Below are 133084 nucleotides of genomic sequence, written 5' to 3'. Positions count from 1 at the left end.
AGAATTTATAACATGAACCCTAATTCCATGTTGTAGAAAATTTATTCAGTTTGAGTGTTTACATAACTCTAGTTGTTCCAAGACCTAGATTTTTCCAATTATCACCGTTCCTCTTCTCATGAATGAACCGAACAACATTAAAATCGCCCCCCACACACCACAGAATATTCCACTTCGAGGCGACCGAGTATAGCTCTTCCCAAAAACCCTGTTTAAGTTCCTTCCTGCAAGGGCCATAAAGTCCAGAAAATAACCAGATAAATCCATCCTTAGCATTTTTAAGCACCAAATTAACAGAAAACATACCAATATACTGATCTACAAGGATAATTTCATCGGAATTCCAAATACAGACAATACCCCCAGACGCTTCATTAGAGGGTAAAGCAACCCAACTATGGTTTCCTCTCCTCCACAAAGATGTAATCAAAAAGGAATTCATACAAGAGGTTTTGGTTTCTTGAAGACAAACAAAATAAGCAAAAGACTCTTTGACAATTTTGCGAACTGCTAGATGTTTCGCTGGGTTACCAAGCCCCCTGATGTTCCAGCTAATGAGGTTTAGTGCATGAGAAACTCTCATTCCCATTCTTCTTGCTCAATCTGGACACCCTTCTTCTTTTTCATCAGAACTGCCAAACTCCATTCCAAGTACTTCAACTCTCTGTAAAACCCACAGGCTCTCTTCTTCTTACCCCTGACGAACCAAATTTATGTACTTTTCCTTCTTCTATGGTCTTAACTGTAATCTTGGCTTCGTCTCCTTCATACAACATAACACTACCATCCTTCTCCTGCTGCTCCAACGGATTGATCATGGCTAACGGTTGAATCTGTAGAGGTTCCTCCTCCTCTACACCCTCACTCTGAACTTGTTTGAGAGGTATGTTCTCCTCGTGAATTAGGGCAAGAACCCGATCTTTGTTATTAAAGCCAGAAAACCCTAACTCAACACTTATTCCATAATGCTCTTCAATCTCTCCTCCTCCTCCTCTGGGCTTTGCCTTATTTCTTTTTCAACTTGCGTGTTTGTCTTTAGAACTGGGTCCACACCCACTGGGTTGATATTATCTGCTTTCAATGGGCCTCCAGCTATTGCTACCACCAACTTAGAAACATCCCCTAGGCCGTCTTAGACTGGGCCTGTCCTGCCTACAACATCTCCATCCTCGGGCTGAGACTGAATCCCTTGACCTCCTTCTACTAGGCATATCTTCCCCTCCAAGCTTGCTGCCCGCGCCCCCTCTCTTAGGAACATACACCTTCTTGACCACACGCTTCTTCCTAAAGAAAACTTTCTTAGATCTACTCCATTTGTCATCTTTCTCCATCACTTCCTTGACAGCTGTTAATGATTCATTAATGATCGCCATCTGTCCCTCCATCATCTCCCCAGTTAGTGTATTCTTTCCTGAATTACCAACTGTATCTTCTCCTTACCCTTGTCTGATAAAGCTGAGGTAACTTCCTTCATCACTGCTATCAAGTTGTTTATGCCTCTATTTTCCTTCTCAGATGGTTCCTGAATCCTAACCCCCCTTGTAGCAGGTTTGACTTTCCTCATTCTCTCATAATCCTTTTCTGCATCTCTGGAAAGACAATCTGCCTCCTTCCTATTAGGGTTATCTGAACTTGTATCTTTGACCAAGGAATCAGAGATTTTTCGTAGAGGGGGGCAACAATCAGAAGAAAGCTGGACTCCAACTTTATTCGGAGGATGTATAGTTTGCCAACTATGGTGTTTCTTATCGAAAATTACCTCTGTTTCCGAAAAGATGTGAAAAGTCTCCCCTCCGACTACTAGAACTTACTTTTCCGGCATGCATCCATTTGGTTTGCACTTAACTACCACCTTCGCGGACTAGAGATTGTTCAAGTTACGAGTATCCTCATAAATCTCTACCATTTCTCCTGCTTCTTCTACCAGGGTAGACAAGATCTTCTCATTCCATAAATGAAATGGGATACCGAATAACTTCACTGAGAGCATATTGGGTTCCTTCGATATGGCATTGCATGTCGCAGACCATTATCTAAAGAACAAGGTCACCTCATAGTCGTTTAACTCTATCGACTGAATGTCCCAAATTGGATCCACACATACCTTGGTACAAGTAACAGCATTTCCCTGACGAAAAGGAAGGATATTGAACTCAGTAGTTTCCAGAATGCTTTGAACCACTCGACCGGCACCAGACCAGTCTCTATGGGTGGGAGCATCTCCATAATCATTGTTTTGTTCAAGTTAATTTCACCATGAGTTGAGACCGCCATTGGGGAACTAGAAGGTTTCAAGAGTAAAGAAGAAGGGAGATGTGTGTTGATGCTAGAGGGTGTTTAAATAGATTTATAGAATGAGTAAATCCAAATTTCTTAGGCCTTATCCTTGGGTTGAGAGTGAACCCAGCGTCTATTCACCTGGCTTTGATGGTCTCAAGTAAGAATCATTACTATTTCTGGCCTTGCATTGGGTGTGTCCTTGGATGAAGGCATGATCTTAGGGAAAGATTTTGGGCCTGAGGATAAGAATCTATTTTCAACTTTTGAACATTTAATGGGGTGGCTCAGAAAGTTGATGATCACTTCCCAACCACTAAATCCTTTGCCTTCAGAATGCAAATAGACTTACTACTATTTTCTCCATCTCCAACCCTAGACATACTCCCCTCTCCCATTCTCAACACTTTCCCATAACCACAAAGAATTTCCATCTCGAAATTACTACTTCTATTAGCTTTCGAGCCACCGTCAAATAATACCAAACAGTAACTTCCAGTGCATCATAATCTAAGATATCATTTGGAACAACATTTAGAAGAAATAACTAAATAAATAAAATCAAACACTCGGGAATTTTAACAAACACTTCAAGAGCACCATAGGCATTTACTATCCAGATGCTAGTTAGACTTTTTCTAACAAGATTCTCATTAGCAACTTATTTTTCTATACTCATCTAACTCAAATTGAAAAACAATTTCGTCAAATCAAGCCTAACAATTTTCTGAAATCAAACAAAATAATTTGCATCTTACTGAAATTAAAGCTCCAGATATAATCTCCTCCGTTTACCATCCAACACTATACATGGACCTGTAATTCGCATTTGCGAATCACAGGTCTCTATCTAATCCCAGATGGTCTAGAAATGAATTTCTCGACGTATAAATGTCTGGGTATACACACAATCCCTATGTACAAACACTAATGAGACGCAGTTGATCATGAGGTACGTTCTCATGCCTTATATTCTAGACACGACGGCGTTAGCCAAAAGGGATCTACCGCGTCCTACGGACGCGGTGGACACTTAGTTTGGCAATAATTTTGTTACAGAAAAATTATATAAAAAAAAAATAGACTCAACTATATGAAAGAGAAAGAGTCACCCGTAATACTTCACAAAATAAGAGTAATATTTACACATTTACATTTAAGAGAGGGAAGAAAACAACACAAAGAAATAAGATAATCTTGTCTTGATGTTTACTCTCTCAAACCCCTTAAAATAATTTGTTTTTTTATTCAATGAACATACAATAAGATAAAATAAAAATGTATGAAATTACAAAAGAAAATAATTCTTATAAAATTTATATAATCACTTAAATTATCAAATAGAAAATAAAAGAAAATCCTCATTTCCTAATGAACATTAATGCAAAAGAATCTAGCAAAAATTTGCATAATCAATTCAATTTTCTCTTCAATTCAAATGCTAAGTAAAGTTTATGTACACCCCAACATACATTCTTATGAAATTTACACAGATATAGATGAAATGAAAACGTATGAAATTACAAAAGAAAAAAAGTAGTTCTTATAAAATTTACATAATCGATTAAATTACCAAATAGAAAAGAATAACAAATTCTCATTTGAAATCTAAAATAAATTCCAAATAATTCATAATCACTAAACTAAACATACACTTCTTTATTTCCAATTTTCTCTTCAAGTAACATCTACAGTTGGAAAATCCATCTTCTTTGAATTCCTGGAAAATCCACACTCTGTGTCGCACTTGACATATAAAGTTTTAATTCCTGGAAAATCATTAAACAACCGAAAAAATAATGGACAATGGTCAGACCCGTCTTATAATTTGGTTTATCTGATGCACTGAAAAAAATTGAAATCCGGAAATATAAACTAAAATCATTTCTCTTCAATTAACATCTACGGTTGGATTTTAAAAATTAATCCATATTCTTTGCATTCCCGGAAAATCCACATTCTTTGTGGCACTTGACAACACCCCAACTTTTCTCCCACGTTTTGAAAATGAATTTTCAATAATCACAGATGGGTTTCTCCATCTCTAATACAATAATCTCAAGAGTCATAGCAACATCCATATTTATTTGAATGCTTAAAACAAGAGTTGCAATACAAATTAAGGATGGCAGTAGTTTATTGAAAATGCACATTCTCTGTTTCAAGCCTTTACTGAATGAATATATATATAATCCGTCTTCATCGGTAGTTTATTGATCTAATGGCTAAAAAATTGAATTTGAAATCCACTAAATCCTAACTTTTCTCCCACGTTTTCATTCAAAGTGAAACATACAGTTATTTCATAACTTCCTTAGATATTTCTTGATTTTCTTCCATTATGCTTTCATGTACGGTTATAATTTTGTGATTTTCAAATTTCGTGAGAGATATTAGGCCATGTTTGGCGCGCGGGAATGGAATGTGATTCCCGGGAATACCGTTCCCGTAATGAGATTCCTAGGAATCAGATTACTTAGTTTAATGTTGTGTTCGACCAAGAATAGGAATTTCATTCCTCATGGAATCCTAACTTGGTGTTTGGTTTGTATAGGAATGGGAATGTAAACTTTTGTAAAAGTTCACTTTTACCCTTACTTAAACTACATAAAATACACATTAACTTTGTTATATATTAAAATCAGTATTATTTATTCAAATTTGTAGATATGAAATAATAACAAGATACACCAAAGGGTTAGAATTTCAAGATAATAAATAAAAGTCTTAATAATATTTTATCTGAAACAAAATTATGCTCATAAACCTAAATAAAAAAATTTGTTCATAAACCTAAATAGTACATATTAATACCAAACCCCACAAAAAAATTATACTGAATAATTTTTTATATCTAGGGCCTATTTTTTCCAAGTAGCCTAAGAACCCAATATAGACGACATTCTGGTGGCAGTGCAAAGAAAAGAGCTGCTTTCGAAGAGTCGCTATTAAAGATATCTGCTGCTTCTAGCATTTGATCGTACTCCAATCCTTCGTGTAACTTGGATAACTCGGCTACCACTTTGGTTGCAGTTTCATTTTCTTGGTTATGAGTAAGAGCTACAACCATCTTATCCATATATTCCTTCGTTCCTTCAGCAATTTCTTCAATCAAACTAGCAATGTTTCCCAAACTCGTACCTATTCATTTGATTTTCGGAAACGTTTCCTCTTATTAGAGTTTAGGGTTTTGGTTGTTAGAGCTGGACTAGGGTTAGGGCTTTCTTCCTCGTTAGCAGATGATGCTTCAGAATCACATTCCCTATTGATTTCACCATCAAACCCATCAACACCATCAACGAAGGAATCATTTGCATCAATTTGTTCCTCCTCGTCAGTTGGTGCTCCCGCATACTTTCCGTTTGCCCTCTCTTTCAAAAATATATCTTACAAAGCATCATAATGTGGGAATGGCTTATTTCTAAGCCCTTTGGCCGATGGATAAGTCTGAAAAAATAAATATTTAAGTGATAAATAAAGAACTCAACATACACAATAAATTCAATTAGAATATTAATAAATGATAATAAATGGACTTACCTTAACCAATTCGTCAAAAATGCTCTTTTCACATATAACTAACAAATGCAGGGAAAAACCACAGCAACAACAATGGAGACCTCCATCGACACCATATCTTAAAATCAATGTAGATGCTTCCTTACGCAGCTCACAGAACCGGCAGGAATAGGATGTATCATACATGATGAAGAAGCAAATTTTATCATAGCGGCAGCAGACACAGTCCGGGGATTGAATGCAGAAGAATGTGAAAATCTGGCGATTCACTCTAACATATTATGGGCCATTCAACTACGAACACAACATGTCCACATCGAGAGCGACAATCTAAACATAATCCAGTACATTAATGGCCAAAGTAATGGCTTACACTGGCAGTCCAGACAAGTCATCTCACAATCTCTTGAGCTTCACAGACATTATATTCTCTTATGCTCCTGGGGAATGCAACGCCAAAGTAGACGCTCTAGCTAAATGAGGTAGAATTAATACTCATAGAAGAATTTGGAATGTTGCACTTTCTTTTGTTTCTGCTTTAAATTGGGCTCTTTTGTAAGAATAGTTTGTTGTTAATGCTAGTATATTTCATAAAAAAAACATATAATCATTTTTTCTTCATCACTCCATGTAAATCCGTTTGCGTTTGAAATAATATCTGAGGTAGCTGTTGTCTGTTATTTTTTTATATTTTCATTCGTGATTCAATGTGAGGCACCCCTTTAATATTTCATCCAGCTGGTAACTTTTCTTCCATCAACTTTTCTAGATGAGAAAGATATCCTGATCGGAAACCATTTTCCGCCTTCCAATGTCCACCAATAACAATTTCTATCAAACACTCGGCCAGTTTGTCATCTTCTTTAGGTAGCCATAAATGTTTTGTTGGTCTGGAGCGAGATTGTAGATCAATAGAGGTGTCATCTGGATATATAAGAAACAAGTATATCACATATAATTAAATAAATAACCAACATCGATGAACAAATTTGCAATAAAAATAAGATTATTATAACTATATATTAATATTCGATGTAAATCGGAAAAGAAATAAACCAGTTTTTTTTATCTAATATTAAAATTAAGCATTTCTAGATGTTTGCCACTCATTGAACATTTTAGATGCTAATCTGTCCCTCCATGTAGACCACTGTCCTGAAAAATCGATATACGATATTAGATCACCATGTGGTTGTGTATAATTTAACATATGTCGAATGAATGCTTCTTCTAATGGATCTACTGACATTTCTTGACGAATGAGATTGTGCGAGAGACAACAAGCCATTATTGTCCGATTATGCGTCTTAACGGGATAAAATGAAGCACTTCTCAAGATAGCCCATCTAAGCTTTAGTAACCCAAAACATCTTTCTATCACATTCCGAGCACTTGAATGTTTCATGTTAAAAAACTCTGCAGTAGTGGTAGGTGTGTGTCCTTCTCGCCAATCATTTAGATGATGACGTTGACCTCTATATGGGGCAAGAAATCCTTCACTATTTGGATATCCAGCATCAACGAGATAGTAACAACCTAATAAAAGAAACTAGAAGTTATAATTTTTATTTAAGGCGAGACAAAATACACAAGAAAATAATCACTGAAATCATATGTTTATACTATGGGGAACTTTCAATCCGTTTCTCCTAAGTAAGGCGTCCTTTAGAACTCGGGAATCCGCTGCCGATCCCTCCCAACCAGCCAAAATGTAAATGAATTGCATATCTTGAGAACATACTCCTAATACATTAGTAGCAATATCACTCTTTCTTGTCCGATATCGAGGTTTGTCATTTTCTGGCACATGAATTCTTATGTATGTTCCGTCTAGAGCTCCCAAACAATTCTACATCAAAATTAATTTCTTATTCAATTAAGATGTATTTCTTACTTAATCTGACCTAAAAACCTTATTACTCAAAACACAGATAAGATGTATACCTCGAACCATTTCCATTTTGAATCAGTTGAATTCTCAGAGACAACTTGCGGTTTTTTCAACAAAACTGATTGCAAACGAATTACTCCATTTAACACGTTATTGAAACATGTACTAATTGTTTCTCCTGAACGAAAAACCTTATTTTTATAGTTCTATTCTTCACATGGTGGGCAAGTATATGCAAAAATATCGCGACCATCTCCTCCACTGAAACCTCATTTGTGTCATTCACTTTACAAATAGTGCGCAACATTTTACACAAAATGGTAAAAGTTTTCCTATCCATCCGAAATTATTTTCTGCATACTAAATCACTATCCCAAACCATTCTCTGCATATTCTCTCTACGTAATTTATTCGTAAAAGTCAATGATGACTTTAGTATGTAAGACCTATAATAGTGTTCGACTTGTGTGACGACCATTACTGACAATAACGTCAACATATTTAGTAATAACCTCAAATTATCTAAAATAATCAAGATTTTTCGTTTTCTCGAGGTGGTTAGACGAGTCATAATTGCATATGAGACATCTTCTATTCGTAAGAACTAGATCACTGACAATTTATTTTGTTGCATCTAATTTAATTACATGCACCAATAATTACAAAAAATAACTACAAGCTAGAAAAGGAAGAATGCTATATAGATTTAACTAAATACCAAAAGTAACAATCGTCATATGCATGCTTGTTATGAATAAGATTAGTGATGGGCCTAGAAAGTTTCCTAAATAGGTCACCACCCGCAAGTATACGGGTGTCAAGTAGTAAACCCGGTAAGACCAGAGTCGATCCGCGGAGACCAAGTCAAACTCAACCTTAAACCTAAAACTAACTTGGATTTTTGAATTCGATTTTGATTTTTTTTTTACGATTAAATAGTAAAGTATTAAAATAACGTAAATAAGTAATAACGGCTAACGGATGAATGGAGGACAAGTCTAGGGTTTTGAATCTATTTTAATCATGCATAAACATCGATTTAAATCTATTACCTTTTGGTGACTAAACTAATAATCAATTCTTAAGGATTCTATCTATTATTTATCAACTATCAAGTATCCAATATTAAAGAACCTAATCTAAATATAATGGATCAAGACTAACGAAGTATAAATAATGAAAGACTTAAAAAGAAATTGAAATATGTCTAAGCACCTAAGTTATCGAAATAATCATCTAATAATCATGCATAACACAAAAAATGTCATCAAAACCCTAAACTAGGTGTTTAGCTACTCATCATAATCATGGTGGAAGAGATAAAAATTAATAAAATAAGAGAGGGATAAAGAATCGGCAAAGAAACAACCTTTTTTCTCGCAATTTTCCCTCTGCGCAGCCAAACAGACCCTTAGGGAAGGGTATTTTCCTCCTGGTTTTGCTGAATTCTGCCAAACAGACCCTTAGGAAAAATAATTTTCTCGTCTTCCCGGAAACGATTTCCTGGTGAGAAAATTATTTTCATCACCTGGTTTTTCTCTCTCTCTACTGTTTTCTCCTTCTTTCTTCCTCTAGACTTTCTCTTTCTCTTTCTATAACAATAAGAAACTCTCTCTTTCTCTCTATAACCGAACCAGTAAAGGGAGAAGAAGATAAAGAGATGTAAAAATTGATTTTATTAATAAGAAATCTCTCTCTCTCTCTCTTTACAGTATCTCTCCTAACTCTTTCTTTCTAATCTTCTCTCTCTCACAAAGAGAATAATCAGAAGAAGAAGAGGAAAAAGAAACAAAACTTTAAACTCCCAAAAACTCTCTTTCTCTCTCTAGCTCGGTTTTTGGTCTTTAATGGCCGAGTTCCTCTTCTCCCTCTCTCTAACTCTTTTCTTTTCTTCTTTAGCCGTGAGGAGATCCCTTAATGGTGGTCCGTCTCCCTCTTTTAATTCCCAGCCGAAACAACTTTCTCTCCCTAAACTTTCTAAAAATTTCGAGCTCCTTCCATCTCTGTGTTTCGGTTTTAGAATTTGTTTCCATCTCCTCTGATTCTTTCCTTCTCTAGCGAATGTAACCACTTCTGATTTTTTCCTTCTCTAGAAATATATTATCATCACTCCTCTTATCTTTCCTTCTCTCGGTTTTCTTTATATTAATAGAGATGAGAGATAGAGGGATAGGGACTAGAGAGGATATTTGATTTGCTTGCTGTCATTGGGGCGATTCAGTGTATCTCGTAGTAGCTAGAGATCGTACGGCGCAACCCAAGATTCAGCCACGTGTTGCTGAAGGCGAATCAGCCGCTGGATCATGCGGTCTCTTGCATTAGTTGTAATGACCCATGAACTCCCGGCGTACCACCCTGTGTGACCGAAGAAAACCCGAAACCAATCCAAGCCGTCGGGTTCATCCATCTTGCTCGCCACGTGTTGCTGAAGGGATATATGCTCACTTTAGTCTACTTGCTTTGACCCCAACTTTGACCTGCTCCTAATTTCGCATTCGGACTCCGATTCCACTTCCGCTTTCGCCGATGGATTCGTATTGGACTCTACTTTCACATGAGCACTAATATTGACCAGAATACCCTTGTCATTAAAATGACCAAAATGCCCCTCAAGTATGTCTTTATCACGATGTTTTCGCATCGCACTCCGTAAATGAGACCTGAGAAAGAAAATCAAACAAATTATCAGAGTAACCGCTCGAACTGGACTAACTAACCCGAGTTAAGAGATTCAGATGGGACATTTTCACGTCTCATCAATTAGAAAATAAAAAAAGGTAAAATTTATGACACCATCCTATTTTTTTTTGTTAAAACAATGACACCATCCCTTTCCAACAAAAAAGAAAAAAAAAACTATCACCTACTCAAATGAAGGTATGTTTATGTCGTATGAAGGTATTCTTTTTTGTTAAATGGAGGTTACATTGTTATAAAATTAATGATTATGATACCTAGGTCAAAGCTAGGTGCCTACCTTTCAACAAAAAAAAAAACCTAGATGCCTACTTCATGTATATTGATTATTATACAGTAAATATTAAGCTAGGTGCCTACCTTTTCAACAAAAACAAACCTAGGTGCTACCATTCAACAGAAACTAATGATTATAATGCTTTGGGTTTGGCGCTATTTGAACAATTTCAAATAGTATCCTACAGCAATAAAGTGAAAGTGATTCCTGACATGATAAATTTCAACATGACTAAAAACAAAAAGCACGAAATACCTGTGAACAATGGGGTTCTTTTGCTATGACGAAAAAGTTTGAGAGAAAGAGAGGGACTTCGTGTGATGCAACTAAAAAACCCTAGTTTACTAAATTATATGACATCTAATTTTAGGATAGGTAATTTTAATATTTTCTTTAAAGATATATTTGTCCACAAATATTAGTATATGTGATTCTGGAGGAATAAGAATCACAAATACACCTCCCCCCTAGGTTTGATATTACTCCTTTTTGTGGTAATCACATTCCCGGGCCCACACCATTCCCGCGAGGCAAACAATGATCTGGAATGTGATTCCCGGAAATCACATTCCATTCCCACGCCATTCCCGCGCGCCAAACATGGCCTCAGAGAAAATCAATTTCATGGTTTTCAAATGACCGTGAGAGAGATTAGAGAAAATCAAGGGAGATTGAAAGTTAAAAAGTAGTGGAATTTAATTTAGAAATAAAATAACCGTGAGAGAGTAAAAAAAGTAACCGAGAGAAAATAAAGGAAGTAGTTATACTCAAATTTATTTATTTATTGACACTAACGCCCTTTTGTTTTGATATAAATTACAGAGAAAGGATTTGATATCAGTCGTCGGATGTGAACGGCCAACAACAATGGAGGATCAAACTTATCCCCCGGGTAACCGACTGAGCTGTTTTAATATAATAGATATTCTCTCATGTAAGGTTATAATTTTGTGGTTTTCAAATTTCGTGAAAGATATTAGAGAAAATCAATTTCGTGGTTTTCAAATATCCGTGAGAGGGATTAGAGAAAATCAAGGGAGATTTAAAATTAAAAAGTAGTGGAATTTAATTTAGAAATAAAATAACCGTGAGAGAATAAAAAAAATAACCGAGAGAAAATAAAGGAAGTAGTTATACTAAAATTTATTTATTTATTGACACCAACGCCCTTTTGTTTTGATTTAAATTACAGAAAAAGGATTTGATTCGTCGAATGTGAACAACCAACAAAAATGAAGGGTTGTATGGGTTGGGTTTTGTTTGTTGGCTGTTTTGGCTGACTTCCCTTTCTTGTTAAGGTTCTGGATCCCTTAAAATCCTGCTGATTAATACAAAAAAAAAAACAAAAATGAAGGGTCAGACTTATCCCCCGAATAACTGCCTGAGTTATTTTAATATAATAGATTTTTAATGATGTATTCTTTTTTATATATATTATTTTTTATTGAAAAAATATGATATTTTGTTGAAGAAACCCGAAACCCAATCCGCCCGAGCCCGTTAGAGTCGGATCGTGCTCTTGGGCATAATCGGGTCGTGGGCTCGAAGAGACTCATATTTACCCGGCCCGAAAGTGCTCGCTGTCCCGATCGTATAGCTTACTCTTGAACCCGAACAAACCCGAGCCCGAAAATCAAGCCCCCGACCCACCCGAACCCGCCCGATTCCCACCACTACCCGATACGTAAGAAGGGTATTATATTAATACTAAAACCCAGGTCCAGGACTTCCTAAGCAATAAGGGTCTAAATAACTTTTTTTTTTTTTGTTGAAGGAGGGTCTAAATAACTTGCACAGGAAAAAATTCAGTTCTCATCATTACTAAAGTGTACAATCGGGTTCTATCTTAATGTTGTGTTTACAAAAATAAAAATGGTGTATATAAAACACAAATTAGTCATCATGCTACAAATAGGTGGAAAAGGAAAATCTTAAAAAAGGAAAGAACACTTAAAAGGCTTCCTCCCAACAGACATACTCTCTGAACATAAGCCCTCTTCCTAGGGCTTAGTATAGTGATGTAGCCAAGTATCTCCTCCAAAATTGACTCCCCGTCTAAAAAGTACACCTGAAACAATTGGAACAATGAAGGATCAGTCTACTCATTAGAACACGAGATTCAAGTCATAGACGATATCAACAAAAACATTAAGCTAACACTAACATTCCAGCCTAGCAGGATTGAACAGACCCCCATAACCAAATAGACAAAGGTCACAAGCATTAGTCTAAGGTGGTAATTCTTTTCATTGTTTGATTCGTACTTGTCAAAGTCTGACTCGTCTGAATCTAAGTCATCAGAGTTTGACTTTTTTGTGTCACAACTCTGAAGCGCAATGTCATTTAGGATTATTTTAGACAATGCACTCTTAATTCAGAATTTCGGACTTATTTGATAACATCCCAAGTGTTCAAGCATATATGATTAGAAGAGTTGCTGAATAAGAGGATAAGATGCAAGAATTATTAGCCTATCAACTAAAAAGAGTAACAAAATTGTCTACCACCTCTTCCTTTAGTGGTTTCGCACCCACTCCGCAACCCAGAGGTCCAGGATTCAATTTTCAGTGGAAGTAGAAATCCGTGATTTATTAAACTTGGGTTATTAAGGAAGTAATAAAGGTAGGAATAAATGGGCTTTAGACCCCATAGGATGCCCTCAAGGGTTTTAACATGGCCTTTTGAGGCCTAACAAGTTTTTGACGATGGCACTTACAGGACTTGTTCAATACATGATGTATCTACGTATTATATATTTATGATGTATCCATGCCATGCAATGAATGTAATGACTCTTGTAGTCCATGTCAAAAGAAAAAGTAACAAAATTCATACATTAAACTCTCCTTCCTACCATTGGCTAATATTGTTTAGGTGCATCATTTGTGTTCGGTTTTTTTTTGTCATTTTGGAATATAATTTTGCCTCATCTGGGTCCAAATCCTGGATCTAACAGAGCCTAGTAGTAAACAAAGAAACGGAAAGGAAAGCAAGAAAAAGGCTAAAACTGCCAAAACCTCACAATATTTTCTTTTGAAACTTATATGAATATATATAACAGCACCAGCTTTAGGTGTCAAATGGTGAGCAGAAAAAAGCCAGTACGAGAGTATGGCCGTTCACAATATTTTCTTTTGAAACTTATATGAATATATATAACAGCACCAGCTTTAGGTGTCAAATGGTGAGCAGAAAAAAGCCAGTACGAGAGTATGGCCGTTCACAATATTTTCTTTTGAAACTTATATGAATATATATAACAGCACCAGCTTTAGGTGTCAAATGGTGAGCAGAAAAAAGCCAGTACGAGAGTATGGCCGTTCACAATCTTTTCTTTTCCTAGTCATTGGTATGTCATTTCACTTATGATTCTTTATCTTTTGATACCCATTTACAAACGATATCTGGGAGACTAGAGTGGTATTTTATGGTCATAAAACAATGGTGCATACAAAATCCCTAAAGTGACTGGAATATCTGACAACACTATCCAAGTGATCTACGAGATGAGAGTATCTGGGTACGAGGGTATCCAATATACGGCATGACAAAAGACACAAACAAGAAGTATCCATGTTGCAAGAAATAATTAATAGTAAAGGAGCAGAGTTTTGAGAATGGAAACAAATGTCTAATGGCATCAAGAAAGAACATACCGGCAGGCTGTTGAGAAGAGCTAGTGTTAAAGATACGTGGAATGTGCATGCCAATATCTTCTCCAGCTTATTTGGAAGAGACAGACCTAAACTGAACATTGAATGGGGCTGATATGCAGTTAATTCAATCGAGTTTGCCATAGGAAGTGCATCCCCAATGAAAACGAAGGTTGCCCCACATTTTGTACCTCCAAAATGAGGACTCATCAAATTTTCGGATGAATTTCTTAAACTCCTTAAGCATTTATTAGAATAAGGACGTATGTAAGCAACTTCAACCCAGATAAGACCTGGTAACAAGGCAGGCTCCATGCAGGTCTCATCCTGAAGAATACACGCAAATAATAGTTCTTTAGGTGCAGTGAAGTAAGAATCATTCGGCTCGGACAGCTTTAAGAGAATATTTGCTACATCTACACGTATAGCTATTAGCAGAAAGAAAAATAGTATATAGTTAAATGCTTTGAAGTGTTATAAGCTTTACCATTGAACATTCACAGCTGCTTCTGTTAGTTGAATTCGTCAACCATCCACTTCCACACTTTTGAAGTTGAACAACATCCCTCGCACTCAAACAATGCCTCTTCTCTTTTCTGGTATCACCACTCAAATTAGAGCAAGGAACAGTTGAGAATGCAGTGAGTTCATCAGGACACACGGACTGATCATCCACCAGTTCAGCATTCTTCTTATTTTGTAGAAAAGAGCTAGAGATACAATAACCTTTTCCATTGGTAACTTCCTGAGAAACTGTAGAATCTTTGGAGTGATCTGAGGTTTGAAGTGCCAGATCATTCATCAATACCATCAGGTTCGTCCACTCTTTTGGATTGTGGACTTGTACCCCATCAACTGATACAATAACATCCCCAGGAGTTAAATAACCAAATAAAGGTGATGTGGGTTTTACGTCCAAAACCTGATCCAGATAGAAAAGTTTGAATGAAATATGAGTGTCAATTATGTTGTCAAGTAATAAAGAGAAAAAAAAATGTTATGCGGATAAGACGAACACTACCATTGGGTTCGCTCCATGGATATAGAAAGGGGATAAGACTGAAGGCAAAATGAGCAATGCCAGAGCACAAACTAAGCAACACTGAAGCAAAATTAGTAACTGGTTAGATTGCACAAATAATATTGCACATGAAAACTATACTGTCTCTTCTTTTCTCCTCATTTATACAGTACTTGGACAGCCACTTACAGAACTGTTCTTCTTTCTTTCATTTTTTTTCATCTTCGAATAGCTCCCACCATGGGCACTATTTTGTTCCTTCTCTGTTTAAAGTTTCTCTTTGCTTATATAAGATGATTATACATGTGACCACTTGTGTTAATAACCATATATGGATCTGTTTTAATGTGTTTCTTTATTAAATGTTCTTAGATTTATTCATATACTTCCGCGGTTCCGCCTATTATTATGGACATTACTATGTGGTTAAAACTTTTGATGTGATTAGGACATGTGCACATGTATATAATATTGTAATGTGTTTTTCTTCTTAACATTTTAGACTTTAAAATGGCGTTTAGAGCTTCAAACAGAACTAATGTTTTATGTCATGAAAAATCGGGGAGCCTCGGTATTTTAAAGATCATATAAATATCGAAGGGTGCTGTAAATTGTATACATGATGTCAAGAGAGAAAATCAGTAAAAGGGTGGCTCCAGCACTATAGAAATAAGTATACTACATATTCGTCAATATAGAATATAGACGTATAGCTATTCTTTTAATATACATTACTAGGTAGTCAGGCTGGGGTACTCTGGCCAAGTTGATTATGGCCAGAGACTTAAGCTAACCAAAAGCCAATATAATCTCACGGAGTCACAAATGAGCCAACCGAATCCTGACTCATTGTATAGGTGACTTACTCGTTGGTTTTAAATTTTAACAAAAAGAAGTTGAGTTCTTTATTTACAGGGAGATAAAGAAGAAAGAAACAAAAAGAAGAGAAACAGTGGCAACTTTCTAATTTAAGAAAGAGAAAGAAAAGGAGAAATTGGAAAAGGAAAGAGAGAAACAAGAGTAACCCATTGACGTTAAATGCTAATATTTGTTCAAATACTTCAAAATGACATCTAACTTGGATTATATGTAATATGTATAAATAATGAGGCTTTCGGGACTGACACAAGTCCTTACTCTCGAGCCGAACTACTTAGATACGTCATACAACATAACTTAGTCAATTAAATAACAAATGAACAGCATAGTTTATTTGTAATATTTGTAAAGCATGGTAGAAGCACTAAAGCACATCCATTTCATATGATCTCATACTAACAAGTAAGGGTACACTCACCACTGCATTATGCCAAATCCCAGCGCAGTAGATACGAAGAATCGTAGATTTAGGTAAGCTTTGTAGCGTATCATAGTTAAAAGCGACCAGAGCACCAGGAAACAAGACAGCAAGAAATATGGCAATGTATTCGATCTGAACACCCTCGCTGTTGTCGAATCAATCAGACCTAGAAACCAAACATGAGAAACTAACTTTCTAGATGCAAGTTGAAACTAGAAGTACACGACCAACACTAATTAGATGAGCTAACAAGGTTGATACATAGAGGAAATCTAAAGGACAGCATAGATTACTTTATAATGAGCAATGTGAACATCTCAGAAGATCTACAAAGAGGGACGAGTTATGTTACTTCAAGTACATTGGAAGATTCCTAGCTCAAGTTGTGCTTTTCGTCATTCCTACGCACAAGTATAGGAGGAATACCTTTCAAGGAAAAAGTAACAAACCTTCGGAAGCAAGACCCCAGACAAGTCCTTTCTCCGGATAAGCTGAGGTTGATGCAAAAGCATCATTCAAACCAACGAAGGGCAGCTTAGGAGGCCAAATGGACAACAGCCCAGCCATGTATAGCCTTAGATTTATTTGCATTATAAGCCTTCATTAAATTACAATTTGGACTCTTATGACTTATCCAAGTATTCAACATATGTAATCAAGGTTTATTCAGGGTTTAGAATACTTCAGTCCAAGTTTTCTATTCATGTGTTTCAATAATGTTATGATGAACACGAAATCACATTGCTAAAAATAGAGTACTATTTATTGTTTTGATCCCTTGTTCGTGCTTTCTAATGGTGACACGTAGCTCCACTTTAGTACAACCTTAATCCTTCGCAGAAACAAATAACCATCAAGTATTCTCTATGTTATATCAGGCCTATGGGAAAGGCAAGGTGTCGCGAGTCACCTGATCATTGATTAAGCATCTTACTCGAACATGTGATCCCAAAAAAAATCAATGTCCACCACTTTTATAATTGCGCCTATGTTCAAAATTGTGATATATATGATATGAATGATATTTACTTTTTCAATGTCTCTGTGATAACTCCAGTCAACTAACTAAAGTAAACAATAAACACTCAAAAAACATTCATGTGTTGTATGTTTCAGATGAACTCCTTGTAAGAATGTTAACTCAGACTACACAAATAAGTACTTTGTTTAAGTTTATTCAAGAAAAACAATCATGTGTTGTGTTCGATCTCTACTTTAAACAAATCCTAAACCTTTTTCAAAGGCTCATCCAACAACTTTACATCAAGTCATGACTCATGAAGCCTTCACATTAACTGGTATTTATGTTTCTCATTCACATTATACTAAGTACGCCTACATTTATCATGCAATTGATATCTGTCGAGCAACCGTGACTAGAAAACGCACCTTGCAGCAGAAATAGCATGTCCAAGTTCATGAACGGCAACAGATATCAACGTAGAAAAGATGATGTTTCCTCCATCGAAAAGTGACATGCCAAGACGAGGAACTTTAAGCACCTATTAGGCAGACAAATTACAACCCAATGTCAATCATAATAACCAGGTGCAACCCTATTCACACTTCGCAATTCAAGGATTAGTAGCAGGGTAGAAACATACAGAAGGTGAAGAAAGGTAACCAAATAATATGCCATCGGAAAACCCAACATTCCCATTGTATAGATATAGTAAAGTAGAGACTGAATTCCAAAGCAAAATCTGTAACCCAAAAAGAATCAAGAGTTACAAGCTTGATGAAGTGGGAATTAGGTTTGATGATATGAAGTTTATCAAGTGATAATTGAAAGTTTTAATTATATTAGTTTAACTAACCAGGGTAACCCCAAATAATGCAGCAAAGCTAAAACCAATCCCAATAGAAAACCAAAATCTTAAGAACCTGCAAAAACAAAAACAAATTAGAAGGGTTTTCCCTAAGTTTTGTTTACAGTAAAAGGAAAGAAGTAATAGTTGTAGCAAAACCTTGAATGCTTATGACCGAAAGAAAAGAGAAGGTCGTTGAAGATGGAGATTTTGTAATCGCAATACCTGTTAAAACATAATATCACATAGAACCCAAAGAAATAAGAAATCTTTCTTCTTCAAAATTATAAAAGACAGAGGGAAGGAGAGAGAAATTACCAACAAGAAAGGGTGTGGGTTAGGTTGGAATGTTGTGATGTGCGGAGTGGTAGAAGGATATGAGGCCTCCCACCGTACCTCCTCACTCGCCGGCCACCCAGCGCCATCAGGCCGGTGGAGTGTGGACCTTCCTTATAACTTGTTTACCGCAGGAATAGGATTCAGAGAGAGAAAGAGGAGAGAGAGACCAATCAGTAGGGTATAAAAGGACTGGCGTCTAGATGTAACCTTGGAACATACGAGCCAACTTCATCTGTTTTTTTATAATCTTTGCAATAATACCATTAGTTAAATATCTCATTAAGGGTTTGAAAACCAAAAGGGTGCTTCTAAAGGCACCAGACCAAAAGGTTGTTAGCATCCATCTCTATTAGCACCAGGTCCAACTACTCGTTTCTCTGTTAGCACCGTCCAACTATGTAGGCACCGGTCAAGGTAGAGTTAACACTAACCCCACCGTCTTCAACTTCTTAGTCTTCTCTTGATCAGTAGTTGTAACCAGCTGCCGTGACTGATCTGAGGATGAGAAATCCATCTTTCTTTTGTTTCTGTATATTCAGTAGAAAGAATAAATGAAGTATGATGATGAGTTGAAGAGTTGAACAACAATAACAAATTCTTAGTAGAAATTCTTTTGTCTGAATTGTAATACGAATGGGGATTGAAAAGAGTTGAGCAATTCTTAAGGCAATAGAAGAAAGAAGATGAAACTAGGTTTTTAGTCCATAAAAAAACAAAGTTACGAGAGAGGGTAGTTTGGTTAATGTATGAAGCAACAAACGAGAGGGTAATCCCAACACAAACAAGAATGGTTGAATCATGAAAAACGAACATAAATAGAGGAAAATAGTATATAAGAAAGTCAATTAAAGAAGAAAACAAAAAGATCAAGAGAGAGAGATGGGAATACCTGATGATGGGTGATGTTGATGGGTGAGTAAACAAAGTTCCTTTGAGCTGCTTACAAAACCCTAACCCTATTGAGCAATTAATAATACTTTTTTCTATTCATATATTTTGATGATTGTATGTTCTAAATTAACTATTTGTACGTAATATTATGTAGGTTGGAGTTTCATGGAGAAGAAGTGTAATGTTACCCATCTCTCTCTTGTTTTTGGAAGAAGAAGATGGAAGAAGCATTAGAAGGTGAACGTCACCCACATTAAAACCGGTGCTTATAGAGAACCCGGGTCAATGGTCATTGATCCGTGTCAATAAAATTTCTGGATGCTAACAGCTTTTTGGCCTGGTGCCTTTAGAAGCACCCAAACCAAAATAATATTATAACTGATTTATAATACCTAATCCCATTAAGGGTTTGAAAAAAAAAATCCCTAGAATATATATTAATTCATAATACCTAATATGACCTTCTTCATATATTTATAACTGATTTACCAACAAATCCTTGAATATCTTTTTCCATTTTTATCTCCCACATTCTCTCTCCAATCACGTTTCTATTCAAAGTAACTTCTATCTTCATTATCTTCAATAACCGAAACAATTTATTTTCTCTCTCTCTCTAAATCCGAATCATCTGATAATCCTCAATTAATATCAGAAATCTTGTTTCATAGCAGTTGTAAACACCTTCATCGTTCATCAGGATAAACTGCATTTTCAGAAGTCTTTCTTCGTACCATTAATAAGATTTAATATTGCTTTTCAGGTATTCAAACAGATTCTCTCTCTCTAAAGTTAAACATATATGATTTTGATTTTGATCTCAAAGATTTGATTACTATTTTATTAACATATTCGATTTGCTATTTATTTTCTCTCTCTAAGATATTTGATGGACCTAGAAAGTTTCCTAAATAGGTCTACACCCGCAAGTGCACGGGTGTCAAGTTGTAAAATTCCGGTAAGACCGGTTCGTTCCTCAGAGACTAAGTCAAATTTCAATTCTAATCTTAAAACTATAATGTCTTCAAAATAGTGGTTTGATTGGTAATATTTTTTTTCAAATAATAAAAAGATAAATAGCAATTAAAAATTAAATAATACTAAAGTTGATATTCAGATAAAGGGAACCTATGAGAAGGGAGAATCTAGGGTTTCAGGATCCACTTTAGCAAATATGACATCTGACTTATGCAATTTAGATCTTCTTCTTTTATAACTCAAGGAAGAATAACCAACCTCGGATGATCTTTACTTTTCAGGACACTTACTTTAAAACTTTCAATTTCGGTACATAAAATCACTGGTACTCTAACTATTAGATATCAAACGTAAGCATGATACATTAAAGACCTAAAGCCTAAATATGAACCATCAAACATAAGTATAACTAATGAAAGGGGTTATCGTAAAAGATACGCGAAGAAATCAAAGTATTTAAGTACTTAAAAGAGATTAAGTCAGAAAATCACATAAAACTAAAGCTTAACCTTAACCCTAGATCGGGAAAGTTAGTTACTCATGATGGATGAGAGCATAATAATGATTAAAAAGAAGGAAAAGAATAACATAAAAAGAAAGGAAAAAATTTGGAGAAGAAAACACCTTTTTTTTGCCTTTTTTTTCTTTCTGCGCAGCCAAACAGAACCTTAGGGAAAATTATTTTCTCGTCTTCCCAGAAACGATTTTCAGGTGAGAAAATAATTTTCCTTCCCTGGACGAGAGAGAGAAATAGAGAAAGAATTCTCCATAATCTGGGCGCTTGGGCTGTTAAAGGAGCGGCTCAGGTGCATTGCGGAGCATCGAAGAAAAGATACAACGGGCATAACTCATGACCACGTGTGTGCGGAAACAAGTCAGCCGCTAGATCTAAAGGGAGCGTCGATTTATCTTGCGCCGCAGCATAGTGGATCAGAGCCAGAAGAGGATCCCGAATCTTGTCCCTATTCGGCCTAACATTGTACCGAAAACTTAGAATTAACGTGTGGATTTCTGCCACATGTCCCTGGACGTCTTGGTTAATTGCTTTGCATTTGACCCGTTCTATTTTTCTCGTGCGGACTCCGATTTGAAATCCGTTTTCGCCGATAGATTCGTATTGGATTCTACTTTCACATGAGCACTAATATTGACCAGAATACCCTTGTCCTTAAAATGACCAAAATGCCCCTTAAGTATGTCTTTATCACGATGTTTTCGCATCGAACTCCGTAAATGAGACCTGAGAAAGAAAATCAAACAAATCATCAGAGTAACCGCTCGAACTAGACTAACTAACCCGAGTTAAGAGATTCAGATGGGACATTTTCATGTCTCATCAATATTCATAACTGTTTATGATCGTGATGTTTAATCCTTCTTTACTGATTCCTTCAAACCGATTATGTTTTGTTTTCATCCGATTATTATATCATTTTTCATTAGATTTAGGTTTAAGCTTCTTAATTTTCTGATATTTCTTCACCTCAGATCTTTGGTTTCGTACAATTTTATGAACCAGGCGTTATTCTGTACGTTTATCATAACAGAATATACAATATAGGTAATTTACAGTAAATTTTCATACTTTCTAGTACATTATGCAAACATCTTCCGAACCATGTTTTTATAAGACTATGTAAAATACGCGTACTTTGTTATACATTATATATAATTTATAATAAATTCTAAAACATCGTATAAGTGCAGATAAATTATGTATTATTTATTTACCATTACGCGTACTTTTCACACAAAACAGCAGCCTGTTAAGCTTACCAAACTACTCAAAACCTTCAAATATTGTCAAAATTTGACAAACATTATATATAATTTACGGAACTATACATGTAGTTTATAATACAATATATGATTTTTTTTAATGTATGTGTATTTATGTGTGTAGATTTGATATAACAGATGGAATTTCAAACAGAATCATCAAATCAAAGTAAGTCAACGAAACTAAAACCTGATGGCTCGGATACAATATTTACTGACGTTAGTCAGTTGTTTCCTGGTGGTGCAAAAGCATTTGGATATGCTCTTCAACAATAGAGTGTAACTGTTGTTTGTCCTGCTCAAGACTACAAATGGAGAGTACACGGATGAGCACCATTTTGGATATTGAAAAGTATTAGGTTTGACCTGATGATGTCAGCGCTGCCCTAAATATTGATTTTGGGGCCAAAACGAACTGTCGGATACTTATTGGGGGTCAAAAAGGCGAGTTGGTCACAAATCGGGGGTCAAAACGGAATTAACCCTAGATTTTACAATAAAAAGACAAAAAGTTAAAGAAATCATAGCTTCATAATAAAGAGGTTTCCCGATCTAATAGAAGTTTATCTCAATTTAAAGTATAATAACTCAATATTGTAAACGTATATACTATGTGCTATCTGAAGCACTTGGAGAGGGGAGGCAACAAATGTTTCAACTTTCTAAGCATGCTTAAGCGGTTGCCTCGATCATGACCGCCCTCACAAATCGATCATAAACTCTTTAATCTTTAGTTGGATTGTATAAAGACAAAATTCTTCGTTTCTACTGTATTGTAAGTTGTAAAACAAGTAAGAATACACTCACTACTGCAATATTCCAAATTCTGATGCAGTAGATACGAAGGACCGTAAATTTAGGTAACCTTTGTAATATATTATAGTTATTTTAGGACTTTGCACAAGTAGGATTTTTATGTGGATCCAAAAGTCATTACATGACATGGATGTATCATGATGAATTGAATAATCATAATAACTACCGTGTCGAAGACATCTTGACCCATAAAAGTCATATGATGACTTTTAAGATCATCCTATAAGACATGAGAGTCCATTTATCCTCGCATCATCCTTATTTATAATCAAAATTCAATAAATCATAGATTTCCACTTTCATGAGAATCGAACTTGGGACCTACGGTATGAGGAGTAGGTGCCCAACCACAACCTTAAATGATGGTGAACCACAAGTACTTCATTCTTACAAGTAGACAAAACTAAATCTGATATAAAAAATATTTACCAGAGCCCATTTCAATGCAACAAGGCTACACACCCCCATCTTAACAAAAAAAAAGGCTACACACCCTGCCTCATGGGGCTCCCACTTGAGCCGCATGTGAAAAAAACTCTCGAGACTGAACATGTGAGAGGAGAGAGAAACTCTTATTTCTCTCACATGCAGTTCAAGTGGGAGTGTCTAGAAGCGGGTTGAGTATACTTTTTTGTTTCAATGACATAACTTTTTTGTTTTAATTATATAAAAGTTTAAATAATTAAAACTCATCTCCAGGGTCCGCTTATAGAATGAAACTTAAACAGCATTTCCCCTAGAGATGATTGTTCTCCCAAAATGCTTCACTATGTTGAAGTCAGGAGAGGGCGAGAGGCCATGGCAGCCTTGCCCACAACATAGATACGGACCTGACTTCATATGTGGGTAAACATTTGGTAGTCTAGTTGGCCGATAATGTTGACATAAACTTCAACACCCTAGATATCCCCGGTTCGATTTCCAGAGGAAGTGGATCACATATATAGTTATGTTTTAAGTCATAGTTTAATTAGATTATCGTAGATTATAGTCAATTTCCAAAAAAAAAAACTTCATATGTTAAGGATCCCGTTGCATGTAAAGGAGGTAATAGAAAAATAGGGTAGTTCATTTATAGATCCCCATAGCAATGTAAACACTAGCATGCATATGAAAAAGTATATCCAAAACTCCTCATCCAACACTAGATAATAAGAAAATTCAAATACAAATAACTTTAAGTACATAATTTTTCATTTTTCAAATCATCCACCCTACCTAATGCTTCAAATGCCAATTCCACTATGCCTCGAGGCTTCCTCACCTGTTTCTCCCAAGGAAAAATAACGAAAAACACACTGAAGGGGAGAGAGATAAAGAGAGATCGTTCCTTTTTCTAACTCTAATCCAGGCAAAAGACATCTGCTACGGCTGCTGCTGCTCCTGAATTTGATTGGCATCCGCTTTATTATCTTCCTTGCCTTCACCAGCAGCAGGGTTGACTCCTTGTACTTCAGTAGCCATAGCCACAGCCTCTCCTGGTGGTGGGTGATCAAACCTGCAATTAACACCATATTTGCATGTTCCCGTCTTCATGTAGAAAGGGCACACAATTGAACCCTATCAAAACAAAAAACAAATTCAACACAAATCAGTTACATGTTATCATTTCTAGATTTACTCGAATACGATTCAAATGAACAACACAATACATAACACGTGCAGTAGTCGCAGTAGCACCATGGAAACATATACAATACCTCTCTCCTCGGTAGGCCCGCAAGAGTGAGCTTTAAATTCTGTTGAAGGGCTTGCTTAGTCATGGTTGGAGTCGGAGCCGATCGATCAATCGGATGATGAAACCTGCATCTTTCACCAAACTTGCAGATACCCGTTTTCATGTAAAACTGCATAATTGAATTTCGAAGCCTTAGCGTGTGGCACATGCAGGAATCTCTAAATATCTAACATTACTATAATAGTGACTGCAATTATCATGTAATGTTCATAGATAAAGACATTCACAGACTTGAGCCAAACGTGGCTACCAAGTCTGCTTGTTCGTGTCAAATTAATTCATTTGTTTCAAATTAATAGTTTGATATGACAATTAGCTCCACAAAGCAGCTAACAAGTTGAGCCGAAGGCCTAAAACCCTCATCTCTCATCCACTGATCCAAATCATCAGAGTGGATTCCTTGTCATAAATCATGCAGCACCCTTAAGAGATTGTAGATTATTGGTTTACTGAGCTATTTGATGGTGAACAAGCAGGAGAGGATTCATTCACAAGTACAAGAAAAACAAAGGTAGTAGTGTAGTACGCATCACATGGCAATAACTACGAGTAGATAACTGTAGGAAGAAGAATCGAATACATACATCACATTCCATCTGTCCAGGACGTTGAGGGTAAATGCCTGAGCTTAACCCTAGCTGCAAAAGATATAAAATAGATGCAATAAGTGATTCAAGGACTACATTCTGGAAGCAACAAACAGCAGAAGTTTTGAGGAAAAAGAAAGCACAACAGTCCTAGGATATTATCTTCACTATTAAAGGGTTGCTTTTCCACAGAAGCAGAATTCAATCATGGGCAAAATTAAAACGTTCCAAGACTTCGTTTTTAATTGAGCGCTGACACGATGTTCAGAACCAGTGGCCTTAGGTTGCTGAGCAACAAATACCGAATTTATTTATGAAAAGTTTGTGCTATCTTTTATTACCATGCCTTTGTGTAGATACACAGAGAGATGCATCAATACTAGATGTAATATTAACTGTAAATCAAATGAGGATCCCCACTTATCCTTTTCTATGAGCCAAGACCGAATTGGATATTTTTTCGAAGTGTAGTACAAACCCTAACTTGGTATTATCAATCTTCTAGACTAACTAGTGACTCCAGAGCAACCTGACAAGACACTTATTTACATATATTAACAACTTAACATAAATATAATATTTCTTATACTTGCATGAAAAAGGATTTGGTATAGAAATGAAGAAAGAACCAACAAAACGATGTGGGAAAAGAATAAGCAGAAAAAAGCGAGGATTGACCTGAGAACTATATATACTCACTTACCTTCTATAGCTCTAGTACAGTGTAACTCACTCATCTACAACTAAATCAAAGACTCTACTTTTGTTTACAAGATCCCAAACCCAGATTATAATTTCCTACTTGGCCCAATACTAATTTGTAGAGCAAAGGGACTCCCGAAGGGCAACATGAGACCTAGAATATGCAAAACAACAAATTGCACAATTTATATCATTAGGTACTATGATTAGTTATAGAAAGAAAAACAGGAACTGAGGAGGCCTGCAAGTAGGGATGGTCAGCTCACCAAAACGCAACTATTAACGAAACCTTTAATTTCCTTGACCCCTTCATTACTTTTTTCTCCCTTCCCATGCCTCCAGTTATGGACACGTAGAAGAACAGCTGGTTGAGGTGCTAGGGGACACGATGTTCTGAGTGATATGATGGAGAAGGAGTGGAGCATAATTGGTTCCCTCGTTAGGTATGAATTACAATCTGGTTGATATTTTAATTTAGAAATTGACACTAATGATTTCAGATTAGTTGTTTCCTTTAATTAGAGATAGTACTTGGAGATTCTTAATGGGTACTTTTAAATGTAATAAACCAATGCTATGTATAATAGAGAAACTTGTTCTGTAAATTTGTAAGTATTACTATAATCGGGACATGTTTGGAACTTTAGAAGGTTGTGATTAACTGATTATTAAAATTGTCAATGCTCAACATAGATCATCAAAAGAATCAGACAACAAATAACAATACATACATCTCAACTGATCCATGTCCAAGCCAATAGAAAATATCATACATCTCTGGTCATTTTGAAGGATGTCCACGTAGTAGAGCAGATAATAGGAGGCAATAAAGAATCATCACTTACCGATGGTTGAGCCAGCCTTGGATCAATAGTTGGAAGCATAGAAGCAGCAGAATGAACCAGACCCATGTTCATATTAGCTGTTGGGGAGGCGATAACTGTGTGGCCTAGAGCAGCAACTGTAGGATTTATAGCTGCAAAATATAACCTCTTGATGAATGGCATTTCAAACAAAAAATTATATGAATGACTTCATTTAAAATCTTTAATCACTAACATAATTACTGGACAGAAAAGGAAGAATACCATATCTATCAGGATGGCTATAGCGGCAAGTGGAACCATACTTGCAGCTGGCAAACAAAAGATAATTACAATATGATCACTTTTGACATTTCAAGTTACTGCACCTTTACATGCATACAATAAAAATGAGTGAAAAATGAAAAACCGAAGATAATAACCGGACTGCATTCAATTCACCTGCCAGTCTTCAGATAGAAAGGACAATCCACTTCCCCCTGTCCGAATCATGAATCCAATGAAGCAGAAAATTATGAGAAATAAGAAAATCAATAGTTAAATAGTTGTTGTTAGATCATAAACAGTAGATTCTCAGTGAATAATATTTTCGACTAGTGCCCCCAGAGCTCATAAATATGAACAAAAAGATAAAATAAGATTTTTTGCAAGACAAGTACGATAACAAAGAAAAAAGGAGGAAAAAGATATGGAAGATGTAATTACCGGTCTTACTGGCAGTCCCTTGGAGTTATGCATCAATGCTGGGGTCAACGGAATATAAGGTTTCCCCGACATTGCATCAGCAATTGTTCCTCCATCAAGGGCAACAGAGTGGGTCTCTTCTAAGTTACCATTTTCTTGCCCAACTACTGGTATCTGGATATCTTTTGGGTGATGAAACTTGCAGCCTGCACCGAACTTACATTTTCCAGTCTTCATATAGAACTGTTTGATTATTCCAAGGATATATGAAGTTAATGCCTAAAAAAAATTAGCAGTAGTTGGCAATCTCTAGAGAAACAAAAAAGTATCGTACTGGACATGCTGGCTCTGATGGCCTCTCAGGTAATTCAACAGCCTCGAACCCATCCTGCAAAAGTAAAAGATACCAATATCTCATTACATATAACATATTTAAAATAAAAGTGTATATGAGAATCAGTAGAGTGGTAAAGTTGTAAGCGCTACTACTTATTGGCACGCCCTCACTTACCGTAGACACTATCTTATCTTTTGGATGGTTGAATCTGCATCTAAGACCGAACTTGCACTTTTGGGTCTTTAGAAAGTACTGAATCACAAAAAGATGAAACTTATGTAATACCCAAAAAAAAGTCAAGTGTTTAAGATGATATATATCAACGAGAATTTGAGGGAATAAGTAAAATCTAATTACTGGACAATCGGGTTCTCCTGGTCTCTCAGGAAGAGATTCACTTGTAGGAGCAAGTGGGACCTGCATAACCTATAAAAGAAAAAGTTCACGTTATTTTCTTTGAAGGCAATCACTCTGAAGAGATGAATATTAAGCAAACTGAAACTGAAAGGAGCTCAGGAAACTACTTTTTACTACTTGTAAGGAAACTGACTCTGCTAACACTACCAGTCTACTATAGCCATAAAAGGGAAAGCAGTATGCTTTCCACAAACACAGCATCAACAGTGAGGTCAGTTGCATACAGTGTACCTATTGAGAATGGTCCAAAGTTGACAACTAACAAACTGGACCAAAGTGGTAGCCTCCTTATGCTCATTCCAATTCTTTAAAGTGACTTCCTTAGTTCCTTTCACTCCTGTAGTGAAGAAATTAGGAATTTATAGACATCTCCAAGAGAATGGTGTATGATACACACCATGAATCTACAACTTGAAACCAACCTGATTGGTGACTTCACCCGCACATAAAACCATCCAGAAAAAAATGGTTTCATTTTCAAAGATCACAAATGTTTAAAAAAGTGTTTTTCCGCCTCAATGTGGTAACCTATGACAACGTGAGGTGGGGCCTTGACGAGTTGAAGAGGTGCACCTTCAATTTCATATAATTTAATGTAATATTCTACGAAACAATAGTTTTTATTCTGTTTTTGTTCTGTTAATCTTATATTATATTGCATTTGTTTGTAGTACTACAGTAGATTGGTTCTCTAGAGTAAAGTTGAAGGATATGAATGCTTCTTTTTGATTGGTCGCTTCTATCTTTTTTACTATCTCTACATGTTAAAGAAAAAGAGAGGAAACAACAGTGGAATCGTCACTTGTCACTTGAAGGACAACATAAGTAGTCACTTCTCTGATTTGTCATTGAAAAAGAAATTGACAGATGTTGATTCCTACGCCCCTCTACTCCTTAGAGAAGCGTAAGTTTTGATGCGGTACACCTATTCTTTGCTTCGAATTGTAAGCATTGTTGCGCATCTCATGCACCTTTTTAAACATTGATCACAATTTTATGAATGATGAAAAAAATAAGATGACTTAAATTACCCGAGCAAAAAATTGCTATAGAAGTTCCAAAAGTAAATGCTCTCTAGAAATCCCGAATCATGATCAAATTACAGGCCTGGTACTGAAAAAAATCGGATCAGCAGAGACTTCACCTCTGAAACCCGGACATTAAAGCACAGGATAGGTCCATTCTATTGCAACCTAGAGGCTTTAACGTATAAATTTCTATGAAATTAGGCATTACTTTAAAATCTTCATTATGACTGATATTATGCCCATCTCTTGGCGAAGAATTTGAGATAAACACCAGGGCCAGGATGGGCATATCATATATACATGGACACAAAAATACAAGTATCGATTGTAGGAAGTCCATACCTGTACACATACATCTATCTTGACTTAGTTCACTGTCAACTTCTACTTTTTAGAAGAATGGAATCGTCATACAAGACCATGAAAGTCGCGAGTGTCAACCAATTTATTTTATTGTTAAAGCAGAAGAATGATCAGGTTGACTCTGTTAATTTGGGGGAAAAGGTCCCAGCATCATTGCTTGATACTTTTTCCGGACTTTTCTGTAACTGCCTTTTTTTATACTAACATGAAGATATAGATGATTTTCATTTGTTTAAGCACAAGAATGATTCGATGGCTATATTATGGTACAGTTTACAAGTTCGATAAGTTCTTTCCTTCATTCCTTCTCCCACACTACAAAGATAATTGATTTGAATTTCTTCATTACATGATATACATATGTATATCTACGTTTGTCTAGTGAATTTACTACTGAAAAACAAAATATTAGCCTTAGTAATATAATACTATACCAACACTTCGAGTGTTTAAAAGTATACAGGGGAGAAGCCCAAAGCATATAGAATTCAACATACAACAAATAAAGTTAAAAACCAAACCATGAGTAGATTTTCATTCCCCATGCATACTATCTAGAAATATTCATGTAAGATATAGAAAATAACTGTCTACAAAGTATGCTATATATATAGTCTAACATGTTCTATATTCCTAAAGCATTACGAGTGATCACCTCTTTCCAATCTGGGAGTCCACCTTCAGGAACCCAAATAGGGTGGTCGAACTTGCAGGTGTCGCCATACTTACAGGTCCTTGTGAGCATATAGTGGGCGCAGTCCTTCTCTCCTGGTCTTTGGGGATAAATAGGCAGACTGCTTGCACTCTCGAACCTAGGGCGCTTGCCTAAAATGTTTGCAGAAAACAAAGCTTCACTTTGCCCAAAAGGGTAATTGGTTCCGAGATAATTCTGATGATAGAGAGCTAAATATAGATAATAAAAATAAATAAGAATAGCATCTTACGTGGATGACATTATGTAAGTACAACAATACAATAACTACATAGAATGCTTAGAGATCGGAATATACGAGATGTTAGGAATTTATCTAGCATATATGGAGGAATGAAGCTGAAAAGAAAAATTGTTGAAAAAACAAAGAAGTGGTATTTGGAATTACCGATCCAAGAAAATACAGTTGCTTAGGTGGGATTTGTGGCACCTTCGCTCTCTCTGCTAGGGGAGTCCTATTAGATTTAGCGTTCTTGATCATGTTTTCATGCCGTTTCAAAAAAATCCAAGAAAATATAAAATCTAGAATGCATGTGCAAATACTTATTTCAGAAAGAAGGCACATTTTTGTGATAGCAAAAAAATGCTTCTCTTTCAAAACATGAAGTAGGGCACGGGCTGTCCATAGAGCTCGCGCATACTAAGCAGTTGCTATTTGCAACACAAAGAGACAGATAAAACACATGAATACAACCCATGATAGACATCAAAAGTCATATCAGCACCACAACATCATATTAGCTATGGTATACTAAAAAGGAGATACCACATATTTTTCTAGTTTGTTTTACTATTCACTTTTCAGGGCTCAGACAACTTACATAGTTTATATAAATAGTAAAATACTGAAATGCATTACTTCAATACAAGCCAAGAACTTCTCAACATATAATTAGTTCTCTAAGGCTCTAACTATATAAAATACACAGTAAATAAGCTGTGCACATATATAAATTTTTGGGTTTTTCACTTAGCATACGATGCTGACAACTATGTTGTTTGAGTCGCAAGGCGAGGCGAGGCGATGAAGCTCTCGCCTGCGCCTTGGCGATCGCCTCATGGTTCTGAAAATGGGGATGAAGAGCAGTGTTGAAGAAGAAGAAGAAGAACAGAAAATAATGAAGAACAAGACGAAAGAAATTGCTAGATATCCTCTTGTTGTTGAAGAAGATGAAAGGATATGAAACCCTAAAAGGGTTTAAGTCGTGACCCTTGGATTAGATCATAAAGGGTTCAGATTTGGTCAAAAGTTTTCTATTTTTGGTCTTTAAAATGCTTTGACCAAAATCTGGACCAATATAATCTTTGACCACTAAATTTCTAATCTAATCCTGAACCTTAGATAAGAAATAAAACCTAAAATCCCTTCTTTTCTCTTTCACTCCTCTTTCCTCAACCTGAACTTCATCTTCTTCTCCTCCAAACCCTAAAACGAAGATCTGCCTCAATGTCGCCTCTTCTCGCCTCCCTATTTTCTCAGGCGAGGCGACCCTTCTTCCAACCTTGCGCCTTGGTCGACTAAGCTTCGCCAAGGCGCGCCTTTGACAACTTAGGCTGACTAGCACCCAAGGCAGTCATAATAAATGCTAGAGGGCCAAAAGAATAATCAAAATAGCCAATGGCATAGTATCGCCCCCTATTAAGTTGTGCACTTAGTCGGTCTAATTCCGGCTTGTAGTGATTTTAAATTTGGTAGACGGGTACACCTCGAGGCGCCTCGAAGCGCCTCAAGGCGAGAGACTGTTTCCGCCTCAAGGCGTACGCATCTACAAACTAGAAAAAAAATTCCCCACATAGTTTAAGTTTTTGCAACATAAGAAGTAACTACATTTAATTTCTTGTTTGTTAAAAAATGAAGTCTTTATATTATTGTAGCAAAAGTGAAAAAGACTACTTTTTTACATTGTACTTAAATATGGTATCATTTATTTTTCTACAAGAATTAGTATACCATACCGCTGTACGCCTTTTGCACATCGAGGCATGGGCCTCAAGGTGGTGCTTCGCTTTTCAGAGCAAACCGCCTTGAGGCAGGATAACATTTTTAAAAAACTCGATAATAGCAACAGATTTGCATTACCAAAGTCAGGGTGTTAAGCTACAAAAAGCAAACAACACCAGAACATTGGTATCCCCGGGAAACAGTGTTCATATGAATTGACATATGTTAATTTCGTCATCCAAGATGATCCCTAGTTTACATCCCAGGTTCCCAGGTGAAATGAATAAGGTAGTATTTGAGAAGAACAATTAAATGCACGTCGCGTTCCTATATGCTAATGTGGACGAAAACGAGAAATCTCATAATCTTTGAAAAAGCAAGCTGCTCTGCACTTACAGCTCGCACACTGGTCACTGAGCGGCCTTTAAGTTTAACAATGCAAGCATTTTTTTACAATAAGAAAGAATGAAGTCTTTCTCAAAGTCGGGGTTGAACAAATCAAATACTTATAAAACATGAAACTGTGATATCAAACGAAGAAAATACTTATAAACACGTTCTTGCTCAAATATATTTCAACGTCCAGCATATTTTTTTAGAACTCATATGAACAAAAACATTAGTTGTATAAAATTTAACTAGGATTCAGAACCGCAGATATGAATTTTTCTAACTATAATCCTTTTATTTTATTGGTAGGCCTGCCGAAACCTGGGTGAGTGTTAATATTGAAATCGTAATTCATTCTTTTTTCTTTTTGCAATGGTAAAATTTGAACCCTGGTCTCAAACAAAGTGAGACCCACATAAAAGTGGTTTCACAACTAAGTTGTTCTTCATCGTCTAAGAGCATTTCCAAAGCAAGACTGAAATTGAAAAACTCCAAGTGACACCTAGGATTTTTTGAGTTCTTCACAAAAACTCTCTCCAATGCAAAACTCAATTTGGGTCTTGAGATGATGCGGTAAGGCGATTAACTATTAAAATGCAAGCCCAGCTCATACGCAGAAAGAAATGTGATAGCATAAGTTTAACCTAAATGTTTATAGGAAAAAAGTAAACCCTAGGTATTGAAAAGCATCAGTAACTTAAAAACTAAGAGGGAAGAGGAAAGCCCTAACCTTCAGTTGGGCGCTTGACACCAGCGTAAAGAGGGTCATAACCAGAAGCAGCTCCAACGTCGAAACCACCAGGCCATGAAGACCAGGAAGGATTGTGAGAAAGAGGAGGAGTCATCGTTGCGGTAGTAGAAGTAGGAACACCAGGGGCAGAGAGTCTACCGGAAGAATAAGCACCGGTGATATCATTTGAGTACATATTAGGGTTCATATACATGGAAGAGTAATGTGAAGAAGAATGCGAATCAGGATGAATGGTTTGAGGATCAGAAGGAGTAGTGAAATATCTTGATGATGAAAATGAAGAAGAAGATGAGTCGGGGTAGTAGGGATCTGTAAGTGTTCTTGAAGCGTAAATGGCAGCAGCTCCTCCTACTCCTCCGTAGCTACTAGGGTTGTAGCCGTATGTCTGGTTGGACATGAATTCTACTTAGAAACCCTATTTCACAAGCTGGGGGGGTTTCAGGGAGACAGAGCTGGTTAGGCTAATATGGTGGATTTCTAGAGCGAGAGGGAGAGGTAGATATCTAGACTTCTATTCTTTTTCTATAATCATGGTGATCCTAAAACCCTAGGACCCACCTTTTTATTGTTTTTTTTTTTTTTTTTTTGAGAATTGGACAACTATCTTCGTTCGTCGTTACAAGGCAGTGATGCATCGTAGAGATGAAATAAGCACCCACCTTTTTATTGTTGTATACATGCACAAACCCATTTCTCACAACATCTCCCATACACCACTCAAACTCTAAAATTTACAGCAACTCCAACCCGGGACGGTTCCCGGCTCATAAAATCACTTTTTCATTCAAATTTAAGGGCATCAGCTCAGCCTCTGAAATTCAACTCCAACTACAGACTCTCTTAGGACCCTTAAATCTGAATTTGAATTTATCTCTTTTCTACCCTTCCAACCACCATATTAAATTCTTTATCAACTTTTTTTCTCTATAAATATAATTCTCTTTCTCTACAAACTCAAATCAATTTCATTTTCTTCTTTCTCTTCCTATACCCTCTATCATTTCTACAAGAATTTTTGGGTTTATAGCCCAAAAAACAGACCCTAATAAGACATTTAGTCCTCTCTAATCCTATAAAGGGTTTCAAAACCAAAAAAATAATATAAATGGATATCTAGTCCATTTGGTGTCATCTAGAGAGAAAACACAAATCCCTATAATACCAAATAAATCATAATTCCTAATCTAACCTTCCTCATATATTATAACTGATTTATCTTCAAAATCCATAAAGATCTTCTTCCATTTTTATCTCTTTCACATTCTCTCTCCAATCACGTTTTTAAACAAAGAAATATATATTATAACTGATTTATCTTCAAAATCCATAAAGATCTTCTTCCATTTTTATCTCCCACATTCCCTCTCCAATCACGTTTCTAAACAAAGAACGTGATTCATTATTTTCAGTAACCGAAATCTCTTTATTCTCTCTCTAAATCCGATTCACATAACAAAACCTCCATTAAACTCAGAAATCTTGTTTCACCTTCATTAGATTGTTTTTCAAACATTCGTCTTCTAATCCAATACACAAGCTCAGAACTCCATTTCCATTTATGTCTCTTCATATCAAGTTAATCAGGTAAAACATAAATCAATATAAGTTTTTGTGATTCTATTTCAGTTTATAGTAGTTGATTTTCTCTCTCTACATCTTAATCTACTGAAAATCTTCCATTAAAACAAAGAAATTGTTTCATATTCATTAGAGTTTTTCAAAATCAGTTTCTTAATTGTTAATCAGGTAAACAAAAATCTTCTTTAATGATTCTGTTTCAAATCGAGTATGTTATTATTGTATTACTCTCTCTAAAAGTTTCTTTAATGATTTCGATATTGATGAGATAATCCTTCATTACTAATTCCTAAAAATTGAGTATACTTATTGTTGCAATCAATCTTCATATCAGATATCTTTAGATATGTAGTTTAAACCTAATGATATTCGTATTTTTTCTTCAGATCTGGTTTTCAATCCGTACGGATTTATGAAACGTGGTTTTTTCGTACGGTTCCTCATAACAGAATTAACAGTACATGTACTTTATCATAAATTACCATAATTTATAGTAAATAATGCAAACATCTCCCGTACAATGTTTTTCAAAATGAGAACATGATATATGTATTTTCTGACAAATTATATATACTTTATCACGAATATCATGAATATTATATGGAACATTAATTATGCTTTATTCTCAAAAACAGTACTCGTTTCATTATTAGAACAACTTCGCTTATATATGTAAATCCCGTGTACTTTGAAATAAATTACATATAATTTACGTAAATGTTCATGTAATTTATTGTAAATAATATACTTTTTTATATAATTTATATGTATTAATCTCTCTCCATTTGTTATCACAGATGGAGTTCCAGGCAGAATCATCAAATCAAAATAAGCAAATCAAACTTGAAATACCCTTGTTCTTGTTACTTGACTTTTTGATTGGCTCCTCGAAATATTGCATAACAAATGCACACTTGAATGGATCTTGATCATGATTCCTTGGAAAAGCCTCATATTCGGCCCCCTCCATTAGCATTCCAAGCAATAGGGCAACATGGATGGGCACCATTATTGAACCAGAGAAGATTTTGTACGTTTTTTTTGTAACAGAATGTAGACGATGTGTTATGTAAAAGAAATTATGTGTAATGTAAAAGAAATTATGTGTAATTTACTGAACAAGACCCAAATACATTTGATAAATTACGTTGTATAGTTGACAAATGATGGTTTATTCGTCATAAATAATACATAATTTACGTATTTATTTCATAATTTGTATTCGATGAGTATTTATGTATGAGTAAAAACGAAAACAAATGCTGCTTTAATGTTCCCAAAAAAATATACTATTTCCAAAGCTAAAAGTTAAGTGAGAGAAAGTGACATATATGTTTTGTATATTAACCCCCAAATCACGCTAAATTGATCCTAGATTATATACTATTTCCAAATCTGAAAGTTAAGTGAGAGAAAATTGTTTTGAATCGAAAAAATTTTTACATAGTAAGATAGAGAAAATTGATTAGGTTTCCAAATCTGATAAGAAGATAGAGAAAATTGATTTGGAAATATCCGTGGTGATGACGTTTTGGTTTTGGTTAGGATTTTGGTTTCTGATTGATTCGGATAATAGGAAAGAGAAAATTTGATTTCTAAATCTGTTTAGAGGAGAGAGAAATTATGATTTGTTTCTATCCATTTGTTTCTAATAAATCTCCATATTTTTGGCTAATAAATCTCCATATTAAATCTGTAAAGAAGAGAGAGAAAATTGATTTGCAAAAGTTTGGATTTTGTTTCTAAACAGATTATAGAAGAGAGAGAAAATTTCGTGAGAATCTATCCGTTTTTTCCTAAATTTATCCTAAAATCAAGGTACATTAAACCATTTGAAATTTTTGTCCGGCCCCACATATTAAAATCTCGCGAAAAACGACTGGGACATGGAAGGAATTATGTAATATATATATTAAGGGTTTTTAGTCCCAAGAGCAAAAGGACTAAAAATCCATTTTTTGGGAAGATTGGACCCTAAATCCTTTTTGAACATTATTTTGGGCTAACTGATTTTTTTATTCAACATGATGGTTGAAAAAGATGCATGGACTGCAGAAAGAGATGATGATGATCTCTTAATGTTACAACAAATGAAGTAATGTGTTGGATTATCAATGTTAATGCATTTTAAGTTTTTAAATTAATGGGTTATTTTTATTTCTTTTTATTTGGGTTTTTTTAAAAAGAAAAAAAAGTAGTCGTTGGATCACATCCAACGGTGAGATGTGATCCCCCAACATGACCGTTGGGAGCTCCCCAACGGTCTGTTGGGGATGTTCAGCCTACCCTTAATAAGGGTTGGTTGTGGTTGGAGTTCCTCCAACCGGGGGGGAGGGGGCCCTTAATTCAAATTAAGGGCCTCAGTCCCCCTCCGGTTGGAGATGCTTTTAGAGTTCTACATAGGAATTTTTAGAGTTTTTCTTTAAAACTCATATCCAATAAAAAACTCAATATGAATCTCTAAAATGATGTGTCAAGATTTATAATAGAGATCCTTAAGACTTGAGTTTCTATAAGTATCACATAAACAAATCGATTAATTTTATAGTTAAAATATAAGCTTTAGACTTTCTCTTAAGTGTTGCACTGGAGAAAGTTTTCTAGTAGAGTATCTTTAAATGACCAAGTAGGAAAGAGATCATTTAGAGATCAATTTTTCACACTTGAGACCTAGGATTTTTATAGTTTTTGTGGAGTGTTGCATTGGAAATGCTCTTACCTAGAAGAAAAATATCAAACCAAACAAGTTAAACATGGTTGTCCAATTTGATCAGCCTTGTACCAAAAACTAACCTAAGGATTTCAATATTAGAATAAGAATAAATTTAAAGATCACGACTAAGGAATAAATGTGAATTTAGTCTCTGTATTTCAGCAAAGCAAATCATCATAAGAATAGTGGGCAAAATTACGACATGCCCCAGTAATTTTCTGGCATAGTTGTATACCATCCCGTGCGTGAAAGAATTCAGAATTTGATGAAATTGTCAAAATAATTTCACGGGTAAGAAAAATATGTGAAATGCCAATCTACCAAAATACTTTTGAGTGCTCATTAAAATTTGCAAATAATTAATTTTCATATCTAAATTAACTGGATCTTTGTCTGTTTACTTCTGATTTTGTAAGTCTTTTTTATCCAGATCAATACATTTTTTTATTTGTTGACGTTTAGATTATTTGATCTCCAATGTAAATTTTTAAAGTTCAGATTTTTTTTTTTGTTCTACCCTTTTATTTCATATGTTTTTGGCATACATAAATACTTACTTTGCAAACAATATTTTCTTCTTTAGATTCGAATAAATCATAAACTAAAACAACCTTTCTTCATTGGCTCCCCAAAGTATGTCCAGCTTCCTGTGTGGCCCCCTAAGTTAAGAAAAATACTGAGGTGACCATTTTTTCGTTTTCGACCAGTGAGAATTCTCACTTCAATTTATGTCAAAATTTCTTAGATCTTATTTATTAAAAGATGTTTCTTCCCATCGTACGCTCATTTTCTCTAGATCTATTTTCCTCTAGTTTTTCCTCATATTTTTATTTATTTTTATGATCTGTCAAATATGCGATGAAAAATCACATTCTGGGTTGGATTGTCTATGCATTTACACTGCCTGTAAAATGCAAAGATGTATATGCATTACATGTTTGTCTGCTAGGACGATGAAGGAGACTAAAATGCGGATATTTCTAGAGATGATGTATAAAAGTGGTTTTGAGGATATTATTCAAACTAGGGTATAGCCCGCGTCCTAAGGCATGGTCAGTTGTATCAATCAAATTTAACGAAATTATTGCTTGAAGTCAAGCAAATTGTCATAAACTTATCTTACCCAAAAATGTAATATTCGGTAAAAGTATTAATATCAAGATAAACCTACAATCTTGTGTTGGGTTTTGGTGTCACCTAGTGTTGTAAGCGAAATCTCAAACATCTAACATGTTTAACACTAGCTACTAGGATCACATGCATGAACTAAAAATGAACCAGAATGGAACAGTAGAGATACCTTAATCGCTTTTCTATCGAAGTAAATTCGATGCCTTTATCCTGAAGATGAGAGCTTCAATCGTGCTCCTCTACTTGAGACACCCGAGCAAGTTGAGTTGATCTCCCTTCTTTGATGTCAGCTAAGACCTCTTAGAAGGTTGAGAAGAAAAACTATTCTTCTTTTGACTCAATAGATAGGTTGGGAGTTTTTTTCTCTAAAATCCTTTTCTCCAACAGATGTTTGAGAGATTGATTTTCTTTAAAGAAAATTCCACACCTTTTCAACTTAGGATTCAGTATGGACCACAGAAAAAATAAATTAAGTCAAAAACCCTTTCTGACTGGGAGTCATAGATGGAAGAGATTTCCATCTAAGGTTTCCCACAACCCTGGTTGGCAAAATCAACCCTTTAGTGGGTTTGGCCTGGCCGCCCCATTAGCTTAGACGACCATCACATGGTCGACCCCTTTAGCCTTTTCCGGGGCTCCCTTTCGGGCCCGGTTCTTCCTATCTTTGTCCAAATCTCATCCGAACCTTTTGGGCTTGTTCAGTTGGATTTAATCCACCTATTTGCCAAGTTCCCACTAGTCAACTCTCTCCGCTCAAGTCACCACTCTTTGGTGTAATCCGTTGTAGGATCATGTCTATGTTAGTCACGAAACACCGAAGTGATCTGAAGATCGTATTTGGCTTCTAGCTAGGCATTACGACCCCTAATTCGACCGGACTAGATGATATTCCGGATAAGGTCATTGTTATCCTAACTAACAAATTAAGCGTATTGTACCTTGGTCCAAGGACACTCATTCAGAATGACATCTCCTTGAGACTGAAAGGATGTATCCTTCAGTCCCCCACTTTTCCTTAGAACAAGTGCAATGCTCGATTCCCATGTCACTTTGCATCTCATCTGATACGTCATATCTTTTCAGACTTTCTTGATCTAGAGAAAACTGTCAAAATATATGATTAACTATTAATCCGTTTGAGCGTGGCCACGCATTTTCAGTTGCTTTTCCTCAAGTGGCCCAAAGATATTATACATAGCTTAGTTAGGAGGACATAATCCAATCTTGTACTCCCACTCAGCTTCGTGTCTATCATGTCTCACCCAGTAACCGCTTTTATAACCTCCTTTTACGGCGTGGCATTTGGCGGTACCAAAGTTTGACATTCCTTGCATAAGATGAGTGGAGCACTCATGTTTAAAGGACTCTCTCAATTCTTGTCTATGAGAGTTCATGACATTTTTCATCACTTATAGAACTCTCATGTTTGGGTTATCTAGTTTACCATACACCCATGTAATTGACTTGAATACTCATATTCTTATAGCCCATGAAACAACGCTATGAGTCAATCTCACATGCTAGTCTTCTTAAGTCATTGTTGTCCATTCAATGATCTGGACTAAGGATAGAATAACGAAATAAATCCAAGTTCACTTAATAGGATGTCACTTATCAGATCACGTATCTGATAAACCTATTAGGAATATTTCATTATTTTAGACTGTCGTTTAATTACTAAACCGATTATAAATAACTAACATATTTCTGATAATAAGAGTTTGTAGTTTGAGCCTTCCCACTTAACTCCTTACACACTCAATTTACTAGTCTAAGCTTTCCTCAAAAAAGTTCAATGCTTGTGACCCTAGTATGACTTTTATACTCAGTCTAAGGTGACAATTTAGTTAATAGATCTAATCTATGTGAATTTCGCTGGTTATCATCCCGATTAAAAGATGATAATCTTTGGTATCTCAATACTAAATTAAGCCCTATCAAGCTTTAACCATTTTCTTTTATTTGCAAAGTTTGCAACAGTCTTTGCCTGAAACCTTTCCAACTTACTGTTCTTCAAAGTCAAGATCAAAATCTTAGTCTGGAAGTTTGCTACATATGACTTTTCAACCGTTTTAAGTTCTTTTCAAGTACGTTGGGATGTTGCTCGGTTGCGATCCAGATCAGCTTATCTGGTTTTGATTGGCAACGACCATAGATACTCTAAGTATTTTGAGACGTCGAGGAGAATGCTAATCATGTCCAACATGACCGATCTTATGTCCGAACAAAACTATCTTCCTCATGCGAGCTTGCTCATCAGAATCCTTCGGATGTTGAATCTTGCTAAGCTGTGTGCCATGAGTTTTAGGTAAAAATACTTTATTTGAGTCTTTCACATTAGACTTTTCAAGAACTTTTCTTGAACGAGTCTTATCACCTTCTCGATCTATCCTTGTAGATCTTTGATGCCCAAAAGCATTTTAACTTTGTGTGTGGTCATTTTTATTGAGTCAGTTCTAAACTGTTTTCAACATCAGAATGTTGTTCTCAATCTATAGTATGTTGTCCACATACCATACCAAGAAAACTGGGTCACTCCCACTAACCTTCTTGAACCTTTTGAAATTCAAGAATTCTCTTCATTCTCCAAGAAATCAACTTTTAAATACCTTGTTGAATCGAAGATTCCAACTCCTACTTGCCTGCTTCAATCCTAAGATGGATTTTCGAAGCTTGCATTTGTTACTAGCTTTGGAAGAGTTAGCTATCATCCGAACTGTGTCACATACACGTTCCATTTGCTAGTATTAGATCATTATGGTCTTAAGCATCAGCTCATGAGAGATATGGTCTTTTTCATGGTCTATACCCTGAACTTTTAACTTTGAAAAACCTATTAGTATTATACAAGAATTATTCCTTTAAGCAAATAGACCAAGTTCCAAACTTAATTTTAGACATAGATTCCATTTCTGATCTTATGGCTCCAAGCCATATTCCAGAGTCTGATTTCGTCATAGATTTTATGTAGGTAACTCATTTTCTTCTCCAGTAGAATTTTAGTCCTCTGAGACAGACCTATGAGCCTTCAAGGCCTAGGAGGGTTGTGAACAACTTTGAAGACATTTACGAATTCTTTCGAGAATTTTCTGGTGAGATACTCTTTAATTGCTAGAGAGTTTCTGTTGTTGCTGTATGGGCAAATATCCGCCCCACGAGGTGCCCGTAGAATTTAAGAACAACCGCTTTGTAAGGGTAAAACCCGCGAGGCTAAATAAGAAGGCCCGATACTGGCCCAAGTCGCTACTCCGGGTCACCGAATCCATACCCGCTTGACACTAAGCGTATCTGACACGTGTCACGCGATAACCACCCGCCGGTACTAGGCAATCTTACGGCCAGAGGATTATTGCGCAATCCATAACCGCACAAGTGGTAAGTATTCCGTATCTACCACTTAAAGACGGGCGTTACCGGCCAGTAGCTTACCGCACACGCGGTAACATCTTGGTCGTCCCTCGAGAAATTCGAATATCCATCTGATGGTCAGATCCTCTAGCCCTTAACGTATCTCTCAGGAGTAATGACATGGAATAAATATGTCGGTTACTAGCTGGTTGTCATCAAGGCAATCCCTCTCCACCACTATAAATACGAGAAGCAAAACTCAGACAAAGGCATCCAATATTCGACAACAGTACTCAGGTAGCCTAATCCATTCTCTCCACTCACTTGCTTTCTCATAAACATTTCAAAGATCTTCTGATCTTCTCAAAGTCTCTGACTCATCATCTTAGAAGTTGGAAGATAAGAGTCTGATAGTCACAAATCAAACGACAACTAGCTAACCGTATCAACACCATACGACCACCACCTTATTGCATAAGAGCTCTCTGGTCTGATATATCTCCCATCCAACGATAACGAGCTGACGGTAACACTATCTCGCAGTAACTAACTGGCCGTATCACCATCCTAATACGGCCACCTCCTTACCGCATCACTCACCTAGCGATAAGACGTTAGACGTATCGTCATCATCCATCCAACGATCCTCACCGTCCGATCCACTTACGACCAGCACCTTATTGCTGATCCCTTTACGACCAGCACCTTATCGCAAGTGTCCTTTACGACCAGCGAGTTAACAACAATACTTCATCACCATCACCCTCTTAATCACAGTAAGTATATCATTACCGTGGGGATCTGGTTCGACAACTCCACGAGCCGAGACATCTAAGCACTCCGACGACGGTTACCTCCCTATCGCCCACTTTCACTTTATTTATATTTGATCGAGTGTCTGACTTGACCGCCGGAGGCCCCTTAGGCCCGCACCATCCCGGTGTCCCTTAGGCTTCACGATCTCTTTTCTCTTTCTGTGTGCAGGTTATTTTCGACACGTAGCTGGTCCCCGAAGTATCCGACACGACCCGACAAGACTTTTGACCGACGACCCGTTGACTGTCAGACTTTCCGACCAGTAGACATTTTAGCGTCTACAATTTGGCGCTAGAAGGAGGGGGCCAGCCACTAACTACCGAAAAGACAAGCACCATGGAAGGAGACATGTCCAACGCTTCTGTGGATTTTTCATCACAACTTGCTGCACTCACTGCCCAGATGCAAGAAAACGCTGAAAGATTGAAAGCTTTGGAGGAGGAGAACACTACTGTCCGAGCCGAGAACATGTTACTGCAAGAAAGAATTACCGAGTTGGTGGTTCCACGAAGACAAAGTTTGGGGGACAATAGACCACCTCCCAGCAGTTCTGAAGTAGGAGGACCATCTAATCGCCCAACTGAAGGAGTTGAAGGAGATGTCCTTCGACCAAGGTGACAATGCGAATAATTTGTCGGATAGGATAATTGATGTGGAAGATCATCAAGTCCGATTGATTTAGGGATCGTAGAGTTGTAGCTAGAGACCAACTACGATCGTCGAATTACGAAGTAATTCGCGGCTAACTTCGATCGGATCCTACAACGGGTTACACATAAGAGTGACAAATTGATCTAGGATATGACTAGTGGGAGTGAGATATAATCATGGGAGTGTCCCATAAACATATCTCATAGGCCTAAAAAGGAATTAGGCAAAGATAGTACAAAAAGGCCAAAAACAGGGTTTTTGGGCCTAGACCGGTTCGGGTACTTCTAGGACTCGGATTGGGCTGAATTTTGGAGGGTTAGTTGCTGATATAATAAACATTATATCTGCCAATTTTCGTGGTGTTTGGACACCTCCTCCTTAGGGAATTGAGAAAATATCAATAGTTGCTATTTTCGACTATTTCCCTAAATCTTATTCTAAAGGGTGTTTTGGGAAACCTAAAAGGAGGTGGATTCTTATTAGGGTTCTATATAAACACTCTTAGGGCAGAGAATAAGGTGTGGATTTTCTCTCTAAGCTTTCTTACTCTACCACATCAAGTAGAGAGGAGAAAGTGAGCTAATTCCCATTAACTATCTATCTAGTCAAAGAAGAAGGTGTTCTTCTTTCCAACCACCATTGGTGTGCTAGCTATACAACAAGGTGGGAGATTAAATTGATTGCTCGTGTCCCAAGTAGAGGAGCTACACTTGAAGCTCTTGGTCTTCTTCAATCAATTCAACTAGTTCGAGGGAAAAGCGATTAAGGTAATCTACTATCTCCATTAGTTTAATTACTAGTTTTGCATGTGATCCTGGGGATACTAGTGTAGACATTAGATGTCTTATTTCCGCTATAAACACTAGTATAAGGGTTTAAATCCCTACACCAACACCCCCTCACAACACTACTGCAGGCTTCACCACCAGCCAAGTGGGGATAGGATCCGCAAGTGCGCCATTCATAGCTCCAACACAGACCTTTCAACCAGCTCTCACTCAACAGCAGACCATGGCTGCTCCTCTTTACTCATCTTCTACTATTGCTATGCCTACCATCTTCCCTATGCCTACTCAGCCCACCATGGCTTCTAATCCCTTATTGTTTTCACATACAGGTACCCCTTTAGAGCAAGATTTAGCAAAGAGGCTAGCTGAAATGGAGGCCCTGATCACTAGAACTCCAGGAGTCCCGACCCCCTTCAAGAAGAGTCTTCCTCAAAGTTATGCCGATTCTCCGTTCGTCGATGCAATTGCTCTAGTGGAGATGCCCAGAAAGTTCACTTTTCCCAACATGAAGATGTATGACGGCACCTCTGATCCGGACGATCACATAGCCTCTTACAAACAGAGGATGTTTACTGCTGCGATTTCAAGGGATTTGCGGGAAGCGTGTATGTGCAAGAGTTTTGGGTCTAGTCTGATTGGCCCAGCTCTGCAATGGTACACCAACCTCCCTCATAACTCAATTGCTTCATTTGCCCAGCTCATAGACACCTTGTCGAGCAATTTGCGAGCAGTAAGAAGATGGATAAACTCTCTGGTGACCTCTACCGAATCCAGCAACGAAGAGGTGAACCACTCAGAGAGTATGTGGGAAGATTTAATCGGGAGAAGGTGTCAATTCCTTACTACAACCAGGAGACAGCAGTTGATGCATTCAGGAAAGGTTTACTGCCAGATGGGGAGTTGTACAAAGAACTCACCAAGTTCAATTGCACAACAATGGAGGATGTTCTTTCCAGAGCCTGAGTTGAAATTAGGTGGGAAGAAGACGAAGCCCACAGGAACAGATACTACTCACAGGAAGATAGGTCAAGAGACCGTCACTCAAGAAGATACGAAAGACGGTCAGAAGCCAGGAGCAATGATCGTACCCAACCAGACGACCAATTCCAAGGGAGAACAAGAGGCCATTCAACCCTCCACCTAATCGTCAGAACGAGAAACCGCAAGGACCCATCCGTACCAAGATTCCAGAATACAACCTCAACATTGAACCAAGTGAGGTGATTGCAGTAATGAAGGGGATGCGTAACACGGTAAGGTGGCCATGGAAGACAAAGACGCCAAACGACAAGAGGGATACTAGCAAGTGGTGTGAATTCCACTCGGACCATGTGCACACTACTGCAGATTGCATTGCCCTCAAGCTTGAAGTTGCTGAGCTCCTAAAGAGGGGTCACCTCATCGACTTACTAACAGATAAAGGCAAGAAAACTATGTCCCAAGGAGACGCCCAACCCAAAGAGCCAGAGGAGCCGATCCCGACGTTGACTTGCAACATGATCACAGGTGGCTCGGAAGTGAGTAGAGTAAGCCACTCAGCAGCCAAAAGAAGTGCACGAATCGCAGCAAATCCAACTGCCCACTCGACAGAGGCGTCAACCCCAACTTTCACCAACCAAACCATCAGCTTCGTTGACAACGAAGTCTCAGGGCTCGTCAACCCTCATCATGACGCTCTTGTCCTCTCCCTCACTATTGCAAATGTGTTAGTTAAGCGCATACTCATTGATAATGGATCCTCCACTAATGTCTTGTTTCTTCATGCCTTGCTAGGAATGGGACTAGAAGAATCAAGCATCTGCCGACGTTCTACTGTCCTTATAGGATTTAGTGGAGAACAAAAGTATACCTTGGGAGAAATCGCGTTACCGGTATATGCAGGAGGAATCAACCTTAGCACCACCTTTGTGGTACTGGACTGCCCATCTACTTATAACATGATCCTTGGAAGACCTTGGATCCATGAGATGAGGGCAGTACCATCAACATACCACCAAGTACTTAGGTTCCCAACACCTTGGGGAGTACGGGAAATCAAAGGAGACCAAGGAGCCTCCAGGAACTGCTACAAGAACACGATGAAGGCTCCTAAGAAGCCCTTGTAGCAATTACAGAATAGAACGCCCCTTAATTCAAACCTCAACCAACCAAGCATGGAGGAGCTAGATGAAGTCCAAATTCACCCTGACATACCAGAGCACAAAGTCCAAATTGGAGCACAGCTAGCTCATACTCTTAGAGAAAAACTCATTGAATTCCTAACCGATAACTCTGATTGTTTTGCTTGGTCTCATGCAGATATGACAGGGATAGACCCCTCTATAATAGTTCATGAATTACAGGTAGACCCTTCCCATACCCCGGTCAGACAGAAAAGAAGGAAATTCGTACCAGAACGCAACAAGGTGATCAACGAGGAGATCCAGAAGCTACTTGACATCGGATCAGTAAGAGAAGTGCATTATCCAGATTGGCTCGCTAATATGGTGGTTGTAAAAAAAGAAGAACGGTAAGTGGCGGGTATGTATTGACTTTACAGACTTGAACAAAGCATGCCCGAAGGATTCCTTCCCACCACCTCACATTGACATGCTAGTAGACGCCACAGCCGGTCACGAACTCTTGAGCTTCATGGATGCATTCTCGGGCTACAATCAGATCCTTATGCATCCAAACGACCAAGAGAAAACCGCCTTCGTCACGGAAATAGGTATATTCTGTTACAAAGTCATGCCTTTTGGACTAAAAAATGCAGGTGCCACCTACCAGAGGCTGGTAAACAAAATGTTCGCCAACATGCTAGGCGACACTATGGAGGTCTACATCGATGATACGTTGGTCAAATCCTTAGTAGCAGAACAACATTTGGAACACCTCAAGCAAGCATTCGAGGTGCTCAGGAGGTATAATATGAAACTAAACCCTGCTAAATGCTCTTTTGGTGTGTCTTCTGGAAAAAATTTAGGTTATATGGTGACTCAAAGGGGGATCGAAGCTAACCCAGATTAGATCAATTCGGTGATGGGTATTCCTTCCCCGAAATGCATCAAGGACGTCCAGAAGCTTGCAGGGAGAGTAGCGACACTTAGCCGATTCATTTCTAAGTCTTTCGAGAGATGCTACCTGTTCTTCACCACTCTGTGAAAAGGGAAAAATTTCGAGTGGTCACCCGCATGTGAAGAAGCTCTACAACAGCTGAAGAGATACCTCACATCCCCACCACTGCTCTCCAAACCAAAAGACGAAGAAAAGTTGTTCATGTACCTTGCTGTTGCAGAGACAGCGGTAAGTGTAGTACTTGTTTGTGAAGAAGACAGTAAGCAGCTGCCTGTTTACTACACAAGCAAGTCATTGCTAGATGCTGAAACTCGATACAAACAGCTAGAAAAGCTTGCCCTTGCCCTTGTTACTGCAGCCAGGAAGCTAAGACCTTACTTTCAATGCCACCCAATTGTAGTGGTTACAACTTTCCCAATAAAGAATATTCTCCACAAACCAGAGCTGTCTAGGAGATTGACCAAATGGGCAGTGGAATTAAGCGAACATGACATCAGCTACCAGCCAAGGACAACGATCAAATCTCAGGTACTAGCTGATTTTATTGCTGACTTTACACCTAACACCTTAGTGCAGGCACAAGAAGAATTGCTCCATCTCCAGGAACATAGCCAACTCAAATGGACCTTATCAGCAGATGGTTCCAGCAACATGAACGGAGTCGGACTTGGCGTTGTTCTCACTTCCCCAGAAGGTGACCTAATCCAACAAGCAATAAGACGTGGGTTCAAAGCCACCAACAATGAAATAGAATACGAGGCCTTAATCGCAGGAATGAACCTGGCAAAGGAGATGGGAGTCTAGAAACTTGCAGTCAAATCAGACTCCCAACTCGTAGTTAACCAGCTACAAGGAACCTACCAGGCCAAAGACGTGAAGATGGCAGCCTATGTGTCGCATGTAAAAGAACTGAAGGGTCAGTTCACCGAGGTTAGTTTTGAACAGGTACCCAGGCTCGAGAATGGGCACGCTGATGCCTTGGCCAATTTAGGGTCATCAATTCCAACCAAGGATGCACAAACTATCCCCCTAACGCTACTTCAGTGGCCGGCAGTATGGAAAACAAAGCCTTCAGAGGTAGCGGTTACAGATGCAGAAGAGACCTGGATGACACCAATAATCAGGTACTTAACTAACGATGAGTTGTCACAGGATCGAAATGAAGCTAGAAGACTCAAAGTCAAAGCTGCAAGGTTTTGCATCATGTACGGCCAGCTCCTTAAGAGATCATACTCTGGGCCTTACTTGAAATGCATCACCCAAGAGGAATCCAAGTATGTCCTCAAGGAATTACACGAGGGGGAATGCGGTAACCACTGTGGCGGTTGCAGCTTGGCCAATAGAGCACTGACTGCAGGTTACTACTGGCCGACTATGAGAGTAGACTCTACTGACTATGCTAGACGTTGCGACATCTGCCAGAGGTTCGCCCAAACTTCCCACCTCCCTCCAGAGAAGCTAAGCTCAATCCTATCCCCATGGCCTTTCATGAAATGGGGGATGGATGTAGTAGGCAATCTACCAACGGCCCCAGGCCAGAGAGTCTACGTGCTTGCTGTCACAGACTACTTCACCAAGTGGGTGGAAGCCGAAGCCTACCACCAAATCAGAGACCGCGAGGTAAAAAGTTTTGTTTGGAAACATGTCATTTGAAGGTTTGGAGTTCCCAAGGATTGTCACAGACAACGCTTCACAGTTTATCAGCTTTGATTTCCAAGACTTCTGCAAGGAGTGGGGAATCAAACTAAGCTTTTCGACTCCTAGACACCCTCAATCCAATGGGTAAGCAGAATCGTCAAACAAAACGATAATGAACTCACTGAAAAAACGACTCAAGAAGGCTAAAGGCGCATGGGCAGATGAACTACCAGGAGTGTTGTGGTCGTACATAACCACTTCAAAAACCCCAACTGGGGAAACCCTATTTTCCCTTGCATACGGTTGTGAGGCGGTAATACCGGCTGAAACAGGAGTCCCCTCTGCCCGATACCAGTGGACCACAGAAGAGAGCAATTGGGAACTACTTAACCATAATCTGGATACAGTAGATGAGGTAAGGGACATAGCGGCAATCAGGAATGCCGCATACCAACAAAAAGCAGCCAAACATTACAACAAGAACGTCAGGGTTCGTGCATTCAAGGTTGGCGACTGGGTTCTGAGAAAAGTATTTCAAAATACTAAGGAAACAGGAGCTGGCAAATTAGCCCCTACTTGGGAAGGCCCATACCTCATTACCAAAGTAGTGGGACAAGGAGGTTACAAACTTCAATCAAAAGATGGCCTCAACATAGGCAATAGCTGGAATGCCATTCACTTACGAATGTACTACTTCTAACTTTGAAACTTCTCCTATTTTTCCTTTTTTTCCAAAAGATCACCTACTAACTTGGGCGTCGGAGGGTTGTTGGCTACGCCAAAAACCACCCCTCACTATCTACGTGTGATGACAGGAACTGTCTCCAGGACACAACAAAGTAGCAAAAACGATAAAAGGCTGGACGTCAGAGTCGAAGTCCAAACCACCAGAAGAGTTCCGCACTTCGACTGGGGGGGATGAGGGGATGAGGATACTATTAGAAGACTATGAAGAAACACAAGAACAATATCGATGTCATTTCACTACAAGGGCATCTAATTACCCATTCAAGTTGGGACAACAAGATGCTAGCCTCACCTGAACACAGTAAGGTGCTGGCCGTATCACTTGTATAAGTTTGGATTCGTAATCCATCCAAGTTGGGACAGTAAGTTGCTAGCCGACGCTTGAACACAGTAAGGTGCTGGCCGTATCCCTTATATAAGTTAGAATTTATAACCCATTCAAGTTGGGACGGTAAGTTGCTAGCCGACGCCTGAACACAGTAAGGTGCTGGCCGTATCATTTATGTGAGAAAGGATTGGTAATCCATCCAAGGTGGGACAACAAGCTGCTAGCCGTCGCCTGAACACAGTAAGGTGCTAGCCGTCTTCCCTTCATTAGACGATATCAAAACCACCCAACTAAAAATCATAGTACCATGTCTTTAAAAGAAAAATCACAATGAAATCCAGTGGGTTCACCTGAACCGTCAAAATACAAGAAGTCAACTCTACAAACAACATATATCCGACGCGTGTCATCCGAACAAAAGGGCTGAGTGCTAACGACACACGACGACGACTACATATAGTTCGTCATCAAGGAAAAGAAATCAACAACACACATAATATTCTAAACAAGTCAAGACAAAGGAAAGCACTAATGAGGCGAACCACCTCCAGTTGCATCATCGCCCCTCATCACCTCGTCCATATCTATCGTCATCTCTCCCGCCCGCCGTTCCGCCAAGAGCTCCTCGTGATGAACCCGCCAGGCCTCTATGTTATCATCCATATCCCATCCGTCGGGCCCATTCTCGCGGTACTCGACGAACAAGTCTGCACGGGTCCGTAACGGCGCGTCAGTCGCGATCTGATCCCTCTCACAGGGAAATTCATCAACTAGTTGTTGGTTGTACGCCGCTTCTCGCTCCAGCACAGTGTACCGCCCCCGAAGATCCTCCAGCTCTCTCTCTCAGGCACACATCTTGTCACCCTGCTCCTGAAAGGAAAACGCCTGGCTGTCGTAACGAGTCTGCAATTGGGAGAATGATCCTGTCAACTCCGCAACTCGGTCCACACTCTCGCTCAACTGACGGCGGGAGGAAATCGATGCCATGAGAGCCTACCAAGACCCAAAACGAAGATGAGCATGTAAATATAACAAGAAATAGCTGCAACTTGAGTAAGAGGCAAATACCTAGTATTGGTGCGAAACACCATAGTCCGCACCCCCGCAGGGACCGTAAGCAAGGAACTTTTGATGATCCTCAGAAGAGAGCAGCTGGTCCCCTCTAGTAGACAAAAAGTGGAACTATCAAAGGGAGAAGCAGAAGGATGATGCCTCCACATGGGAACCCCACCAGAAGACCCAGATAGGGGTATCGCCGAGTAAACCGGCTCCGAAGCTGGGGCCTCCTCGGTAATAGGAGCAGACGAAGAAGAATGCAGAAGAAAACTCGAACCGGTGCCTGCCTTGGACCTCTTCCTCTGGCCACCCTCCTCGCGTAAGCACCAAGGATGTAGCCGGAACCCACCAATTCTGACGACACAAAAGACTCTGTACTCGCTGCAGGAGGTGAGAATAAGATCGGCGCACCAAATACCTCTTGGTGATGATGAAGCGCACTCCGTATCTCGACAGCCGCAGCAGGAGGAGGAACTTGACTAATCAAAGTTCTACCAGGGATGAAATCCCACAGAGGAGTACTCGAAACAAGAGAATGAGACAGAAGGAAAGCGCTACTTCTCTCTGGGTCACGACTTTCGAGCAGCTGGGAAATCCTCTCTTTCCAGCCACGAAGCTTCGCAACGTTCTGATTGTTGAACGGTAACAACATATATGGCATACTCAAAATAAACGGTAACATACTTACGGGAGTCTTGCCAACGGGAAGGAATCTGACCTACCCCCCGGTCACCGAACACCAGGTCACCACGTGCAAGAAAATAATTGGTTTTCCACTTTCGGTCGGTATCCGGCAAACTAGTGATCAGAAGAACACCAGGTTTTCGCAGCTTGATGCCATACCGATCCTTGTCCCTAGAGTGACTCGCCAAGTGGTAGAAGCGGAGGACATCGCTCGTTGAGAGATCTACGCTTTGTAGGTAGGCCAACACTTCCAAACACAACAAAAGCCTCCACGCGCCAGGCATGAGCTGCGAAGGAGCTATTTAGTAATGATCTAAGACCCCGTGAACCAAGCAGGGGATGGGGAATCTAAACCCCATGGAGAAAGGAGTCGTGTACAGTGCGGTCCAGCCGCCATGATCTTCGTCAATTAGCTCGTTTGGTTGAGGAAGCCTGAGCTCTATAGTGTCGGGAATGTTATACATGAATCTTACATTCTGAAGTCCCTCCTCCGTAATAGTGGAGGTCGGGTTTTCAGATAAGCGCTTCAAGGATGCACGTTTTTGCGCCAACATCCGTCTAAATTTAGAAGGTTCTGGCGCATGAGTCGGACCAGAGGAACTACCATGCTGACGGTGACTCATCTCATAAGGCAAAGTCTGTATGGAAAATAGACAAGGTTTCAGACCCTACAAACGACTAAGTGAGGCTAAGGAAGTGAGCAATAGTTGGCTTGGTGTGCAATAGTTAGCTTGGTGTGTGCAGTCAGTTAATCAAGCTTAGTGATAGTTCAATCAAGGTATCAAACCTAGCAGTAACCCACTCAAGGTATCAAACCTAGCAGTAACTCACTCAAGGTATCAAGCCTAGCAGTAACTTACTCAAAGTATCGAGCATAGCAACAACTCGGTCAAGGTATCTAACCTAGCGATAACTAACTCAAGGTATGAATCTCAAAAACACATGCCAACAAATAAGGAAAGTAACTTAGAAGATCAAACGCTATAACATTCAAGAACGAATCAAGAACAATTTAAGAACACTAAATTTCAATCAAAGAACTCAACAAAATCAAGTAGGAAAGAGAAAAATACCTTATCAAGGTGAAGAATCCCCAGAATCTCTCTCCAAGCTCCAAATGGCAAGTGAAACAATGGGCTTTCACCTCTTTTTATAGGGTCCAACCCAAGGGGTACCCCCAACTCCTTCCCGCGAGGTAGTCTTTCGCGCAAGTATATTTGAACACTGATACGCGAAGAACATAGGCGTCCCAAGGACCCAAGACATATCTGAGGCATACGCGGGAACCGAGTGGGCGACACCCGGACAAAACGAAGCAGAGAGATCTGATCATCCAAACAAGGTGCAACAGGCCACTGACCGTCCAAACGACCCGCGCGCAAGAAAGAGTTGGTCGTCCGAACGGCAAACGCGCAAGAAAGAGCTGGCCGTCCGAACGCCCAGCGCGCAGGAAGGAGCTGGCCGTCCGGACGGCCAACGTGCAAGAAGGAGCTGGCCGTCCAGACGGCCAGCACGCGCCCACGTGGCGCACCCCTGGCCAAGCGCGCATGAGCGCGCTGGGCGTATCCCAAACGCCTAGCGCGCGCCACGTGGCGCGCTCCTATGCGCCTGTGCGCAGGAGCGCCCTGGGCGCGCTCCGGGCGCCCAGCGCACTCCCATGGAGCCTGGCGCCCAAAAACATACTACCGACGCCTGAAATGTCTGATTTTTTCACATGGCACCCCTCTTCGCAACCACTTTTCCATCCGGACGAATCCTCTCGCGATTCTGTCAGACCAAGTATCTGAAACTTATCGGAACCTCAATAATACGAGCACGACACTCAACCTCGAAACAGCCATCGGTACGATACAAAGTGGCACTCCCACTAGTAAAATATGATCGAGACGCGCACTCTTCCGCTGAAACGGTCATACCTCACTACTCTCTAACTCCGCATCCGAACTTAGAGAGTGGGGGGCAAATTATATGGGGAAATATCTGCCCCAGGAGGTGCCCGTAGAATTTAAGAAGAACCGCTTGGCAAGGGTAAAACCCGCGAGGCTAAATAAGAAGGCCCGATACTGGCCCAAGTCGCTACTTCGGTCACCGAATCCATACCCGCTTGACACTAAGCGTATCTGACACATGTCACGCGATAACCACCCGCCGGTACTAGGCAATCTTACGGCCAGAGGATTATTGCACAATCCATAACCGCACAAGTGGTAAGTATTCCGTGTCTGCCACTTAAAGACGGGCGTTACCGGCCAGTAGCTTACCGCACACGCGGTAACATCTTGGCCGTCCCTCGAGAAATTCGAATATCTATCTGATGGTCAGATCCTCTAGCCCTTAACGTATCTCTCAGGAGTAATGACACGGAATAAATACGTCGGTTACTAGCTGGTTGTCATCAAGGCAATCCCTCTCCACCACTATAAATACGAGAAGCAAAACTCAGACAAAGGCATCCAATATTCGACAACAGTACTCGAGTAGCCTAATCCATTCTCTCCACTCACTTGCTTTCTGATAAACATTTCAAAGATCTTCTGATCTTCTCAAAGTCTCCGACTCATCATCTTAGAAGTTGGAAGATAAGAGTCTGATAGTCACAAATCAAATGACAACTAGCTAACCGTATCAACACCATACGACCACCACCTTATTGCATAAGAGCTCTCTGGTCTGATATATCTCCTATCCAGCGATAACGAGCTGATGGTAACACTATCTCACAGTAACTAGCTGGCCGTATCACCATCCTAATACGGCCACCTCCTTACCGCATCACTCACCTAGCGATAAGACGTTAGACGTATCGTCATCATCCATCCAATGATCCTCACCGTCCGATCCACTTACGACCAGCACCTTATTGTTAATCCCTTTACGACCAGCACCTTATCGCAAGTCTCCTTTACGACCAGCGAGTTAACAACAATACTTCATCACCATCACCCTCTTAATCACAGTAAGTATATCATTACCGTGGGGATCTGTTCCGACAACTCCACGAGCCGAGACATCTAAGCACTCTGACGACGGTTACCTCCCTATCGCCCACTTTCACTTTATTTATATTTGATCGAGTGTCTGACTTGACCGTCGGAGCCCCCTTAGGCCGGCACCATCCCGGTGTCCGTTAGGCTTCACCATCTCTTCTCTCTTTCTGTGTGCAGGTTATTTCGACACGTAGCTGGTCCCCGAAGCATCCGACCCGACCTGACAAGACTTTTGACCATCGAGCCGTTGATTGTCAGACTTTCCGACCCGTAGACATTTTACCGTCTACAGTTGCTCATATCGAATCTTTTCGATATTTTATATTTCTCCCATTTGTCTTCTTCGAAATAACTCTTATTTCAAGGAAGACACCATCCTCGGACGATTTGCAAAGTGTATATAGAAAGTTGGTTTTGGCATGTTTTAGCCTCCAAGACACTTAGCTTCGTTCGGGCTTTATTTGAAGCTCGGCGAACCGTGTTTGTTTAGTTTATATCTCCACCCTAGACCTAAGTTCTGGTCAGGGCTTAGGTAGGGAAATCAAGGCGCGCTTCTGTATTCCAGGGTCGTTCGGCAAAATGAGATTTCAAGGAGTCGACCTGACATCCGCAGACCTCTCTTACTCTTCTAAGATCCAGAGTAAATATCTTACCAGGGATGACCTCGTTAGGTTTCGAGTCAATACAATGTTTAAGACGCCTAGGAGACTCATACCGACCTCCCAATTCTGGGTTTAGGTGGCAGTACTCTTTTGGATTCGTCTTCCTAATGACTTGAATTCGAGTAAGCCCATTTCTCTCTTGATCATTTTGTTGGCTTATTGACTTGGTCAAATTTGACCATTATTTGGATCAACATCTAGCATGTTGTTTGCTAATGCCATGGTGTCCAATGGCTTGACGACATAAAGGCTGAGGTCCGAATTAGATGTCGTTCCTCAAGTAATTCTAATCCGGTCGCGAAATCTTATGGTATTTTTGGTCATTAGGCTAAGGAATGCCCATGGTATGACACTCTCTATCCCGAAACACATTACACAGGTGATTTACACATCTCGGACAACTAAAAATTACCAAAGGAAGTTCTTTTTTGTCCTTATAGCAGTAAATTTGATTGGGCTTCTGAGTGGGTTAAGAAAGTTGAAGAATCAAGCAAAGCAAAATGGTGAAGTATCAAGCAAAGGAAAAAAAATGAGATGTTTTCAATCTGAATTCCCTATGATCCGTTTTGTCGTGAATTTATGAAAAAGATACAAAACGATCTATTAATGAAGCATATTTGATTTTCTGACTAGTTTATTTGTCCTAAAGTTTTTATATGTCGATTTTCTCAAATAAGACAAAATAACCTTGTTATTCAAGGAGGCTAGGTGTGACAATACCCAACTCAGACACAATAATCTTGTCATTCAATGGGGCCAAATGGGAAAACACCTAAATTTAAGGGTTATTTCCCAAATAGACCCTAACTTTGTGACCAGCTTCTTGCCTAGCCTCTAGCTTTATAAAAAATTCTCAGATGACCCCTTTTTTCAGTTACTGTTAGAACACCGTTAACGAGTCATCATTTTCTCTCCTACATCTCACCACCTCTCTCTGCCACCTCATCTTCTCGCCACCTCATCATCTTCTCGCCACCTCATCGTCTTCTCCGGCAAGGTTCGCCGACCGACCAATTTTTGACCGGCGACCTTCAAACATAAAAAAAAAAATTATTTGGCTCTCTCCTCTCTCTCTCTCTAAACACTCCGGCGAAGGGAAACCCTTCGCCGGAGTACGTCGTACTGACCTTGAACAGATCTGTTCAAGGTCTCGAAAATAGTTGTTTAAGGTCAGTTCGACCTACTCTGGCGAAGGCTTTCCCTTCGCCGGAGTATTTAGAGAGAAAGAGATAGGAGAGAGCCAAATAAAATAAAATAAAAATTAGAGAGAGAAGAGAGAAAAAAATTTTTGATGTTTGAAGGTCCTAATAAGGCCGGCCAGATCTGCCCAAAAGAGGCATGCATGGAGCGGCCACTTTTAGGGAAATAGAAACTAGTTTCTATTTTCAAGGGTTTCCTTAATCTTATTCAAAAGGACTTTATGGAAACTTGATAGGGTTTTATTCTAACCTAGACTTATATATAATGTCTCTCAGGACTTAAATAAGGTATGAAAAATTCTCAAGAAGCTTTCAACCTCTATAACATGAAGTAGATAAAGAAAGAGAGAAAATTCTCAACTATCTATCTAGTCAAAGAAGAAGGTGTTCTTCATCTAACCACCATTGGTGTTCTATCTAGCAACAAGGTGGGAGATAAAGGTGATGGTTCGGTGTCCCAAGTAGAGGAGCTACAATTGGAGCTCTTGGTCTTCTCAAAGCAATTGGAAAGGTTTGAGGGAAAACTAGCGACAAAGGTATTTATGCAACTAGTTTACTTTGTTCATCATTATTACTTATACATGAGATCCTGAGAATACTAGTGTTAGACATTAGATGTCTGAGATTCCTCTTAGAACACTAGAAGACACCATAAGCCAACAGTGGCGTCAGAGTCTCTTGCACATAGCTAATTTTGGCTAAGTTTCAGACCAATCTATGCTAGTTAAGATATATATAGTTATGTCTAAAAGTGTTTTGGACTTGTCAATTTGGTAATTTTGAATGTGATTTAATGATTATTCAAGTTGATTTTGAAAATTGTTTATTGAAAAGGTTTCAAAACATCTATTTTGATCTATTTTGGTTTGATTAAGAGTTGCTTTTCATTGTTTAGAAATTTTGAAAACAAAATTTGGTTTTTAGAAAGAGTTCTGAAAAAGGGAAATAGCAACTTAGGGTTGCAAAAAAAGAAAGAGAAAGGAGAGGCAAGTCGGTTGGGAGTTTTTTAGAAACTCCCATAATCCGGCCGGATGCACATGCAAGCTCCTGATCGGACGCGACAACTGCACCAGACGCGTCTCGGGTATAATCGAGACCGTCTCTGTTTGAAGCAACCGAGAGCGTCTCGGGTTTGCCCAGAACGAGACACGTCTGGAAGCTTCCTTGGTGCGTTAGACGCGTCCAAGGGCATCCGAGTAGGTCTCGGTCTTAGAGACCTGGACATAACTACTCAGACTCGACAAGACGCGTCTGAATGTCTTTGGACGTCTCGGGTATAACCGAGACGTCTAGAAATGTCCGATCTTTTACAAGACGCGTCTAGGACGCGTCTGGAGCAAAGACCAGCATCCTGGCCTATGACCAGGACGCGACCTGGCCGAGATAGACTCGGGCTAGGACATGTCGGCCTTAAAGCCGTGCCATGTCCGACCGATGTCTAGGGCCTTGCTAGGCTTAGGCCGGGACTAAGTCTTAGGCTTTAGTCAAGACTTGTCTCGGTACTTTTCGAGCTAGTTCAAGGACCTTAATTCGAGTGGGAGTTTTTGTGATTTTTTCGCGATTCCAACCAAATATTTCCGAAATTGACCTGGGCCATTCGGGAGCCCAAGCGGAATTTTTCTTAAAAATTGGTTTTGGAAATCATAAAAGTCAAGACCAAGACCAAGACGCACCATTAGTCTGATTCTACGAATAAAGACTTAAGGTCCGTATGTGACATAAAGATGTCGACAAAAGTATCTCCTGGATCATCATGCATATATAATTGTTAGCCTTAAATATTATATGAATGCATGTGATGTGAATGCGGAAACTAGTATGACCATAAAATTTGTTTTATTATATTCTTGTTTTAAGAACGGATGGGTGCAATTTGTAATAATTTTAATTTCAAATTTATAGGATCTGCGAATCATTTGAGTCTTGTAATTAGAGTTTAGGGTCCAGGAGTCCATTGAAGAAGCTCAAGGAAGGAATCCTGATTCAAGTGGGAGAAATCAATGGAGGTTCAAAGATGGCGATCCAAGCGCACCAAAAGGCGAAACAAGAACTACCGAAGGAGATTAGATCTTCTAGCTCAGAGGCCATACTAGGATCCATATGTGCTTGATTTACTTTCTCGCTCGCATTTACGTACTTATTTACATTTTATGACGGTGGATGGTTAGGCTAAATAGTTCACTATAACACATGCTAGATAAAACGTAAAAGTCCCTAAAAGTAATTTTGAGTGAAGTGTCTATCCATATGTGTTTGATTTACTTTCTCGCTTACATTTACTTACTTATTTACGTTTTATGACGTGGATGGTTAGGCTAAATAGTGAAGGAGTTGAAGGAGATGTCCTTCGACCAAGGTGACAATGCGAACAATTTGTCGGATAGGACAATTGATGTGGAAGATCATCAAGTCCGATTGATTTAGGGATCGTAGAGTTGTAGCTAGAGACCAACTACGATCGTCGAATTACGAAGTAATTCGCGGCTAACTTCGATCGGATCCTACAACGGGTTACACATAAGAGTGACAAATTGATCTAGGATATGACTAGTGGGAGTGAGATATAATCATGGGAGTGTCCCATAAACATATCTCATAGGCCTAAAAAGGAATTAGGCAAAGATAGTACAAAAAGGCCAAAAACAGAGTTTTTGGGCCTAGACCGGTTCGGGTACTTCTAGGACTCGGATTGGGCTGAATTTTGGAGGGTTAGTTTCTGATATAATAATCATTATATCTGCCAATTTTCGTGGTGTTTGGGCACCTCCTCCTTAGGGAATTGAGAAAATATCAATAGTTGCTATTTTCGACTATTTCCCTAAATCTTATTCTAAAGGGTGTTTTAGGAAATCTAAAAGGAGGTGGATTCTTATTAGGGTTCTATATAAACACTCTTAGGGCAGAGAATAAGGTGTGGAATTTCTCTCTAAGCTTTCTTACTCTACCACATCAAGTAGAGAGGAGAAAGTGAGCTAATTCCCATTACTATCAATCTAGTCAAAGAAGAAGGTGTTCTTCTTTTCCAACCACCATTGGTGTGCTAGCTATACAAAAAGGTGGGAGATCAAATTGATTGCTCGTGTCCCAAGTAGAGGAGCTACACTTGAAGCTCTTGGTCTTCTTCAATCAATTCAACTAGTTTGAGGGAAAAGCGATTCAGTTAAAGAAGAAGGTGTTCTTCTATCCAACCACCATTGGTGTGCTAGCTATACAACAAGGTGGGAGATCAAATTGTTTGCTCGTGTCCCAAGTAGAGGAGCTACACTTGAAGCTCTTGATCTTCTCATAAGCAATTGGAAAGGTTCGAGGGAAAACTAGCGAACAAGGTATTTATCTTTCTAGTTTTAATTAATGATTATCATAGGTTTATGCATGTGATCCTGGGAATACTAGTGTAGACATTAGATGTCTTAATTCCGCTATAAACACTAGTAGAAGGGTGTAAAACCCAACAGTGGCGTCAGAGCCTCTTGCAATTAGCCTATCTTATCTAAGTTTTGGACCAATTCCATGCTTTTCTAGATAGATTATTGTGTTTAAAAGTGTTTAAAACACAAAATTTTTGATTAATTTTGAATAAGATTCAAGTATTTGTCAAAAGATTTCAAAATTTGTTCTTGAAAAGAATTTCAAAACCTAAAATTTTGATCCAAATTGGTTTGATTAAAAGAGTTGTTTTAAGTTTTTTGGAAACTTGTGAAAAACAAAATTTGGAAATTTAGAATAGTTCTAAAAAGAATTTGAAATATTTTAGAAGTGTTTCAAATTTTGGAAAAAGCAATTTAAAATTGCAACACAAAAAAAAAAAGGAAACTATTGAGTTTTTTAGAAACTCAATAGGTCCGGCCAGGAAGCTTCCTGGCCGGACCAGTAGCCTGGAGGACGCGTCCCAGATTACTGTTGGATGCGTCTGAGGACGCGTCCAGCTGCTCCAGGTCGCGTCTTCCAGACGCGACCAGTAGCTTAACTAGGACGCGTCTTCCAGACGCGTCCAATAGCTACTACCAGACGCGTCTGGGGTCCTGGGTGTCTCGGACTAAGTCCGAGACACCTAGTGCTGGTCCGGTCCAGCACCAGATGCGTCTAGGACGCGTCTGGTGCTTGGACTAGCGTCCTGGCTCCGGCCAGGACGAGATCAGGCCTATTGGCCTCGGCTCGGACATGCCGGTCCTATGGGCCGTGCCATATCCGGACCTTGTCCAAGCCCTTTTGTGGGCTTGGGCCGGGACTTGTCTAGGACTTGTTCCGGGTCTTTTCAAGGCTTTTCGGACCACGAAAAGGGACCACTATTCGAGTGGGAGTTTTGTCCAAATTTTCTCCCAAAATTCCAATCCAAATATTTCCGAAATTAACCCGGGCCATTCAAGGCCCAAACGGAATTTCTCTTTAAAATCAAATTTTAAAATCAAACCAAGACACACCATTAGTCTAATCTTTTGATGTAGACTTAAGGTGCGTACATGACATACGGATGTCGACAAAAGTATCTCCCGGATATACATGCATATATAATTGATAGCCTTGAAATATATTATATGATTGCATGTGATGTGAATGCGGAAACTAGTATGGCCATAGAATTTATTTCTTATTCTTGTTTTGAGCACGGATGGGTGCATGTTTTGTAATAATTTTAATTTCAAGTTTACACGATCTGCGAATCGTTTGAGTCTTGTAATTAGAGTTTAGGGTTTATGAGTCCATTGATGAAACTCAAGGAAGAAATTCAAAGGCGAGTGGGAGAAATCAATGGAGGTTCAAAGACGGAGATCTAGACGAACTAAAAAGGCGAAACAAGAAGCAAACCAAAGGAGATTAGATCTTCTAGGTTAGGGGCCATACTAGGATCCATATGTGCTTGATTTACTTTCTCGCGCGCATTTACTTACTTATTTACGCTTTATGTCGTGGATGTTAGTTAGGCTAATTAGTTCACTAAAACGAACGGCAGACTAGCGTAAAAGTCCCTAAAAGTAATTTTGAGTACAGTGCCTATCCAAATTAAGACACTCCTTGCGCCCTTGTTCGAGGAAGGTGGGTCGGCCTTCGCAGAGTACCTCCTCTACCCTGGGACATTGCGGGTAGGCCTATAGAAGAGGCCTACATGTTTAAATGGTTCTACTCAACGAGATCAGCAAGAGAGTCTTGGATACTCGAGGCAAAAGGATGGATTTTACACTAAACATGTAATCCATCAACCGAGAATCATATGGTATGATCAGTGAAAGTATTCACTCACCTAAATCAATGGGAATTAAGGGCAGGGCCCTAGTCCGCTTAATCCTTGAGAGATGGGATCTCGGAATCGCATTATTCATCTAGGGACACGTTTTATCTTGAATAATGTGGCAAAAACTTAGGACTTTTTGCAAAAATTATCGAATGTAATACTTAGCAAAATCCTTTTTCTGTTTCATGTAGTTTTACTATGGCAAAAATCAATCTTTTCAACCTATGTTCAATCCTTGATGAGGACAAATTGAACATGGATAACTTCCTTGATTGGGAAAAGAGATTGAGAAGTGTTCTCAAATCTACAAACAAAGAAAGCGTACTGGATACCCCTATTCCAAGAATAACTGCGAACTCAAAGATTGAGGAACAAAAGCAGGCCAAAAGTATCCGGATGAAATCAATTTCAGTAACTTGCCTTATGTTGGCAACCATGGAGCCTAATCTTCAAAAGAGATTCAGGAAAATGGATGCGCACACAATCATCCGTCGATTAAGGGACATGTCCCGAAACAAATCACGGTTGAGGAAGTACGGAACTTCTAAGGCAATCCGGAGAGGCATTGGAATGTCTGAATCAAAGAAAGAACTTCAACTGATTCAGAAGAACAAAAGGAAAAAGGAAGGAACTCACGATTCCGACCAAGGCATCTATGTTATCGAAGTTAACTTAGCAAATACATTTGATTCTCAATCCTGGGTATTCGATACCGGATGTGGTGCTCATATCATTTATGATGTGCAGGGCCTTAAGGGAATCAAGTATTTATCTGGAAGGGAGCTTGTCCCACGAGTAGCAAATAGAGCAACGGTTGATGCGAAAGCTGTAGGAACTTTCAGTCTACCTTTGGAAACTGGTCTAGTTTTAGAACTTCATAATTGCTATTATGTACCCTCTATTTCTAGAAACATTATCTCAGTCTCAGAATTAGACAAAGAGGGATATCACCTATTAATAAAAAACCAGCGTTGTTCTTTATACAAAGGTGAAATGTTTTATACCAGTGCTAAGCTATACAACGGTCTCTATATTACGAATATTGAGAACGAAGTCTTCAACATAGAAACCAATAGGCTACGGTCAGATGATTCAAATCCAAGTTACCTTTGGCATTGTCGTTTGGGTCACATTAACATGACACGCATGAAGAAGCTCCATGAACATGGACTTCTAGGTTCGTATAATTTAGAATCATATGACACATGCGAATCATGTTTAATGGGTAAAATGACGAGGTCTTCTTTTAAAGGAAAAGGAGACCGAGCCAAAGAACCCTTGGAACTCATACATACGGATGTATGCGGACCAATGAGTACTCCGGCGAGAGGTAACTATGGCTACTTCATCACGTTCACGGATGACTTCACTCGTTATGGTTACATATACTTGATGAGGCATAAGTCCGAATCGTTTGACATGTTCAAACAATTTCAGAACGAAGCAGAGAATCAACTTGGCAAGAAAATAAAAGCCATTCGATCCGATCGAGGTGGTGAATATTTGAGTCAAGAATTTGACGATCATCTTAGGAGTTCTGGTATAGTATCTCAACTCACTCCGCCAGGAACACCCCAGATGAATGGTGTTTCTGAAAGGAGAAATCGCACCTTGTTAGACATGGTTCGATCTATGATGAGCTTAGCAAATCTTCCAAACACGTTCTGGGGGTATGCTCTAGAAACGGCTGCTTTCACACTTAACCGAGCTCCGTCAAAAGCTGTAGAAAAGACGCCATATGAGTTATGGTTTGGAAAGATTCCAAAGCTGTCTCTTCTCAAAGTCTGGGGATGCGAAGTTTATGTAAAACGCTTACAAGGAGACAAACTCGCACCTAAATCAGACAAATGTCTCTTTGTGGGCTATCCAAAAGAGACAAGGGGTTACTACTTCTACCACGAATCTGAGAACAAAGTGTTTGTTGCTCGAAATGGTGTCTTCCTTGAAAAGGAATTCCTTTCCAAACAGACAAGTGGGAGAAATGTAGATATCGATGAAATTCGATATGAGCAACAAATAAACACAGATATAGAAATATCAAGAGGTTTAGCGGCTCCTATCTATACACAAAGTATGGAAGAGGAAAATGAGGTCGAGAGAGTACCTCCCGCTCAAGTCGAATCAAATTCGCAGGAGACATCTCAACTAGTTGAGAACACTCCAAAAGTTGCTCAGGCCCCTCGTAGATCTCAAAGGCTCCAGGAATTATCTCAGAAAACAGATATCCTACTGTTAGAAGATAATGAGCCGAGTACCTACAACCAAGCTATGACAAGCCCCGACTCCGAAAAATGGCTAAAAGCCATGAGATCGGAAATGGATTCCATGTCAGAAATTCAAGTATGGAACTTGATCGATTTGCCCGATGGAGCAAAACCAATCGGATGCAAATGGGTTTTCAAAGTAAAAACTGACAAGGATGGAAACGTTAGCGTTTTCAAAGCTAGACTCGTGGCAAAAGGATACAAACAGATTCATGGCATAGACTATGATGAAACCTTTTCACCTGTCGCAATGCTTAAATCCATTCGGATCATTCTAGCAATTGCAGCTCATTATGATTATGAGATTTGGCAAATGGATGTCAAAACCGCCTTCCTGAACGGACACTTGGAAGAGGATGTGTACATAACACAACCCGAAGGTTTTGTAGATTCCAAAAATGCTGGAAAAGTTTGCAAGCTTAAGAAATCCATTTATGGACTCAAGCAAGCAAGCCGGAGTTGGAATCTTCGATTCGACGAGAAAATCAAAGAATTTGGATTTCTCAAGAATGCAGAAGAATCTTGTGTTTACAAGAAGGTTAGTGGGAGCGACCTAGTTTTCTTAGTCCTTTATGTCGATGACATATTAATCATAGGAAACAATATTCCGATGTTGGAATCAGTTAAAGACTGCCTTCGGAAATGCTTCTCTATGAAGGACTTAGGGGAAGCAGAATACATATTGGGAATCAAGATCTATAGAGATAGATCAAGGAGGATGATCGGACTTCGTCAAGAAACTTATATAGATAAGATTCTTCAACGGTTCGAGATGACAAACTCCAAAAGAGGATTCCTTCCCATGTCACATGGTATGGTGCTTAGCAAAGATCAGTGTCCTAAGAGTCCTGATGAGCTAGCACACATGATGAAAGTACCCTATGCTTCGGCAATAGGATCAATCATGTACGCCATGATCTGCACTCGCCCAGACGTCTCATATGCTTTGAGCATGTGTAGCCGTTACCAATCAAATCCAGGCCAAGCGCACTGGCACGCCGCCAAGAATATCCTAAAGTACCTGAAAAGGACTAAGGATCATTTCCTGGTATATGGCGGGGAAGATACACTAAAAGTTGTAGGCCATGTGGATGCAAGCTTTCAAACGGATAGAGACGACTTCAAATCACAATCTGGGTTCGTCTACTATCTGAATGGAGGAGCGGTATGTTGGAAAAGTTCCAAGCAGAGCACAGTTGCAGACTCTACCACTGAAGCAGAATACCTAGCGGCCTCGGAAGCTGCAAAGGAAGGAGTCTGGATCAAGAAGTTCATGATAGAACTTGGTGTCGTACCTGGCATGGAAGAGGGCGTGACTCTCTATTGTGACAACAACGGAGCTATAGCCCAAGCCAAGGAACCAAGAGCGCACCAAAAATCCAAACATATCCAAAGGAAGTACCACTTGATTAGAGAAATCATAGAGAGAAAAGATGTGGTAATTTGCAAGGTTCATACGGATGATAACGTTGCAGATCCGTTAACCAAACCGTTACCTCAGCCCAAACATGATTCACACATGAGGGACATTGGTATAAAGCGCATTGGGGAATGGCAACAAATGTAATTTGGATTCATAATAGAGTTTATGTGCCTAATTACTTACATTCGATAAATAAAATAAAAGAAATTTTATTTTGTCCTTAAAATTTGGTTTGGTATTTTAAGAGACAGTCCACACGATAAAGAAAACGCTCCGAGTAGGCTTGTCAGATACGTGATCTGATGAATGAAACCCTACTAAGTGAACTTGGAGTGATTCATTATCAATTCCCTAGTCCAGGTCATTGCATGGACAACAATGACTCACGAAGACTAGTACGGGAGTCGATGGGATAGCGCAGTTTCATGGGCTATAGAAATAGTGTATTCGATTCGACTACGTGAGTGCATAATAGGGATTATACACTAGAATAACCCTCAACGTGAGAAGTTCATCCAAAGAATGATGAAATCGTCAAACTTCTCACAAAGACAAGATTGAAGAGATTCCTCAAAACATGAGTGCTCAGCTCATCTTATGTAAGGAATGTCTGACTTTGGTTCCGTTAAACGCCGCGCCGTAAAAGGAGGTTATAAAGGCGGATACTGGGAAGGACAGGATAGACATGAAGTTGAGTGGGAGCGCAAGAATGGATTATGTCCTCCTAACCATGTTAGGGTTCAGTGTCCTCGGGCCACTTGACGAGCAACAACTGAAAATGCATGGCCGTGCTCAAATGGATTAAAAGTTAATCATTTGTTTTGACAGTTGTACTCGAGATCAAGAAAGTCTGAATGACGTGACGTATCAGATGGGATACTAAGTGACATGGGAATCGAGCATTGTACTTGTTCTAAGTCCAAGTGGGAGTCTGAAGGAGTTGAAGGAGATGTCCTTCGACCAAGGTGACAATGCGAACAATTTGTCGGATAGGACAATTGATGTGGAAGATCATCAAGTCCGATTGATTTAGGGATCGTAGAGTTGTAGCTAGAGACCAACTACGATCGTCGAATTACGAAGTAATTCGCGGCTAACTTCGATCGGATCCTACAACGGGTTACACATAAGAGTGACAAATTGATCTAGGATATGACTAGTGGGAGTGAGATATAATCATGGGAGGGTCCCATAAACATATCTCATAGGCCTAAAAAGGAATTAGGCAAAGATAGTACAAAAAGGCCAAAAACAGGGTTTTTGGGCCTAGACCGGTTCAGGTACTTCTAGGACTCGGATTGGGCTGAATTTTGGAGGGTTAGTTTATGATATAATAAACATTATATCTACCAATTTTCGTGGTGTTTGGGCATCTTCTCCTTAGGGAATTGAGAAAATATCAATAGTTGCTATTTTCGACTATTTCCCTAAATCTTATTCTAAAGGGTGTTTTAGGAAATCTAAAAGGAGGTGGATTCTTATTAGGGTTCTATATAAACACTCTTAGGGCAGAGAATAAGGTGTGGAATTTCTCTCTAAGCTTTCTTACTCTACCACATCAAGTAGAGAGGAGAAAGTGAGCTAATTCCCATTACTATCAATCTAGTCAAAGAAGAAGGTGTTCTTCTTTTCCAACCACCATTGGTGTGCTAGCTATACAACAAGGTGGGAGATCAAATTGATTGCTCGTGTCCCAAGTAGAGGAGCTACACTTGAAGCTCTTGGTCTTCTTCAATCAATTCAACTAGTTCGAGGGAAAAGCGATTAAGTTAAAGAAGAAGGTGTTCTTCTATCCAACCACCATTGGTGTGCTAGCTATACAACAAGGTGGGAGATCAAATTGTTTGCTCGTGCCCAAGTAGAGGAGCTACACTTGAAGCTCTTGATCTTCTCATAAGCAATTGGAAAGGTTCGAGGGAAAACTAGCGAACAAGGTATTTATCTTTCTAGTTTTAATTAATGATTATCATAGGTTTATGCATGTGATCCTGGGAATACTAGTGTAGACATTAGATGTCTTAATTCCGCTATAAACACTAGTAGAAGGGTGTAAAACCCAACAAATAGTTCACTATAACGCATGCCAGGTAAAACGTAAAAGTCCCTAAAAGTAATTTTGAGTGAAGTGCCTATCCAGGTTAAGACACTCGCTGATCCCTTGTTCGTGATGGTGGGTCTACCTTCGCAGGGTGTCTCTCTACCTTGGGGAAATGGGGGTAGGCCTATGGCAGAGGCCTACGTCTAAATGGTTCCACTCAATGAGATCAACGAAAGAGTTTAGATACTCTAGGCAAAAGGATGGATTTCACATATAACATGTAAACCGTCAACCGGGAGTCATAGTGTATGACCAGTGAAGTAGTTCACTCACCTAAATCGACGGGATCAAGGGCAAGGGCCCTAGTCTGCTTAATCATTGAGAAATGGGATGTCGGAATCGCATTATTCAACAAGGGACGATTTTCTTGGATAATGTAGCAAAAATATAGTCTTTTTTGCAAAATATCGAATGTAATACTTAGCAAAATCTTTTTTCTGTTTCATGTAGTTTTACAATGACAAAAGATAGTCTTTTCAACCTATGTTCAATCCTCCATGAGGACAAATTGAACATGAATAACTTCCACGATTGGGAGGTGAATTTGAGAAGTATTCTCAGATCCGCAAACAAAGAAAGTATACTTGATACCCCAATTGCAAAGATAACTGCAACCTCAACAATTGAGGAACAAAGGCAGGCCAAAAGTATCCGGATGAAATCGATTTCAGTAACATGCCTTATGTTGGCCACCATGGAACCTAATCTTCAAAAGAGATTAAGGAAAATGGATGCGATCACAATCATCCGACGATTAGTGGGAGAATGAAAAAAATCTCGAATCTCGGGATTTTAAGAAGGTTAGTGGGAGAAACGCTTTTCAGGTCGGGTGTGCAAAGTACACACCAGAATTGAGAACAACATAGGGATGTTGGAGTCAGCTTACGAAGAACCAGAAAGGATGAAATGCTTTGGGCATCAAAGGTCTATGAGTATAGATCAAAAGATGATAGGACTAAGATAAAAAAATTGGGATTCTTAAAAGTTCAAATTCGAAAGACTCTGAAAAAGTTATTCGACCCAAACGCAAGGGGCATAGCTCGGCAAGACTCAGAGTCGGGGACCTTGATGAGCAAATACGCATGAGGAAGATAGTTATGCCATAAGCATAAAATCGGTCATGTGCGACATGATTTAGCATTTACCCAAGACATCTCAAATACTGGATTAATGAGAAATGTAAACATCCGAACTCGGGTAAAACAATCTAAAACCACAACTGACATCCTAAAATGCTTGTAAAATTGCTAGGATGAGTTAGAGTGGAGAAAGTTGAACATGTTAATGCAAACTTCCAGACATGGAAGAAAAGTAGGCAGAAAGTGTTTTTAGCCGGGAACTATTGCAGACTCTACAAATGAAAGAATGAAAGCCTTAATTCTTGTAATGGGTTACTAGAAACCATCAATGGAAGATCAAAGGTAGCAACCTTCAATAAGTTGATAGCAAACAAGGTTTAATCGGACTACATCAGTAGTCAACTAAACTGTCACCTAAAACAAAAGTATGAGTCCCATACATAAGTCCAAGGCATAAGGTATATTTTGAGAATAACCTTGACTAGTAAATTGAGTATGTAAAAGGGTTTTTACGGAAGAGACTCAAATTTACAAACTCTCGTCATCGAAAATAAGTTAGTTATTTCACAAGTCGTCTTAATTTGGTTTAGTATTTAAACGACAGTCCACGGATAATAAAACATTCCAAATAGGATTGTCAGATACGTGATCTGATGAATGAAACCCTATTAAGTGAATTTGGAATATTTAGTTATCATCTCCCTAGTCCAGGTCAGAACATGGACAACAATGACTTAGGAAGACTAGCACGTGAGTCGAGGAGGTGGTGCTGTTTCATGGGCTATAGGAATATGAGTATTCGAATCGACTACGTGGGTGTACTATTAGGAATATACACTAGATAACCCTCAAATGAGAAGTTTATCAATCGTGATGAATGTCAAAACGCTTCTCATTGACAAGATTGGTGAGATTCCTCAAAACATGAGTACTTCACTCATCTTATGTAAGGAATGCCCGACTTTGGTTCCGTCAAATGGCGCGCCGTAAAGTGAGGTTATAAAAGCGGATATTGGGAAATACATGATAGACATGAAGCTGAGTGGGAGAACAAGAATGGACTGTGTTATCCTAATTACATTAGGAAAATGTGTCTCAAGGCCGCTTGATGAGTAACATCTGAAAATGTGTGGCCGCGCTCAAATGGATTAAAAGTTAATCATTTGTCTTTGAAAATTGTACTCGGTATCAAGAAAGTATGAAACATGTGACATTTTAGATGGGATACAAATTGACACGGGAATCGAGCATTGCACTTGTTCTAAGTACGAGTGGGAGTCTGAAGGAGATGTCCTTCGACCAACGATGCAACGCGAGCAATTTATCGGATAGAATAATTGATAAACAAGATCATCAAGTCCGGACGATTTAGGGGTCGTAGTGTTTATCTAGAAACCAACTACGATCGACGAATTACAAAGTCATTTGCGGTTAACTTCGACCGGATCCTACATCGGGTTACACATAAGAATGTCTAATTGATCAGAAGATATGACTAGTGGGATGAGACATATAATCATGGGAGAGCCCCATAAACATGTCTCATAGGCCTAAAATAAGTTTAGGCAAAGATAACACAAAAGGTCTGAAAGAAGAGATTTTGGGCCAGGGCAAAAAGTGAAGTTTTTTGGCCCGGATCGGCGCCGACCTTGGCTGGCCGGTTCCTCTAATGGGGCCGCTCAGATCTGCCCTTCTGGGTTTGGTTTGGACGGCCACATGTTAGAAAAATAGGAAAATAGAAACTAGTTTCTATTTTCGACTATTTCCTTAATCTTATTCAAAAGGGACTTTGAGGAAACTTAATAAGGGTTGGACTCTAACTTAGGACTCTATATAATGTCTCTTAGGGATTTGAATAAGGTGTGGAGTTTCTCAAGAAGCTTTCTTACTCTACAACATCAAGTAGAGAGAGAAAGTGAGCTAATTCCCAAGCTATCTAACTAGTCAAAAAGAAGGAGTTCTTCTTAATCAACCCACCATTGGTGTTCTAACTAGCTACAAGGTGGGAGTTCAAATTGATCATTCGTGTGTCTTGAGTGGAGGAGTAACATGTTGTAGGGTTATGGAGTCACCTACTAGTGTTGTATGTGGATTACTTGACATCTAATGTCAAACACTAGTATTCCCAAGATCATCATGCATAAGCTAATAATCAACTAAGAGTTAGAGATTACCTTAATCGTTAGTTTTCCCTCGAACCTTTCCCATCGTTTTAGAAGACCAAGAACCCCAATTGTAGCTCTTCTACGTGGGACACCGAATGGTCTACTTAATATCCCACCTTGTTTATTAGCTAGAACAACAATGGTGGTTTGGTAATAAGAAGAATTCCTTATTTATTTGACTAGTTGATAGCTTTTGGGAATTAGCTCACTTTCTCTTCTCTACTTGATGTGAAAGCTCCTAGAGAAATTACACACCTTATTCAATACCCTAAGGGTCTTTATATAGAGTTCTAAGTTAGAGTCCAACCCTAATTAGATTCCTAAAAAGCCCTTTGGAATAAGATTAAGGAAATAGTCGAAAATAGAAACTAGTTGTCATTTTCTCTATTTCCCTTAGTTGTGGCCGTCCCCTATAGGGGGGAACTCCAGATCTGGCTGGCCCCTTTAGGTCACCCTATTAATCATGGTCGGCCAACCTGTTATTCCCAAAACACCCTTCCGTTGCCCCGACCCAAAATTCCGCTTTTCGGGCCTTTTGTGCTATTGTTGCCTAAACTTCTTTTAGGCATATGAGACATATTTATGGGACTCTCCCATGATTATATATCTCATTCCCACTAGTCATATCATCCGATTAAATAGCCATTCTTATGTGTAACCCGATGTAGGATCCGGTTGAAGTTAGCCGCAAATTACTTCGTAATTCGACGATTGTAGTTGGTTTCTAGCTAAACACTACGACCCCTAAATCAACTGGACTTGAGATATTCTTCATCAATTGTCCTATCCGACAAATTGCTTGCATTGCATTCTTGATCGAAGGGCATCTCTTTCAAGGACATCTCCTTTACAAAGGAATATCCTTCACACGTAGGGTTCTTGGTCTTCGCATTCGATTGGAAAGGTTCGAGGGAAAACTAGCGATTAAGGTAACCCTAAACTCTTGGTTAATTATTAGCTTATGGATGATGATCTTAGGACCATACTAGTGTTAGAAATGAGATGCCTGAGATTCTGCTTAGAACGCTATGTGACACAATAACCTAACAAAAACCGCCTTCCTGAACGGAAATCTGGAAAAGGATGTTAGAATCAGTCAAGGACTGGCTTCTGAAATGTTTCTCAATGAAAGATCTTGGGGATGCAGAATACATATTGGGCATCAAGATCTACAGAGATAGATCGAGGAGGATGATTGGACTCAGTCAAGAAACTTATACAGCTAAGATTCTACACACTGGACCGCCACCAAGAATATTCTAAAGTACATGAGAAGGACTAACGATAACTTCTTGGTGTATGGCGAGGAAGATACACTCAAGGTTGTAGGCTATGTGGATGCAAGCTTCCAGACAGATAGAGACGATTTCAGATCGCAATCTGGTTACTTCTGCTGTCTGAATGGAGGAGCAGTGAGCTTGGAAGAGTTCTAAATAGAGCATTGTTGCATACTCTACCACTGAAGTAGAATACCTAGCTGCTTCAGAAGCGGCCAAAGAAGGAGTTTGGATCAAGAAGTTCATAATGGAACTTGGTGTCGTATCTGGCATAAAAGAGGGAATAACTCTGTATTGTGACAACAATAGAGCAATCGCCCAAGCCAAGGAACCTAGAGCACACCAGAAATCCAAACATATCCAAAGGAAGTACCACGTGATCAGGGAAATCACAAAAAGAAAAGATGTGGTCATTTGCAAAGTCCATACGAATGACAACGTAGCAGATCCGTTAAATAAATCGTTACCTCAACCCAAACACAACTCACACATGAGGGACATTGGTGTAAAGCGCATTAAGGAATGACACCAAATGTAATTGGGATTCATAAAGGAGTTTATGTACCTAATTAGTTACATTCGATATCCAAAATAAAAGAGTTTTATTTTGTCACTTAAAATGTGGTTTAGTAATTTAAGAGACAACCCATCAATAAAGAAATATTCTGAATAGGCTTGTCAGAGATGTGATCTGATGAATGAAACTCTATTAAGTGAACTTGGAATTATTTCATTATAATCTCTCTAGTCCAGGTCATTGCATGGACAACAATGACTCATGAAGACTAGCACGGGAGGTCGATGAAATAGCGCAGTTTCATGGGCTATAGGAATAGTGTATTCGACTCGACTACGTGGGTGTGTGATATGGATTATACACTGGATAATCAACAAATGAGATTACATCAAAGTGATGAACGTCAAACACCTCTCATTTACAAGATTTGAGAGATTCCTCAAAACATGAGTGCTCTGCTCATCTTATGTAAGGAATATCTAACTTTGGTTCCGCCAAATATCGCGCCATAAAAGGAGGTTACAAAAGAGGATACTGGGAAGGACAGGATAGAAATGAAGTTGAGTGGAGTACAAGAATGGATTATGTCCTCCTAATTAAATTATGATAAAGTATCTCCGGGGCACGTGATGAGTAGCAACTGAAAATGCATGGTCGTGCTCAAATGGATTAAAAGTTAATCATATGTTTTGACAATTGTACTTAGGATCAAGAAAGTCTGAATGACGTGACATATCAGATGGGATACTAAGAGACGTGAGAATCGAGCATTGCACTTGTTCTAAGTACAAGTGGGAGTCTAAAGGAGATGTCCTTCGACCAAGGATGTAATGCGAGAAATTTGTCAGATAGGACAATTGATGAAAAAGATCATCAAGTCCGGATGATTTAGGGATCATAGTGTTTAGCTAGAAACCAACTACGATCGTCGAATCGGGAAGCGATTCACGGCTAACTTCGTCCGGATCCTACAACGTGTTACACAAAGTGTGTCAACTTGATCGGAAGATATGACTAGAGGGATGAGACATATATACATGGGTGATACCCATAAGATATGTCCAAAGGCCTTAAAGAAGTTTAGGCAAAGATACTACAAAAGGCCCGAATGGAGGGATTTTGGGCTGGGGCACCAAAGGGATGGTTTAGGCCCGAAAGAGGGGACCACCATGCCTGACCCGCTGCCCTAATAGGGCCGGCCAGATCTGCCCAAAAGGGGCATTGATGAGACATGAAAATGTCCCATCTAAATCTTTTAATTTGGGCTAGTTAGTCCATTTCGAGCAGTTACTCTGATGAATTGTCTCTTTCTTTTACTCAGGTATCTTTTACGGAGTTCAATACGAAAAAACAGATAAAATCGGGAGAAAGACATACTAAGGGTGTTTTGGGCATTTGGTAATTATGGTAGTTTGATGAATTGGCTAATCTTGATGCTCTGATGGAGAGTAAAGTCCATGACGAACCTAACGACGAAAATGGGAGTCTAATCGGAGTTCGGATGGGAGTATTATAGCTAGTCAAAATCGGGGTATGAATTAGTTGACCAAATCAACTGCATGACACGTGGCGCAGATCTATCGAGGAACGCGGAATAATCTTGACGTGAGAAGTATTCTTCGGGGACTTGTGGGACGGATTCAAGATAGAAGCTGAGGAAAGATCCCATAGTTTGTTAAATCGATATTCTTTTCACTATCTATGCTTTTAGATTTGATGGCATCGTGCTTAGGTTAAATCATTTGACGGGGCATACTTAATAATTGATAGGTAGTAGTTTAAAGATTTATGTTTTCGAAATAAAACATTTACATTTGTATTGGTTATTGGTTTTAAACGAAAACATCTCCTGGAATTAAGATAGTTCATTATTTGAAATTCTGAGTTATAAAACGAGAGAGTTAATCAGTTAATTTCATGTGTTTGAAAGTGAGTTATACGGTGGATTTCAAAAACCTAGGCCTTCTCCCCATTGATTTGTTTATTTATTTGTGTTAGTATTTTATTGCTCCATCACCAAAACCAATTTCCAAAGAAAATGTGCTACTTCCAAGTTTCAGAACAGGTTTGACTAGTCTCTGGGGATCGACCCCGGTCTTACAGGGTTTTATTACTTGACGCCCGTATACTTACGGGTGAATACCTTTTAGGGACACCTTTTAGGCCCATCAAGCATGCATGGGGCGGCCACTCTTAGGGAAATAGAAAAGAGAAACTAGTTTCTATTTTCAAGGGTTTCCTTAATCTTATTCAAAAGGACTTTATGGAAACTTGGTTAGGGTTTTATTCTAACTTAGGCTTCTATATAATGTCTCTTACGACTTGAATAAGGTGTGAAAAATTCTCAAGAATCTTTCAACCTCTACAACATCAAGTAGAGAAAGAAAGAGAGAAAATTCCCAACTATCTATCTAGTCAAAGAAGAAGGTGTTCTTCATCTAACCACCATTGGTGTTCTAGCTAGCAACAAGGTGGGAGATCAAGGTGATTCCTCAGTGTCCCAAGTAGAGGAGCTACAACTAGAGCTATTGGTCTTCTCAAAGCAATTGAAAAGGTTCGAGGGAAAACTAGCGATAAAGGTCACTAGTTTACTTAGTTCATTATTATTAGCTTATGGATGAGATCCTAAGAATACTAATGTTAGAAAATAGATGTCTGAAATTCCGCTTAGAACACTAGAAGACACCATAACCCAACACATTCCAACTTTGATTCGTTGATCTAGTTCACCCCTTGCCTCTGCTTCTTTGTCTTTGTACACATTCTTAGTCCCATCAACAAAGTCCTCAAACTCTACAAATCTTGGGTCGCATCCATCTGAAATAGAGTCATCAGTGCCTAATGCCCCAACTAGCATTGCAATGACTAAGTTCAGAATCAACACCAACCCAGGTCATTATTTCTTCTTCAATATTAATTGGCATTTGGGTGCTTATCACATTCTAATGAACGCCCACCATATCTCTAATTAAGTAAAACTCTACATGGCACATCATCCTCAGCCATGAATTAATCCCAATCAAATGACGCCTAATCGAATGAAGTAGTATCCCCATTCACTCTTGATTGGGCCCCCAAATCTTCTTCTTTCGAATTACCTCATTGGTATTATATGTGTTCCCATTTAGCCCTTTAAATCTATTGTTTCTATTTGGGCCCCTAGATCTTCTATCCTTATTAGGTTATATTTGTTCCCAAATATTCTCCAGAATCATTGTTTCCTATTTGTCCTGTTAATTTGTTGTTCCCATATCACTATTTGTTCCCATTTGGGCCCCTTGATTCGGTGTTTTACTTCTGTACATTTTGTTCACAAATGACCCTCAAATCTTCGTTTCTCATTTGGCCCCCTTCACCTGTTGGTCCCAGCTTACTCTCAGTTCCCGTTTGACCCCTTTGGTCTGTTGGTCCCAGTTCTTTCTTTATTCCCATTTGGTCCCCTTTAATATGTTACTCTTAGTTCAGTCTTTATTCCCATTCGACCCAATATTTCAGTAAAATTTACTGGGTATCCTTGTTAGAAATACAATTCTGCATCTTTTCCCCATTGTCTCCCTTTTACACAAAACTCATCGACTTGACTTCAACACCACTTCGAATTTAACCACAAAATTCTTCTTTAAAACCTAAGTTACCAAATTGAACTCGTGTCCACCTTTCTTTTCTTTCTTTCCTCAGGGGTAATAACCCTTTTGCTTACCCTTTTATAACACCCATCATGCTGCTTCCGACACTATTGTTTTCCATTCTACTTTGTTGCCTTTCATCTTGTATTCCTTTTCTTTTCCTCATCATCTATTGCTGGGATAATGATGAACCACCAACCTTCTTAAAACCTAGAATTTTTTCTATTCAAGATGAGAGTAATAGTCACTAAGTAGAAGAAAAATGAGAGGGGGTCCTTTCGGCATTCCCCTAATTTAGGGTGCCAAGCTCGTAATAATCTAGGTGAAAGTAAGAAAATAACCCAAACCTAGAAAAATAACACCTTCGTCACATCCAAATAAACATCTCTTCATTATCTGAACAACAACTCTTCATCAATTTTGAACGAGAACACACACATTTGTATGCTCAAAGCAAGATTTCTAAAACAAGACACTGCAATAATTTGAAAATAGTCGTCCCTAATATGTATCGAAGATGAAGTCAAGTTTATTCTTGGTACCACCGTCACGAATAATATTAGGGGTAGAGTTCGGGGCGATTAGCTTCATCTCCATTACGTGTTAGGGATGAACAAATGGTGATGATCCAAAAATAATCATCGGTTGACTAGGATCAGTTAGTCAAGAAAATCAAAAGCCCAACAGGTCAACCCGCATCAAGTCACCAAAGAACTTGAATCCGAAAGAGGTCAACCACTCATGCACAAAAGTTGGGGGTTACTACGATTGTTTTAGGTGCCTAACCCCTGCTCAAATACAACCAAGTCTGCCTTGAGATTTCAGAGAAGGCAAGGGGTCCACGTATATGGGGCCGATACCTCAATTTTGAAAAATAGGGGTAGAAGCGTGTCTACGCTTTACCGGCTTAATCCCGAATCCCGTCTGAAGATCCCAGTCGGTGAGGATCTTAAGTATTTAATGACTTGGGATACAAGAGTGTCGAGGGAGAAAACTTTCTCCACACGATAAACACAATCGGAAACTCGATCTATCCTAAATATCGAATATCCTATAATAAGGGAACTCAAATATATGGGATAACTCCAAAGAGAAAACCTAATGTCTCAACACCACGAAATAGTAGGATCAATACAATACGGTGGATCTCAACCGCCTCGTCTCAGCGATCAGTTGGTCACAAATTGGGGCCAGACCGGAATTAACCCTAATTAAAAAGTATCATATTATTATGTGTAATTGTAGCTTGTGTTTGAATAATTATCTCTAATTATCATTTAGGTCACGTATATATATAACTTTACGGAAAACAATGAAGATAATGCAGCTCAAGTTGTTTACTTTCCAGATCTAGCTCGTTTATGGTTTAGATTTCAACTTCACTAACAACGATGAAGATGATATGGTTTGATTTTTTTTTAGATCTAGTTCTTTTCTTATTCAGATTTGGTTCGAGTTGTTTTAAAGATCTTGTACGAGTTGGCTTTGAAGATGTTAAGTTCATTTCTCTTTGTTGGATTTGATGATTTAAACTTGATATATATGAGTAATCAGATCTTCAATGAACAAGACAACAAAAAATCAACAAGAAAATATAGGGAAATAAATATTTTAATGAAAAGCATTGGGATAAAACAAGTTTGCATCTGCAAACCGAATTCTCAAGATTCGCAAACATATTTCTCGATATTTGCAAACCCAATTTGTATCTGCAAACCGATCTCTCCAGATTTGTAAGCCCAGTTTGCATTAGCATACCGAGTTCGCGAGATTTTGCATCTTCAGTTTGCAACAAAGAAAAATAAGAAGTTTTTTCTTAGAAAAATGTATTGAAAGTTGTTAAAAATAATGAAATATTAGTTCCAACTATATAAGTTTTACTGAAATCCGAAATTAAATGAAAAAGTAAAATGTATGTTAAGTTTAAGAGAAAATCAAAGAATAAAATATGGTTATTCTAGTCAATGCATTGCACGTTATAAGCAATAAAAATTATCATATTACTATGTGTAATTGTAGCTTATGTTTGAAATATTATCTTTTAATCATCTCTTACCGAAAAAGACTAAGATGAAGACGAAAGAGGATGCGGTTCGAGTTGCCTTCTTTTTTTTATCTGTTTTGTTTCTGGTTTACATCTGGTTCAAGTTACTTTTGAAGATCTGGTTCGAGTTGTCTTTCAAAATGTTCAATTTTTTCTTTTTGTTGAATTTGATGATTTGAACTTGATAAATATGAAAATTAGATCTTTAGTGAACAAGTCAACAAAAAATGCAACCAGAAGAAAGAGAATGAACATGATCAAACAATGAAAGACATCAAAATAAATAGTTTAACATTTTTAAACCGAATTCGCGAGATTTGAAAACCTAGATGACAAAAAAATGGAAGAAAACAAAATGGCAAATAGGTTTTCCTTGGCAAGGTTTTAATGAGACAATTTCTTATGATGTGGAATCTAAGGGGGAGTTTTGTAATGTTTTGTCTTCCGCAATTAAGATTTGTAACATCCACACTAATGTGATCATATATAACCTATACCTAAAAGACACGTTCAAGTGTATGCATGTAACCCCTTGTGTAAATATTTCACTTTGTAGAGCCTATAAAAGGGATTCCAACCCAATGTAATGAACACAAAAAATTGTAGAACATTTTACAACAATCTTAAGGTAGATAGATATATGGTGTTCTTAGTCTATATTAGTTTTATCTCTTCTCTAATTAATCTATCTTTTTCTTAGCTTTCACAACACGTTATCATCACGAAGCTCTTCCATTTTGTTTTAAGAAGATTGGACAATCGTTGAGAGAATGTTTCCAAATAGTTTTAGTTCTTGTAGTAAACATATGAATATTTTAGGAAAAATTATTAGAAATATGAAGATAATGATTTTGGATAACATAACTATTCTTCATAATTAACATTTATAATCATATTTGTAGCATATATATTTTTTTCATGATAGGATTGGAATAGTCTTATCTAATATTATAGATAAACTCTAATAAATACTCCCTACGTCCCATTTGTTTGGGTCTCATTCCTTTAAAACGAAGTCCCACAATGTTTGTCTACTTACTATAAATAAGACTCATTTATTACTAAATTTTATTGACATTTCCCAATTTAACCTTACTTTTAGTAGTAACAAAAAGTTTCGATTGGTTCTACACTACTTCCAATATAACATTTATTGTAATACTCTGAAGTAACTATGGGTAATTTAGGCAAATACATTTAGTTAGAAAGTAATAAATGAAAATTCTTAATAAGTTTGATCTTCTAAAAGGTCAAACAAATTGGGTGGGAGGGAATTTTTTTTTTTTGATAATGTTGTTCATATTATTTTTCTCCTATGAATGCATGATTACTAATGTTAGTATCATTCATGTCCTTTTTTAGTGATTATTAATGGTGTTAAGAATATAGTGATATCTATGCAACGGCGAAGACTTTTAGATAAGAAAATAGGACAAAAGGAAACAAATTAATTTTTTTCTTATGACATATTTATCTAACTTGTTTGTTTGTATTGTTTAGATCATGTTAAATAATCTTACAAAACTGCAATTTCCTGCACTTGATATTACTGAAAATAACTACTTGATTTGGATTTTAGATGCTGAAATTCATCTTGCTGCTGTGAATCTTGGAAATGCCATTATGACTCAAAATGAAACATCTCCACAAGGTCGGGAATAGACAAAGATTTTTCTTCGTCATCATCTTCATGAAGGTCTAAAAACTGAATACCTAACAGTAAAAGATCTATATGTTTTATGAACAAATCTAAAAGAAAGATGCGATCATCAAAAGACTGTCATACTTCCAAAAACTCGTTATGATTGGATGCACCTGCGTTTAAGACTTTTAAGACGGTAAGTAAGTCCAATTCAGCATTGTGCAAAATTAAATTCTCGACTACAATTGTGTGGGGAGAATATAACTGAAGAGTACATGTTAGAGAGGACATACTCAACTTTCCACGAATCGAATATGCTCCTGCAGCAGCAATATCGAGAGCGTAGGTTTACAAAGTATTCTGAACTAATTTCATGTTTCTTGTTGTTGAACAAAATAATGAGTCCATAATGAAACCATAATGCTCGTCCCACTAGCACTGCACCATTCTCTGAAGTGAATTTTGTTGCATCAATTAGTCGGGAACGTAAACACGGTCATGGGCGTGCTCGAGGTCAAGGTCAATATAATAATAGAAAATGTGGTGGTCTTAGTAAGTCTTCAAATGAACAAAAATCAGAATCACACCAAGAGAAGTGGAATAATACCAAATACAAATCTAACAAAGTGAAAGGTGTACAAACATTTAATCAACATGAATATATTTGCCATCGATATGGTATGAAGGGACTTTGGTCACGTGTTTGTCGTACTGCCAGAGTTCAATTAAGGCGAAAGGAAAAGAATAGAAGCGAATTTAGCAGAATCTGAAGTACCGATAAACACACCTCCTTTGACATTTTAGATGATTTCACAGATCATATCGACAAAGAATTTGAATTATCAATAGATCAAACTCATTTGGATGTTCCAGATTTTTATGCAGATCCAAGTGGCAAAGAATTTCATGGTTTAGTTAACAATAGCAATGTCGAATCCGTTGTTATACTACTTGTAGACGATCCAAAGTTTACAGGTCAAAAATCTGACAGTCAACGGGATGAAAGTCAGAAGTCTTGACGGGTCGGCTGAAATGTTATGGGCACTGGCTACGTGGTGAAAAGACCTGCACACAAAAAGAGACAAATAATCGTGAAGCCTCTGGACACCGTGATTTCTGGCCTAAGGGGCTCTGACGGTCAAGTCAACTACTTGGTCAAATAAGATAAAGAAAGTCAAAATGAGCGATAAAGAGATAATCGTCGTTGGAGTACTTAGGTGCTTGACCTCGTAGTAGTCGAAAAAAATCTCTACGGTAAAGATACTCTTACAGTATATTCGGGAACAACAAAGATTAGAAAGATGATAATAATGATAATGTGCGATAACCTCCTGACCGTAAGTAAGTCTTGTGCAAGGTTCTGGTCGCAAACAGATCACACTACAAGTCTCTGGTCGTAAGCGGATGGAGTTTGCGTCGTCTAGCTTTTTACTGCTAGAAGAGATATAGGCTAGATCCAATAAGTAGAAGATGCGATAAGGTTCTATTCGTAAGTAGAATAATCATCGGGTGCCCCTTTATTGTCGAATATTGAAGCGTCTAGCTTCTTCCTGCAGATGTCGAGTCGTTTAGCTCTTATCTCCCAACTTCTAAGACGATAAGTCAGAGATTTCGAGAGAGTTGGAAACTTTTTTAGAGATGAATGTCAGAGGAGGAAAGACAAGTGTAGGCTAGAGTACTATTGTCGAATATTGGATGATTTACTCTCAGACAATCCCCTCCATTTATAGTGTTAGAAGTGAGGACGAATCGATGACGACGAGCTGGTCACAGAGGCCATTACACCGTAAAGGTAGTTAGTGGGATGAGGATCAACATGTTGATCCGCTTACTTGACGTGTCGATCGTATGGACGATCTGACGGATTGAGTTCGCAGGTACATACACGGTAGCATACCTCTGAGGACGGCTAGGCTGTCGCCGCGTGTGTGCGATAAGCTACTGGCTAGTAACTTACATTTTTGTGGAGCAAACACGAGACACTTGGCATCTTGGAGATTGTGGATCAGGTGATAACTTCCTAGCCGTAAGATGGCCTCGTACTCGTAGGTGGCAATTGCGTGATATATGTCGTGCTTAGCGGTCAAAGGTTAGGTGGGTGGTAGTGATTTGGTCCATTTATCGGACTTTGGCATCGCTTAATGGACGCCCAACCTATTTTCGAGCCTCGCGGATTTTATCCTTACGAGGCGATCAGAACTTATTTTTTAAAGGCACCTTGTCAGACAAATATTTGCCCACACACTACCAAATAATACAAAAACTGATATCATAAATGTTTTATAGTCTACTAAATCTGCACAGAACCTATTAAGCTTTTTAGATATTCGTTATACGGAATATCATATTGAGACCACTTGTGACAAAAATAAAGAACACCTTTGTATTACTTCGACAATCTGAAAGAACAAATACAATTACACATAATAATACAGTCGAATTATTTAATGAACTAGAAGTTCAACTCTAAGACTCTTGCAATTTGGCATGATAGACTTGGTCATCCAGGTTCTAATGATGCATCGGATAATAGAAAATCCACATGGACATCCGTTGAGAAACCAAAAGATTTTTCAACCAAACAATTATCCATATCCATTTTGTTCTCAAACAAAGCTAATTGTTCCATCATCTTAATAAAGATATAAAGAGACATATGTAACCTATTCATCCACCTTGTGGACCATTTCAATATTTTATGTTCTTAATAGATAGTTCAACACGATGGTCACACGTTTCCCTATTATCAACTTGCACTGTTGTGTTTACTAGACTTCTTGCTCAAATAATTAGGTTAAGGGCACATTTTTCTGACTACCAAATAAAGACAATTCTGTCTCGATAATACAAGTGAGCTTACATCGAAGACATTCGATGATTATCGCATGTCAATTGATATTACTGTTGAGCATCCCGTAGCTCATACCCATACTCAAAATGAATTAGCTGAATCTTTTATTAAACGCTTACAACTTATAGCTCGACCTTTGTAAGAGCTAAATTACATAGTTCACCTTGGGGACATGTGCATGCTGCAACACTAATTCGTATTAGACCATCTGCTTATCATCATTACTCCTTCAAAGGTGTCTAGGTATTTATGTTGGTTTTGATTCACCTTCAATAATAAGGTATCCAGAGTCTCTTACGGGTAATGTATTTACTGCACGATATGCAGACTGGCATTTTGATGAAGAGAAATTTCCACCATCAGGGATGATAAGCTTTAAAATGAGGCAAAATGTGCAATTTCTTCTGATACATCTTTCTTATCTCATCTAGATCCTCGCACTAACCCGTGTGAACTTGAAATTAAAATGATCATTCACTTACAAAAGATTGCAAACCAATTACCAGATGTTTTCTCAAATTTAGATAAAGTAACTACGTCACATATACCAGTTGTTAATACGCCAACACAGATTGATATTCCTAAAGACCAACTAAAAGATACAATTATATCTAAAACACGCTTAAAGCGTGGAAGGTTGTTAGTGCAAAAAATAATACTACACGGAAAAGAAAGAAACAAGAAAAGATAAATAGTCCTCCAAAAGAGGCACATAATACTTATGCTCTATGATTGTTCAGTCACTTGATGAAAAGAAAGACCCAGTTCGCCCTCGGGAGGACGATGAAGATCTTCTTGGTGTTGAGATATCGTATTTGAGTGCAATTAGTGCTCTTATGTATTTAGCAACTTGTACCCAAGATATAACATTTGCTATAAATTTATTAGTAAGGTATAATTCTGCACCAACCAAAAACATTGGAATGGTGTTAAACATATACTACTGTATTTGTGTGAAACTATTGATGTGAGTTTGTTTTACTCGAAAGGAATAAAATCTATATTATGTGGCTATGCAGATGTTGAATGCCTCTCTAATCCTCATAATGCATGGTCATAGACTGGATATCTATTTACCAGTAGAAATACTGCCATATCATGGAGATTGGTAAAACAAACTATAACAACTACATCTTCCTATCATTCTGGAATAATTGTTATTCATGAGGCAAGTCGTGAGAGTATATAGTCAATATCTGTTTTCCAACATATTCGGGAAACATGTAGACTTTCCTCAACCAAAGATACTCCGAAGGTAGTATATGAAGATAACGTAGTTTGTATTGCACAACTAAAAGAGGGATATATTAAAGGTGACAAGACGGAGCACATCTCTCCTAAGCTTTTCTACACTCATGAGTTGCAAAGAAATGGTGAAATATAAATTAAACGAATACGTTCAGGTGATAATCTTGCAGTTTGAACTAAAGCTTTACCGATTTCAACGTTCAAGAAATTAGTCTATAACATTGGAAAGCGTCGGTTAAGTGATCTTTCACAATTTCAACTGTCTGAACATCTATGAGGGGGAACGAACTAAGAAGGTAAGTGACAAAGTGAACATGTATCTTACATTATAAATCTTCGAACTGTACTCTTCTTTCTTCCTTTTGGTTTTTTCCCATTGGGTTTTCTTGGCAAGGTTTTAGTGAGGCAATTTCTTATACTGTGGAATCCAAGGGGGGGCTTGTAATGTTTTGTCTTCCGCAACTATAATTTGTAATTATGTTTAATGTGGTCATAACCTATACCTTAAAGACACATTCATGTGTATGCATGTAACCCCTTACGTAAATGTCCATGAATGTATTTCACTTTGTAGAGCATACACAAAGGTTCTAACCCAATGTAATGAACACAACAATTTGTAAAACATTTTACAACAATCTTAAAGTAGATGTTTGGTGTTCTTAGTCTATATTAGTTTTTTCTCTTCTCTAGTATGTCACATTTCTTTACTTTTCACAACAATATATATATATATATATATATATATATATATATATGTATAAATTTAAATATAAAATAAATAAGTAATTACACAAAGAAAAACTCCTAGTATTTACAAATTCTTTTACTGTTATAGGATGGTGCGGGCCAACCTTCTCGGTTGTTAGTGATATTGTCTGCTTTGGCACACCTGAGCCTCACGATTTTAAAAGGCCTCACTTAGGAAGGGTGTTTACCCTCTTAAGAGGGGCACCACACTCCGTGTCACCACCAATGTGGGATTGTTGTCACAACACACCCTCCCAAGAGCGAATCGTGTTGATAACGTGTTATAGGATGGTGCGGACCAGCCTTCCCCGGACTGCTGTGATATTGTCCGCTTTGGCACACCTGGGCTCCACCGTTTTAAAAGGCCTCGCTAGGGAAGGGTGACTAACCTCTTAAGAGGAGCGCCACACTCCCTCTCCCACTGATGTGGGATTGTTGCCACAACACACCCTCCCAAGACCACATCATAGTAGAGCGAATCGTGTTGATAACGTGTTATAGGATGGTGCTTACCAGCCTTCTGGGCTGCTAGTGATACTGTCCGCTTTGGCACACCTGGGCCTCGCGATTTTAAAAGGCCTCACTAGGGAAGGGTGTTTAACCTCTTAAGAGGAGCACCACACTCCGTCTCACCACCAATGTGGGATTGTCGCCACAACACACCCTCCCAAGACAACATCATAGTAGAACCAATCGTGCGGATAACATGTTATAGGGTGGTGCGGACCAGCCTTCTGAGCTGCTAGTGAAAATGTCCACTTTGGCACACCTGGACCTCACGATTTTAAAAGACCTCACTAGGGAAGGGTGACTAACCTCTTAAGAAAAGCAGTACACTCCGTCTTCCACCAATGTGGGATTGTTGCCACAACATTTACTTATTTGTTGCCATTTTTACTGATTTTATATATTATTTTTTACACAAATCTGTATAAATATTGTGACCTGAATAATAATTATGAAATATATTTTTTGTTTTACATACTTCGAATATTATTTTGGTAAAAATAATTATAGCCCCTACATATTAAACCTCACGATCCCTCACGTTCCTGGTCTATACATCTGTGTGACAAGTGATATAATAATTGAGAACGTAGGAAAAACTCAGAACACAGTCATATGAGGTAGAAAACTCTCAAGTACGGTTCCAAAGGAAGAAGTTGACCTACCTATTCCAACTAAGGAGAACAGACCATGTCGGAGATGGTTGGTCTGCCCCCTCTGGTTTGGGAGGGATTGTAATACTAACTTAACTTGTGACCATGAGACCTTACTGTGTACACACACCAAAGTTATGTTAATATGCTGACCCACCAAGATTTTTCTCTGTATGGCCGGGCTCGAATTGATCATGAATTGAAAACAGGAATTGAACTTCGAGGTTGAAGTGTTGAACTCTCCATTGTTCTTCAGTAGCTCAGTGGTAAAAGATGTCCCTTCTTAACTGATTGATTACTTGTACTTGCTAATTGCTATGTTATTCAACCAAAGCAGGACATTGGGAGAAACCTGATTGATTACTTGTACTTGCTATCCTATTAAGCCCAAGCAGGACTTTGGGTGAGTTGGGGAGAGTAAAACACAAAAATATATGTAATTTTTGTCAATCTAAAATTCAATGGCAACCACCCCATGATACAATAGATCTCTCTAACTCTCTCTAAATGTTAATGAATGATTTCAACATTTTGCTATTTCTTAAAATGCAAAAAAGGTGGAAATAAAATAAGTTATACAGGGTGGTGGTGGTGGTGGTGGTGGCGGCAGCTGCAGCTTCCTTCCCTTTTTCGCATACAAAATAAACACAACAAGGGCAGGGGCCGAGTCAGTTTGACAATAACCAACTACTCTTCCCCTTGCCCCCTCAAACATTTACCAATTCAATACTATCTCCTTTGGGTTGGGAATTGAGACCGTTTTATGAATTTGAGTTGTTCCGAATTTCTTTCAAGCTCTATAGACAAATTGACAGGAAATCAGAATCAAACCCTCAGGTAAGAAGACTATTAGCACACACATTCTAATTCCATAACGACGGAATAAATTACTCAGAGAGGCATGGTGACAAACCAGTCGTTTAAAGGATCCGCTTTGTGAAGTTCCCTCCCCCGGTTTTGCACGATCCAAAGCCTACTTAACATCAATACACATAGCACTCAAAGTTTTGATCTTTCAATGTTAAAAAACAGATAAGATGGATTCTTAGGTCATAATTATCTGAGTAACGACATGACAAAATGTGATTCCAGTTTTCAATAGCTAACACGGTGTGGGTGAGAAAAAAAGAAAACAACAAGATTGAGAGGATGCTGAGGCAAAAGGGAAGTACCTGAATCAGTGTCTCAACACGGCGTCTCATTCTGGTATGCATGAATCCCTCTGAGCACTGAAGAATAATGTAAAGAAATGACGAACTCAATTAGTTGTCAGCGTATACGGATTTTCATCATGCCGAAACTACTAACATTGCTAGGCAAATCAAGTATCTTTAACAAAAGAAAGTAACTAAATAGAAAACAATACAATTTTGAAATCATTTAAGTGCATTCACACACTAACACCACAGATTGCCTTTTTGACAATAGTGTGTTCAAAAGGTTCAAAAAGGAGCACCACAAGACTCTCGGTCTCCTCTGTTACCATATCAATTTTCTCTTTCTATATTTGTCTTGTTTGCCCTTTTTTATAATTATTCTGGTATCTCTACCGATTTCCACATTGAAAAGTGAAAAGAAAATTAACCACACTTGAAATAGACATGGTAAGCTAGAATCAAAAGAAAAACAAGTAATAAAGAATGGTAGCAGATCTTGAAGCAAACTAAGATGTGTCTCACCTTCACATGATAACTAACATATGCATGAAAGGTTAATAAACTCCAAACACTTCTGTCTAATTTTCTACCTTCCACATGCCGTGGAAACATAACTGCAGAAACAAAAATCAGGACATATCAGAAGAAATAGTTTGAAAAAGAATTGAAACTGAAATTTGGGTATTTGACACTACCAAACGTAACAAATCCTGCATTCGCATGTAGTGCTTCGGCAGGAGCTCCTTTCAACTCTAAAGGAGGAGAAGGAGACCAAAAACATGGAGGGGCATTATTCAGTCCAGCTGTACGCCTTGCCTCCACGAATTCCTGGATAAAACTTTACTTACTCAATACGAACTGAAGAAAAGACAGGACATTACACATTAAGGTAAAAGGAGATGCATGTGCACCAAATAGACAAGTTGCAGACTTGCTGGAGGCAGATGCAATTTTTTCTCGCATGCTAGTTTTATTTAAAATTAAATTAAAAAAGAAATTTGAAATGAGAAAGGAGAAATTAGGCAATTCATCAATCAGTAAGATAACTTTTTAAAACCAAGAAATTAAGTTACCTGCAAAAATGAAATTGCCAAAACTGTATCAATAGAATCGGAGAATCTCATTGGAAACACCACAGTTACTTTATCTGCCTGCCAATAAGTACAATTTGAATCACAAATGCTCTCCCAACCTCAACATCTTCCCGTTTTTCGGGTCAATTGAATTCAAGTTCAGTTCTGTAATACGATAAATACATGGAAAGTCTCTCTAAAACCAGAACAATACAAATACATATGCTGACATCAGTATAAAGGCTGGAGAGAGACCTTTAAATATCTAACAATACCTAGAACTAGTGTATTACTACAAGAAAGCAGTATAAGAAAACAATAAAGAAAATAAATTGCAAAAGTGAATTTATTAAATACTTCTATTCTAGTTAACTATTAAATGAATAAAAGAATAAATAGACGGTCCATTCTATATGCATCAACCAGCCATGGGTGGCTACAAAATTAACTATTAAATACTTTTATTCTAGTTAGTTATTACTTACTTCTAAGATACTTATTTGCTCAACCTTCTATTATTTATAATATTCAGAAGTGCCTAGTTACTTGTTGCTTCTAATTCTCATTAAACGGAGGCTAATGCTACGAAGGCCAGCACAGGTTAGTTTGGCATATTTTACAGCAAAACACTTTTAGTATGCGTAGATCATGTAAAGCTTGAATGAAGGTAAAATTTCTTCAGATAAAATTTGATACTTGAAAGGTTAAAACTCTACGAATCACACACTCACCCTATCAAGAAAGTATGTTTTTTACTGACCACTCTCCAGGTTTGAAATTCAAACCTATCCGTAATCACGCCTCAATTCCACCAACCAAGCACAGTCTAATGGATTTTTACTGAATATGAAGATTAGTTTTTTACCTCAGGAACAAGGAAGAAAGACTCCTTCGGTCGATGCACAAGAGCAAGAAGTGGGTCTATATCTGGAGCAACTTTCTTGGAAGCAAGATGCTTTAGAATTACTCTCAGTGGAGCTCCTAATACCACTTCTCTCACAGATGCAACCTTTATCAAGAGAGCGTATTGTTCCTCTAAATGAAAGCAACATGAAAAGTTTATATGAAGGTAACATTCACAGAAAGATTAAAGAATGAATGAGATTCACTTTATGTTTTAATAAACAAAGAATGAATGAAATGAAAAAAGAAATGAAAAGACAGGAAAATCCAAAATAAGCGAAGGGTATTACACTCACTGAAGTGACTGTGTTTTCTTAGAGAAGTTGAGACTAAAAATTTGAGCATGTTATTCAAATATCGGAGTTTTAAATTATGATATGAAACATGGATACTGTCCTACGTAGAAGATTGTTGTGTTATACGAAGAACCCCGAACTGGTTCATATTTTAAAGAGGTGCATGAAAACCAAAAACTGCTTCATATTTTTTTTTTTATAATGGATTGTGATTTTTCAGGGATTCAGCCCATAAATTCGACACAAATCCTATTATAACCTTTAATGAGAATTATTTGCACTTTACTCATAACAAACTAATAATAGTAACCTTGAAAAGAAAACTCATTGAACCTTCATCAGTTGGAAGTTGCGACAAATTGAGCTTCATTGTGAGATTATAGCCATCTTTTGGAGGATCAAGGATTTGTACAATCGCTCCATATGACGCTTTTATAGCTTCTATGGCTCCAAAAGGAAGTCCACTAAAGAAGATAGTTTCTGGTGGTGGAGTTGGTAACGACACTGATAGTACCAAGAATTCAGGATACCTCAAAGACACCTGCAGGGCAAAAAATTGTTGTAAAACCTGAAGATTTCTAAGTCATGTAAGAATGTGTTGAGTACGAGGCAAAAGGGATAATAATAAAATTCAACATATGATAACTCATAAGGCTCTTATATTATAACCAAGAAGCTTGTAGTGTACTTTAGATTGAGAATCATTGTTTTGAATCAGGAAAAGGAAACCCAGTGAAAATTCTCGAGAGTAGGAATTTATTGAACACAGAAACAACATGAGAGGTGATAAATTACACATATGATGAAATTCTAAGAGCATAATCAAGTAGTATGACTACTACGTCATATTTCATAATTCAGAAGTTTGGCTCGGATAAATTAAATTGCGATGGCAATATAACATTTTAATGTAATATTAAATTGCTACCCAAACCGGACTAAACCAAAATCATGATGAACTTCTAACCATACTAAGTAGAAGTTTGGCTCGGATAGAAAAACCAACTAACAGGTACTATGGTCTGGTGTCTGATGGGGTTAAAATGGTTGGTGACCCACCAGTGTGCACCAACCATACTTTCTTACTCTACAGAAGATAGAACACATGATGTGAAAGCACCTGAATATGATAGCGAACGTCATCAAACTCAACTGACTGGCAATCCAGCTCAACCCCTTTATCTAAACTGTGAAAAAAATAGCACACAATGTCAATTGAAGACGATACCAAATTATACTTTAGAACTTAATATTTCCATTTCCATCAGTAAAAGCATAAACTTGAGCAAGGAGAGGCAACCAAATTTAACATTACTCTCTTCCACCCAACCCACCTTCAAGACTTCTTATTCTTTATCAATGAAAATTCTAAAACCCTTTCATCCTAATACGAAAGGAACGAAGAAATTCAAAGTGTTTCCAAGAGACCAACTTTCCTGAGATTCAAATGATTTTCTTCTGGTACTAAAACCTAAATTGTTGGTTATAGTTTGATTTTTTTTCAACTCCCTAGAAACTCTCTACCCTAAATCTCCAGCATACTTTTCCAACTACAATAATTGCAAGAAAGTCTCTAACCTAATGAGAGAAAATGACAATCCTTTTCAATTTTCAACCTTAATTATACTTTCTAGTATTTCCAAAAATTGAACTAGTTGAAACAACCAGAAAAAGGGGGTTTATTATGATTGAAAAGAAACAGAAATAGATGAAAACCTAGCGGTAATTGGGAAAAAAATCGAAACGAATTTTGACCCACTTCTCATAAAGGAGTTGAAAATTGAAATGCAAGTGAAAATGTTAAGGAGATTTCATAATGGAAAGAGTAATTGAAGGGGAAGAAATTTTGACTTACTTCTCAGCTCGGTTCAATAAGACCTGGAGAAGAAATCTGGAAGGCGACTGCAACAGTATCATCTCTTTCTCTTTCTTTCAAGAACCCTCGTTTCTCTCTCTCTCTCTCTCTAGAAATTGTGTTGCCGGTTGGGGTCTTGCCAAACCCAATGGGGGTGCATAAGATGGATGGATTTTCTCAAAGACATGCCCAATGATTAATGAAAAAATGCAAATTCTTAGAAAGGTCCTTACTTTATGACATATTGATCTTGAGACCCTTCATTTTTCTAAACAGATTTTACCACCCTAAAAGAAGGTATGAGTTTTTAGAGAGTTACCATCCATTTTAGGCTTAATTGAAGTGGAAGGAATCAAGATTTATGTCGTTGAACTGACCTTAGTATGGTATGTCTGGTTCGATTCCGTTCATCTGCTTAATTAATTGTAAATATTAATTATTTTTTAATGTTAATTTTCTTCCAAGTTCATGTTAGGTTTAAATCATTCATTACGTGTAAAATGCACTAATGGTCTAGAAATTTTGAATGGTTTTGTATTGCAGGGCTTAGGAAATATTTCTGAATCATATGTATTGAAATCACCCATATTTTCTGAAAAATTAAACTAACTATATTTGGTTTCATTTGGTCGTCGGCAAATAGATTGGGTTACTTCCGTCTGTTTGTGTTCAAGTTTTAGGCAACAACATAAAAGAAACTCTTAATGGAAGACAAGGGTGATGTTTAGCAAGATAAAACTAGTGACCAAAGTTAACCATGGCACACACATCACAAAAAGAGATTATGGAGTATACCTTTCGTGATTGGCTGATTTGTAGGCCGATGAAAAATATATTAAGAAGTTGTTCAATAATTTGACAAAATAAGAATTTCCTTTGAGAAACTACCTATTCTTGTTTTTTTAAATGTAACTTTTAATGATAATCACATCTTAGTCATATATTAAATTGGTCGTTTTATAGGTGTGATTATGAGAGGAATAACATCCACAACTATAAATTGACAAAGACTTTCTTCGTCTGTTTATAAGCTTGTCAATTAAATAGTTAAAACACCTATTTACAAGGTTACATGGAAAAACAACATAAGAAATGTTAGAACTAAAAGTCGCGGAAGCTATCGAACCTATCCTAGAAATTGATCCGATTATGAAGATTAATCGAAAAGCTAAGTCAAAATCAAATATGCGAACAGAATTTAACGAGGTTCGGCTTTAAAGCCTACGTCCTCGGGCGAACAAGAAATCTTTATTGAAGGATAGATGAAGACGACTCACACAACCCGCAAGTTCGTCCCAAGATGGTACCGTATAGAAATTAACCTTCTATACTAAATCTTCGACGACCGAGAAATTTAACACCGCTCAAAACTATGAACAAAAAATCTCTCTTACTTGCTCTCTCTCTAGCTCTCTCTAAAGAAGAGTTGTTGTTGCTTGTGTTGGTTGATAATGAATACAAGCACTCAAGACCCCTATTTATACATATTATAAGCTGGTCCAATTAAATCCAAAATTGGAAAGGCTATAACCGACTTAGGAATTGGTAACCATTAAACCGCCAATTGACACAATTTTGGAAACAAGAAACCGCCATTAATCAATTCAAAACTGCCTATCCAATTTTTGGCAACCAATTTGGAAACCCAAATTCCACCGACAATACAATTTGGAAACCCAAACTGACCCTCACAATTCTCCACCTCGTACACAATTTGATACTCTTCAAATTTTGGACGAACACCAGGATACTCCTTGTAAGATATATCTGCTTCTTGTAACTTCATCCGACTGCACCATATGACCATGGCTGCCTACGTACCCTTTTATAGGATCAAGCCTACCGTAGTTCTACCAACCCTTCACATAAAGATTACCTTGTCGCCATTACGCCCTTTCGGGCAACTTAACACGAGCCGATTTGTAGCAATTCCAGACAATGCTGAAACTTGCTACACGTCACCACTTTAGTCAACATGTCCGCGGGATTCTCATCTGTGTGTACCTTCATGAGAGAAACATCACCTTCCTCTATGACATCTCGTACAAAGTGATACCTGACATCGATATGCTTAGTACGAGCATGATGGACCTGATTCTTCGCCAAGTGGATCGCACTTTGACTATCACACCATACATCCACGCACTCCTGCTTAATCCCTAGATCATCCAGAAGACCCCACAACCACAATGCTTCCTTCACACCCTCGGCCATAGCCATATACTCGGCCTCCGTAGTAGATAACGCAACTGTAGATTGTAACATCGATCGCCAACTAACTGGAGCACCATGTACCCTAAATACATAACCAGTAGTAGATCGTCTTCTATCTAGATCGCCAGCATAATCCGAGTCAACATAACCGCTTACCTGACATGTGTCTCCACCAAAGCACAAACCCGTATCAACGGTACCCTTCAAGTACCTCAAGACCCACTTCACAGCTTCCCAATGTGTCTTCCCCGGGTTTGCCATAAACCTACTAACCACACTGACCGCCTGTGAAATATCTGGACGAGTGCACACCATAGCGTACATCAAACTGCCAACTGCACTAGCATACGGTACACGATCCATATGATCCTTCTCCACCGTAGTAGTGGGAGATTGTTTTCCCGAGAGCCTGAAGTGTGGTGCCAAAGGTGTTGACACCGCCTTCGCATTCTGCATCTCGAACCGAGAAACTACTCGTTCGATGTAACCTTTCTGATTCAAGTACAGTTTCTTACTTGACCGCTCTCTCTTAATCTCCATTCCCAGTATCTTCTTTGCAGCGCCCATGTCTTTCATCTCAAACTCTTGACTGAGTTGAGATTTCAACTTATCTATCTTCACCATGCTTCGAGAAGCAATAAGCATGTCATCCACATACAAAAGGAGATAAATAAAGTCACCTTCGCGAAGCTTCTTGATGTATACACAACAATCATAGTCACTTCTGCGAAAACCATGCTTTAGCATGAAAAAATCAAATCGTTTGTACCATTGGCGAGGGGATCCGTAAAGAGATTTCCTCAAACGACATACTTGATTTTCTTTGCCCTCAACCTTGTATCCCTCAGGTTGAGCCATATAAATTTCTTCTTCCAAATCACCGTGCAAGAAGGCGGTTTTAACATCGAGTTGTTCCAGCTCAAGATCCCTCTGAGCAACAATACTCAATAGCACCCGAATAGAAGTATGTTTCACGACTGGTGAGAAAATCTCATTGTAGTCGACCCCTTCTTTCTGTGCATAACCCTTGGCCACTAGTCTTGCCTTATACCTTGTACCCTTGATTTCAGAAGAATCCTCTTTCTTCTTGTACACCCATTTACAACCAATAACAGACTTACCTTCGGGCAATGGGACAACCTCCCATGTCTTGTTCTTGTGAAGAGACTCCATCTCTTCTTGCATAGCAACCAACCAACTCTCTCTTTCCTCCGCGGTAATAGCTTGTTTGAAGGTGACCGGCTCGTCGTCTTCCACCGAGAGTGCATATTCAACCACATTTGCCTGCCCGTAATGCCTAAGAGGTTTGTCTGACCCTAACCTCTGTACCGGCTTATATAACCGTTTCGGCCTAGTGTGTACCGAAACATCCTGCTGTTGTTGTTGTAAAACTTGTGTACCTTCCCCTTGAACCTCCTCATGATCGGGTTCATCAATTTCCTCATCCTGAGTTTTATCCTGATGCTCCACCTGATCATGATTCCTAGAAACCCGTTGGTCTTCGGCTTCTACTTCCACTACTTGAGCTTTAGTAGACCCAACATCACCACAACTAGGCACCGTAGCTTTCGCCATAGCTACAATAGATGACTCATCAAACACCACATCTCTGCTGATTACAAACTTCTTGTCTTCCGTACACCATAGCCGATAACCCTTGACTCCTGTAGCATATCCTAAGAAAATTGCCTTCTTTGCTCTATTGTCAAGTTTGTTACCTTTAACATGGTAATAGGCCGTACAACCGAAAACCTTAAGTCTCCCGTAATCTGCATGTTCACTTGACCATACCTCGTAAGGTATGCCGCCATCTAACGAAGAATGTGGAGACCTGTTCACAATATAACAAGCTGTAGCAACAGATTCTGCCCACCATTCTACGCCTAATCCCGAATTGGAGCGCATACATCTAGCCTTCTCAAGTAGTGTACGGTTCAATCTCTCTGCGACTCCATTCTGTTGTGGTGTGTTTACTACTGTCCAGTGCCTCACAATGCCTTCCTGATTACAAAACTCCTTGAATGCCCCATCCGTGTACTCGGTCCCATTATCCGATCTTAACGTCTTCAGCTTTCGACCAGTTTTGTTCTCAACCATTGCTTTCCACACCAGGAATGTGTTGAATACCTCATTCTTATGCTTCAGAAAATAAAGCCAGACAAATCTCGAATGATCATCAACGAATGTAACAAAATACCTGGAACCACCCTTGGAAGGTAACTTTGCCGGTCCCCAGACATCGGTGTGTACGTAGTCTAACACCTCTTTGCTCCTGTGCTTGCTTGTAGAGAACGTCACCCTGTGTGCCTTCCCGAACACACAATGCTCACAAAACTCCATGCAAGGCTTCTTCATGTCCTTCAACAAGTCTTTCCCGCACATCAAAGATAGACCCTTTTCTGACATATGCCCAAGACGCATATGCCAAAGCCTCGTACTAGCCGTTGGATCCCTTCCACTGATTCCTACTGCTACATCTCCCGTAATTGTTGTCCCCAAAAGTTTGTATAAATTACCGTAACGAGTACCTCTCATTACCACCAAAGAACCCTTAACGACTTTTATGGAGCCATTCTCTATAATTATCTTACAGCCGTTCCGCTCCAACACACCAAGGGAAATTAGATTTTTCCGCAAATCGGGTATGTGTCTTACGTCCGTCAATGTTCTCACCATTCCATCGTGCATCTTGATACGTATTGTTCCGAGTCCCACAGTTTTACATATACTATCATCACCCAGTATAACTGTACCACCATCTATACTCCTATAGGTAGTAAACCACTCCCTATTTGGGCACATATGGTGTGACGCCCCTGAATCAAGCATCCACTTATCGAAGATCTTCTCAGACACCTCTGTCACCGAGAAACATTCGTCCGCCTCTTCTGACACATATCCCGCCTCTTGCATCTCTTGTTTCTCCTTGTAGCCTTCGTTCTTTTGCTTCAACTTTCTCTTTGGACAAGCCGCTTTAAAGTGGCCAAGCTCACCACAACTAAAGCACGTTTTCTTGAAAGAGCCTCTAGATTTGGATCTAGATTTCCCGCCCTTCCCCTTTCCCCTTTCATTACTCCTCCCCCTCGTTACAAACAACCCTTGTGCTTGTTCTTTGTCTACTCCACCCGGCGCCATACTGCTAGTAGCAACCTTACGAAGGTCATCCGCTAATAGCGAATTTCTCGTCTCTTCCATGCTTAGACTATCACCAACAAGCATCAAAGTTTGAACAAGGTTCTCATAGGATTTAGGCAATGAAAGTAACAATATGAGGGCTTGGTCCTCATCCTCAACCTTAACATCAATATCCTTCAAATCTGAGATAATCCTGTCAAACCTATTCACATATTCCTGAATAGAAGAACCCTCTTCCATTCTACATGTGAATAATTTGGATTTTAAGTAGACCCGATTCGTTAAAGTTTTCGTCATGAAACTGCTTTCTAGCTTTAACCACACACCCGCCGCCATTGTTTCTCCGTCTACTAGGAACGCCACGTCCCTCTCAAGACACAACATAATGGTAGCCCGTGCTTCGAGATCTAACTCTTCCCAATCCTCATCTGACATATCTCCTGGTTTCTTTCCCGTCAACGTCTTGTGTAATTTCTGCGAGATTAACAGATTCTTCATCTGCATCCGCCAATAAGAAAAATCGTTTTTCCCATTGAACTTCTCTATCTCATATTTCCCTGATTTGACCGTACCACTTCTCGATCCCATCTTCTCTTCGTTCAATCTCAACAAGGCTCTGGTACCAATTGTTAGAACTAAAAGTCGCGGAAGCTATCGAACCTATCCTAGAAATTGATCCGATTATGAAGATTAATCGAAAAGCTAAGTCAAAATCAAATATGCGAACAGAATTTAACGAGGTTCGGCTTTAAAGCCTACGTCCTCGGGCGAACAAGAAATCTTTATTGAAGGATAGATGAAGACGACTCACACAACCCGCAAGTTCGTCCCAAGATGGTACCGTATAGAAATTAACCTTCTATACTAAATCTTCGACGACCGAGAAATTTAACACCGCTCAAAACTATGAACAAAAAATCTCTCTTACTTGCTCTCTCTCTAGCTCTCTCTAAAGAAGAGTTGTTGTTGCTTGTGTTGGTTGATAATGAATACAAGCACTCAAGACCCCTATTTATACATATTATAAGCTGGTCCAATTAAATCCAAAATTGGAAAGGCTATAACCGACTTAGGAATTGGTAACCATTAAACCGCCAATTGACACAATTTTGGAAACAAGAAACCGCCATTAATCAATTCAAAACTGCCTATCCAATTTTTGGCAACCAATTTGGAAACCCAAATTCCACCGACAATACAATTTGGAAACCCAAACTGACCCTCACAAGAAATTAAGAATGCCAAAGCCTTAAGGTTGCTTGTAGAGCTAATGTGGTTGTAATAAAAGCTTCCTCGTAAACGTTTCCGTAGTCTTCAAGACTTCAACCAACCTGTCAGTGACGTGACTGAGAATTTGGAGGTTCGGTGTCAAATTATAAACGCATCCTTATATCACAATAGAACAGTAAGAAAAAATCATACACTTCGAAATCCTGAATGATCATTCAAAATAAATTTGATGTATTTAGTGTAAGTAATGAATCTAAAACATCACAATGCATTACAAGAAATTATGATACAAGCTGAACATATGATTAGAGAATCTATAACAGTAAACATCAATTATTTTCGCTTAAAGATCAATAAAAACATAAAAGAAAAACATACTAACTTAATAGAAAAATAAAACAAAATCTATTAAATTAAAGGAGGAGCCAAAGAGGAAAAGAATATAAGAGAATGCAAGGGAAGAAAATTGAAACTTTTAGATATTTAGTTTTGTTATTTGAGATTTCATTTTGTATTGGCATGTAACTCTTCTAAGTAACCTCTTCAACCTTTCATTTAAAAAAAAAAAGTAACCTCTCCAACGGAGTCCTCTTAACAAAAAAAAAAAAAAAACCTCTCCAACGGAGTTACGTAATAACAATGACAAGTCATCTAGAATAATGGTAGAAGCAGCTAACCTACTAATTACCTAGAAATATCTAGTGGGGGCCTACAAAATAATAACACTAGGCCTTAGAACATTATAGCTCAAATCAAACTTTAATTGTCCTACGAAACAAAAAAGAAGTTAGAGAAAATTATTCTTTTTAGCATCCTACTTTGTGACCAGCTTCTTTTTTAGTTCTTTGTTTTTTATAAATTCAAAATTGATCTTGTTTGTTAACATCGTCAGTTAAATTTAATGGTTAATTTTTTTGTTTTTATAATTGTCCTTCTTATAAAAGTGATCTTGTAAATTCAAAATTGGCTCCCTTTTAAATTTAGGTTAATTTCAAAAAATTCTAACTTTTTTAGAACAAAAGGGAATTAATTTTAAAAATATTAAAACACATCAAAGACACCTTATCTCTACTCTATTTCATCACCTCTCCTCCACATCATCTCTCGCTACCTCATCATCTTCTCCGACGAAAGTCGTCGGCCGACCAAATTTTCAAGCAACCTTCAAACTTAATTTGTTTTCTCTTCTTTTTTCTTCATATCTCTCTTTCTACTCTAATCTCTCTCTTTTTACCCTCTCTTTCTTTCCAACCTCTCTCTCTATCTACTTGAAGAGATTACTAGTTGTTAATTTAATTCAATGAATATGTATTGTAATAATACTCTTGTTGTTTAATGATATTTCACATTCCAACAAAAAAAAAACTTGAAAAATTGTTATTTCTGAAAATAATTAATTTTGATTGAAATCATAAAAGATTACAGAGGGGTAGGAGATGGAGATTCCCTTAGACTTCTAAATATATACGTTTGTCTGTGACAATTTCAAACATTTGAGAGCCTACGAATATCCAAAACGTTCAAATTTAGACATTTGTGAATCCCTGACGGGAAGCGCTCAAATTCAGACACTTGAAAACCCATGAATATCTAAGAGCATCTCCAATGGAACACTCAATCTTAAAAGCTTTGACTACCAAATATATATTCTTGGAACGTTTTTCTTAAAGACTTCATGCAACACCCAAATTGTAATCTCTAAGACGATGTGGAGGTAGTTAAATAGAAATATCTCAAGAGGGCACTCTAGGATTGAGATATATCTAATTATTCAACTCATCAATATTTGAATTTTAACAAATAGAAATCAAGTCTTTTATTGTTTTCAAAATAACTAATTACTTCTTTACGAAAATAACCATGTCACATAAGTAAATAAAACAAATTTAGAATTTTGCATTAGAGACAGAAGAATTTAGGATCTCCATTTTCGTCACCTAAGAGAGTCTTTAGGGGTGGCCCGTGACCAAAGCCACCAAAGCAGTCGCTTTGGGCCCCAAATAATCAAGGGCCTCATGTTTCATATTCGCATGTAAGTTTCGAAAAAGTAATTACATTTTAAACCAATTCCAAACATAATTTAAAGTGTAGCTTGGTGGTAAAGAGTTTAGATCTTGAATAAAAGGTCAGGGGGTTCGATTCTTACACTTTGCATTGTTCAAATTTTATTTAATTTTTTCTAATATCTATTGTATGGGCCCCAGTTTTTAATTTCGCTTTGGGCCCCCAATATACTAAGGTCGGCCCTGAGAGTCTACAATAGGACACTCATGCAAACTTTAAAACTTAGAGTGCAACTTAGGAATTATAGAGATTTTATTAAAAAAAACTTTCTCTAATTGGACACTCTACAAGATACTGTGATGACGTGGAGCATTTATTTAGGATCTCCATTTTTGCCGCCTAAGAGCATCTCCAATAGGACACTCAAACTTTAAAACTTAGAGTGCAACTTAGGATTTATAGAAATTTTATTAAAAAAACTTTCTCTGATTGGACACTCTACAAAACACTATGATGGCGTGGAGCATTTATTAATAGAGACTCTCAAGTGAGACACTGTAAAATTAGAGTTCTCTTTGAGACTCTTTAAGTGTCACTTTAAAATTCTATCCAATGGAAACTCTTACTTTTTAACTATTTTTTTTATCTATTGAATTTAAGAGTTACATATGTATTTAATCTAAGTATTTTAGAAATCTCCATTGGAGACAGAATAAGTTTAGAGTGTCTCTATATTGAGACTTAGGAAAGAGAATCTCCATTTGATACTTGACAATTATGACTTTTAGAGTATTAGTTTTCCGTTAGAGATGTTCTAAGAGTGAAAATCTCAGTTGGAACTTGAGACATAAGATGAATAGAGATTTTTTTTGAATTTTTCAATAGAGATGCTTTAACTCCGGAAGATGCTTTAATTCTCTTGATTTCACACAAGAACACGAGTTATGTCTCGTGGAGGGTTTCCAGAGATGACACCCACAAACATCAAGACCCATCTCAATCGGCCTAACTATCATAAAGCAAAAGACGAAAGATTTGGGGGTCAACCCAAAGAAATCTATATACAAATGGTTATCGTCTCACAACTATGTACAAACTATAAAGTGCAAGTAAGACGATTGAAGAAAACAAGCCATCCCCAAACTTAGTGGATGCACGGTCCACTAAGTAAGCATAAATGCTAGGGGCGACGACTAAGAAGTCGTCAAAAGGATCGACATACAAGTGAAGGGCTAAGAGGTCAGTCGAAGGCAAAAAGTCATCTGGAAGCTTAGTGGATAGAACATCCACTATGTCCACAGATGTCTTCGGGAAGACGTCTGAAATGTCCCAGAAGGGATCGACGACCGAGTCTGAGATCACGTGAAAAGTTGAACTGGACTCCAAGGGTAAGGCAATAGGCTCAGGGACCAAGTCAAGGTCCATGGTTTCCTTAGGTAAATGGTCCGACAAACTATCCAACATGTCTATAGGTACTAAGTCATCGATGTCCTCAAAGGCATCTAAAGCTTCATAATCAATTATAGCATCATGTACGGCATCTAAGACTGACTCCTTACAAGTGTTGAAAATCGGAAAGTTCAAAATAGTGTCATCCCCAAACTTGTTCATAGAGTCATCATCCTCAATCTCAAAGTCTAATATAGTCCTCTCATGATGAGACGATACATGGTGAGGAAACGAGACAACAAGGTTATCAGTTTGTTCAAGCTCTTGGGTCATCTCAGTTGATTCGTCGACATTTAACTTAGTACTAGGGTTAGACGTGTTACCCTCGCCATCAGACCTAGTTCCCTCTTGAGTTTGGGGTGGTAAAACCCCTTCCTCGTCGGCTAATAACTGTGACATCATCATCTCTAATGGATGATTTAGAGATTCTAATTGATGATTTAGAGACTCAAACCTCTGATGTAACTCTTGTTGCATTTGAATCTGCGTCTGTTCAAATCGATCTTGTGTCTCTTCAAGTTGTAACATCATTTTAGTCAGACGACTCACAGACTCTAATTGAGATCTATCTTCAAGAGTCTCTTCATGACAAGGCTCACAAGTGTAATTAAATGAAGACTCTTGATAATAACTCCCACCGTACATACTAGGATCATATCTGCCTCTAAAATCATTGGTCTCAGAATAGTGTGAAATGTAAGGTCTCTCATACATATTTGATGTCAGACCATATCCATCACTAATCTGATCGTCTCTACACATCCATCGGTATTCTCCTAAGGTCATACGAGATCGGTCAGGCTCAAATGGTCTATTCCCCTCACTAATCAGAGCATCCCTACACATCCTTTGGTATTCACCTAAGGTCATATCAGGTCGGTTAGTGAGGGGAATCCTCGAAACAAGCTCATCATCATCAACATCGAATGGCCAACCGTTATAAGAACGGGCCATGATCTCACAGTATTCAAAGATGGTAACACATAATCACAAAATGGGAACTAACAATTATAGAACTAAACAATCGCACAAAAGTAAGAAGGAAGAGATAGAATGCGATACTATCGACTTTTCGCTTGACTTCTCGATTCCTTCCTTTCCTTCGCTCTTATGTCTCTTCTGGCTATTTCCTTGAAATGGTACCTAAAAAAAAATAAAATTAAGAAAATAGAAAAACAAATAAAGCAAAAATGTCTAAGTAAGAAATTAACACTAAACTAATGAACAAACAAGCAAACCATATCCTAACTACTAAACCTATCCCCGGCAGCGGCGCCAAAAACTTGATAGGCCCAAAATAGGTCTATTCCCACAAGTATACGGGGTCAAGTTATAGTATTTTAGTAAATCGGGAAATCGTCCCAAGGGATAGGTGGGTAACTTCGGATATTGACGGCGAGTTTAGCCCAATAATCAAAATGTCAATAGCTAACTTAAACTAACACACACACCCCACTCATAAATTTGATGATTGATTTGGAAGAAGTAAGAAAACAAATAAAACTAACTAAACTATCTAAGAGAGAGGTGAGAGGATATCTAAGGTTATAAAATTCACCGCATAATTTCACTTTATAAAACAAGCACTTAATTACTTAAATCTCTTTTGTATTTACTCGGGATCCAATATAATGAACTATTTGAATTCCGGATGATGTTCTAGATAAAACAATTTTATAATCACTAATTCTAATTGTCTTCCTTATAAAGATTCGGATCACTTAACTATTATTCATCATCTAAAAAGCATACTCCATCTAACAACTTAACGAAAGTATGAAATATCTAATTATGAGGCATGAGTAATGGAAAGAAAATCCAATCCATATAGATAAACAATCAATAGACATTAAAGCACATCAAAGGATTTAATTAATCAAGAACAAGTATTATAAAGATCCAAAATGGGTTTCATTTACAACCTTAGATGACTAAATTAACTATACGTGGAATCTAGAATAACATTCATTGACATTGTAAAATAAATGAAAATACTAAGAAATTAATGGAAAGAAATCACCAATCAAATTCCATATCCCCATGTATCGCCAATTTGTCCAAGATTTGCTCCATCTATGCTCAAGAATTTTACTCCAAGAAATCCAAGTAATAGCTATTTTATTGCCACCCAAATAAGAAAAAGAAAGAGAAGGAAGAAATTAGATGTAGAAAGAAGAAATGAAAGGGGATAAACATGATAGAAGAATATGGAAGAAAGAAGGAGATGACTATTAATGGAAGAAAGAATAGTGGTAGAGAAGAAGTAGTAGTAGAGAAAGATGGTAAAATAATGGAGAAAATGGATTTAGTAGTAGAGAAGAGAGAAAGAAATAGGTAAGAGGGGATTGAAAGAGGAGAGGGAGATAGAGAAGAAGGATTAGGTAAGAAGAGGTATTGAGAGGGTTTGCAAGTCTAGCTCTTAATGGAGGAGCAAGAGATTTATTTATAGAGTTGGGTTAGGGTTTTGGTTGGGTCAAATGGTAAAAGGTGTGAAGATGAGGGTTAAAAGGGTAATAGGAGGGTTTAAAAAGGGCAAAACCCTAGTTGGGCTGGCGGCTAGGGTTTTAACTTGGGAATTCGGGTAATTTGGTGTAACCGGGTTCACGGTGTAAAGTTGCGGATCACACAGAGGCCGTCGGATTCGAAGACGCGGGATCTAGACGGACAGGAGATAGCCACGTGGCCGGGTTCACGCTTTTAAGTTGTTTCGGGTGCATGGAATAAACAATAAAAGGGACGGATGCACAGGAGCCACACGATCGTGAAAACGCGGAAGGGACCGGCTGAGATTAAAACGCTGAAGTGGGAGTACGGAACTAAGTTGCCTCGGGAAACAACGAAACATAACACACGTAGACGCTCAGAAGCCGTCCGATCTAGAAAACACGGAAGGATACGATCCAGATTAAAACGTGGGATTGGGACCACCGTACTAACTTGCGACGTGTTGTATCGGATCAGACTTTAAGGGTCCACTTCGCTGCTCAGCGCTAACACGGGAATTGTATATACCGGCCTCCAAAGCGCGCCACGTGTCTTCTTCTATACCGCGCGCCAGAACTATGCCCGAAGGTGTCCCACCAGTCAACATCCTTTGACTCAACTTTGACTTTGATTTATTCCTTCTTCGGGACTCCGATTTGACTTCCGTTTTCTCATACGGACTCGTCTCGACCTCTACTTTTCAACCACGCACTGACCTTGGCCAAATTACCAGATTGTCCTTGACTCCAAATGACCAAAATACCCTTCATGCATCTTTTCTTCGTTTTTAACCGTTTTTCACATCTAACTCCGCAAAAGACACCTAATCAAGAAAACCAACCATTTTATTATAATAAAGACTCGAAACCGACTAACTTGGCTAAATTAAACGACTTCGATGGGACATTTTCATGACCCATCAGATACCAATATATTAACATCATTAAAACAAATTATATAATCAAAAAATAATATAATAATGGTCATATATTAGTAATAGAATAAATTAAATAATACCGATAATATAATGATAAATGTACATCATTTTATAACAACAATATTATTATCTAATTTAATAGTAATATAGGAAATTATTATTTAGGTCAAGAAAATATTCTTCATAACTAAAAAAACAAGTATTGGTTTCAATTAATTAGAAGTTTTCGATATATTATAGGCAATGACACATTAAGTTTAAAATAATATAGATAATTAGCAATCAGAAATATTTTAGTTCCCAAAATATCTTTACACATCAAAACTCTCTCTCTCTCTATAAAAAAAACTCAAAATTTTTAGGATTCTTCTTCTTGATGTTAATCTTTTTAATCTTCTTCTTCTACTTAATCTCTCACAAAATTAGTAATTCGAGCCAATCCAACGGAGCAACCAAACAGATCTCTCTACTTTCTCATAAAATGGTTGGTTTCTCCATTCTTCTTTTGGGGACAACAATGGTGGTTACGAATCAAGTTTTTTTAAAGAATGGACATTTTTTTTTGTTTCTGCATCTTCTTCAAAGGCTGGACATTTTTTTTGGGCCGCGGCTTTGGGGAATAAAGAAAATTCTCCGGGGAATAAATATTTATGGGGAATACAGAATACATTTTTTTGAAAGTTCTCCTCCATCTCATCTGTTCTCTCTGCCACTTCATCTTCTCGACACCTCATCATCTTCTCCCGTGAAAATCGCCGGCCGGCGACCTTCAAACATAATTTTATTTTTTTTATTTTCTCTCTCCTCTCTCTCTCTAAATTTTTTTTCTTTTCTCTCTCTCTCCAGAACAGATTTAGAGAGAGAAGGTCTACCACAAAGGTAATGGGAGACCCGAGTCCAGGAAAAGCGGTCTTTGCTTGTCTCATTGAAGTAGTTGAGTATAACCTAATTTTCCCATCAATTGATCCAACAACAATTGAACCATCACCAGTTGTTGCAAAACAATTAAAATTTGTTCCTCTTGAGAATTGATGTCCTTCACTCCAATGAAGAACAGGAGTACTAGAATTTGCAACAGTTTGAACCATACCCTTTCTATCTCTCATATCCCATCTACAAAGTTTATTATCATCTAACCCTAAAAAGGTCGATTCAGAAGGATCTAACTGTGACCCTTTGATATTATTAGTTATATCTCTCATGGTAATATCAGTTCCATCTTTATCAAATTTCCACTTTGTTACAATTTTACCTGTTTCAATATCCAATTGATGAAGTCCATTTGGATGAGGTTTACCTTCATTAGAAGGACTCATTAGAAGCATATTAGTCTCAGCTCTCGTCAAAAGAGCTTTCTTTGGTGTCAAATACCCTAAATTTGAACCAACCCTAGAATTAGAATTCCTGCTACCACTATCAAATTTCACATGAACACCTTTCCCAAGAATTCCAGTCATGGAATTCTTGACAACTTGAATACCAGAATCATTAACAAGAAAACTATTATCCAAAGCACCTAATGCCAAGCTCTGAATTCCACCATCATTTGCTTCTTCTTCAAATTCTTCCATTAAATCCTGATTTCTTCTAGCAGGGGTAGAAGCAGGATTAGGTAACCCCCCTTGTTCTTCTTCTCCTTCTGCATCTTCCCAAATTGAATCATTAGCAACTTCTGGTTTTGCCCAACCAATAAAATCTTTCCCATAAACTTTCATTTTATTTTCCTCTGTTGGTTCAAACCCATAAACATTCTCAAACAAACAATCCTGAAATTCATTAATAAACCTTCTAAACCCTTCATTTGTGGAAAATTTCAATGCCCAAACACCATCACAGACAAAATCAACACGACGTTGATCTCCAAATGGTTTCATTTGCATTTCTATACCAACCTTAGCCCTAAATTTAGAACCCACCTTCAAAACCCATATTCCTTCTTCGTCTTCATCTTCATCAGCAGAGATTTGGGCAAAGGAATACGAAGTTAGTTTTTCAGAAGTGATCCATTTTGATTTCGGAGTGTTACCACTGATGTGGAGATAAAGTCTAACGGAATTCTTGAGATTAGGGTTCTGATTGGAAGAGTACTTAAGTTTTAGGGATTTGAGTTTAGCATCAATTTCATCCAGAGAATTATGATTTTGGGGTTTAATTCCTGAAAGAGAAGAAGAAGAAGAATTGTTTTCTTGTTCTTGTTCTTGATTGAAGAAGAAGAAGATTTATGTTTGAAGGTCGCCGGCCGGCGACTTTCGTCGGAGAAGATGATGAGGTGTCGAGAAGATGAAGTGGCAGAGAGAGGTGATGAGATGGAGGAGCCTTTTTTGTAGCATCTTTTAAAATTAGAAGCCCCTTATCAATAAAAAGAAACATAAAAAGTCAATCTTATTTGACTAGTTTTAAGAGAAGTCTTTATTCCCCAGAGAATTTTCTTTATTACCCAAAGCCGCGGCCTTTTTTTGTTTCTGCATCAAGGCTCATCACTGCTCGAATGATGCTGGTAAGGTTTGCTTGTCTAGAGGGAAAAAAGCAAGCTTTTGGAACAATGGCGTGGGTTTCAATCACTTTATTTAGGGCTAGCCCTGATTAGGAAATGACAACTGAATCAGGACAGAGAGCAATGGCATGGAAGAAAGCAACCTTCTATGCTCCATATGAGATGATTAATATGTATAATTAAGGCTAAACCATGTGTACTACTAGTTTGGAATGACAATTGAATGCATCTATACGTTTGTATCTTCCTCAACTATACCATGTGGACCAAGATAACTTCAATGGAAAAGAGTTAGGTAGTGTTTGTTTTTTTATATTTTTCAGATTTGAGATCTAAATTGGAGCCAATTCAGAGTTCAGATGTTCGTTTTTTTAATTGAAGAAAATCTGAAATTTTGTCTGAATTAGTTTAACGTCTGAATTGGCTGAACAAAGGCCCACTCATTTCAGACTTTAAAATAAGTCTGAAATGAAAGTGAAACCTCTGAAATATGGTAGATTGACGAATATACCCCTGCAAAAACCAATTTGTTTCTTTCATCTTTTTTACACCACCGACATCCAGAACCACCACCGACAGCTAGAAATTAAAGCACCACCACCACCAACCAGAAATTACACTACCACCACCACCAACCAGAAATTACACCACCACCAACACAAATTACACCACCACCAACGAAAAATTACACCACCACCACAAAATACAGCACCGCCAACACAAATTATACCACCACCATAAATTACACCACCACCATCACCATAAATTACAACACCCCACCGCGAGAGACAAAATTTATGTGATTCGCAACCTAATACCAGGGATTTCATTTTTTCTTGAGAAGAAGAAACACATCTAGTCTCATGGAAGAACTTCTCTGTGTAACCATTCCCTTTCAAATTCACCTAACCACAACAACCCTTACAAACATCACTGTAGTAAAGATCCTTGTCTGGTTCCAGATATGTGAATCTATCATCTTGTTCGAAACCCTCGTCGGATCTGGCAAGGGTTTAACTTGCCCTAATCTTGGTGCAGAGATAAAAATAGAGGGCAGGTGAGAAAGACAAAGAGAGAAAAAAAGTGAACAGGTTTTAGAGCTATGCCCTAATCTTCCATTAAAGAGAGAGATAAGGAGAAAGTAAGAGAAGGAGAAAGAGAGAGAAACAGCAGTTGGGAAGAGACGACCGAGTGTGAGAGTTGGATGAAGTAATCTAGGGTTTTTTCCCTTAAACATATAAATCAGGGCAAAAAATGTCAAATGTTAATTCAGACCTGGTAATTCAGATCTTAAAAAACAATCAGCTAACTCGTTAATTAATTGAGCCAATTCAGATTCAGCCAATTCAGTTCAGCTAATTCAGATTCAGACAAAAATAAAAAAAACAAACACCACTTTAGTCTTGTTGCTAGTATCTTCCCTTACTATCTAGACTAGTTAATGTTGTTTGTTTTGAGATGAACTTTTCACATTTACATTTATAGGTATTCCAAATTTTATTCTCTTTACTACTTGGACATTATAAATCTTGATTAGTTAGTTATTTGATTTTTTCAGGTATTTCTTGCTGAAGGTTTGCAATGAACGTCAGCTTGGTTGGGTAATGTATGTTCATTACCGAAAACTGTTTTGCTACTAATATCAATTGTTGCTGACTCTAGGTTTATCAGAAATTCAATTTCTTAATGTTGTTACTTAATTTTTACCCTGTTTGTATTTCTTAATGTTGTTGTTTAATTTTTACTCTATTTTATTTCTTAATGTTGTTATTTAACTTTTACTCTGTTTTTATCATTGATCCGCAACTTCTAGCTGTGGTTGTAATTACATCTCCATTATCTAAATTAATACTGAGTTATTCTTTTTTTTTTCCTCTCCTCATTTTTGTTGGTAAACTTTTTTTTTATATAAATTCTCTTTTGATGTTATTATGAATTTATTTCTCTGAAGTTTTAACTGATCCAGGTGGTGTTTCCATCTAATTGAAGAAATTTTTTAAACTGGAAGGAGATGAAACTTCAAGTTTTTTGTCCTCCATTTGCAAATCGAGATTCTATTCTACAGAGCTTGCAAATCTAGTATACAATTTACATTATGCAAACTCCTGCTTGCAGAAAACAGAAAAAAAAAACGATGTTTTTCTGAATTTTTTTGTTGAAAAAAAAAAGTAACAAAACTAGATCTTGTTAGAAAAATCATTTTTAAATATACAACTTTCATACAAATCTGACATCTCCAGAAAAAAATATATAAATTTTAAAAAGATAAAAGAACTAGTTACACAAAATAAAAGATAGTTTAGGTCAATGGTTTTTTACCTGAATAATAATTATAAAATATTTTGTAAAGAATTAGTTACACAAAATAAAAAGTAGTTTAGGTCAATAGTTTTTTACTGAATAATAATTATAAAATATTTATTAGGAAATCAAACCTGGACCCGAGTCGAGCTTCTTTGGGTCGGCGACTTAGGTCGGTTACTTAAGTCGGTGATTAGGGTTAAGGGAAGTCTATAAATACTTCCTTAATCTTAATTAGAAGCAAGTTGCACAATTAGAAACGCGCAAGAGAAGAAGGGAGAGAAGGAGGTTTCTGAGAAGAGCAGGCCAGATCTGTTTCAGCGTTGTTCGAAAAATCCGACGGTGAGTTCTTCTCCGATTAAGCTAAAATTTTGCAGAGGTGTTCTTAACCTGTTCATCTAGTATTTGTACGGAGGGATCGTCGATTGGTCGCTGGAATCCTAGTGAATTTAGGATCGTTTTAGACTGAATATTTCTGGGTTGTTTTGTTGTGAGGTTTTCTTCGTGTTTCTTTGTGTTTGAGATTGATTCTTTTGGAAGAGTTTGAGTCTCGGGTGGACGTAGTTTGGTTGGACTACGAGTCCCGTGGTTTGGTTTTTACTGCTCACGTTGAGGAGGTTTTCCACGTTAAAAATCGTTGTCTTATTTCTGCGACTAAATGCCTTCTTGTTTCCGCTGCGACTAAATGCCCGTTTTTCCCAAAAATAATGTAGTTGGGCTTTGAGCCATAATTAGTTGGACTATAGCTCCGGTCTTGTAAGAATTTGAATGGGTTGTACTATTAAGCTTATCACCTATTTGATGTATGATGTATCAAATGTAATGATTATGGTTGATCGTAATCGAAAAAAAATAAAGATGATTAATCTGCTCATCTATCATTCAACTTACATACTCTAAAAGACGTCATTTCATCAACAACATTCACCATAGAATAGTTGTCTTTTTATATTATTATTCTTTTACTACCCGCCATACAAACATGTCCTAAAAACTTGATAAAGTTGAAGAGAAATGATAGTACTAGTAGTAGATGTCACATATATACATACATATAGTTGGGACTTGGGAGTGGTAGTAGTAATAGTAGTCATACACAGTATATGGTTTTCTAACCGGTACCCGTTACACCTAGGTCTTGCTTAGTTGTTTCATTAGTAGTTTTTTGGTTGTCTCTGTCATCATCAGCACCAGCACCAAAGACAGGACCACCCAGGCCGGCGGCATCCTGTACCTTATCTTGAAGTTTGTCAATCTGAATACCACCCACGTCTTCTGCCGATCGTAAATCGGTTTGTGTTTTGTTCTCTCCTCCTCCCACTGACTCGTATGTTGTCGCCGTTAGAGACCCCTTTGGTTGTGCTCCTTGCGCCCCTGACATCTTCACACTACAATCTCCCTCTCTCTCTCTCTCTCTCTAGATTAGTAGTAAATTTCCCTCCTTCCTCCCTCCCTCTCTCTCTATGTATATATGTATGTGATTTTTCGTTACAGCTGGTGTAGGATATGCAGAACTTATAGATATTGAGACATGAAAAAATCGTTATTGCCACCATACAAGAGGTGAGCACACGTGCTAGCACTTTAACGTACTCGTGTCACTTCTTCTGCCACGTATTTCTATAACGTGGACCTTATTCACAGCCCCTTCAACTCCCAACAGAATTTGAGATATTTCCGAAAGGCCCCTTACTTTGTGACCAGCTTCCCGCGTAGCCCCTACTTTATCAAAAATATTCAGATGGCTCCCTTTTTCCCGTTACCATTATATGTCCGTTAACTCTCATCACCTTTCTGCCACGTCATCTCTCTCTCGCCACCTCATCATCTTCTCCGATAAGGTCGTCGGACGGTCAAAATTTTCGGTGACCTTCATCCTGAAAAATAAAATAAAATATTTTCTCTCTCTCTCTTCTCCAGCGACCTTCAAACACCAAAAAATTTTTTTTTTTTCCTCTCTCTCTAAACACTCCAATGAAGGGGTTTTCCTTCGCCGGAGGTTTGGTTCACTAGATCTTTTTTTAGATTTGGTGAACCAGACCTTCGGCGAAGGGAAACCCTTCGCCGGAATGTTTAGAGAGAGGAGAGATTTTTTTTTGTTTGGTGCTTGAAGGTCGTCGGAGAAGAGAGAGGTGAGGTGGAGAGAGAGAAAAAATTAAAGATGAAGGTCGCCGGAAATTTTGACCGGCCGACGACCTTATCGGAGAAGATGATGAGATGGCGAGAGAGATGACGTGGCATAGAGGTGATGAAATGGAGGAGAGAGAGAGTTAACGGGCATCTAACGATAACGGGAAAAAAGGAGTCATCTAAGTATTTTTGATAAAGTAGGGGACTACGCGGGAAGTAACTCATATAATGTCTTCTGTTTTTTTACGACAAAAGATATCCCTCTTTTTTCAGACACATTCGTACACGTTGTGAGAGTCGATCTGTTTATGCCTTAGAGTTGACGTCGTGGTAATAGTATTTATTTTATCTTACTCTGCCGCATACTGCAACGGGTCAAGGATTAGAAGTGCAAAGTTATATATCTAAATAATAAAAAAAAATGCAAATGTCGTAACTAACAAAATATTTATATTTGTTAATTATATTAATACATCAAGAATTACAAACACAATTGACTTTTACGAGAGTTCACATTTTGAAATGTTAGTATAATCGACTCGTTGTCAATTTCATTAAAAATATCATCTTTATATTTATGTTATGTGATGGGCCTAAAAATAGGTTTATTCCCGCAAGTATACGGGGTCAAGTTATAGTATTGAAAATAAGATCGAGTATCGTCCCAAGAGATAGGTAGGTAACTTCAGATATTGAAGGCGAGTTTAGCTCAATAATTAAAATGTCAAAAACTAACTTAGACTAACACACACACCCCACTCATAAAATTGATGATTGATTTGGAAGAAGTAAGAAAACAAATAAAGCTAACTAAACTATCTAAGAGAGGGGAGAAGATATCTTAGGTTATAAAATCCACCGCATAACTTCACTTTATAAAACAAGCACTTAATTACTTAAATTCCTTTTGTATTTACTCGGGATCCAATATAATGAACTATTTGGATTCCGGATGATATTCTAAATAAAACAATTTGATAATCACTAATTCTAATTGTCTTCCTTATAAAGATTCGGATCACTTAACTATTATTCATCATCTAAAAAGTATACTCCATCTAACAACTTAACGAAAGTATGAAATATCTAATTATGAGGCATGAGTAATAGAAAGAGAATCCAATCCATATAGATAAACAATTAATAGACATTAAAGCACATCAAAGGATTTAATTAATCGAGAACAAGTATTATAAAGATCCAAAATGACACATAAATGGACTACTTAAAACATGCATTAATTAACAAATCCCTTTTCTCATGTATAACTCAAAATCTAACATAATAAACTATTTAGATTTCGGAATATATTCTTTAATAACACGATTCAAAATCAAGAATGTATGATTGACTATCATATAAGACTAATTTCCTACACTATCATTCAAGATCTAAAAGGCATATCTCATCTAATAATTCAATAAAAGCATGAAATATCTAATTATAATACATGAATGACAATAAGGTTATAGAATCAACATGAAATGACAATCAATAGGCATTGAAGCTCAATACAAGGATTCATTGATTTATAACATATCTCAAAATAGCCCAAATATGGGTTTCATTCACAACCTTAGATTGTTAAATTAACTATACATGGAATCTAGAATACCATTCATTGACATTGTAAAATAAATGAAAATACTAAGAAATTAATGGAAAGAAATCACCAAGAATGCTCAAATTCCATATCCCCATGTATTTCCAATTTGTCCAAGATTTGCTCCATTTATGCTCAAGAATGTTACTCCAAGAAATCCAAGTAATAGCTATTTTATTGCAACCCAAATAAGAAAAAGAAAGAGAAGAAAGAAATTAGATCTAGAAAGAAGTTGGAAAGAAAAGATAAAGAGGGATAGAAATAGTAGAAGAATATGGAAGAAAGAAGAAGAAGACTATTAATGGAAGAAATAATAGTGGTGGAGAAGAAATAGTAGTAGAGAAAGAAGATGGAAAAAGAATGGAAAAGAAATAGATTTAGTAGTAGAAAAGAGAGAAAGAAATAGGTGAGAAGAAGGATAAGAATAGAGAAGAGAAGGTATTTGGTAAGAGGAAGATTGAAGAAATAGGTAAGAAGAGGTATTGAAAGAGGAGAGGGAGATTGGTAAGAATAGGTATGAGAGGGTTTGCAAGTCTCGGGTTTAATGGAGGAGAAAGGGACTTATTTATAGGTGGGTTTTGGTTTTGGTTGGGTTAAATGGTAAAAAGAAGGTAAAAGGAGGGTCATTTTTGGAATTATGGGGGTTAAAATAACAAAAAACCCTAAATTGGTCGGCTGGGTGAAAAGGGATTCAAATTCGGATGTTACTGTGTGGCCGGGTGTGGGTTAATAGTTTGCGCTTGGTTCAGCAGTCGTTGGATGGGAATAAACACGGATCTAGACGGTTTGGGAAGGAGCCACGCGTCCGGGTGCATTGTAATACATAGCTTCGGGTAACACGGATAATAAATAAAGGACGGGATGGTCAGCAGCCGTCGGATCTGGGACACGCGGCAACGGACGTACAAGATTAAAACGTTGCTTCTGGGACTACGGGATTAAATTGCTTCGGGTGCACGGGATAGGAAATGGGTCGGGAATCTCAGCAGCCGTTGATCTCAAAAACGCGGAAGCAAACGGTCACGATTAAAACGTGGGAAGGGGCTACGGATTCTAAGTTGCGACGCTCTACACCGAATCAGACCTATAGCGTCCGTTTCGCTGCTTGGCGGAAACACGGGAATCGCGTATACCAGTCCCTAGAGCGCGCCACCTGTCCATTTTGATCTAATTTGAGTCATTTAATAATTTCCACTTGTTTATAGAATATTTTTGAGTAAAAAGAACAAGTTGTTGACGGGTTGAAGTTCTCTAATGGATTCTCATTGTTTGATGACAAAAGCATTCCTCAAAGAAGTAACTGAAGTGGCTCATACACATGATGTTTATGTTACCACAGGAAACTAGGGTTGAACATCTGGTTTGTCAAGGACCTTCTGCTCATGGAATATGTACAGGTTTCTCTCTCCTAATCAAACACTTGTTTTTCTTCTATTTGATCATTTTAGTCTTTAAAGGATTGAAATTAAACTTGGATTTTTCTTTAATTTTGATTAGGGTGGTGGTGGTGGGAAATTATGGTGGTGGTGGTCGGAATTTGTGTTGGAGATGAAGATTAAGGACTAAAATACAATCATATTTATTTTTGCAGAAAAGATAAATACTCTTCCTATGTCAGACTCATTGACTAAGTCTTTATTCCATTTAGACATTTTTTATGACCCAAAACCACAGCCATTTAATTAAATGGATATACCATATGATATATGAATTTATAGCCTTTTACTACGACCAAGCCATAACCGAAGATCTTATTTTTCAGTTACGAACTACTGGGGAAAGTTTGTAGCTAAAGTCATTTGCGTGAGTGCTTTTGGATATAGGCTATTATCATGGATAAAACTCATTTGCTACTGCCGTAACAAAACCCTTTCAGTTTTGTAGTGCCCACTACTACTAAAATTCTTGGGAGGATGCGGGGTGCGACCGCACACCCTCGCACTCCCTTGGATCCGTCACTAACGACAAAAATGCCTAACATTCGAGAATTTTGAAGTTCTTTGAACTTTCAAGAGTTTGATATGTTGTAGAACTTTAAAGTTCCGCAACTTTAAAGGGAGATTTGTTGTTTGGACCCCCTTTCGTATAATTGGCTTGCTGTTTGGATTCCATTTTTCCAGTGTTGCACTTTGGACTCCCCTTTAACGAAATCACTCGAGAATATTCCATCTTTAAAGTTACATTTAAAAAAAATTCCTTTTTACCCTTATAATATCTATATTGCACTTTGGGCCCCTAATTTACTTATACTCCACCAACCATCATCACTACTTCTATGAAAATAAAAAAGTAAAATCATCGACCCAACAAGGCCAACCTCATCTCATCAAAAAAAAACAAGGTCAACTTCCATTATCAACACTTTAAACCATATGTGAGCCATCAACTGTTCAGTAAATGTATATTGAAATCTTCAATATCACCATCCCAACCTTTCTCTCCAGAAGAAGCAACACCAATCCAAAACCAAGATGGTGAAACAACAAGACTAAAATCAGCTACTTCATAAGGGGTTAGTCTCAGAGTTCTCATGGATAGATATATAAATCAGAAACTTGTTGAAATATCTTTCTATATGTTAAGATATCCCATATAATATTAGGAAATATCAAATATTAGAAACTAGTAAGTTATTAGGAGCTAGTATATATATTAGCATAAAACTATTAGAAACTAGTAAAATATTAGGAACTAGTAAAATTAGAAACCAGTAGTATTGTAACTCTATAAATAGAGTCTTATATTTCTTTTGTAATCCATCAAGGAATAAAACAATTTCTTTGATCAATTTCAACTTGGTACCAGAGCCAACGATCTTAAATTTGTTTTTTTAAAAAATTTTGTCGATTGAAGGAGAAAGAACCTTCATCTTCTTTTCCTATCTTAATTTCAAAGAAGGAAAAAAAATCCTTCATTAGTTTTGGTATTAAAAGAAGGCAAAAAGACAAAACAATAACGTTAATTGTTATTGTGTGATCTATATTGTCTCACAATTTACAAAATTTTGAGTTGGTAGAAAAAATCTTCTCAAAGATTCAGTTTCTAAAATTTTCTGATATAAATTTTTTCTCATAATTAATATAGTAGAAAATATGGATCAGACAATTGGTACAATTTTTCAGTCAGGAGGAGCCTTTAATTCAGTGATTATGTTGAATGAAAAAAATTATGATATGTGGTCTCAAATCATGGAGATGCATATTGCTGAAAAAGAAAAACTTTCGTTTATTCGAGGTAATTCATTACCACCTGCTGAAGATGATGTTAAATATGAGAAGTGGTATGCAGAAAATCAAAAAGTCAAGAGATGGTTGTTGATGTCTATGACTCCAGAAATTATGAAGAGATATATTCGTTTACCTACAGCTCGTGATATTTGGAAAGCTTTATCTAAAGCTTTTTATGATGGATCTAATGAATTGCAAGTCTTCTCTTTGAATCAGAGGGCATTTTCTGCCAAACAGAATGGGAGGATACTTTCGGTTTATTACGGTGAACTGGTTGAGATCTTTAGTGAATTAGATCACCGTGATAAAGTGATCATGGAAAACGAAAACGATATTGTATCTTATCGTAAATCAATTCAACGACAACGTGTGCATATTTTTCTTGCAGGGTTAGATGGTGAATTTGAACAAATCCGTGGTGAAATTTTGAGAAAGGATCCCATTCCCGATTTAGAAGAATGTTATGCTTTAGTCCGTCGTGAGCTTGTTCTACGCACAACGATGAACAGTGAATCTGAAACAACTGATGCTTCCGCAATGATGATTCGAAATAAGACAAAAAATAATAATGTTAAAGCTATTTGTCAATCTGACAAATCTTCTTATAAGTGTACCCACTGCAACAAAACTGGTCATACCAAAAATCATTGTTATGAATTAGTAGGTTATCCGGAATGGTGAGATCATAATCGAAAGAAAAACTCTAAGAAACCCCTTGTAGCTGCACTTGTTGAGACAGAGGAAGAAAATCCAACTGTTAGGCAAGCTTCAGCAATGGTAGTCACTACAGGTAACGTAGAAACAAAGATGGAGAACTTTAGAGATAAACTATGTTACGTGGAGCAGTTAGAGAATCTCAGAAATCAACTTAACGAGTGTCTGCACCAAAAGTGCGAAGTGGAGAAGAAACTATCAAGTCTTAGCTCTCTATCTCAAAAAGGTACTTCTGCAGATACAAGTATTTTGGTGAAGCAGTTGCAAGAAAAGTTAAGAAACTATGAGTCTGAAGTCGAAGAAGCAAGGAAGTTGAAATCATCTCATCAAAATAATGAGTTATTAAAAGAAAAATTATTGGAAGAAAAAGACCGAAGAGAGCGTGCGGAATTCGAGTTACTTAAACAACAAGAGACTCAATTTGATGTGAGAAATTTGGAGAATGAACTAATGGCATGGAAGTCATTAACCAATGATATTCCTGGTGTTTCATGTCCAAGTGACATACGTACTAAGTTCACAAGCTTGCAGAAAGAGGTGATTGAAAATATGACAACAGTTGGTCAAGTAATCGCATGTATGAAGCAAATGGAGGTAACTGTGAAAGCAGCTGAACTTGGTAGACAACATGTAGAATTTGTGACCTCATTAGCCAACCAGAAGGCAGAAGATTCGGAATCTAAAGTTAAACGGTGTGAATTGATGATCAATTGTCTTACTGAAGAAACAGAAAGATTAAAAAAGGAGGCTATTGAATTGAAGATGCACAAGAATGTGGAAATAGAGAGAACAACAAAGCAAGGAACTCTTATTCAGGAATTGGAGGCATCACTTGATAGAAAGGAATCCTCCATCAAAGAACTGCAAAGTAAATTATCAGAACAAAAGGAGGTCATGGCTCACCAGCATAACGAGATAAACCTGCTCAATGAACGGCTAAACAACGAAGCACAAAGGCTAAAATCATTGGAGCAGGAGAATGACAAGCTCAGTGAAGAAATTTATGTTTTGAAGTCTAAGTCGGGCCACGATGACAGTTTCAAGTCGAATATTTTCGAAAATGATAGACAAGTTGGGCATGTGCGATATCTATGCACCAACTTGAGGGGGAGTGTTGAAATATCTTTCTATATGTTAAGATATCCCATATAATATTAGGAAATATCAAATATTAGAAACTAGTAAGTTATTAGGAGCTAGTATATATATTAGCATAAAACTATTAGAAACTAGTAAAATATTAGGAACTAGTAAAATTAGAAAACAGTAGTATTGTAACTCTATAAATAGAGTCTTATATTTCTTTTGTAATAATAAAACAATTTCTTTGATCAATTTCAACTAAACTCACCTGAAATTGACGGTTTGTCTTTCATGAATTCTCACTCTTACCTACTTCTTCCTCTTGATGTAGTAAAGGTATCTGAATTGGATTTCAGGATAAAATTGATTCTTCAAGAACTGATATGATATAATTCACTAATCAGGGCGGGCATCAATGTTTCTTATATATAGTTGTGTGGAATTACTTGCCTTTAAATATGAACCCCAACAGTAAGCATCTGTTGTACTTGTTATATTTGTGTTGGCAATTGAACTTGTAAGGAAATTCTTCTTCATTAGGATTGATTCCTAGAGAAAGGTATTTTAGAGAGAGAAATAGCAGACGTGGATATGTAATCAACTAAAGAGTTGCCTGATCATTGAATGCTAAAGGGTTGCCTGATCATTGAACGCTAAATGGTTGCCCGATAAATTAATGGAGATGTAATCAGGATTGATTGCTAAATAGTTGCTTGATAAATCAAAAAAATTAATCATGATTCTCTGAAAGCTAATCAGCTAAAGGGAGGTATTTTAGAGAGAGAAAATCTAGAGAGAGAGAAGAGAAGAGAGAGGGGAAACCAGTTGCGAGTATGTTTAAGTGTTGGTGAATGGTGATCTTCCATTACTATCACCAGGAACTTGGGGTTGATGGAGAGAGCTGGTGATTGATTTGAGAGAAGAGAGAAGGGTAGATGATGAATTGGGAGACAGTTGGGTTAACTAGAGGGTAAAATAGTATTTTCCCTCTAGTAGGGTGTAAAATAGTATTTTTTCCATTCATGTTTATTTAAACTGTTATATTTAACTCCTTTTCTGAAAAAGGGAGTCCAAAGTGCAACACTGGAAAAAGGGAGTCCAAACAGCAAGTCAATTATACGAAAGGGGGTCCAAACAACAAATCTCCCACTTTAAAATGGTAGAATTTAAAGTTTCACGCTTTTAAAATTCCAAGAACTTTAATACGTCCATTTCACATTTAAGTCATTGAAATCGATGTTTAAGATTAAAAAAAGAGCTACATTCTTTTAAAACCTACATTTAAGTCGTTACCCGTCATCTTCATTTCATCTGCACCACCACTTTCGACCAATAACAACAAAGAGTATTGAGGGAGAGAACCAAAAAAAGGGGGGTAAATAAGCTTTTCCCCCAGCCCAAAACAGAAATAAGAAGCAGGTCCAATTTGTAAGTTTTTTAGTGGGCCCGAGATGACAAGTACAATAAAGAATGTGTCTTTTTATCTTACTACCTGTAATACCCTTTTCTCTTTATTTTCATTACATTCTCTCTCTCTCTCTAAAAACATTCCAGAGATATCTTCTTTCTCTCTTCAAGAAATTTCAAAAGCTATCTTCTTTCTCTCTCTAAGAAATTTCTTAAACAAATTTAGTGAAGAAATATTGGAACGGTTTAGGGTTTTGGAGAAGTCAGATTCAGTTTGATTTCTTAAACAAATTTGGTGAAAGTTTAATGGTGAAGAAATATTTTAGAAAAACCAGATCTAGAAATATTTTGAATGGTTTAGGGTTTTGGGAAGTCAGATTCGGTGAAGAAATATTGGTGAAAGTTTAATGGTGAAGAAATTGGAATGGTTTGATTTCTTGAACAAATTTGGTGAAACTTTAATGGTGAAGAAATATTTTGAAAAAACCAGATCTGGAAATATTTTGGAATGGTTTAGGATTTTGGATAAGTCAAATTCAGTTTCAAATTACTTGGGAAGAAATCTTTTGTTGGGTTCAGGAAGCAACAAATCTGGTTTTTTTTATTTAAGCGGGTTGTTGGAGATTTTTTATTTAACAGAAATTCATAATGGTGAAGAAATCAGATCTGAAGTTATCCTTAACTTGATCTGCTTTTATTGTTTTCGAGGAATTTCATTACCAAGTTTTCGAGGAAATGTAGTGTACATTCCTCAGTTCCCAGTACATTTTATCGTTCCCAATCAGTTCCCACATTTCCTTGTTATGTGGAAGTTGACTGTACATGTTTAGTTTCTTTCGTCTTATATTTCTATCTTTTTTCCAATTTTGTGAATGTTGCAACGTGAAAGTTTCCTTCGAATATTGTTGAATGAAAAATCTAGTACGAAAGATTGTTGAATGAAAAATCTAGTACGAAAATCGGAAGTATCTAATACTTTTATAGAGAAAAAAATATCTTGATCTGTTTTACGGAAGGAAAGTTTAGAAAGAGAACGTATAAAAGTCTTGGGTGGCGTCTAAATTTGATACATTATAACAACCAGATTTACGTGCGTTTTTAGATTTTTGTTTACCGAAACTTCATTAAAAAATCTTTATAAAAATCTTCCAACATATAAGGCAAGAATGTTTGAGATAAGGAAAGTAGTTAAGATTAGAGAGAGAAGATATGCTTACAAAAGAAAAATATGGAAAGAGAAAAATCTGGAAAAGAAATATGAAAAAGGAATATAATTTTAGATAGAGCTAAAATAGGAAAAATCCGGACAGAAATTTCAAATTAGAAAAGAAAGAATAATATTTGAGAGAAGAAACGCATACCACATTCTATTATATACTGTACATAACATAATGTACAGTACGTAAAACAATTCCTGGTATATAAGACTATTCCCAGTACAAAAAGTGTCTAGTACACAACCAAATGACTAGTACATAAAACAATTCCGGGTACACAAGAAAATTCCCAGTACAAAAGTGTCTGGTACATAACTAAATGGCTAGTACATAGAATAATTCCCGGTACACAAGAAAATTTTCAGTACACAAGTGTCTAGTACATAACCAAATAGCCAACACATAAAACAATTTCCGGTACAAAAGTGTCTAGTACATAACCAAATGGCCAGTACATAAAACAATTCCCGATACACAAGAAAATTCTCAGTACAAAAGTGTCTAGCACATAACTAAATGGCTAGTACATAAAACAATCCACGGTACACAAGAAAATACCCAGTACAAAAGTGTCTAGTACATAACCAAATGGCTAGTACATAAAACAATTCCCGGTACACAAGAAAATTCTCGGGACAAAAGTGTCTAGACATAACCAAACAAGTGTCTAGCACATAACCAAATAGTTAATAAATAAAATAATTTCCGGTACACAAGAAAATTCCCAATGCAAAAGTGTCTAGTACAATGGCTAGTACATAAAACAATTCCCAGTACACAAGAAAATTCTCAGTACAAAGGTGTAGCACATAACCAAATGGCTAGTACATAAAATAATTCCCGGTTCATAAGAAAATTCCATGTACAAATCTGTCTCGTACATAACCAAATGGCTAGTACATAAAATAATTTCCGATACACAAGGAAATTTCTGGTACAAAAGAAAATTCTCCGTATTAAAGTGTCCAGTACACAAAAAAATGTACAGTACAATACCTATTGTTTTAAAAAAATGTACAATACAGAAAATCTAAACAAATGTCCAAAATATAAGGAGAAAAATTATAAAGAGGGAAATAAAATCTCGATACAAATCTCAAACTTGAAAATGAAATTCATCTAAAAAAAATTTAAGATTTACCAAAAAAACTAGGGGGGAGAGAGATAAATTTACCGTAAATATATGAAAGAAATTAGGGGGAGAGATGAATCTAGAGATATAATTTTGGAGAGATAAAGTAGTTATAGAAAGAGAGAAATTAAATAATTAGAGAGAAATTAAATAATTTAGAAGAAGTTTAGAAGAAATAATTTAGGAGAAAAAAATATGGAAAGATAAAGTAGTTATAGATAATTTAGGAGAGAGAAATAAAATAACTAGAGAGAGAAACTGTTTGAGAGAAATAAGGAGGAGAGAGAAATAAAGTTGAGAAGAGATAAGGGAAAGAAATGACACATGTCACGTTTGAATTAAAAGAACGTGAGAGAGTACGGAATTGGGTGAATGGCATTCTTGTAATTTCATGAAAAGTGAGGCCTTAACTGCCACAAAAAATTCCCTCCTGACACGGTGGACCTGCTCCTTATTTTCTCTCTGCAGTGGAGCGGGTCCCCATTTCGTCCAAGGGATTGGGCCTTTTGCCCAACCCCTCAGCATTGCTTGAATTACTTAGATACATATTCGTCATATTTAACATTAAGATAATAACATGAAGAAGTCTTGTAATATCACTCATACGTGCACGCACATACTTTAAGTTGGGGGACAAAAAGATCGAAAAAGAGTTAAAAACTTGAAAGTCTGAAACACAAATTTTGTGGACTTCCAAAATTTAAAGTTGGAGAATAATGTACATTTCTATACTTCATAGCAGGAACTAAACTCGGTTTTGGAAGAGAGAACAACAAATATAGAAAAAAGTATATTTTGGAAGTTGAGGTTGGATTCTTCGACTGATGCTTTTGTTTTACAGTGAGATAGTGGGAGAAGGAAGAGGATGGGAGAGAGAGACTAAGAGAGAAAAAAATAAGGCAAGCTAAGCGAAATAATCATCATTCATTCTAAAAAGTCTTTGAACCAATTTTAGGCTAAAAATTCTTAATTACTCGTAAAAAAAGAATAACGCGAGACAGAGACGAAAAACTATACGAGGATTCGGCGAAGGGGACTCCCCTCGCCGAAACTTAAGAGAGATTAACAGAGAGGGAGAAAGAGAGACAATAGAAAAAAAATAAGAGGGAAGAAGTGTGTGAAAGGAGAGATAGTGGTGGTGGCGCCATAATTGATGGTGGTGGTAGGAGGGGAAGATGAGAGGAGAAGAAACTACAAAATATTAAGGGTTGCTAGGTGTTTTGAGGAAACAAAAGATTACAAAACTTTTTTCGTTTCCACTCAAAAATTCGTACGTCAAAAAATTTATTTGTTTGTCCAAAACATCAACCCAAATTCCCTCTACGATTCTCGGTCACAATTGTTTCAGGCAGCTTTGGAGCATCGTGAAAATCCTCCTGAGGCATAGAGATCTTGGACAACTAGAATTGACGTACAGCGCATATTCATCATGAATTCATAACTTCACTTTTACCCCATAATCTTAATCTCCATCTCTCTGTCCTGCTCATCCTCTCTTATCTTTCTTTTCTCTTCTACAGATTCTCTCTTTCTCTCTCTCACGCTGTTGTTGCTCATTCTTTCTCTTCCGGTCTCTCTCTCTCTCTCACATTGTTGTTACTCATTCTTTCTCTTCCGGTCTCTCTCTCTCACATTGTTGTTGCTCATTCTTTCTCTTTGGGTCTCTCTCTCTCTCTCCTGCCCATTTTCTCATTGTTTCTATCTCTCACGGTTCTGGCTAAAGAGAACTCTCCTTCACAGAATCACAGGAACTGTGAGAGAGAGAAAATAGTGGGACGAGAGAGAGTAACAATGAAACAGAGAATTGCAGGATATAGGGAACGAACAAGAGAGATAAAGAGGAGAAGAAAGGAAAGAGATGGGGTAGAGAGATAAAGAGGAGAAGAAGAAAGGAAAGAGATGAGGTAGTTGTGCTGGTCGGTGGTAAAAAAATGGTGGTGGTGATCAAAAGTTGTCGTGGATTTGTTGAAGGTGATGACAAGACGAAGATTAGAGGAAATTCAATTAAGTGAACTTTTAGCCTAAAAATAGATATGCCCTTAAGCCAAATTGTCTAAACCTTTTACAGCCAAGAGATTTACTAGGATGCCTACTAACCAAATTTTAGAGAGGAAAAGGACTAGTTCAATTACCAATTTAAACCTAGATAAGTTCAACTATGCACGTCTATAGGGCAAGTACAACTTAGCATTATCCTACATTGTCTAAGCATATAGGAGTTAAAAAGGTTTGGTCCAGTAGGCTCTAACACCATCGACCAACATACTAAAGCTGACTTAATATAGCACTCTTCGTCTAACACCATCAACCCACATATTAAAGCTCTGACTTAATATAGCACTCTTCGTTAATCGAAATAGGGAAAACCCATAAATAGATAATAAATAACATAATCTGTTCTTTACTTAATTGCAAGAGAAAGTCTCCAATCATGAAAAAAGAACCAATAAGCATCCAAATCCAACTGAATAGAGCCATGCCCATTAACTTGGTAGAGAGAATGACTTGGATAACAATTAATAACAACATGAAAGTCTTGCTTAGCACAAACCTGATCTCTTTATTTTGTTCATTTCCGTCCTTCCACAATCAACTACTAAATCACTCTCCCTCTAAATTCTCCTATTCCGACCTGCAATCACACCAATTCATCATGATATGCAAAAAAAAGATAGGAAAGAAACTCAAGAAATGTTCGAAAGAAGACGCTAATTTTCTAGTAAGAGAGGAAGTGGGCAGGGGAATGATGACTCTTTCTCCAACTTCTACTCGGCCAGTGGGCAAGACCTGATGGGGCTTGGGCATGGGCTTGGGCGTGGGAGATATTGCAGGTAGGATTTCATACCCCTAGCCCGAGAATCTAATAATTCTAGCAGGTCGTATGTGCACTACTATCTTCAAGATCCGGGCGTCCACCGGCTTGTGGGACTTGGGTGAACATGACAGGCGTTGGGCTTCCTTCCCACCCCTAGGTTGTAGGTAGAAATCATACGGAAGTAAAAGGTAATTCAAATATTGAGAAATAATCACACAAGATGAAGGTGTAAATAATACCAGGGTAGATGTAACAACAATGATGTCGGAATCAACTAGTTTTCTTTTTTCTCTCTAACATTATTATATCTGTGAGTAAAAGCCTACAATTATAGATAGGAGTTTACAACTTGGATTTGGCTGAAAGTCTGGCTTTCAGCTCCTCAGCTACGGCATCAATGAACTCCTCAGTGTTCAGGTACTGGCTCCTAGTCACCCTGCAACCAAATTAACCATAATACGTAAATGTTGATCGACAATGTATTTATTTACAGGCAGACATCCTCGATAAATCAAGCTTACTTTGATCCATGGATAAGAAGAGCAAGATCCTTGGTCATCTTCCCTGATTCAACTGTTCCAATGCAAGCTGCCTCTAGTTTCTCAGTGAAGTCCAATAGTTTAGCATTATCATCCAACTTTGCCCTGTTTGATGTATAATTATAACATTAGTCATTAGTCCACATAGAATTGTATGAAACTGATTATTGTCCTCCTATATACTATCACATATAAACCACATTTACATCTAGGTTTTTAGATCATTATTTAAAACGGTAGATTAACTGATGTAAAACGGAAGATTCGCGTGCATATGACACTTAAGTGGTATTTTTTTCTCATTGTTTGGATCTTGACTCAAATGGACAAAAAATTAACTATTCAAACGACTCAGAAATCACGAGTCCTACAAAACAATCATTCTGAAATTTGGGGAGAGTCCACTCAAACCTCGAGTCAGATTTCAGATCTAAGGTGGAAAAAAGACAAACACTACTTTAGTCCACATTGCTAAGGAGGATCTCCCAAACCTAGACTTATAACATAACACCCTTACATATTGAGTAGGCCCATTGATTGGATGTGGGACCTAGATGGTTAGGTGAGGATACTAAGGGTGGTCTAGGGAAGGGACATGCCAATAAAAAGAACTTGTACCATGTGAACTAGGATAACCGAATGTGTCACCGATATGATTAGATAAGGAAATTTAGGGCGGTCTAGGGCAGGCCCATGCCCAAAAAAAAATGTACCATGTGACACCAGGTTAATTAGATGTGGTGCCTAGATGGTTAGTTGAGGAAACATAGGGTGGTCTAGGGGACGCCCAAGCAAAAAAAAAACCTAATACCATGTGAAACCAGGATATTGGGCCTGACCGTCTGAGTGGTGCCTAAATCAAAGACAAATAGTAGGTATCGAGATGGGTGTTACATAATACCTGTGTGCAAGTCCTCGTGACCAAGCAAATATTGAGGCAATACTGTTTGTACTGGTTTCACCACCTTTCTGGTGAACTCGGTAATGACGGGTCACCGTGCCATGGGCTGCTTCAGCCTCAATGGTCTTCCCATCTGGGCATACCTATAATCACATCACATTTGTATAAATCCCTAATGTTTCTAAATACTGCCAATAAGCATAACCATATTGCACAAGTTGTTTAAAGCATACTTACCAATACGGATGTCATCAGTCCAAGGGAACCAAAACCTGCAGTAATGGGAATATAAATTCAGTAACATGCTAACAGATTTAGAAAAAAAATACAGAGGGAACGAAAGGGTATGACTTTTACAAACCTTGGGCCAAGAAATCACTCTGCACATCACCATCATAGTTCTTACATGCCCATACATAACCACCATCACTCTTTAGTGCATAGGCAACCATATCATCAATGAGGCGGTGTTCATACCTGTGAAAACAATCTTTCCAGTTGAGCAAGCGATACGCATATTAAACATTGTTAAAAGGATACATATAAAGATACTAACCATATTCCTGCCTCCTCGTACTTAGATTTCCATTGAGCTTCATATACTTCTTGGAATATGTCCTTGAACCTGTAGAAGAGAAGAAGAAAATAAGCATGAACCTCGATATATCATTTAGTAAAAAACTTATTATCAGTAATTATTTGCTTGTGTGCATTGAAGGTCGGCAATCATAAGTCCTACCTGTAATTGGCCCACTTTTATAAGATAAGAAATGTAAAAAAGGGTGAAAGCGATACCTTCCGTCATATTTCTTAAGAATTGTGTTTTTTGTGCTAAGATAAAGTGGCCACTTCTTCTCGTAAGCTGTTGCCATTGACGCCTCAGCAAACGAGCGGATGGACTGTAATGAAGAAAATATAAACCTCAGTGGCTTGTTAATTTTAGACTTCGAACATGGAGCTACTAAGTGGCAAAAATGAGAAATGCAAAATTGAGACCTCATCAGTGTTGTACATGGCCAAGGCTACACCTCCGGCACCAGTGAAGTTGTAAACCTCTAGTTCTGTCTTCTCATCTTGTCCTTCTGGTACTGCAAACATTTATGAGATGAGTCTCGAGTGAGCCTTTCTTGACAAATACCAAATGAGGCACAAAAGATAATGCAGATAAATCTTAATGATACTACGAATATGACGGCAGAACATTTTGGATTTCCAAGACGTAGGAAATTAACATGACCCAGGAAGTTTTGTCTGAGAGAAAAATATGTACCAAACACCAATTTGAGTTTGCCAGCTCCCTTGATAACAGCATCAGTTGCTCGGTACTGATCACCAAAAGCATGTCTTCCGATGCATATGGGCTTCGTCCAACCTACAGAAAACATCAAGTTAGAATACCTTCAACAATGAAAGAAAATGGCAATATCGAGAGGTTAAATACCTGAGACAAGTCGGGGAACATTCTTGCAGATGATGGGTTCTCGGAACACAGTTCCTGCAGCAAGTGTACAACAATAGATGTTTTACCACGGTACACACAATGAAGTAAGACCAAAGGAAAATCAGGGGAAGCTTGCTCACCGTTCAAGATGTTTCTGATTGTTCCGTTTGGACTCCTCCACATACTTTTCAAGCCGAACTCCTTAACACGGTCTTCATCTGTAAATCATGTGAACATATTTACAAAATCAAATCGGGATTTGACTGTAATATTATATAAACCACTATATGATGAAAAAAGAAGTAATTTTGAGGTTAACGTTTCCAGTTAGAATATATACCTGGAGTGATGGTTGCACACTTGATTGCAACATTGTACCTGCAACAACAGTATTTTAGTTCATATGGCACATTGGAATGTGTAACCAGAAAAAGCAAAAGTTAAAAATGATTCTAAGTTTCTGACTTCATACAACAAGCACCAGCAAAAAAGAAAGACTTACAAGCATAAAATACGTCCAAATCAATGTTATTTCTCAACTTATATTCTGTTTTACATATTCTTGTGAACGATTGTATGAAGTAAAGAACGAAACTACACTAGTATAGAACATAAGATGAAAGGTAAGCGTCTAAGAGGAGTAACATCGACAAGAAAAACACAAACAGGAAAGATGATCAGCACCCATTTTCATTCAAAGGAAATTAAGAGTTAATACTTACTTAAGAGTGGCTTCTGCACTTTCAATAGTAACTTTATCATCAGTGTTGTCACGATGGGGAAGGCCGAGGTCAAAATACTTAATATCCAAATCCAAGAAGGGGAAAATGAGCTGCGAATTGATTAAACAAAAGATTTAGAAACTACCCACATTAATATGGAACACTAACATGAGAAATTGAAGAAAAGTTAGAAGAATAACCTTGTCCTTGATTGATTTCCAAAAGACACGAGTCATTTCATCTCCTGAGTCATTCAAAAATAAAGTTCAGAATTTATGAGATAAAACAGACATAAGAAACAGATAGATTAAGTAGATATTCTACTTTTAGTATACAAAAGTGATAAACAAAAGATAGAGATTCATTATGGATTTTATTCAATCAACCTTTTTCCAGAATCCAAACACTAGACGTTCAACTTTGAAAAATAAAATCAAACTAAAACATAATACACTAGATCCAAATAAAAATGAAGATTAGGAACAAAAAAACTATCTAAATCAAAGAAAAAAACAGATCATATAATAATATCAACACTTGGATAATTTGTTGATCGTGACTAAAATCTGGCAGCTACAAATAGAGATCAAACCAATATAGTAGATTAATATTAACAAACTCAATTGAAGAATCAAGTAAGACGATTGATAACAACAAAATCAGATCTACAAAACCTAGAGGATCAAAAGAGAATAATAACAAACAGATCAAAGAGAGTATTTGGTTTACCGTCCATCTCGACGATCGGATTGGAGACCTTGATCTTCTCGAAAGCCATTATCCCTCAGCAAAGATGATCGATCAAAAGAATAGGGTTTACGAAGAGGGATTGGGATCTCAAATGCGATCGAGAGAGTTGGTGAAAAGTTGTAGGGAAAAGAAGTAGAGTAGAACACGGGATCTTCTTCTCAATATTTATAGCCTTGCGGCGTCGCAACTCACTTGGGAAATTTACCAAAATACCACGGGGGAGAAGTGGCCTTCCACATCTCCAAAGGTTTGTTTGTTTGTTGTGCAAAACCACACCTCCCAAGTGTTTCTTCTCCACAACCTAGTAATGTGGCCAGAGTTTGATCATGGTGGGGTTCTAATAAGGGTGCGGCTATAGACATGCAACCATTTATTGCCATTACCACCCAACCACCTCTTCACTTCAGCCAAGTGGATTTGGCTTATAGGCACATTGTCCCTGGACTAGACCGTCTCAAACTTTGCTTAAGGGGTGGTAGTGGATCGGGACATTGGGGAACACCCAGAAACAAAATGTTTTGTAGACATTTTAACCCCCAAGACATTTCGGGACATTTGTCCATAGACAAAATGTCTTTATGGACATTTCAAGACGTTTGATTCATAGACAAAATGTCTTAGAGACATTTCAAGATATTTAGTTCAAAGACAAAATGTGTAGTTGATATTATTATTATTATTATTATTATTATTATTATTATTATTATTATTATTATTATCTCATCATTGAAGGACAATTGGTAGACATTTATTATTTTAATGTTAACATTATTGTCTAACCAGGAGTAATATATTTGTACTCATATTTCGAAAATATATTTTTCAATTTTCGTAGACATCCGTGAATATCTGTGGACATTGATAGCCATTTAGTTGATGTTTATTATTTTAATATTATTATTGTCTTACCACATGAAATAAGAAAATTTAATTAATATTTCAAATATATATTTTTCGATTTTCATAGACATTCGTAGATATCTGTAGACATTGATGGACAAATGGTAAATATTATTATATAATATAGTATAATAATATATTAATATAATATATTAATATAATATAATAATACAATAATATAGTAATATGATAATAAGATAATATTATAATATTATTATAATATTACAATAATATTATAATATTATAATATTATTATAATATTACAATAATATTATAATATTATTATAATATTATAATAATATAATAATAATATAATATAATAATTATACAAAAATACTGTAATATAATAATAAGATAACATTATAATAATATAACATAATAATAATAATAATAATACTATAATAAATATTTTATTGTTATATATCATTTATTATTATATGTTATTAATCTAATTTGATAATAATAATTATTTTTAATATCTTCTTTACTTAAATGTTCTCAAGTGTCCTTAAATGTCTTCCATATTGTGAGAAACATTTTCTCTCCTAAAGCTATCAAAATTTACACTAAAATGTCTCCAAAACCAATTTGTCTTGAAATGTCCCTAGTTTCGTGTCAAAAATGAATAATACAGACATTTCAGGACATTTGAAATGTCTCAAACGAATAACACAGACATTTGGAAACATTTGAAATCTAAGCTCGAAAAATCGGAAATCGGGACTAGTCGGCAGACAGTCAAAAGGGAACAAGGAATGAAGTCGCTCGACCACCGGGAGAGGCCCATTAGTAGGGGGCGCCGCCCTTGACCCCTATTCATTTCATTTCATTTTATTTCATTTAATCAAAGGCTCTCTGAGACCTTACGCCATACCCCATATAGCCCAATAATTTAGAAGGCCTATATATTAACATTTTTTAGTTAATGGCCCAAAAAGTGGGGGGTAAATGAGTTTTATCCCCAGCCCAAAACCCAAATAAGAACCCAGTCCAAATGGACAGTTTTTTGTTGGGCCCGAGACAACAAGTACAACAAAAAAGTGCCTTTTTATCCTACCATCATTAATACCCTTTTTCTTCATTTTCATTACCTTCTCTCTCTAAAAAATTTCCAGAGATATCTTCTTTCTCTCTCTAGGAAATTTCAAAAGCTCTCTTCTTTTTCTCCCTAAGAAATTTCTTGAACAAATTTGATGAAAAATTATTGGAATGGTTTAGTGTTTTGGAGAAGTTAGATTCGGTTTAATTTCTTGAATAAATTTGGTGAAAGTTTGGTGAAAGTTTAATGGTGAAGAAATATTTTGGAAAAACCAGATCTGCAAATATTTTGGAATGGTTTAGGGTTTTGGAGAAGACAAATTCGGTGAAGAAATATTGGTGAAAGTTTAATGGTGAAGAAATTGGGTGAAGAAAGTTTAATGGTGAAGAAATTGGAATGGTTTGATTTTTTGAACAAATTTGGTGAAAGTTTAATAGTGAAGATATATTTTGGAAAAATCAGATCTGGAAATATTTTGGAATGGTTTAGCGTTTTGGAGAAGTCAAATTCGATTTCAAATTTAATGGAGAAGAACACTTTTTCTTGAACAAAAATTGATGGGTTTTAGAGAAACTATATCCAGATTTGACGAGATATAAAGCAACAAATCTGGATCTAAAGCAACTATATCCGGGTTTGGCGAGATCTCCCAGTTCTCTTAGATATTGTACCATTTTTTCTTATATTTAACGTCATAGATATACGTTTATGTGTTGAAATGTAATGTACATTCCTCAGTTCCCGCTACATTTTATCATTCCCACTCAGTTCCCACGTTTCCTTGTTTTGTGAAAGTTTATTGTACATTTTATAGTTTCCTAGATTCAGAAAGTCATGTATTTATAAATCCGATCGAAGATCTGTTAGTTTGGTCTACTATTTATGATCAAACTTGGATTTATTTGTAAGAGGTTTGTAAGATATGTTATTTTGATTTGTATGTCTATCTCTCTCTTTCTCTTTACACAATCTTAATCTAAATGGGAAACTATATCCGGATTTGACGAGATCTAAAACAACAAATCTGGATCTAAAGCAACTATATCCGGATTTGGCGAGATCTCCCAGTTCTCTTAGATATTATACCTTTTTTTGTTATATTTAACGTCATAGATATACATTTACGTGTTGAAATGTAGTGTACATTCCTCAGTTCCCGCTACATATGGAGTTATCCTTAACTTGATCTGCTTTGACTATTTTATTTTTTTACTATAAAATTCCCGAGGCATTGGAAAATTCCCGGTGCACAAAAACATTCCCGGTATACAAGTAAATTCCCAGTAGCTAACATCTTAAAGTTTCCTTCGAATGTTTTTCTAGTGTCTAGTACATAACCAAATGGCTAGTACATAAAATAATTCCCGTACACAAGAAAATTCCCAGTACAAAAAGTGTCTAGTACATAACCAAATGCTGGTAAATAAAACAATTTTCTCTATACACAAGAAAAT

General features: G+C 37.6%; 7 protein-coding genes, 1 long non-coding RNA gene and 1 pseudogene across 11 annotated transcripts; 2 read left to right on the top strand and 7 right to left on the bottom strand.

The window, feature by feature from the left end:
• Window positions 1–4900: 4900 nt before the first annotated feature.
• On the bottom strand, window positions 4901–9850 carry LOC147557696 (uncharacterized). The gene is made up of 3 exons (XR_015234163.1): window positions 9057–9850; window positions 5818–6720; window positions 4901–5724 (listed from the first exon to the last, which is right to left on the bottom strand). It is a non-coding gene; the product is annotated as an uncharacterized LOC147557696 (long non-coding RNA).
• Window positions 9851–12450: 2600 nt separating this feature from the next.
• On the bottom strand, window positions 12451–19038 carry LOC147557695 (Peptidase M50 family protein). Its single transcript, XM_086659306.1, has 10 exons — window positions 18762–19038; window positions 18603–18668; window positions 18453–18519; window positions 18240–18338; window positions 18025–18137; window positions 16633–16780; window positions 15336–15416; window positions 14802–15236; window positions 14318–14641; window positions 12451–12729 (listed from the first exon to the last, which is right to left on the bottom strand). Exons 1-10 carry the CDS (start codon window positions 18866–18868, stop codon window positions 12562–12564), a joined length of 1608 nt encoding a protein of 535 aa, XP_086515432.1. The 5' UTR covers window positions 18869–19038; the 3' UTR covers window positions 12451–12561.
• Window positions 19039–24367: 5329 nt separating this feature from the next.
• On the bottom strand, window positions 24368–34446 carry HUA1 (floral homeotic protein (HUA1)). 3 transcript variants are annotated; one of them, XM_086659305.1, is made up of 13 exons: window positions 34381–34446; window positions 33701–34279; window positions 30582–30751; window positions 28476–28544; window positions 28293–28370; window positions 28116–28169; window positions 27803–28024; window positions 27539–27576; window positions 27362–27408; window positions 27119–27249; window positions 25569–25622; window positions 24947–25093; window positions 24368–24806 (listed from the first exon to the last, which is right to left on the bottom strand). In XM_086659305.1, the coding sequence occupies exons 2-13, from the start codon at window positions 34116–34118 to the stop codon at window positions 24612–24614; spliced, it is 1623 nt and encodes a 540-aa protein (XP_086515431.1). In that variant the 5' UTR covers window positions 34119–34279; window positions 34381–34446; the 3' UTR covers window positions 24368–24611. The 3 variants fall into 3 exon arrangements, with proteins under 3 accessions (XP_086515431.1, XP_086515429.1, XP_086515430.1); XM_086659303.1 differs by having other exon boundaries at window positions 30582–30829; window positions 34381–34445; XM_086659304.1 differs by lacking the exon at window positions 34381–34446 and having other exon boundaries at window positions 33701–34339.
• Window positions 34447–48682: 14236 nt separating this feature from the next.
• LOC147557693 (uncharacterized) lies at window positions 48683–49513 on the top strand. The gene is made up of 2 exons (XM_086658921.1): window positions 48683–49227; window positions 49459–49513. The coding sequence occupies exons 1-2, from the start codon at window positions 48683–48685 to the stop codon at window positions 49511–49513; spliced, it is 600 nt and encodes a 199-aa protein (XP_086515047.1).
• A 100-nt stretch (window positions 49514–49613) lies between these two features.
• On the top strand, window positions 49614–50141 carry LOC147557692 (uncharacterized). The gene has a single exon (XM_086658920.1). It carries the CDS (start codon window positions 49614–49616, stop codon window positions 50139–50141), a length of 528 nt encoding a protein of 175 aa, XP_086515046.1.
• A 36755-nt stretch (window positions 50142–86896) lies between these two features.
• On the bottom strand, window positions 86897–91953 carry DIS2 (Arp2/3 complex, 34 kD subunit p34-Arc). The gene is made up of 10 exons (XM_086659268.1): window positions 91763–91953; window positions 91028–91094; window positions 90241–90448; window positions 89574–89743; window positions 88709–88786; window positions 88331–88463; window positions 88158–88249; window positions 87651–87707; window positions 87392–87451; window positions 86897–87275 (listed from the first exon to the last, which is right to left on the bottom strand). Exons 1-10 carry the CDS (start codon window positions 91822–91824, stop codon window positions 87240–87242), a joined length of 963 nt encoding a protein of 320 aa, XP_086515394.1. The 5' UTR covers window positions 91825–91953; the 3' UTR covers window positions 86897–87239.
• Window positions 91954–105396: 13443 nt separating this feature from the next.
• On the bottom strand, window positions 105397–108564 carry LOC147557690 (protein CYPRO4 pseudogene; annotated as a pseudogene).
• Window positions 108565–110902: 2338 nt separating this feature from the next.
• Window positions 110903–111456, bottom strand: LOC147557689 (seed maturation protein). The gene has a single exon (XM_086664275.1). It carries the CDS (start codon window positions 111389–111391, stop codon window positions 111122–111124), a length of 270 nt encoding a protein of 89 aa, XP_086520401.1. The 5' UTR covers window positions 111392–111456; the 3' UTR covers window positions 110903–111121.
• A 13414-nt stretch (window positions 111457–124870) lies between these two features.
• LOC147557688 (isocitrate dehydrogenase [NADP]) lies at window positions 124871–130006 on the bottom strand. Of its 2 annotated transcripts, none has more exons than XM_086659231.1 (16): window positions 129671–130006; window positions 129142–129185; window positions 128942–129051; window positions 128560–128597; window positions 128360–128437; window positions 128220–128273; window positions 128049–128150; window positions 127775–127866; window positions 127574–127677; window positions 127335–127403; window positions 127140–127255; window positions 127016–127050; window positions 126779–126921; window positions 125860–125982; window positions 125685–125774; window positions 124871–125155 (listed from the first exon to the last, which is right to left on the bottom strand). In XM_086659231.1, exons 1-16 carry the CDS (start codon window positions 129717–129719, stop codon window positions 125146–125148), a joined length of 1257 nt encoding a protein of 418 aa, XP_086515357.1. In that variant the 5' UTR covers window positions 129720–130006; the 3' UTR covers window positions 124871–125145. The 2 variants fall into 2 exon arrangements, with proteins under 2 accessions (XP_086515357.1, XP_086515358.1); XM_086659232.1 differs by having other exon boundaries at window positions 125578–125774; window positions 129671–129987.
• Between the last annotated feature and the right edge of the window lie 3078 nt (window positions 130007–133084).

Source organism: Eschscholzia californica, unplaced genomic scaffold, assembly GCF_041429995.1.
Source record: "Eschscholzia californica isolate CP2 unplaced genomic scaffold, dmEscCali1.0.p SCAF_2, whole genome shotgun sequence".
In the NCBI taxonomy this organism is placed as follows: Eukaryota; Viridiplantae; Streptophyta; class Magnoliopsida; order Ranunculales; family Papaveraceae; genus Eschscholzia; species Eschscholzia californica.
This window is presented reverse-complemented; position numbering and strand designations above follow the sequence as displayed.

Bases quoted from the DNA above. Each gene is read 5' to 3' on its own strand.
- LOC147557695 (XM_086659306.1), bottom strand. From the start codon at position 18,868: ATGGCGCTGGGTGGCCGGCGAGTGAGGAGGTACGGTGGGAGGCCTCAT. The intron at 18,339-18,452 runs GTTAGTTAAACT...TTTGGGTTACAG, and splicing joins CATTATTTGGGGTTACCCTG to ATTTTGCTTTGGAATTCAGT. The intron at 14,642-14,801 runs GTAAAGCTTATA...TGTATTCTTCAG, and splicing joins GCAGCTGTGAATGTTCAATG to GATGAGACCTGCATGGAGCC.
- HUA1 (XM_086659303.1), bottom strand. From the start codon at position 34,118: ATGTCCAACCAGACATACGGCTACAACCCTAGTAGCTACGGAGGAGTA. The intron at 28,170-28,292 runs GTAAGTGAGGGC...TTACTTTTGCAG, and splicing joins AAGATAAGATAGTGTCTACG to GATGGGTTCGAGGCTGTTGA. The intron at 27,250-27,361 runs GTATTCTTCCTT...TATATTTTGCAG, and splicing joins TAGCCATCCTGATAGATATG to CTATAAATCCTACAGTTGCT.
- LOC147557693 (XM_086658921.1), top strand. From the start codon at position 48,683: ATGGCAGCCTATGTGTCGCATGTAAAAGAACTGAAGGGTCAGTTCACC. The intron at 49,228-49,458 runs GTTCGCCCAAAC...TGTCATTTGAAG, and splicing joins CGTTGCGACATCTGCCAGAG to GTTTGGAGTTCCCAAGGATT.
- LOC147557692 (XM_086658920.1), top strand. From the start codon at position 49,614: ATGAACTCACTGAAAAAACGACTCAAGAAGGCTAAAGGCGCATGGGCA.
- DIS2 (XM_086659268.1), bottom strand. From the start codon at position 91,824: ATGATACTGTTGCAGTCGCCTTCCAGATTTCTTCTCCAGGTCTTATTG. The intron at 91,095-91,762 runs GTAAGTCAAAAT...TTTTTTTCACAG, and splicing joins TTATTGAACCGAGCTGAGAA to TTTAGATAAAGGGGTTGAGC. The intron at 87,276-87,391 runs GTTTGTCACCAT...ATTTGTCTATAG, and splicing joins GCGGATCCTTTAAACGACTG to AGCTTGAAAGAAATTCGGAA.
- LOC147557689 (XM_086664275.1), bottom strand. From the start codon at position 111,391: ATGTCAGGGGCGCAAGGAGCACAACCAAAGGGGTCTCTAACGGCGACA.
- LOC147557688 (XM_086659231.1), bottom strand. From the start codon at position 129,719: ATGGCTTTCGAGAAGATCAAGGTCTCCAATCCGATCGTCGAGATGGAC. The intron at 127,256-127,334 runs GTTAGTATCTTT...TTGTTTTCACAG, and splicing joins TACGAGGAGGCAGGAATATG to GTATGAACACCGCCTCATTG. The intron at 125,983-126,778 runs GTATTATGTAAC...TACATCAAACAG, and splicing joins TCACGAGGACTTGCACACAG to GGCAAAGTTGGATGATAATG.